The sequence below is a fragment of the Cavia porcellus genome, unplaced genomic scaffold, assembly GCF_034190915.1.
Source record: "Cavia porcellus strain 051 isolate PalLab524CR breed Dunkin Hartley unplaced genomic scaffold, mCavPor4.1 scaffold_27, whole genome shotgun sequence".
NCBI classification, from domain to species: Eukaryota; Metazoa; Chordata; class Mammalia; order Rodentia; family Caviidae; genus Cavia; species Cavia porcellus.
In genome coordinates this window covers 430,493-560,699 of record NW_026947510.1, presented here as the reverse complement: position 1 = coordinate 560,699, position 130,207 = coordinate 430,493, and the positions used below count along the sequence as shown (strand labels likewise).

General features: G+C 48.8%; 11 protein-coding genes, 1 long non-coding RNA gene and 1 other non-coding gene across 36 annotated transcripts; 9 read left to right on the top strand and 4 right to left on the bottom strand.

Annotated features, from left to right (window-relative positions):
* Window positions 1–11,745: 11,745 nt before the first annotated feature.
* Window positions 11,746–33,732, top strand: Cd4 (CD4 molecule). Its single transcript, XM_013145124.3, has 10 exons — window positions 11,746–11,972; window positions 21,080–21,177; window positions 21,288–21,452; window positions 28,088–28,246; window positions 28,592–28,825; window positions 29,778–30,128; window positions 30,990–31,190; window positions 31,671–31,795; window positions 32,052–32,119; window positions 32,720–33,732. Exons 2-10 carry the CDS (start codon window positions 21,093–21,095, stop codon window positions 32,901–32,903), a joined length of 1,572 nt encoding a protein of 523 aa, XP_013000578.1. The 5' UTR covers window positions 11,746–11,972; window positions 21,080–21,092; the 3' UTR covers window positions 32,904–33,732.
* Window positions 33,733–33,969: 237 nt separating this feature from the next.
* Window positions 33,970–39,546, top strand: Gpr162 (G protein-coupled receptor 162). Of its 2 annotated transcripts, none has more exons than XM_005000656.4 (5): window positions 33,970–34,366; window positions 35,802–37,092; window positions 37,738–37,927; window positions 38,349–38,506; window positions 38,779–39,546. In XM_005000656.4, the coding sequence occupies exons 2-5, from the start codon at window positions 36,226–36,228 to the stop codon at window positions 39,328–39,330; spliced, it is 1,767 nt and encodes a 588-aa protein (XP_005000713.1). In that variant the 5' UTR covers window positions 33,970–34,366; window positions 35,802–36,225; the 3' UTR covers window positions 39,331–39,546. The 2 variants fall into 2 exon arrangements, with proteins under 2 accessions (XP_005000713.1, XP_005000714.1); XM_005000657.4 differs by lacking the exon at window positions 33,970–34,366 and adding an exon at window positions 35,151–35,412.
* Window positions 39,547–40,211: 665 nt separating this feature from the next.
* Window positions 40,212–51,620, top strand: P3h3 (prolyl 3-hydroxylase 3). Its single transcript, XM_003463276.5, has 15 exons — window positions 40,212–40,722; window positions 41,480–41,632; window positions 41,939–42,149; window positions 42,230–42,361; window positions 42,790–42,926; window positions 43,336–43,425; window positions 44,964–45,016; window positions 45,114–45,181; window positions 45,352–45,476; window positions 48,644–48,745; window positions 49,015–49,165; window positions 49,395–49,512; window positions 49,607–49,682; window positions 50,889–51,029; window positions 51,124–51,620. Exons 1-15 carry the CDS (start codon window positions 40,252–40,254, stop codon window positions 51,295–51,297), a joined length of 2,202 nt encoding a protein of 733 aa, XP_003463324.2. The 5' UTR covers window positions 40,212–40,251; the 3' UTR covers window positions 51,298–51,620.
* A 181-nt stretch (window positions 51,621–51,801) lies between these two features.
* Window positions 51,802–58,160, top strand: Gnb3 (G protein subunit beta 3). The gene is made up of 10 exons (XM_003463247.5): window positions 51,802–52,687; window positions 52,939–53,025; window positions 53,281–53,319; window positions 54,524–54,630; window positions 54,703–54,766; window positions 54,880–55,042; window positions 55,127–55,193; window positions 55,281–55,482; window positions 56,659–56,875; window positions 57,616–58,160. Exons 2-10 carry the CDS (start codon window positions 52,969–52,971, stop codon window positions 57,720–57,722), a joined length of 1,023 nt encoding a protein of 340 aa, XP_003463295.1. The 5' UTR covers window positions 51,802–52,687; window positions 52,939–52,968; the 3' UTR covers window positions 57,723–58,160.
* A 1,353-nt stretch (window positions 58,161–59,513) lies between these two features.
* Cdca3 (cell division cycle associated 3) lies at window positions 59,514–62,254 on the bottom strand. 3 transcript variants are annotated; one of them, XM_063237619.1, is made up of 6 exons: window positions 61,996–62,254; window positions 61,177–61,320; window positions 60,825–60,957; window positions 60,222–60,515; window positions 60,004–60,107; window positions 59,514–59,872 (listed from the first exon to the last, which is right to left on the bottom strand). In XM_063237619.1, exons 2-6 carry the CDS (start codon window positions 61,294–61,296, stop codon window positions 59,717–59,719), a joined length of 807 nt encoding a protein of 268 aa, XP_063093689.1. In that variant the 5' UTR covers window positions 61,297–61,320; window positions 61,996–62,254; the 3' UTR covers window positions 59,514–59,716. The 3 variants fall into 3 exon arrangements, with proteins under 3 accessions (XP_063093689.1, XP_023417919.1, XP_063093688.1); XM_023562151.2 differs by lacking the exon at window positions 61,996–62,254 and adding an exon at window positions 61,555–61,661; XM_063237618.1 differs by lacking the exon at window positions 61,996–62,254 and adding an exon at window positions 61,409–61,530.
* Window positions 62,255–62,391: 137 nt separating this feature from the next.
* On the top strand, window positions 62,392–76,392 carry Usp5 (ubiquitin specific peptidase 5). Of its 3 annotated transcripts, none has more exons than XM_005000654.4 (20): window positions 62,392–62,591; window positions 65,487–65,615; window positions 66,044–66,110; window positions 66,278–66,411; window positions 66,559–66,704; window positions 66,978–67,162; window positions 67,604–67,698; window positions 69,011–69,204; window positions 69,830–69,901; window positions 70,435–70,522; window positions 70,769–70,894; window positions 71,474–71,627; window positions 71,811–71,985; window positions 72,492–72,580; window positions 73,501–73,623; window positions 74,184–74,327; window positions 74,404–74,549; window positions 74,720–74,873; window positions 75,165–75,249; window positions 75,806–76,392. In XM_005000654.4, the coding sequence occupies exons 1-20, from the start codon at window positions 62,481–62,483 to the stop codon at window positions 75,897–75,899; spliced, it is 2,511 nt and encodes an 836-aa protein (XP_005000711.1). In that variant the 5' UTR covers window positions 62,392–62,480; the 3' UTR covers window positions 75,900–76,392. The 3 variants fall into 3 exon arrangements, with proteins under 3 accessions (XP_005000711.1, XP_005000708.1, XP_003463292.2); XM_005000651.4 differs by having other exon boundaries at window positions 73,501–73,692; XM_003463244.5 differs by having other exon boundaries at window positions 73,501–73,692; window positions 75,745–76,392.
* Window positions 76,393–77,049: 657 nt separating this feature from the next.
* Tpi1 (triosephosphate isomerase 1) lies at window positions 77,050–81,472 on the top strand. The gene is made up of 7 exons (XM_003463243.4): window positions 77,050–77,290; window positions 78,399–78,522; window positions 78,608–78,692; window positions 78,952–79,084; window positions 79,346–79,431; window positions 80,743–80,830; window positions 80,935–81,472. Exons 1-7 carry the CDS (start codon window positions 77,065–77,067, stop codon window positions 81,051–81,053), a joined length of 861 nt encoding a protein of 286 aa, XP_003463291.1. The 5' UTR covers window positions 77,050–77,064; the 3' UTR covers window positions 81,054–81,472.
* A 367-nt stretch (window positions 81,473–81,839) lies between these two features.
* On the bottom strand, window positions 81,840–84,159 carry Spsb2 (splA/ryanodine receptor domain and SOCS box containing 2). 4 transcript variants are annotated; one of them, XM_013145119.3, is made up of 3 exons: window positions 84,075–84,159; window positions 83,049–83,795; window positions 81,840–82,193 (listed from the first exon to the last, which is right to left on the bottom strand). In XM_013145119.3, the coding sequence occupies exons 2-3, from the start codon at window positions 83,710–83,712 to the stop codon at window positions 82,066–82,068; spliced, it is 792 nt and encodes a 263-aa protein (XP_013000573.1). In that variant the 5' UTR covers window positions 83,713–83,795; window positions 84,075–84,159; the 3' UTR covers window positions 81,840–82,065. The 4 variants fall into 4 exon arrangements, with proteins under 4 accessions (XP_013000573.1, XP_003463289.3, XP_013000572.1 ...); XM_003463241.5 differs by having other exon boundaries at window positions 84,038–84,153; XM_013145118.3 differs by having other exon boundaries at window positions 83,987–84,143.
* Window positions 84,160–86,432: 2,273 nt separating this feature from the next.
* Window positions 86,433–105,743, bottom strand: LOC111755043 (heterogeneous nuclear ribonucleoprotein D-like). Its single transcript, XM_023562150.2, has 2 exons — window positions 105,414–105,743; window positions 86,433–87,014 (listed from the first exon to the last, which is right to left on the bottom strand). Exons 1-2 carry the CDS (start codon window positions 105,431–105,433, stop codon window positions 86,633–86,635), a joined length of 402 nt encoding a protein of 133 aa, XP_023417918.1. The 5' UTR covers window positions 105,434–105,743; the 3' UTR covers window positions 86,433–86,632.
* On the top strand, window positions 105,582–113,643 carry Lrrc23 (leucine rich repeat containing 23). Of its 14 annotated transcripts, none has more exons than XM_005000648.4 (8): window positions 105,582–105,695; window positions 106,143–106,308; window positions 106,391–106,500; window positions 107,118–107,371; window positions 109,467–109,597; window positions 110,242–110,378; window positions 112,653–112,950; window positions 113,423–113,643. In XM_005000648.4, the coding sequence occupies exons 2-7, from the start codon at window positions 106,186–106,188 to the stop codon at window positions 112,924–112,926; spliced, it is 1,029 nt and encodes a 342-aa protein (XP_005000705.1). In that variant the 5' UTR covers window positions 105,582–105,695; window positions 106,143–106,185; the 3' UTR covers window positions 112,927–112,950; window positions 113,423–113,643. The 14 variants fall into 14 exon arrangements, with proteins under 14 accessions (XP_005000705.1, XP_063093685.1, XP_063093680.1 ...); XM_063237610.1 differs by having other exon boundaries at window positions 105,611–105,639; XM_063237609.1 differs by having other exon boundaries at window positions 105,618–105,722.
* Window positions 108,191–108,297, top strand: LOC111755061 (U6 spliceosomal RNA). The gene has a single exon (XR_002789650.1). It is a non-coding gene; the product is annotated as a U6 spliceosomal RNA (small nuclear RNA).
* Window positions 113,644–113,747: 104 nt separating the features above from the next.
* LOC101788781 (uncharacterized) lies at window positions 113,748–120,204 on the bottom strand. The gene is made up of 2 exons (XR_216158.4): window positions 119,892–120,204; window positions 113,748–116,014 (listed from the first exon to the last, which is right to left on the bottom strand). It is a non-coding gene; the product is annotated as an uncharacterized LOC101788781 (long non-coding RNA).
* Window positions 120,205–120,519: 315 nt separating this feature from the next.
* On the top strand, window positions 120,520–128,666 carry Eno2 (enolase 2). 3 transcript variants are annotated; one of them, XM_063237606.1, is made up of 12 exons: window positions 120,520–120,706; window positions 121,650–121,749; window positions 122,127–122,222; window positions 122,394–122,452; window positions 122,679–122,748; window positions 123,112–123,245; window positions 123,429–123,651; window positions 125,004–125,201; window positions 126,486–126,687; window positions 126,955–127,063; window positions 127,315–127,373; window positions 127,748–128,666. In XM_063237606.1, exons 2-12 carry the CDS (start codon window positions 121,665–121,667, stop codon window positions 127,815–127,817), a joined length of 1,305 nt encoding a protein of 434 aa, XP_063093676.1. In that variant the 5' UTR covers window positions 120,520–120,706; window positions 121,650–121,664; the 3' UTR covers window positions 127,818–128,666. The 3 variants fall into 3 exon arrangements, with proteins under 3 accessions (XP_063093676.1, XP_063093677.1, XP_063093678.1); XM_063237607.1 differs by lacking the exon at window positions 120,520–120,706 and adding an exon at window positions 120,888–120,912; XM_063237608.1 differs by lacking the exon at window positions 120,520–120,706 and adding an exon at window positions 121,169–121,190.
* The last annotated feature ends 1,541 nt before the right edge of the window (window positions 128,667–130,207 follow it).

Here is a 130,207-nt window from a genome sequence, read left to right as displayed (position 1 = left end):
TCTTCTCTTCTGTGAATCATGAAATTGAAAAGGTAGGTGTGATGTGATGATTCACATCTATAAACCAAGCACCAAGTTTGAACCCTGTCTGGACCATTTATGACATAGGGAGAGGCTGTCTAGGGGAAAGTGGGAACCTGGGAAAGCAGCTCAGTGCAAAGGTCCTGGATTCAATTTGCAGTAACAGTAACCATGAAAATATGGGAAGTCCATCACCTGTCCATGCCCCTGTCTCTATGTGTCTTGGAGATAGCAGTCTTCTGGGCCACCCAGATGGCCCTTTCTGAACACATTGGGCCTCAGTCCTGGGAACCCTCAGGTCTCTCCCAGGGACTGAAACCTCTGCCTGTGATGGGTGTAGGCCCTGGCTTTTGATGCAGTGGTACACATCTGTAATCCCAGCTACTTAGGAGACCAAGACTGGAGGGTCATAAATTCAAGACCACCCTAAGCAGCTTAATGAGATTCTGTCTCAAAACAGAAGTATAAAAAGGACTAGAGTGATACCTTGATTAGAGGTATCCCTGGTCCCTGGGATCAGTCCCCAGTACTGAAGGGGAAAAAAGCGGGTGGGAGGGGACCTGGAGGAAGCCCATCATGGCTGACACACAGCCATAGCGGCCAGGCATGGTAGCACATGCCTTTAATTCCTACACTTGGGAGGCTGAGGCAAGAGGAGTTCAAGGCCATCCTGGGCTCTATAGTGGGTTCAAGGCCATCCTGGGCTCGATAGTGGGTTCAAGGCCAGCTGGAACTTCATAGCAAAACCTTGTCTCAAAAAACCAACCAACCCACCAAACACACAGCAATGGAAGATGCCCTATTGGGTATCTATCTTAGTTACTTTTCTTGTTGCTAAGACAAAATACCCAACACCTGCAAGTTAAAGGAGAAAGGTTTATTTCGGTTCACAGTCTGTAGAGGTTTCAGTCCATGGTCACCAACTCCAAGGCAGGATGACATGACAAAGTGGCATCAATGAGACAAAGCAATCCAAGGCAGGGTGGGCAGAGAGCAGCAAGCACCAAGAAAGTCTGCTTGTTGTTTTGTTTTGTTTTGAGACAGGGTCTCATTATGCAGTTCAGGCTGGCTTTGAACTCACTATGTAGCCCAGGCTAGCCTCAAATTCATGGCAAACCTCCTATGTCAGCCTCCCAAGTGCTGGGATTACAGGTCTGTGCCACCATGCCTATCTTTTTTCTGTCCCTTTATATTGATGGTGCCATCTATACCCAGGGTGGGACTTCCACTATTCGTACCCTTAATCTCAGTATCACACCCTTAATTCACAGTCACACAGCCTAATCCAGGCACTTTCAAAACTCTCCACCTATGACTGCGTAAGGTTTTTTTGACGGGGGGAAGGACACATAGATACAACCATAGTGTCTCACTGAGCCTGTGTGCCAAGAATGAAGTGACACCAAGACAAAGCAAGATAATGACAACATATCTCAGCTTCAGTTTGGGAGTAGAGCAGAGAAAGGGATGTAGTTCTGTGTGGAGCCTCAGAGAAAAGGGGGTGCCCTCCGAAGCTGGAATACAGAGGCTTGTAAAGCACCTGAGGTTCTCCTCAGAGGAGAGTCATGGGGATTCTGGCTTTGTCACAAGTGGAGAATCACTGGCACAGAGGAAGGAAATGGTGGCAGCAGCAATTATGTCATGGCATAGAGTGAAGACTTGAGGGCCTCTGGAGGCTCCAAAGCATCATGTCACCCTCTTGGAGGGGCCTTCCCCTCAGCTCTGTCTCAGGACCCTGCCTCTTGCAGCCCCCGAGTTTTCAAGGGCAGAGTTTCCTGGAAAGTTCTGTGGGTGGCGTTTTTCCTTTCTACCAAGTGACATCCTATGGCCTTTGGGGTTGCAAGAGGAGTCATTGAAGGTTCACTTGGGCTGATGCAGGGATTTCCCCAGGCCCTTTCATGAGGGAACAGGAGGAGGCAGAGGCAGCTTGAAGGACCACCTGTTTCTCAGCTCCCAGGAGGGAAAGCAGGGGAGAAGGAAGAGGAGGTAGAGCTTGTGCTTCCAGTGTATCCCCATGGGATCTTTCCTGGGGTGCATTCTTGTTCCTACCTCTTCCCCCATAATTGCACTTCTCAGCCAGCAAATAACCTTGAACCTTCTTTTTTCTGGTACTGGGGATCGAACTCAGGACCTTATGCTTACCAAGCAAGCACTTGAGCCACTTTGCTAAATCCCCAGCCCTTTCTGAGTACTTCAGGGAGCTGGAGTTAATGTCTCCCTCTCTCTCACCCACCACGTTTCCTGTGGTACTGGAGATTGAATCCAGGGTCTTTGCACTGAACCACATTTCCAGCCCTTTTATTTTACTTTATTTTGAGACAGGGTCTTTCTCATCACTTAGTTGCCTAAGCTGGGGCTGACACTTTTGATCCTCCTGCCTCAGCTTCTCAAAGTGCTGGGATTACAGGTGTATGTGACCCTGAATCTGGCTCATTTGACATCTTTTAGGTTTTTTTTTTTTTTCTTTTTTGAGGAGGAGTTACTGGAGATGAAATTCAGGGACTCTATGCTAGGCAAGTGCTGTCCCCTGGGCTTCAGCATCTCCAGGTAACCTGTAACCAGGGTTCCACACTGGAGTCTGGAGGGGAAGGGGCTTTGGGGGTTCAGAGAGCTTCAGTGGAGAAATAGGTAGGGAGTTATCTCAATGCCTTGAAGCAATGAAGGGACATGCATTCCTGCTGTGTTGCTCCATAATGTCTCCCTGAAGTTGGTAATTCAAAATAATTCTCTGACACAATAAGGAATCAAGAGTGACCTCACTGAGCAGTTCCGGTACAGGATATTATAAGGTTGTTGCCTGATGTGGCTGGACCTCAGGTCATTTAAATGCTTGGCCAGGGCTCGAGGATCTGCTCCAGGAAGCCTGGCTCAGGTGGCTGCTTGTCAGAGGCCATAGTTTCAGCTCACATGAGTTCCTCCACATGTCTTCTCATGCCCCTGGGGTGGCTTCCCCTCAGGGCTAAAACTGATGAGGGCTACTATGTTCTCATCGCCTAATCTGTTTTGTTTTGTTTTGTTTTAGACAGGGTCTAACTGTGTAATTCAGATTGGTTTTGAACTCACTGTGTAGTCTAGCCTGGCCTTGAACTTGCAGAGATCCTCCTGCTTCAGCCTCCCAAACGCTAGGCTGACAGACATGTGGCACCACACCTGATTTTATCACCTAATCTTGAAAGGAAACTTCCATCACTGTGGCCCTGGTCTGTTGTCCACACAGACAACTTGTTTTTTTTTTTTTTTTTTTTTTTTGTCTTTTTCTTTTTTATCAGTACCGGGGATTAAACTCATGACCACACACTTGCAAGGCAGGCACTTATGCCGCTGAGCTAAATCCCCAGTCCCCACACAGACAACTTGTACAACACAGGAAAGGCTGCTGCAGGAAGGTGAAGAAAGTGAGGCCATCTTGTAGTCTGGTGGTCATAGTGGGCCCAATGCCTAAATGACAGACAGGCCAAGAGAACAAGGGGTGTCCTGAGCACGTCACTCAGCCCTCCTCCTTGGCCCTTATGGCCTCCTCTCCCAGTGAACCTCCAGAAGTCTCAGGGTCACCAGAGGTCTAGGCCTTGATAAGCCAAGTGGTCATGCAGGAGGCCACACTATATCCAAGCCTGTGGCTACATTTGGAGTGCACCCCTGCCCCTGACCCACTCTCAACTCCACAGGGCAGAGGGGAAATGTCAACAGACACAGAAAGTTCTCTGCCGTGACCCCTCTACAAAGAACACCAAGGGCCACAGGCTTCCTCCACCAGGCCCTCCGAAGGTTGAGCTCCCTCTTTGAAGGAACTGGGGAGGGGTAGGGATGGGTTGCATCTGCTCCACTCTGTGGCTGACGGTTTCTCCGAGGGCCACAGGTGTCAGCTGGCTGAGTTCAGGCTGGGCTCTGAGATGTGCTCCTCTGACGCAGCTGCCCTAGGAGAGAGCAGCCCTTTGGCCACCATCTGAGAGCTGCAGAAGGTGGTCCTGAACTGGGGAGAAGGAGGCCAGATCCAAGGTGAAATGTGCTCATAGACTGATTCGCAGACCCCCTCCTGGGACCCTCTACAACCAGCCCCCAGCCTCTTGCACAGGGTATCAGTGCCCCTGCAGAAGATTCTGGAAAGGAGGTCACTGTAGGGCTGCACCTGGCACCTCTGGCTTTCTCTTCACTGGCGGCTGTAGCCTTTGACAAAACTTGGTCCCAGCCTTGTCTGTAGCCTGCTAGAGGTGGGGGGTCCCTCTACTTTCCATTTCCTTTTCTCCTCTTTGTCTTCCTTCTCTTCCACAGAGACACAGAATATGCACAAAATAACTCTTACCCCTGAAAAGTCCTCCTCGATGATAATGGTCATGTCACAGGAGAGACAGCTTGATTTCAGTTTCTTCTATAAAATGAAGAGAGTAGTGTTTACCATGCACAAACATGTGTGATGATAATTGACTTACTATGTAGCCACAGCTGGCTTAAACTTGCCGCGATCCTCCTGCCTTAGCCTCCCAACTGCTGGGATTACAGGCTTGTGTCACCATGCTTGGCTCTTCAAGCTTTTTGAAGTGCACATCACACCCTACACTGTGATGCCACACCAAAACTTTTGCACCTGATTGTCACTTAAAACCCACTGGTCACCCTTTCCCCATTTTTCACCTGGCCTGCTGGTAACTGTTACTCTATTCTCAACTACTGTGAGCTGGCATGATGGCTCACAGCTATAATCCCAGCACTGAGGTGCCTGAGGTAGGAGGATCACTTCGAGCTTGGACTCTTTCTTAAAAAAAAAAAAAAAATCAGCTACTATGAGATAAATTTTTTTATTTTTATATTTTCATAATTCTGGGAATCAATCCACCTTGTGCATGGTGGGCAAATGCTTTACTACTGTACCCCTAGCTCCTTTTTATCATCTTTTAAAATTTTGTGACATAGTCTTGCAAAATCACTAAATTGTCCAGACTGGGCTCAAAACTGCAGTCCTCCTAGCACTCAGAAGGCTAAGGCAGGAAGATTACAATGAGTTCAGGGTCAGCCTGGGTTACATAGTAGGTTTAAGGTTAGCCTGAACTACATAGAGAGATGTTGTCTCCTCTCCACACACACAAAAAGTGAGATTTGGAGAATAACACCTGTGTCCTGTTCTTCTTGCGAGGATTAGATGAAATCCATAACTGCAGGAAGGCAAATCGTTATGGCTGTGTCTAGAAATCCCCTCAAAGCTTTATACAGTCATAGGTGAGGCTTTTTCAGAGGTCACTAGATCTAGAGTGTGTGATTGATTTATGGTGCAGGGCTAGGATCAAGGGCACTAGGATTAAGGTGTCAGCGCTGCTCACCCTATGTAGCCTGGATAAGATATGAGGGCTTGGCCAGGAATTTATCTCAATGGCATAAGCACCTGCCTGGCAAGTACAAGGTCATGAGTTTGATCCCTGGCACAAAAACAAAACAAACCAAACCACATGCTATAGGGGCTAGAAAGAGCGGTGGTCATCCCTTCCTTGCTTGCTTTTGCTGTCTTTAGCCTACCATGTACTGTTTCTCCTCTGTGATGCCCCTTACCGTGAGCCATCCTACCTTGGAGCCAACAGATTATGGTCTGAAACCTCTACAAACTGTGAGCTAAATAAACCTTTCCTCCCTTAACTTGCAGGTATTGGGTATTTGGTCTCTGCAATGAGAAAAGTAACTAACGTAAAGCAAAGCTAAATGTGTGCTCTCTCTTCATTTTGTCTTATCCTTTTGAAAAGTCCAAAGGAAGAACTAGATTTCCTGTTGACTTCCAGGAGCCCGTCTGCTCCAGCAATGACAAATCAAAACACCCATACAGCGGGAAGGCCCTACGAGGTTCCTTGATTCCCTAGGGTTGGAAATTAGTGGACTTGCTGCTGGAGCCAGCCTGAGAATCCACTGCTCAACTCAGTGTTACAGCAAAATACAAATGCATTGTCAGCATTAAAATGTGAAGATATTACATAAATGTGTTGTGGTCCACTTTCTCTTGACATTTGGCAAAGCTGACAGTTCTAGGTTCATGTTCTGATAACTTCAGATACAACCTCTACATCATAGCCGGGGCTGTGGAGCTGCTGGCTCCCTTTCTGATCTTTGACAGGTGTGCTATAGTTTACCCCTGACCCCATCCCTGCCTGCTCTTCTTTTCTCTTCTCTCTTCCTTCTCGGATACTGGGGATTGAATATAGGGCCTTTACACTGAGCTACATCCTCAGCCTTTTAAAAATTTTTATATTTATTTATTGTCTTTTTTTTAAATCGGTACCAGGGATTGAACTCACAACTGCCTGCCTGCAAGGCAGGTACTTATGCTGCTGAGCTAAATCCCCAGCCTCTATTTATTGTCTTTTTGAGATAAAGTCTTACTGTTAGTTCAGGCTGTTCTTGAACTTGCAATGATCCTCCTCAGCCTTCTGAGTGCTGGGATTACAGGCATGCACCACCAGACCCAGTTTATTTTTTTATTTTGAAATAGAATCTCACTAAATTGTCCAAGCTAGACTCAAATTTGCTATGTTCCTGCCTCAGCCTCCAAAATCCTGGGATTACAGACTTGTGTCACTGCCTACTTTTCTCATTTACATTATCTAGCAGGGCCCTGCTGCTGTCTAACTTCATTCATTTAAGAAAACGTTCCATAGCAAAGAGCGAGGAGCCAGGGAAGAATGAGGAGTGTTTAGTGGGAACACAGTTTCAGTTGGGGAAGATGGAAAAGTTCACAAGCTAAGTAGTGGTGTTAGTTGCACAATCATGATGATAAGAGAAAAATTCTGAGATGTCTTGAATTTACGGGAACCAAAGGATGGGGAGGGTGGATAGGGAAGTTTGTCACGTAACAGCTGCATTGCTGAACTGGCAAGGAGTTGTTCCCTGCTTCTGTTGGATGGATGTGGCTCAGAGCACAGCGGCCAAGCAGCCCCAGCCTCCTGCCCCCAGCTTTCCTTCCTTCACATAACACTGCCTTCTCATCTACAGCCAACATAGCTTTGATGTCAAAAATGTATCCTTTCCTTTTTCAGTATTAGGGTTTTTTTTTTTTGTACCGGGGATCAAGCTCACAACCTCATGCTTGCCAGGCAGGTGCTTGTGCTGTTGAGCTAAACACCCAGCCCCCTTTTCAGTATTAGTGATTGAAGCCATAGCCTCCTGAGCTACATGTCTGGTTTTATTATTCTTCTTATTATTTTTAGAAAAGGCCTTACTAAATTGCTCAGGCTGGGCTTGAATTTGCTATCCTCTCGCCAATTCTTCACTGCTCAGTACCCATGCCATAAGCCAGAGCTTGAGTGATTTTTATCTGTCACATTCAGCATCAGATCCCCAATGCCTTCACTGTGCCTTGGGCTTGTGGACCCATAATGAGCGGTGAATAGGTGAGTGAGGATGCATGAGAAGGTTTACAGGAGGCTGCTGAGGTGTGCGAATGAGGAAAGCGGGTTGGCTGTGAGACTGAGCCAGGGAGGACTTTGCCTCCTAGCACCAGAGAGACAGAGGAGCTAGGGAAGAGATATCCACCACTGCTTCTTACTAGGAGCACTCATTTAGATGTCTGAATCAAGATTCAGCTACTTGGGGCTGGGGATTTAGCTTAGTGGCATAAGCACTTGCCTTGCAAGCAGGCAGTCGTGAGTTCGATCCCTGGTACTGATAAAAAGGAAAAAGACAAAAAAAAAAAAAAAGATTCAGCTACTTGGCTACATTCACTACAAATGGAGTTATTTGGGAAATATCTATTGCATAATATGTATCTGGGTGATTAAGGCTGGGTACATTGGTATGTATCTATAGTCTCAGCTACTCAGAAGGCTGAGGCAGAGGATTGCTTGAGCCTAGGGGTTTGAGATCAGCTTTGGTAACATAGTGAAATCCTATCTCAAGAACAACAACGCATCTCTGGTAAGTGGTGGTGGTCTGGCAGACTGTGACCCTTCCAGGGGGAGAACCAGCAGCAGCTCCTGAGATCCATGCCATGTTGGAACTGAGGACACTGGGAAGCCAAGCAAGAACCTCCCCTCCCTGGTAAGCAGTGGCAGTGTGGAAGACTACGGCCCTTCCAGTGGGAGAACCAGGAGCAGCTCCTGAGATTCGCGCCATGCTGGAACTTAGGATGCTGTGAAACCAAACAACCAGCCTGCCTCCCTGCTAAGCAATAGTGAACCTACTGATGCACGGCCTAGAGTCAAATATCCCACTTCCCTTACCCCCACCCCACACCACCCATTAGCAAATGGGAACCAGAAATCTGAGCATCTCCTGGGAGGTTGACCATAGCAAATAAGGGGGACTTCCTTCTACCATCTCTTTGAAGACAAATATTTTTATTACTGTTTTGCTCTTTTCTGATTAATGGTACTGCTCTATTCAATATTCTGTTTTGATAAGTTCTATAGTGATCTGTATTTCATCTCATTTTGATATACGTGATTGAAAGGACAACTATTATAAAGATAACAAAATATACTGTGATATCTATTACTGTTATCCCGGTAACCTGCTGTGAAGTTCTGTACCAATTTCACTGTACGATCTTAGTTGGCTTTATTCTGTTTTGTTCTGTTGTATACTTTCAAAATAAAATAAAAAAAAAAGAACAACAACACCTCACACATGCTGACCTATGAGCTCAACACTGAAGGAGGAGGATTAGGAAGGAAGGAGGAGGGCGGGGAGAGAAACAGGAAGAGGGGAGGAGGAGAAAAAGAAAGCATTTCTGGGGCACCTAAAGAGATAGTTCAGATCTGAAGAATGAATAAATTCCCCACATCCATTCTCAGAATATAATCTGGCCTCCTGGCTTGCATAGGAATTCTCCCAAAAGAATCAACAGCTGGGATTTCGTCTATTAAAAAGCTTTTTGTGCAGCAAGAGAAACCATCGAGTGAACAGACAACCTACAATATGGGAGAAAATGTTTGCCACCTGTTCCTCAAACAAAGGAATACTATTGAGAACATACAAAGAACTAAAAAAAAATCAGATCCCCCCAAATATAAGGACTCAATCCAAAAATGAGTATCTGAGATAAATATACACTTTCAGATAAAGAAGTACAAATAGCAAATAAGTATATGAAGAAATGTCATTCAAGAGATGCAAATTAAAACAACACTGAGATCCCACCTCACTCCTGAAAGAATGGCTACTATCAAGAAATCAACCAATAACAAATGCTGGAAGGGCTGTGGGGAAAAAGGAACCCTTCTCCACTGTTGGTGAGCACGTAGACTGGTACAACCACTGTGGAAATCAGGTGGAGATTTCTTTAAAAATTAGAAAGGGAGGGCTGGGGATTTAGCTCAGCAGCATAAGCACCTGCCTTGCAAGCAGGCCGTCCTGAGTTTGATCCCCGGTACCGATAAAAAGGAAAAAGACAAAAAAAAAAAAAATTAGAAAGGGGCTGGGGATTTAGTTCAGGGGCCTAAATGCCTGCCTAGCAAGTGTGAGGTCTTTAGTTCATTCCCGGTACTAAATAAATAAATAAATAAATAAATAAATAAATAAATTAGGGCTAGAGGTTCCATTTGACTCAGCCGTTCCCCTCCTGATTATCAAAGATTATCATACCACAGTGATATATACACACCTATGTTATAGTGGCAAATTTTGTATTAGCCTATCAACTGTGAATGGATAAAAACATGGGTCTTTTCTATACAATGGAATACTACTCTTCTATTAAGAAGGATACACTTGAGACATTTTTAGGAAAATGTATGCACCTTGAGTCCATATTTATAAGTGCAATAAATTGGACGACATGTAATGGGACCGCATTATTCCTGGTGTGACAAACTGAACGTATAAATAAGGACCACAATGTACAATAGGTATTGTGAAATAGGACAAAAATGTTCAAATGGGAAGGGGAACAATGGAGGGAAAGGAAAGAAGGAAAAAGTAAAAAAAAAAAAAAAAGAGAGAGAGAGAGGATAAAAGGAAAACATGGAAGCCGGGCATGGTGGTGCATGCCTATAATCCTCGCACTTGGGAAACTGAGCCAGTTTGAGACCAGCCTGGCTTACAAAGTGAGCTCAAAGCCAGTCTGAGCGGCATAGCAAGACCCTGTTTCAAAAAGACAAAAAAAAAAAAAAAAAAAAAAAGACAAAGAAAGAAAAGGAGGGAGAGAAAGAGAAAGGTTGAAGGACCAGTAGGGGATGGGGGAAAAACAAGTTATACTATATACAGGTACAAATTCTCTATGATGAATGTGATCGCCATATATATTTAAAATGTACCAATAAAACCTGATAAAAACAAAAAATGTCAGCTGGTTTGTGGATGCTACATGTCCCTTACGTCTCTCAGGGAATCTTCAAAATCAAGCTAATTTCATAACAATGCCAGGACTTTATCTGCTTTTGTCACTATGTTGACATGTCTATACATTGTAAAAGTTTTTTTCTTCTTTCTTTCTTCTCTCTCTCTCTCTCTCTCTCTCTGAGACAGGATCTCACTGGGCAGTTCAAACTGGCCTTGAACTCACTTTGTAGCCCTTGAATTCTCAGAGATCCTCCTGCCTCAGCCTCCTGAGTTCTGGGATTACAGCGGTGCATCACCATACCTGGCTGTGTGTTGGAAAAGTGATCAGGGTAAACCTTCTGCCTTAGCACAAATTGAGGCAGAAGTGCCAAAGCATGAATTTTTCCCTGCCAGGCACTTGCAATAAAAAAATTAATGTCAGTGTTTCTGAAGAATGCCTTGATGAAACAGTAAATATTAATTCATTAAATCATAATCTTTGAGCATAATGTGCGAGGAATGAGAAGTAGCAGAAAACGTGTGTGCTGTGAGAGGGTACAATGGTTGTCACGGCAGAAGGGCTTGCATTAATTGTTACTGTCACAAGCTGGACTTGCTATTGTTTTTCAGAGTGGGGGAAGGACACTTTCTTTTTCTTCTTTCGTCCCAGAAATTGAACTCATGATCTCCCACTTGCCAGGCAGTCACTTTCTTCTTTCTTTCTTTTTCTTTCTTTCTTTCTTTCTTTCTTTCTTTCTTTCTTTCTTTCTTTCTTTCTTTCTTTCTTCTTTATTGGGAATTAAACTCAGGGCCCTCCCACTGAGCTACATCCCAAGCTCTATTTAATTTTATTATGTTGAGGCAGGGTCTCACTAAATCACTAAGTTGCCTAGAATGGGCTCAAACTTGTAATCCTCCTGCCTCAGCCTCTCAAAATACTGGAATCACAGGTGTGTACCTTCTGATGATCACTCCTGCTGTGTGTGGAAATCGCCCTAGAGCAAGGCTGCATGGAGAGGGCAGGCCCAGCAGGAAGGCAGGGGCTGGAATACATGGCAGTGGCCCCATGAGTTGGATGGGGATGCTAGTGCCCAGTGGCCTGGGTGAATTTTGGTTTAGTATGCTTTTTATTCAAGGAGAGTAATGCAGGCGGTCCTCTACAGCTCGTAAGAGGCTCAGCTAGAGAAAAGCACCTGGAATGTGGGCACATCCTGGCCCACGGTCACTGGGGACATCTCTGGCCCTTTCTGTCATTATGGGCCACCTAGAGCATCTCTGGTACCTATAGCTTTGGAGTGCCTGCTAGACAAATGCTTCCAGAGCCCTGGACCTCAGCTGTTCTCCTAGGCCAATCACGTCCCTAAAGTCCCTAAAAGTTCTCAGTATCTGGCCGTGTCTAGAACAGTCTTTCTTTCACCATCTGACAAAGGCTGTGAGGTTGCGAGCTCCAGTCAGATTCTGCTGAACTTTTTCCCATGACTTTGGCATTTTCATTTCAACATTTTCCCCAAGAGCTGGGGTGTGGGAGGGGTGACCCCAGGCCCAGGTGGTGACGCTGTGGGCTGGCCCAGGCCTGGAGTGTGGAGAAGCTTCACTCCCTTGCTTCCTGTCTCTCGTCACTTAAGAACATCTCTGCAGCAGTTATCAAGTCATCTCTCCACGGGGCTCTTGGTTGCACTCCCATCTGTTCCAGAACAAGAGGAAGAAAGACAGGCTTGGAGGTAAGAGGGGAAGCTCTAGCTGCTTTCCTTTCCAGGGAGCTGGGAGGGACGTGAACATGGCGGCCCATGTACCGGAGCATGCCGGACTCTCAGCCCTCTGCCCACAGCGCTGGCCACCTTCTCTTGCATTTCTCTCAGAACTGGTCCTGAGCAGCCATCTGCCACGGCAAATGTGAGCTTCAAGAGCCAGGCTACCCCATGTTCCTCTCTGCATCCCCACCAGGCTCAGATCCTCGTAAGGTCAGAAAAGGCCCAGTGGAGCAAGGCGGTGGAAGGCAATCAGTCATGGGACAGGGGACAAGGTGAAGCAGAAAGGAAAGAAAGAGCAGAAAAACAGCTGAGAAGGGGGAGAGGGAAGTGAGAAGGAATAAGTCTTATAGTGGGAGATCTATAAAGAAGCAAAAAGAGGAGAAAAATGGTAAAAGTAAGAAAAAGAGAATAAGAAGTGGAATCTAGACGAGAGACAATTTTCCTAAAGTTAATTTCTGCAGTGACATAATCACTAAAAAGTCACACCTCTAATCACACTTGCAGCATTTCTTAAGCAATCTATGAATCCACTCTTAACTCTTTTGGGTTTATGTATGTTTTAAATTTTATCTCTATTTTCGTGCATTTTTAGAATTTTTGAACAATATGTCTAAAGACACTTCTGTTTTTGTTAGCTTGATTAAGGAAATGGAAAGTTAAAATTCTCAAAAAATATTGAAAACGACCTCTTAGGAAATACTACGTATTTATCTATCTATCTATCTATCTATCTATCTATCATCTATCTATCATCTATCTTAGGTAAGTGTGACGTTAGCAAACTTGATTTTAAGAGAATGGGTTTTAAGTGTATGTGGAGGCCAGGAGAAGTAGAAAAGGGTTGCAGGACGCCCCATCACCACCACCACCTGGGCTTAGTAAGATGTGGTGGAGACGGGGGATCCCATATCCTCAAGGACAATCCCTCTAGGACTAGCTTCCGGGCTCCACATGGCCAGCCTTTCCCCTTTCCAGGGATCTTGTGGCCTTTGAAGCCACTCTGCTACCTCCTCTCTCCACGTCTTCTGCCTTTACCTCACAGAATTATTCTGAAGAAGAACTCTAGGGTACATTCTGATCCCGACCGCAGAAAGGGAGTGAAAGATCCCACTCTAGGCGGCACAGTTTTTGTGAATATCCTGCTGTCTTGTAGGGCACCATTTTAGGAGTGCAAGCCTGGAAGAAGAATGCGGTGGGGGAGATCAATTGTTTCATATTTTGATAAATAATTTCTTGTGCAGTGTCAGATCTTGTGGCCTAATACAAAATGGCTGCCTGAGTCTCAGGAGGTGGCCTCCCTCTTTTAGGCTGGGGACACTTACACAGAAGAGGCCTACCTTTAAATAAATATCCTCCCACACCCATTGGTGATAGGCAGAGCCTCGAAGCAGCCGTAGGCCCTGGCTGTGGCCATAATGGAAAGGTGGCACTCAGAGGAGTTGGAGGCCAAGGGTCTCTACATTTTAGACACTCAGTAAACGTGTGTTGAATAAGTAACTTGGATGAAGATGGACCACCGACACTAGGGTGCTGGATGGGGGGAGACGGCCGGGGGTCTGGGTTTGCAAGGCTGGCGGTTGAGCTCTATCTGTACTCTTCTTGGGGGGGGGGGACAGTGCCCCCTGTGTGGGTGTCTGAGGCAAGGGTGAGGATGGCGGAGGTTGTAGCCACTGAACCACAAGACTCCCTCAGGAGTCTGGGTCTCTAGGAAGTTTACACGAAGCCAGGTCGCAGTTGACAGGTCGCATGTGTTGGGGGTACACCCCGCTTGAGTGGGCTGCGGGGTGAAGATAAAAGTGCATGTGGGACCACAGCTGTCATTGTGGTGGGGTTGTGCCCTCTTCCTCTCCCCAGCCCTCATCCCAACCCCGGGGCCAGGGTGAGGGCTGTGGAAACCTCAAGAGCCTTGGGAGGTGTGTGGCATGTGTGTGTGGTGTGTGTGTGTGTTGCCATTTTGGTAGCATCCTTTCTCTCTGTGTGCATCTCGCCTCCAGAATTTCTTCATTGCTTTGCCTTCCCTCTTCCATTTTTGTCCCCCCTGCACTGGGCACGGGATGTTAGATCATCTGAAGGATGGCTGTTGCTTTCAAGAGCCACTCTGTGTTTCTCCCTGCTTCCCTCTGGTCCTCCCTTGAAGCCTCTGAATATTTCTCAAGAAATCCATCCACTTCTTTACCTGCTGTGTCCCTCCCACCCTGCAACCATCTCCCTTCTCTATTCTCAGCCTGAGCCACGGCTCTGCAGCCCTGTTAGATTGGAGCTCAGACTGTGGCTGCCAGAGGCTGGGATACTGCGTGCAGGGTGGCAGGAACTAGACCCCAGTGGCAGTAGCTGGAGAGGGGAAGGACAAGGAAGGAGAAGGGGCAGGGGCACTCTGAGCAGGTAGAGACAGGGAGAGCCTGGCACAGAGGAGGAGAGGCACCCACAGGGAGCTGGAAGCTGAAACCAGGGACAGGAGGACGTGCAGATTCAGAAATGCACAAGCAGAGAAATAAGCAAAGGAAGAGAGGGAGGGGGGAGGGGGAGAGAGAGAAAAAGCGAAAGAGCCAGCCTGGGACCACAAGCCCTCTCAGCCTCTCCCAGGGGTGACAGTGCACAGGATGCTACTGTACTGAGGCTGAGGGCCTCTGGGGACGCTGAGGATGTGGAAATCAAAGGCCAGATCTCTAGGGTGGCAGCGGAAGCCCAAGCACCAAAGCAAGCAGCAGCTGGAAACCCACAGCCTCCTGTACTAAGCTGAACCCTGGGCGGGGCTGGGGGAAAACGGGGAGCTGGAGGCAGGGAGGAGGTAGCTTTCTGAACTGACCCCAGCCCCAGATTGTGAAGCGGGGAGACACAAAAGCTACCACTTGGAGAAGGGCCTAGAAGGTCCCTCATCTTTGTCAGACTTCTTACAGGATCCTGGAGGAGGAAGATCCCCCCATGGACACTCCTTTTTTATCCCTTGCTTGCCAAGGACAGAGGCAGTGTGGGGTGGGGGGATACAGTGGGACGCTTTTGGGGGTGAGGCTCTCTTACCACCCCAGCCTTCCTCTAAGTGCTTGCATGCCCTGCCCTGCCTGCAGTAACTTGTAAACAACCTCCCCACTGACTACCAACAAGCCTCCTTCCTGACCCTTCTCTTCCTGGTTCCCCGCTGTGAGCAAATCTATCACCCCTCTGTTTAGCTGTATTTATCTATCTTTCCATCTCAAACATCAACCACATGTTAGGCTTTGTCTATATTTATCTGTCTATGTGTCAACCATCAACCACACATTAGGCCCTGGGTAATTCCTCTTCTGGACAAATAGAGGAATTAGATGGGGAGCTTTCTCCTGTCTTCCCAACCTCACAGGAGAACAAACCCCAGCACCTCAGACTCTACCTCAGGGAATTCCAAGGATTATAGAAAGGGTTTATTTACCAAGGTGTGCATAGGATAAGGAAACCAATCGGCACTATCCCTGGCCTTTCCCTGGCTCGGCTCTGGCCAGAGTTGTAGTGCAGAGGGCCATGACAGCTCTTGCCAGAAAATGGCTCCAGAGCAGGGAAAAAGAAAGGCTTCAGACTCTTATCTGTATCCTTGCACTCTGCCTCTTTCTAGAACTTTCCATCAGCCAGCCCAAGCCGCAGCCTCAGGGCTGGGGTGGGGCTGGATGGTGGCGCTGCTTAATGGAGAGCAGGGCGAAGAAGAATAAGCAGTAAGAACTGGGATGACCTGGGATGACCCAGAGTGTCCACCCAGGACACTCTGGGTGTGCACACACACTTATATGACCTGCTATCTATTTCCTTATTTATTTTTCATTCTATTTTTTGTGTGTGTGGTGCTGGGAGATTGATTCCCAGGGACTTGTGTTTATTAGGCAAGCACTCTATCACTAAGCCATATCCCCAGCCATAAATGGCCCGTTTTACACTCACAAGTACTAAGCTGAATAAGCAAGGCTATCAGCCATTTCCCTTCCTTCATTCAATTGGAGTTGGTATTAGTTAACTGCACACAGCCTGAGTCCCTTCTCTCTGCTTCTGCTGGTGCCGGGTCTGTAGTAGCTGACTGGGCTCTCAGCCCTGTTCTTGTGGCGTTCAAGTTGGTGGGGAAGAAACTGGGAATCAAATCATATGGTGGAAGATGGGTCATATCCAGCACGGGGTCATTGAGGAGCTGGGCCAGCTGGTTGCAGAGATCAGAGCAAAGGTAACTGTAGGGGAGAGAAAGGCCAGGCTTGGGAGAGAGAATAATGTCTGGATGCAGCTCTCCCCTAGGAGCCCAGGGCCAGTCCAAGCTGACCCCCTATTCCAGTAGTTGCCTCTCTGAGGCCCACTTAGGGCCCAGGCCTAGACTTCAAAGACACTTAGGGCCCTTTTCTTCTGCTTTTCAGGAGCTATATGGTGGTCTTCCTCTCTTTCCTCTCATCTCTGTTCCTTCCATTTCAGTTACTCTCTACTTATTATGGTAAGTGTCATAAAACTGCATAGAGTAATAGGCTGTATGTAGTTTGGGCTCTAAGTGTCACATCCTTGATCAGAGTTGGCAGGAGGGCTAGGGACGTAGCTCAGTGTGGAGCGCTTGCCATACGTGTGTGACAGGCTGGGCATGCTCTTCAGCCCTGCAGGTGGGGCTGGAAGCAGCTCCACATCTCCAAAACCAAACCCGGCTTTCACCCTAGCTGTTAAGATCTATACTCGAATGGGTGCAGCTTGAGACCATACTCATAAGTGAAATAAATCAATCTCGCATGTGTGAATACCGAATAGTTTCCCTAATGTAAGTAATGATTCAAATATATAAAAATATGTGGTAATCATGATTCCCCATTATGTGGCCTTGAAGCCTTATAAAGTTTTCACTCATTAATTAGAAAGGCTTTATTCTGGGCTTCTTGATATGGAAATATTTGAAGCTATAGTATATGAAGTTTTATCCAAATATTTCAAGGAAAAAGACAGACACTATGGTAACTACTATTAAGTCAGGTTATTTGGTGGTGAAGTACTAGGTTGCTGAAACAGTCATGCTTTGACCTCTATTGTTATATTGTTATGTCTTGTTTTATCTCAATCTCCCCCTTATTCTTTAAAAAAATTATTTAGTTATTTCTTATGTTTGTTTTAATTAAGGGGAAAAATTTAAAAAATTAGGATATATAATAGTAACTCTTTTTGATTTCCTATTAACTTGTTTTGAAGTCCTGTAATACTCCCACGATCTTGTTTTGACTGATTAGACTCTGTTCCATTCTGTATGCTAGTATCAAGTTTGAGGGTATAGGCAACTACTCTGAAGGCAATAAGATTCACTAAGATGCCCATTCTGGTTTGATTATTGTCTCCTTTGGAAGTCCTGTAATGTTTACAATGCCTAAGTTTTATTGGTCTTGTTCTCTACTGTTTTGTCCAACTTTATAATACCTAATGAGATAGACAATTCTTTTTAAGGAAACAAGAGACAACATTGATAACCATTGTTGATAACCTTGTACTCTGTTCTATACCATGTGCTATGTCTATCCTTGGTTTTGACTGACAGCTTTGTTTTGCCATATTTGACTGTATTCTCTCCCCCCCAAAAAAAGTAATAAGAACTAAGGAGTAATAAAATCCAAGATGTGTAAATTTTGTTGTAAAAAAGAAAGGGGGAAAAAAAAGAGCTCTAACGGATATAACAGCAAGTGTGTTTAGGGGTGTTAAATAGCTGACTATATTAATGTTTTTGGATCATTGAACACAGCTGTTTGCAGTCTCCCTGTTTGAATGTCCACTTTGTATTCTTTGAAACTGTGATTTGAGCAACTATTTTCAAGATGATAATATGTAATCTATTAACAGGTGATTTCTTACTGTTATGTTTTTTTTTTTTTTTTTTGTAGTTCTGTATTACGTGTACCTTTACACTGCTTTGTTTTGTTTTGTGTTTTTCTCTTTTTCCTCTTAAATAAAATTAAAAAAAAAATCTATACTCGGGCCTTTTCCCACTTTGCCCGCCTCTGTAATTTCCCACACCTCTATACACTAAGCTGGGAATTCCTTTTCTCTCTCCTCCCCTCTTACTCTGGGTTTTCAGACCTGAGCCGTCTTCCGTCACCTGGAGACCCATCCCTGCAGGTCTAGGACAAGCCTGAGAATCTGCATTTTGACACATTCCTGGCCATGCTGAGTGTGCTGACCCAGGGTTTCCTCTTGGAATCACTCCTCCATGGCAATGCTGTCTTTTCCTCACAGCCCACTCAGGGCCATTCTGAAGGAAGGGCCTTGGCTGTCTTCTAGACCCTCAGGAGTGGTCTTCTGCCTAAATAGCCTCTTCCCAAGATCCCTCTGGCCCAACAGGCCTCAGAAGATGGTCCAACTGTGAGCAGGAGATGACTTCTCTCTTCCTCCCAGTCCAAACACTGGATCAGGCTCCGAGTCTGAGAATGTTACCACAGAACTCTCTCAGTTTGTCCACATGCCTCAGCCACCGTCTCAGATCAGTCCTCCTCTTCTCTCACTGGCTTGCAACCCTGCTCTGCCACAGGGCTTCCTCCTGTTCCACTTTCATAGCAGCTGCAGGGATCCATGTTACAAATCAAATTATTTTCTTTTCTATGTAAAACCTCTCCTCACTCTCTATTACCCCAAACCAAGCCCAGCATCTTAGCACAGCATTCAAGCACTTGGTTCCATGGTCTTAGTCCCCTTATTTTGCTGCTTTCTCCGTGAATCTTTTTCTGATCTTACCTAATAAAGAACACATTCCTGGCCGGGGCATGGCATTTTAAAACTATTTTAACTAAAAAAAAAGAAAAAATTTAGTGGGGTGTGATGGTGCATATCTGTAATCCCAGCACCCAGAAGGCTGAGGCAGTAGGATTCAAGGCCAGCCAGGGCTACATAGTGAGTTCAAGGACAGCCTGAACTATGTGGCGAGACCTTGCTTCATAAAGCAAAACAAAAAATTAAAAAGCAGCATGAGGGCTTGGGGTTTTGTAGCTCAGGGACAGAATGCTTGTCTGGCATGTATAAAGCCCTGGGTTTGATCCCCAGCACTGCAATAAATAAATAAAACATTGACAAATGAGTAAATAAGTGGCCACAATGCAGGCTCTTCCCCACCTCAGTGTATGGTATGTTTCCATTTGTACCATGCTTTAAAGCCCAAGGATGTCTCCACTTTGCATTACCCCTGGCCTCAGTGTCTCACAGGCAAGCAGGAAACAAACAAAATAAAAATAATAAAGCAGCCTCAATCCAAGGGGTAAATATATTATATATTTGAAAATTACTATATCAGGGCTGGGGTGTGGCCCAGTGGTGCAGTGCTTGCCTGGCAGACAGAGGCCTTGGGTCCTCATCCCCAGCACCTGGAAAAACAAAACAACTGGGGGCTGGGGATTTAGCTTAGAGACATAAGCACCTGCCTGGCAAGCAGGAGGTTGTAAATTCCATTGATAAAAAAAAAAAAAAACAACTCAAAACCACAATATCAATAAAAGTGATACATAGTTTTTTTTTTTTCTTTGCTTTTCATTTTTGAGACAGGGTCTTGTTATGCAGTTCAGGATATTGTTGAACTCAATATTGTGTAGCCCAGGTGGCCTTGAACTGGAAGCAATTCTGCCTCAGCCTCTGGAGTTCTGGAATTACAGGCATTTGCTACCACACCTGTTTTACTGTTGTTGTTTTGTTTAGTTTTGGTACCAGAGATCAAACTCATGGCCTTGCACTTGCCAGGCATGCACTTAAGCCACTGAACTAACCCCTGGGTCCACCACACATGTTTTAAAAGTGATAGGTTTTACATGTGAAATGGAACTGTCTGGAATTTATCTAACACAGTTTCTGAGCCTGTTGTGATATAATAAATTATGATTTTCTGAGCCAGGTGTGGTGGCTCACTGCTGTAATCCCTGCACTCAGGAGGTTGAGGCAGGGGGATTGTTACGAGTTCGAGACCAGCCTTGGCTGTAAAGTGAGCCCAAGGACAACCTGAACTGCATAGAGATACAGTCTCAAAAAAAAAAAAGATTAAAATTTTTGTTTGTTTGGTATCAAGAATCAAACTCAAAACCTCAGGAATCAAACTCAGGCAGGTGCTGTGCCACTGAACTATATCCCTAGTCCTAATACTGTAAATATAAGTTTGTGTGTTATTTATATGAAGTGGAATTGGTAATCCATGCTCCAGTTTTTAAAATTGAACCTGAGGCTGGATGTGATGTTATACACCTGGAATTCCAGCAGTTGGAGGCTGAGGCAGGAGGGTCACAGCTAATTCAAAGCTAGCCTGGGCCACATAGATTTTTAGGTCGGATGTATAATGAGATTCTGTCCCAATGGGTGGGGGGAATCAAACCAGAGCAGAAATTCAAAGTAAAAAAGAGATTTCTCTATGTTGAGTCCAAAAACTCCTTTCATGAACTACTTGTTAACAAGCCTCAAATTTTAAAAAAGCCTCAAATAATCAATAAAAAAAGAAAGCTCACCCATATTACAAATCTCTCAAAGCTGGACCTTTCTTAAGCAAAGAGAAAGCAAAAGTAATTATTTTCTCTCTGAATTCCCCCGGGGAAGTGTTCTGCTTTTATTAGGAGACTACAACTAAACTAATATTCTCAGGCTCGCTGATGTACTGGGGATTGAACCCAGGCCCTTCACACCGAGCTACATCCTCAACTATTTTTCCAATTTTGAGACAGGGTCGTGCTAAGACCTTAAGTTACCTAGGTTAGGCTGGAAATTGTGATTCTCCTACCTGAGTCTCCCAGAGCACTGGAGTTGCAGGTGTGCAACACCATGCCAGCCATGCCAACACCATTTATACAACTCTTTGTATAAATGCCCTGATACTTTAGTCCGTATTTGATATTCATGTATATATTAATTTCCTCCTCCTTTCTCCTCCTTTCTTCTCCACTTCTCTCTCATCTGATGTCACATCAGGCCTGGGAGATTATTATCATGCTAAACCTTAATATCACCAGATCTCAGCAGACACAGCCTTTGGTGTCACACACCACAAGGTCCTGCTATGTGTGTGCCCATTGACTAAGGGTCCCTGTAGGCCCCAGGCCCAACAAAAGATTGGTATCTCTCATTGGTCACTGTCATTTCTCCAGGTTCAGGCCCCTGATGACTCAGGCCCTCGCCTGCCTCAGCAAGGGCACAATGCCTTTGGAAGTCTCTTCCAGCTTCCTGATCCTGGTTCTGCACGTGGGTGAGCACTGGAAGCAGGGCTTGGGAGGTGGGCTCCTGGAGGTGGGAAGGTGGGGCTGGGGCAGACACAGCTGTGATGGGAGTGGTGGCTGACTCTTATCTCCCATTCAGCACTCTGCCCAGTGGTCACTCAGGGAAAGGATGTGGTGCTGAGCAAAGAAGGTGCCACAGTGGAGCTGCCCTGCATAGGGTCCCAGAGGAAGAACATGCCCTTCAGCTGGAAATTTCTCAATGAAACCAAGATTCTGGCAAAACAGAACTCCTACCTAACTCGAGGTAGTTATCCCTTGCCCCGCCCATGGACCGAACCCCTGCCACTTTAGGGAATCTGCTCCCCAAAACTCTGGGACCCCAACAGGCTGGGGTGGTGGACATTCAGTAGCATTCTTGTCTGGCATTTCCAACTGCTGGTAGCAAATTCCTTTTGGTAGTACCTGTATTAATCACAACATCTTAATATTTGTGACTTTATTTTAATGGGTAGCAGAAAAATAACTACCCCATAAAACACATCATAATAATATTATTGCCACAGGCCCATATAGAATGATACTTTGGTTACTTCCATTAAAAGCAATGGAATGCTTCTTCTTCTTCTTCTTCTTCTTCTTCTTCTTCTTCTTCTTCTTTTCTTCTTCTTTTTGAGACAGGATTTCACTATGAAGTTCGGCTGGCCTTGAACTCACTTATGTAGCTCAGGCCGGCCTTGAATTTACAGCAATCCTGCCTCGGCCTCCTTAGTGCTGGCATTACAGGACTATGCCAGCATACCAGGCTAACAAAACCATTTTGGATAGTAACTGTTCTCCAGCAGCCACACTATGTCCCAGCCTCTCCCAGTCCAGCAGAGGCTGAGCAGGGAGCCTCAGCCTCCACCCCCCTGAGACTGTCACATGTAGCTCCCACACTGCCACTAGGTTAGAGTCAGAGAAGGCAAAGCAGAGAGGTTGGACATGCACCCCACCAACCAGCTGCAGGTTCCCCATTTCTACCTGTGGGATCAAGGAAGAGCCTGAACTTTTACCCCCATGCAGCAGTGAGGATCCTTCTCCTGCAGAGGTGACATCAGAGGAGCCCGGAGGGACAGCCAGGAGGACTTGGATTGTCACCCTGTACTAAGATGGCTGTTCCCAAAGCAAGGTGGCATAGCGATCACATGGGGACCTGGAACTGCCACTCAGTCCCACAGTTGTGAGGGGCTTCTCCTCAGCATGGTGGTGAAGAGGGGAGGAGCCAGACTTCTACCTTCTCATCTGCTCTTTTATTTTATTTTTTTTGTGGTACTGAAGATCAAACTCACAACCCCCCGCTTGCCAGGGATGCTCTTATGCCACTGAGCTAAATCCCCAGCCCCAAATGAAGCAAATGTTGTGACATTAAAAGACAATTTAAAGGAAAGGTTCAATACAACCCAGTCTCTTATAATACTCTAATGTCCAAGTTTCTATCAAAAATAGCTCATACTAAGAATCAGGAAGAACCCAAACTGAATGGGAAAAAAAGTAACTAATAGATAAAAATCCTTCAACAAGTAACAAATCAAAAGTAAATCAAGCACAAAAACCTTGGCAAAGAAAGAAAAGGATATTAGAAAGAAACACAAAGAAACTTCAGAACTGAAAAAAATTCAGTAACCAAAATACAAAGCTCAGTGAGTGGGCTTAACAGGGAAGTGGAGAGGAAAGAATCAGTGAACTGTGAGCAAGAAAAACAGAAATGACACAGACTGAGCAACAGAGAGGAAATAGGCTGGAAGGAACCCGACAGAACCTCAGGGAGCGGTGGGACTGTAACAGATGATCAGATGTTTGTGTCTGTGAAGTGCAAGGAGAGGAAAAAGAAAATGGAGCTTAAAAACAAATAATTGAATTGCTGAGGACACCTCCAAATTGCAAAAGACATAACCTACATTCAAAAGTCAAGAAGCTGAGTAAACCTCAAAGAGAATAAACCCTGAGAAACCCACATCAAAATGCATCATAACCAGTGGGGGGCAGGGCACACACCTGTGTGCTCAGTTACTCAGGAGGCAGAAGCAGGAGGATCTCTCGAGACTAGGAATTAGAAGCCAGTCAACATAATGAGACCCTATTTTAAAAGAGAATTTTTAAAAGTGCTAGATTCAGTAAAGCACATCTGTAATCCTAGAAGCACCTGGGAGATTGAGACAGGGGGATGGCAAATTCAAGTTCCACCTGGGCAATTTAGCAAGACCATGTCTCAAAATAAATGTACAAGAATCATGGGTTTGATTCTCAGTATTGCAAAAAAGAAATAAAAAGAACCAGAGAAAAGTGACACTGTACTTTTGGGGAAAAACCAATTTGAATAATAGCAGATTCCATCTCAGAAATCACAGGTTAGGAGAGAGTGACATGATATTGTTAAGTACCAAAGTAAAGAACTGTTGGGTGGGCTGGGGATTTAGCTCGGTGGCACAACTGCCTTCCTGGCAAGCACAAGGTTGTGAGTTTGATCCCTGGTACCAAGAAAACAAAAACGAAAGAAACATTCAGAACCTTATACCCAGAAGAAATATGTTTTAGAAATGAAAGTGAAACAAAGACATTTTCAGAAGAAAGAAAAGTAAGAATTTATTGGCAGCGGGGCATGGAGGCACACATCTATAATCCCAGTACCTGCAAGGCTGAGAAAGGAGGTTTGCCAGGAGTTCAAAGGCAGGCTGGACTACATAGCAAGACCCTGTCTCAAAAAACAAAACACAAAACAAAGTAAAAAAAAACAAAAAAGGATTTATTGCTAGCTGAGTATCCTGAAAGAATGGCTCAGGGAAATTCTTTAAACAGAAAGGAATGATAAGAGAGGAATTTTTTTTTTTGGCTTTTTTTTTTTTTCGTTTTTATCGGTACCAGGGATCGAACTCACGACTGCCTGCTTTCAAGGCAGGTGCTTAGGCCACTGAGCTAAATCCCCAGCCCCAAGAGAGGAATCTTAAAATATCAGGAGGGTAGGAAGGAAAGGCAAACAAATACATGGATAAATAAAATAAGCTTTTCTCTTCCTCTTGATTATTTTGCCCTCTTAGTGCTGGGGATTGAATCCAGGGCCTGGCACATTCTAAGAACATACTCTGCCTCTCTGGATACAGTGGAACCTGCCTATAATCCCAGGAGGGATTAGGCAGGAGGCTGAGGCAGGATGATCATCATTAGGTTTGAGGACAGCTTGAATTACTTATTAAGACTCTGTCTCAGAAAACCAAAACAAATCAAAACAAAAAAAAAATAATTTATCACTGAGCCACATCGTCAAGCTTATACAGTTGAAATAAAATTTGTAGCACAATGTGAGTAATTTTAACTGTATATATGGCAAATTTTTAAAGGAATTATATTATAAATGGGAAGGGTAAAGATCAGAGAAGGAAGCAGGTAAAATGACAGCAATAGGTTGTGACCATACATGCATAATACCTAGAGCAGTCACCAACAAGCAAGAAAAGTTACATTCAATATCACTATAAATAAATCAAAGTGAATTTTATAATACTCCTGAAAATGTCCACATCCCAAAGATTTAAATTTTTTTTTTTTTTTTTTTTTTTTATCGGTACCAGGGATTGAACTCACCACCACACACTTGCAAGGCAGGCACTTATGCCACTGAGCTAAATCTCCAACCCAAATCCCAAAGATTAAAAAAATAAAAATAAAAATGAGTCCTTGCTGGGCCTAGAGGCACACTCCTGTAATCCCAGCACTCTAGAGGCTGAGACAGGAGGATCGTTACAAGTTTGAGACCAGCTTGGGCTACAAAGTGAGCCCAAGGCCAGCCTGAACTGCATTGCAAAACCCTGTCTCAAAAAAAAAAAAAAAGTCCCTAATTATATGAGTAATTGAGTGAATAAATAAATAAATAAGTAAAGGAGAAAAATCTGCCATGTAGAATCCCAAATAATTTATAGATTATCTGTCACTCAAGGCAGCAGAGCAGAACTCCTCACCCTAAGGATAGCTTAGAGTATTATTCATTACTCCCAAAGAACTCCAGATGCAGGAAGAGGCAGGAAGGTGGGAATAACTTTTTGGGGAGAAGCAGAAGAGAATGACCTCAGCCTGGCTATCAAGGTCAGCATCAGGCGAGTAAGTCACATATGTGTTCTTGGTGTGGAATGGAAATGGCACTTTACCTGTGCCATCCTCTTCCCTAAATCTACAACCCCAGCATTAGCAAGAGGAATTCATCAGACACACCTTACCAGAGGGACGTTCTATAAGATACTCAGTGAGCCCATTAGGGTGGCGTTGAGGCAGGAGGATCACCGTGGGGTCAAGCCTAGCCCGAACTACAAACCAAGACCCTGTCTCAAACACAATTATACAAACAAAAAACCCAAAAGGATCAAACAGAAATCAGAAAGAGAAAACAGGAGAGTCTCCAAGTATGTGGAAACTCAGCAGTGTAAAACCTGATGATGCTGATGAAGAAGTCAAAAATCTGAATTGTGGACAGATATTACATGCTCATGGATTGGAAGACTCAACGTGGTAAAGATTCTCCCCAAATCCCCAAATTCATATACAGGTTTTAACCCATGCCTATCAAAAGAGCAGTAAATACTGGGCACAGTGGTGCATACTTGTAATCCCAGCTATTCGGGTGGCTGAGGCAGGAGGGTCACACATTCGAAGTCAACTTAGTGAGACTCTGTCTCAAAATAAAACCAAACAAAATAAAGTGTTAACACTGTAGTTCAACTGTGGAGTGCTTTCCTAGTATGTGTAAAGCCCTTAGTATCATAAAAGAAGTTGGTCTATTTGATTTCAAGACTTCCTATATAGCTAAAATAACCAACTGTGTGATACTGTGTGAGGGAGGGACAGACAAGCAGATCAATGAAACAAAGTAGAGAACTCAAAAACAGATCCACAACCCATGTCTGTTTAAAAAAAAAAAACAGTTGCAAAATAATCAAATAGTAGAAAGATGGACTTTTTTATTTTCAGTAATGGGCATTGAACCCTTTGCACTAAGCTTGAAGCCTAGCCCTTTTGTTTCAATTTTGAGTTAGAGTCTCACTAAATTACCAAATTACCCAGGCTGGACCTGAATTTGTGATCCTCTTGCTTCACCCTCTCAGAATGCTGAGATCACAGGTATGTGGCACCATATACAACTCTTTTTTCTTTGCTTTTCTTCTTCCTCCCCCATGTCATCTTCCTTCTCCTCTTCTCCTCCTCTTTCTCCTTCTTGCTCTTTTTTCTCTTTTCTTTTTTTTTTTTTGTACTGGGAATTGAACTTAGGACTTTGCAGGCAGGCACTGTGCTGTTGAGTTTTATCCCTGGCTCCTTCCTTCCTTTCTTTCTTTCTTTCTTTCTTTCTTTCTTTCTTTCTTTCTTTCTTTCTTTCTTCTTTCTTTTTCTTTCTCTGTTTTCTTTGTTTTAGGTACTGGAGATTGATCTTAGGGACATTCTACAGGGACTTTAAAAATATTTTTTATTTGTTTGTTTATTATTTTGAGACAGGCTTTCACTAAATTGCTCAGGTGGGACTTTCAATCTTTCTGCCTCAGTCTCTAAGTGCTGAGATTATGGTTGTGTGCCATTGCTTTAAGAAAGACTTTGCAATATGTGGTGGTTGGAGTAATTGGATGTCCATAGGTTAAAACAAAGCTGAAATCCATTATGAACTTAAGTGTGAAGTATAAAAAACACAATGGAGAAAATCTCAGGATCCTCTAAGCAAAGAATTCTTCAATTTGACACAAAAGCACAAACAGATAAAAAGAAAAATTGGTCTTCTTTACAATGAGCAACTTTTGCTCTACAAAGACTATATTAAGAAGAAAAAAGAAACCGGGAGTGGTGGCTCATGCCTGTATTCCCAGCACTCGGGAGGCTGAGGTGGGAGGATCATTGCGAGTTCGAGACTAGCCTGGGCTACAAAGTGAGCTCAAGGCCAGCCTGAACTGCATAGCGAGACCCCATCTCAAAAAAGAAAAAAAAAAAAAAAAAAAAAAAAAAAAAAAAAAAGAATGTGATCATTATGTATACCAAAAGTGTACCAATAAAGTTAATTTTAAAAAAAGAACTTGCCAAGGAGATCCTCCTGACTTAGCCTCCTGAGTACTGGGATCACAGGCATGACCACCATGCCTGGCAAGAATAACAAGTACCTTTCACTTCATCACTTGAAGCACCCTAGTCCCCTGGCCATTCACTCCTACTCAGTTTCCCTGTCCAAGTACTGTCCTTCTACTGTCATTCTGGGTTCCAAAACAATGCTATGTTCATATTGCAAAGGCCACTTCTCACAGCCATGAGTGGGAGGTTAGCCTGGGCTCATAGTGAGACTCTGTCTTTAAAGAAAAGCAATGATTATCTTCCACAGAAATTACACCAGTTTCTACTCCTTCTTGTAATGGAAAACTGCTTCATCTCTGTCTCAATGTCCTTTTCTGCAGCACAAGCAAAACAGGGCCTTGCTTGAAATTACTGTGATTACTAGAGAGGATGTCTGTCAAGTATTTGACTGTGCCAGGAATGGTGCCACATGCCTGTAGTCTCAGCACTTGGGAGGCTGAGGCAGGAGGATCACTGGGGGTTTAAAGCCAGCCAGGGCTATAATGTGAGTTCAAGGCCAACCTGAATTATATAGTGAAAACCTGTCTCAGAGGCAAACAAAACAAAACAAAACAAAACAAACACCAAACTCAAACAAAGAAACAAAAAACTATTTGGCTATAGAAGCTGGTGCTTTCCAGATTGGCATATTATTTTACAGTATTTTGAATCAGTGAGATATTTTCTCTACCAAGCAACTGGGTATGACAGGACCTCTGCTCTGGCCTGGGGTTTTCTAATGAGAATGAAGGGCAGTTTTTGCACTCAGATCAGGAGAATTATGGGCACTACTGGTGCCAGGATGCCATGCCATGTTTTTATTTGCAGGGAAAACCCACCTGGGTAACCGGATTGACTCTAGGAGCAGTCAGTGGGATAGAGGATCCTTCCCCCTGATCATCCGGAAGCTTGAAATGAAGGACTCGGAGATCTACATCTGTGAGGTGGATAACAAGAGGATGCTGGTGGAGCTGAAGGTGTTCAAATGTGAGTAGACAGGCAGGATGCAGACGCCCTGACCCGACTGAAGTCAGGCAGGCTGGGCTGGGTGCCAAGCATCCTCATGCCTTCGGTCATGCAGAGAAGAAAAAAGGGCCAGAGAGAGGGAGAAGAAAGGGGAGGAACCAGGGAAGGAGGGAGAGACTCTTGGGAAGACAGGAGCAGAGGGGAAGAGGAAGAAGGGCACAAGAGGGTCTACTGGCCTGGGAGTGGCAGCTGGGTGCTGGGAGGGCAGGTGACATGGAGATGGCTCAGTGAAGAGACTCTCTCAGTTTGCTCTAATCTCCTCCTTGGAGGTGGGGGTGTGAGCCAGGTGATCTGCTCCCTCCACAGTGACTGCCAGCCCGGGCACTCGCCTGGTGGAGGGGCAGACCTTGAACCTGATTGTGGAGGGCCCCAAGAACAGCCAGCTACCCGTACAGTTCACCAGCCCAGCAGGTCAAATTTTCAAAGAGGAAGCGGCCATCACAGTGCCCAGTGTGGGGTTCCAGCACAATGGCATCTGGAGATGCATTGTCACCCTGGACAAGAAGTATCTCCAGTTGGACATCTACATCTTGGTGCTGAGTAAGACGGGGTCTTCCTCCGAGTGTCCTGCCTGCTCAGAGCACTCCCAACCCCTCTGCTTTCACTGCTGCTGTGGAGTGGGGGCAGGGCCTGGGCCCAGAAACCCCTAGGGCTGAAGGTTGACCTAAGGAACAAGCTGGGCCTCTCTCCTCAAGGAACTGATTAGAGCTACTCTTCAGGGACCTCCTTTCTTTCTTTGTTGCCTTGGCTCCCTGGTCCTACCAAGTTGGCAAATCCACTTAGGGACACTGGTAACATTTGACACTGTACCTCTATCTATAGTCTTGGGTTAGGCACTGTGGGGAGATCAAGAACCCAGGAGGCATCTCTAGGCGTGACACAAAGCAGTGCAATGTAGTGTATACATTCTGATTTAAGTCCTGATATTCACAACCCTGTGACCTTGGATGAGGCACTGAAGTCTGTGCCTTGGTTTCCGCATCTGACAGTATGTGGGACATGGGATGTCCCATGTGACAGTTGGGACATGGGATACACCCAGGACAGGGCCTGGCCCACAGTAAGCTCCGTGGAAGTGTTGGCTCTCACAAGGCATGGTACACACCTGTAACCCCAGCATGCGGAAGACTGAGGCAGGAGAATTGCCACAGGTTCCAGGCCAGCCTGGACTACATAGCTAGATCTTGTCTCAAAATATTTTTTTAAAAAAGCATTGGAAATTACGCATCTCAGGGGCACAGGCTGGATGGCTTCTGTGAGGCTGTTCCATAAGGACTCCCGGGGAGGTGGGGGGCTGCCCGGGAACAAGACTGTGCTGGATTGGTGAGATAGTATGGGAGAGAGTCTGCAGAGGCCAGAATGGAAACACTGTACCTGCAATGACAAGCTCTGTGTGCGGACTCATTTGATCCCCCTTCGTTCTCTGCTGCCCCTGCCACATTGGTCACCCCACCTGCGTGCCCTACTTTCCCCTCTTCCCTCCCTTTTCTAGGTTTTCAGAAGATGCAGATACCCAACCCCTTCTACAAGAAAGAGAAGGAGTCTCTGGAGATGTGCTTCCCCCTGACCTTCAACAATGAAGACCTGCCCTTCACTGGAGAGCTGATCTGGCGGGCAGACAAGGCTTCTTCCTCTCATTCCTGGATCACCTTCTCTGTGGCAAACCAGAGGGTGTCTGTACAAAATGACAACCAAGACCCCAAGCTCCAAATGGCAGAGAAAACCCCACTGTGCCTCACCCTGTCCTCAGTCTTGCTCCAGCATGCTGGCTCTGGAAACCTGACTCTGACCCTGGACGGAGGCCAGAGACTGTCCCAAGAAGTGAAGCTGGTGGTGATGAAGGGTGAGGGGCTGGAGCGAGAGGGTGGCGGGTGCACTTGTGCAGGATGACCTCTGAGACCAGCCAGGTCTCAAAAGAGGATGCTTAGCTTCTGGTAGCCTGGTTGACGTGATCAAGTGCTCTCTGCTTTGGGAATGCTTTGCTTGTCTTTTGGTGCTCAGACTGAGCCCAGAATCCAGAACACCCCAAACTAACAAGCCGGGCTCTGGTTCTGCTTTTGGCCAACCCTGACTAAGATTCTGCTGACTGAGGAGCTGTTTTCTCGTCCTTTCTTCTAACAGAGATAACAAAATGCTCTTTGTGTGCTAGAAATGATGGTACTATCAAGATCAGCACTGAGAGGGGCTGGGGATTTAGCTCAGTGGCGTAAGCGCCTGCCTTGCAAGCAGGCAGTCGTGAGTTCAATCCTTGGTACCCATAAAAAAGAAAAAGACCAAAAAAAGAAAAAAAAATCAGATTAAATTATCTCCTATCATTTTTTTTTTTTTTGTCTTTTTCTTTTTTATCGGTACTGGGGATCAAACTCACAACTGCCTGCTTGCAAGGCAGGCGCTTACGCCGCTGAGCTAAATCCCCAGCCCCATCTCCTATCATCTTGACATGCCATATGTAATAATGGCTCACACTGGATGCTCAGTACCTGCTAACCTCTCCTTCAAACACTTTACATGAACTCTTGCATTGTATCGCTGACCTGGGGTCAGGTTGTTAAAGTGTAGTAGTTAAGAACTAGAGCTGGTTAGGATTCAAATCCAAGACCATTGGACAGCTTACAAATACATGAAAGGGTACACAGCATCATTCTGACTGTTCTCCTGACCCTCTCAGTGCTTGAAGGGGTCTCAGCTTCTCCTTCCTCTGCAGTGGCTCAGGACCAGAACTCTCTCGTCTGTGAGGTACAGGGACCCACTTCCTCCACACTCATGCTGAGTTGGAATCTCAAGGACCAGAAGCCCCAGGTCTCGAAGCAAGAGAAGCAGGTTTGGGTGCTGTCTCCTGAAGCAGGGACATGGCAGTGTCTCCTGAGTGATGGGAGCCAGGTCCTTCTGGAGTCCACAGTCGATGGTAAGGATCCAGGTTGCAAGGCCTGATCCTGAGCCTTGGCCTCCTGACTTCCTGGGGAGTGGCAGAGGCCATATTCCGGGCTTCCTGGTCCAGAGAGGGTTGTATATATGGTGGCCTGGAGACATAGGCGTGATAAGGCAGTGTGGCTCTGGGCTACATGTTCCCTCTGTGGCCCTCCAGGGTCCCTGAAGTCTGCAGGCTAGGAAAGAAGCCTCCTGGCCAAGAGCTCCCCTTCCTGCCCCTAAACTCAGACACACACTGGTCCAGGATCTGAACCCTTGCTTCTCACTCTCCAGAGTACCCTTAAACCTAAACTGTGAGGCCCTTCACAGCCTTGTGCCCTCAGTCCCCAGTGGTAGCCTTTGAGAGCTCTGCACACCCTGCTTGTCTCCTCTAGCCCTAGGATGAGACCCCAGGCTGCCTCTCTGGCAGCTCTGGCCTAATGGAAGGCAGCACACTGATTATGCCTCTGTCTTGCAGTTGTGTCCAGGGGGATGCCCCAGGACCAGTCAATGTTCCTGGCTATCGTGCTGGGGGGTACCCTAGGCTTTCTGTTCCTCACCGGGCTCTGCATCTTCTGCTGTGTCTGGTGCCGACACCAACGGGTAAGTGAACCTTACAGAACCCACCCCACTGTGTCCCTTACTGGGCCCTGGAACACCCAGACCTGAGTCCCTCACTGCAGACCAGGCTTGCCCCAGATCCCATTGTGGACAGAGAGGTGGGAAGGAGCATAGTTGATCCTAAGGCAGGTGGCTTCAGCCACAGTGATGCTTCTCTCCTCCCAGTTCCCCCCTTTTAAGGCCCCCCCCCTTTTGGAGATCTAGGACTCTCACAACTCCCCTTCTTATCCCTGGACAGCGCCAGGCAGCAAGGATGTCTCAGATCAAGCGGCTCCTCAGTGAGAAGAAGACCTGCCAGTGCCACCGGTAAGGAGGGCAAGGAGAGATGAGGAAGGAGAGAAGGGGGGTGAGGGCCAAGAAGAGAGGGTGGAGAGAAGATAGGGCGAAGGGGTGGCTGGAGGAGGTGAAGGGGCAGCAGGCCATGAGTGTTTCTGGTGGCCGCTGTGGAGGCTACCTCTGCCCTGGGAGAAAAAAGTAGGGTCTGGGAACTGCAATGGTTCCAGGTTCCAGAATGCTGAGAGGTTGTGCAGCTGGAGCTGTTCCTCTGTCTTCTTCAGCAGTCTGCCGAAGACTCAGAATGTCACTTGAGGCCTTGAGGCATCCCCAGTTGTCCACCCTGTATCTCCTGTTGGGCACACGGACTGGACGAATGTAACAAATCCCAGTGCCTCTGGCCTCCTCCTGGTTCCCTGCTCCACCACTCGCCATTCTTTCTCCTCCTCTGCTCCCAGTAGACTGGGATCTTTTTTTTTTTTTTTTTTATTGGTACCTGGGATCGAACTCAGGACTGCCTGCTTGCAAGCAGGTGCTTATGCCGCGGAGCTAAATTCCCAGCCCCTAGACTGGGATCTTATGCACATTGTTCGTTCTCCAGAAGCTTAAATGCACTATTTGGTTTCCCCAAAGCCCATCCCACTCCAGGTCTCCTGAGCTCCTCCTCAGCAGTTCACACAGTGAGCAGGACCCGTCCACCTGGAAACATAACAGGAACCTGTCAGTTTACAAGAGCGGGCCCTGTGATCAAAGAGAGCAGAGATTTCCCGAAGATCACACAGCCAGTCAAGGACAGAAGCAGATCCGAACCCCCTGAAGCCAGCCCTCTGTGTCTCAGGCTGCCTGCGCTTCAACCTGTGTTGCTGGACCACCTCACATCCTGACAGCCATGCAAACAGGACACACACCCACGCACAGAGCCACAAGTTTGCTCAGGCGCACAATTTCTTATCACCCAAGCAGTGTATCTCAATGTATAAACCAGTGCACAGTCTCTGTCTGTTTTGAACTTTATGAAAATCCTACCCAAGCATGGTGCCCCATGCTTGAAATCCCAACACTTGGGAGGCTGAGACAGGACTGCTGAAGGTTGGAGGCCAGTCTGGGACATATAGTGAGTTCAAGGCCAGAGAGAAGTACGTAGTGAGAACAAATCTTAAAAAACAAAATAAATCTTAATTCAAAACAGGGGTTGAAGCCTCCTGTTCTCTTAGAGCGCAGGCTAGGAGCACAGACAGTCCTGTGGGAGAGAAACTCAGTGACCATCACTTACTCCATGCAGAACCTTCTGGAAGGTGAGCTTAGAGGGCAGAAAGTTAGTTTGGGACTGAGCCCCCAAGAAAGGCCCAGTTCCCAGCCCTGCAACCTCTCCAAAGCCTTCAGAACACTGGGAAATCTCAGGACACAGAGAAATCAAATCGGAGTTACACATTGCTCTTCCTCCTCTCCTTGATTCCTTTCTCTCAGGACCTCCAGCCACTTCTGCCTCTCTCACCACCTCCCTCAGGCTCGACCTGTTCCCCACTTTTCCTGTGACCCTTTTCTTTCCAACTCCGTTCTTCCAGAAAGATCATCCAAGTGCTGCCAGCTCCCCATTCCTGCTTCCTTGGGCTGAAGGGAAAATATAATAAATGTCCTATGGAGAAGATGCTGTGTGGGTCTGTGTGTGCACACGCGCGTGCACGTGTGTGTACGTGCACGCACGCATGAGTCCACATCCTTTTTGAGTCTTGCAAGCCGTCCCCCAGCCCCAAATTTGCACCCCAATTCCCTTGGCTCCTAACTCGCCGCCACCCCAGTCCTAGGAGCTGTCCCCAAGGCACAGCCCGCACACGGAGGCACACAGTGACACACGGTGACACACGCTCGCTCGCTTCCTTCTCTGCGAACACCCAGCTCCCCGGTCCCCAGCAACACCAGCTGGCTCCTCGGGCTGGGTGGGGGCAGGACACGGCGCTGCCAGCCAAGCCCGCGTCCTCCTCGCCCCCTCCCTCCGGCGCCGTGCTCGTCCCTCCCCCTGGGCCGCCGCCGTCCAGTGTCCCCGCCCCGCCCGCGCTGTCCCCCCAGCCCCGGTGCCGGCCCGGTTCCCTAACTCGTGCGCCCAGGCCCATGTCCCCGGGAGGCAGGGGCCGGGCGGGGCCTGGCTGGGCCGGGGCGGCGCGGGCTGCGAGCTGAGCCCGAGGCCGGGCCGGGGAGGGAGCGAGGGAGCCGGGGCGGTGGCGCGGAGCAGCGCGGAGCCGGGCCGGAGTGCGCGTGGGTCCCCGCCGCGGGCACACGCAGGTAAGGACCCCCGCCCGTCCCCGCGCCGCCCCTCCTCCCCAGCCACCTGCTGTTCCTGCCCCCGACCGCCTGCGGGTGGCGGGAGGAGGAGCTGCCCGACCTTACCCTGCACGGCGAAGGGCGAGGGACCCCTGCCCGCCTGGCAGCCCCAACCCCCTCCTTCCTTCTCAGCTCTCTGTCCTTCACCTCTTCTGTGTCCTTCACAGCCTTCCCGCTTCTCCCTGACTCCCATCTTTTCCTCACTGAGCCCACCCACTGCGCCTAGGGAGGTGGGTGGAAAGGGGTCGGCCGCTGCAGGGGCAGGGAGTGGGGGGCTCCTGACCAGCTCCCTCCACCTCCTCCTGCATGGCCATTACCATGGCAACTAGGGTGTGCTGGGCTCTGGAAGGAAGACAAAGGTGGGGGGGGGTGGACCAGGACCTGCTGGGGAGGGCAGAGGTCTGCGGTTCTTCCATAGGAAGTAGCCCCTGGCACTGCTGTGCCCCATTTTCACCCCATTTGCCCCAGAACCATTATGCCCAACCTCACAGACTGCTGTGTTCAAGGTTTCACCAGTTTCCTGTTAGCCTCCTCCCCAGGGCTCCGCAGTTCAGCATCGTTAAGAGCCAGACTGTCCTAGAGGGAAACTGAGGCTCTGGGCCCAGGGGATGGGGAGACTCAGTCTCCCAGTGGGAGTCAGCACCTTACTAAACTGTGGGCTCTGCTTCTCAGCCTCCTGTTCCCTGCTCCCACCTCCAACCCACCCCTCCTCCCTCCAAGGCCTCTTCTCCAGGGGCGCCTGAGCGTTCCTTCTATTTTCAGATACTACCACTTTGCCCCCTCTTTCTCTTCTGCCAAACTCTCCTCCTTCTCCCTAGTTCCCCCTCTTTCCATTTCTGGATGCTTCTGATGTCAGTGGTTTCCCCGCCTTCGGGTTCCCTGGCCCCCCTTCGGTCGCAGCCTCTTTTCTCCCATTTTCCCAGCTCCCTGGGTAGCTGGAGGGTAATCAGCCAGGCTTGGGGAAATGCAGCTGGGCATCAAGACCGCTGGGCCAGGGAGACTGACAGGTAGGGGAGGCAGTCGACTTTGAACTCCAAAGAGAAACCAGTCCTGTGGCTCTGGTCAGTCTCTCTGAAGAGGTTCAGGGACATGAAGATGGGGGAAGGGGGATGTTAGAAGGAAGAACTGGGAATTCTAGAGTGGGGAAGAAGGGCTAAAAAGGATGGGAGATAGGGAGGTAAGAATGTCTTCTTTCTGGCAGTTTGGAATCAGAGGCACTCTTATCTGTGTGTGGTGCATGTGTTGTCTGATTAAGACAGGTTGGGGGGGCTCTGACTCCCATAATCCTAGTAATCAGTCATTTCAGTAGTTTGGAGGGAAGTGGGTGGGGTACCTAGGAGACAGGCTAGGCTCAGCCTTTTCCCTCCCCCTCCCTCATCTCACTTTTCCTTTGTAGCTGGCCCAGGTGGCTGAGCCCACCTCCAAATTCCTTGGACCATCCAGAAGATTCCCTGCCTATTCAAGAACCTGAGGAGACAGAGACCTGCAAGTCCCAGCTTGGGGACCAGGGTGCTCCAGCCAACCTTGCAGTTGGGAAAGCAGCCAGCTGGCCTCCCCCATCAATTCCAGGGACACTTAAGGAAGAGCCACACTGGGCCCTGAGACTGAGGACCACCCCTGCTGACTCACAGCCTCCACCCCTGCCCTGGCCCTAGCTGGGTCAGTCATGCCATGCTGAGCAGGAGGGTGGGCCTGGGGGCAGCCTGACAGACTACAGGGCAAAGATTGTGGGCATAATGGGGATGCATGTAAGTGGGGCTCCTGGGTGAGACCTAGCCCCCGCCCCCGGAGTTCAGAGGGGGTGGGGGGCTGAGAATAGGATGGCTCGGGGTGGGGTGGGGGCAGAAGAGGCCTCCCTGCGCTCCAATGCATTGTCCTGGTTGGCTTGTGGGCTCCTGGCACTGCTGGCCAATGCCTGGATCATCCTGAGCATCTCAGCCAAGCAGCAGAAGCACAAGCCACTGGAGCTGCTGCTCTGTTTCCTGGCGGGCACGCACATACTCATGGCGGCCGTGCCCCTCACCACGTTTGCCGTGGTGCAGCTGCGGCGCCAGGCTTCCTCCGACTACGACTGGAACGAAAGCATCTGCAAGGTCTTTGTGTCCACCTACTACACTCTGGCTCTGGCCACCTGCTTCACGGTTGCCTCACTCTCCTACCATCGCATGTGGATGGTGCGTTGGCCTGTCAACTACCGCCTCAGCAATGCCAAGAAGCAGGCGCTGCATGCTGTTATGGGTATTTGGATGGTCAGCTTCATCCTTTCCACACTGCCTTCCATTGGCTGGCACAACAATGGAGAGCGCTACTATGCCCGAGGCTGCCAGTTCATAGTCTCCAAGATTGGTCTTGGCTTTGGTGTCTGCTTCAGCCTCCTACTCCTCGGGGGCATTGTCATGGGACTGGTCTGTGTGGCCATCACTTTCTACCAGACGCTGTGGGCCCGGCCCCGGAGGGCTCGGCAGGCCCGGAGAGCGGGGGGCAATGGCAGAGCCAAAGCAGGTGGGCCAGGCGGCTTTGGCACCCGGCCAGCTTTTGAGGTGCCAGCCATTGTGGTAGAAGATACCCGAGGGAAGCGGCGGTCCTCGTTGGATGGCTCCGAGTCTGCCAAGACATCACTGCAGGTCACCAACTTGGTCAGCGCCATCGTCTTTCTCTATGACTCACTCACAGGGGTGCCCATCTTGGTGAGACTGGGGTCCCCCCAGCTGTTCTCCTTAACATCCAGGTCCCTGCATCCTCATCTGACCTGTAGCCCCACCAACCATGCAGCAGCTCCATCATTTTCCTCCCATTCCATCATCCATCTTCTTTTCCTCTACCCACCCAATGCATTACAGTCCTCTTCTCCATCATCCATCTTGCAGGTCCCACTTCCCTGCCTGCACGCTCTACCATCTATCTGCCTTTCAGTTTCCACTGTCCAGCTCCATCATCCACCCTTCAGTTCTGCTGCTTATCCTCCAGATCCATCATTTGCCTCGCAGCTCCACAGTTCAACCTGTCATCCTGGTGCCCAGAACCATGCTCTCTTTCCCTCTGGATACCACAGTCTCTGGGTTTCTTGGGTGGAAAGTGCGTAGGGCTCACTCCACAAGCCTATGCTGCCTCTATATCTGGATTTCTCTCTGTTCCTTTCCTGCACTGTCTCTGCATTTCCACTGTTCTCTCTATGATTCCAGAGCTTTGTCTCCAGCACTCTTCCCTGGCCTTCCTCTGAGTCAAACCCCACCCACCTCACTTCCACTTGCAGCTTCTCTTCTGTCCTTCCTCAGGAGGCATCCCTTCCACCCAGGGCTGGGCTGACCTGCCGTTCCCTGTCCTCCCACCAGGTGGTGAGCTTTTTTTCCCTGAAGTCTGACTCGGCTCCCCCGTGGATGGTGCTGGCTGTGCTGTGGTGTTCCATGGCACAGACACTGCTGCTGCCCTCCTTCATCTGGTCCTGTGAACGCTACCGTGCCGACGTGCGCACAGTGTGGGAGCAGTGCGTGGCTATCATGTCTGAGGAGGACGGCAATGACGGTTAGAGAAGGGACTGGGCTTTGGTGTTCCTGGACCTCTGTCTACTCTGCCCTGTCCACCACCCCTTCCTGTGAGGCCCTGGGCTCCCCTGTTGGATGAAGCCTGTGTTCCTCCAGTTCTCCCTTGCCTGATCAGGCCCTCTGCTACCCACTTGAAGCTTCCTTCTGCCTGGGCTCCTTTCTAGAAGCCCATAGACGCTGCTCTGGCCCCCACCATTTAAGAGCCTGGGAACTAGTCCCCAGTCATCATGTAAAGAAGGCTATGGCACTAAAGGGAAGCTAAGCTTCCTGAGAGACTCCAGCTCCAGAGACAGTGCCACAAATGCCAGTCAACCCATGAAGAGTTCTATGGGAGCTTAGAAAAGGGTGGTGCAGGTTGGTTGTTCTCTCTGTGTGACCACTCTGCCCTTTGTCTCTCCTAGATGGGGGCTGTGACGACTACACAGATGGCCGAGTCTGCAAAGTTCGATTTGATGCTAATGGGGCCACGGGGCCAGGGGGCAGGGACCCCACCCAGGTGAAACTCCTGCCTGGCCGGCATATGCTCTTTCCCCCTCTTGAGAGAGTGCACTACTTACAGGTATGGAGACCCAGCCCTGACCTGGCTGCCCATACCACTCTTCTCTAAGCCCTGTTAGCTGCCCCTCTGTGGCATAGCCGGGGCCTGCAGAGAACCCTAAGAGGCAGGTAAAGGAAAGGAGTAAACTAAAGGAGAAGAGGCTCCCGTACTCCTTTCAGGGCCAGGTTTACCCACCAGAGCAAAAGTCTAGAAATCGAAGAGGATGGCGCCATCTTATAGGTCCTTACTTTGTCTCTGCAATACCTCCAGGTCTCACCCACTTCTCTTCCTAGGTCCCTTTGTCACGCCGTCTGTCCCATGATGACACCAACATCTTCTCTACTCCTCGAGCACCAGGCTCCTTCTTACACAAGTGGTCATCCTCTGATGACATCCGGGTCCTCCCTTCCCAGAGCCGGGCCCTTGAGTCTCCTCCCGAGTACCTGGGGCAGAGACATGGCCTGGAAGACCCGGAGGATGAAGAAGAGGCTGAAGGTGGTGGGCTGGCCAGCCTTCGACAGTTCCTGGAAAGTGGGGTTTTGGGATCAGGTGGAGGACCTCCAAGGGGTCCTGGCTTTTTCCGGGAGGAGATCACCACCTTCATTGATGAGACACCTCTGCCTTCTCCAGCGGCCTCTCCAGGACCCTCTCCTCGCAGGCCCAGGCCCCTGGGTCTCTCACCCCGCCGACTCTCCCTAGGGTCCCCTGACAGCCGAGCCATCAGACTTCCTTTGGGGCTAAGCTCAGGGCGACGCTGTTCCCTGACAGGGAGTGAAGGCAGTGTAAGGGCCTGGGGGAGACCCTGGGGCCCAGGTAACCCTATCTTTCCTCAGCTGACCCTGTGAGCCCAGATGGGCTTTCTGGACTCTGAGAAAGGAGCCAGGTGAGGACACTTGCTCTGGCACTGAGCCTAGGGCTATTGCCCCCAGATTCCAGGGAGATGGGACACGAGATCTGGGGCTGAAGAGCCCCTGCTCTTTATGATCCAAGTGACCAGATGCCCTGCTCACCTTCCATCATCCCTAGCAAAATGTATTAAAGTCTGAGTGTTGCCATAGAAATCTCAATGTCCAATGTATGGTGGTGGCAAAGGGTGTGGTCAGAGACTCAAATTCGTGTGATGCAGAGGACAGAACAGAGCAGGGATAGAGACAGAGGCACCAGAAGACACATGGGGAAATCACTACATGCCAGCCTGCAGACAGCAGAGAGGGGCTTGTGTATATATGGTGCTGGGGTGAGCATGGGGAGACATCTGAGCTTGGGGGGTTTTTGTTCAGATTTATGAAGGTGGCTTTGAATTGTGGTTCTGTCGTCGACACCCCAACCCTCCTGTTTTCTCCAGATCTATCCAGAACCTCACTTTCTGGGCAGTAAAGTTTGGGGCCTGACTTGGGGTCCCAAGTCTGGGTAGATGCACTACACTCCTTTTCCTGGACCCAAGAATGGAAGGGCACAGAGCCCGAGGAACCTCTATAGCAAGGATGCAAGGGTTGGTGTCACCAAATCCTCCAGAGGCTCCAGGCCTGCTCTGGTTCCTTCACCTTTGACCCTCCTCTAATCCACGCGGGCCCCATTCGTTCATGATCCGTGCACCGGCTCCCCCACTTCTCACCATCTCTCATCTGGCTGCCCCACGGATCCGCCCGGCCCAGTAGGTCTTCTCTCCCTCCTCCTCTCCTTCGCTCCCTCCGTCCCTCCCCCTTCTCCCTTTCCTCTCCCGCCCTCCGGTCCCGCAGTTCCCTCCCGCCGGTGACTCGGGCACCATGCTCCGGCTCCTCCGGCCTCTCTTGCTGCTGCTCCTGCTGCCGCCGCCGGGATCCTCCGACCCCCCGGGGTTGACCCCGTTGTCCCCCGGGGCGCCGCCCCAGGCTCCAGACTTGCTTTACGCCGATGGGCTGCGCGCCTACGCGGCTGGAGCTTGGGCGCCCGCCGTGGCGTTGCTCCGGGAGGCGTTGCGAAGCCGGGCGGCGCTGGGCCGCGCGCGGCAGGATTGCGGGGCGAGTTGCGCGGCCGAGCCCGGAGCCCCAGAGCCCGACTCAGCTCCCGGACCCTGGCCGCGGGCCAGGGAGCCGCTGCTGCTCCGCGCCGTGTTCCGTCGCGCCGAGTGCCTGGAGCAGTGCGCGACGCGGACCTTGGGCCCCGGGGGCGCAGCGCGGCTCCGCGTGGGGCGAGCGGTGCGGGATGCCTTCCGCCGGCGGGAGCCCTACAACTACCTGCAGAGGGCCTACTACCAGGTGCGGGGCCCGCGAGGACCCAGCCCTGCCCGCCGCGTCGCTGTCCTACTTCGAGCCGACCGGGAGGGGGCGAGCTGGGGCCAGAGCGAAGATGGAGGGAGCCCTGGGCTTTGGTTTAGTGGTTTTGTTTTTTTTGGTTTTGACAGGGTCTCGCTCTGTAATTCAGGCTGCCCTGAGCTCATCAGGTAGCCCAGGCTGGCTGCTGAACTCGCAGCGATCCTCCCGCCTCACCCTCCGAGGTGCTGGGATTATAGCCGTGCGCTGCTCGCCGGGCGGTTTAGTGGGCTTTACTGAGACCTGGGCGGGGTGAGTGAAGCAGAGGGCGGTGGCCGCGCAGGATGGAGAAGGCGTGTTTGTGTGCGTTTCACGGGAGACTTCGGGAAGGTTAGAGCAGCGCGGGTGAGGCTGAGGGTCCGAAGCTGGCAGGACGCCGCGCAGCCACCGGACGGTCGCTGGTGTCTGACGCCCGATGCCTACGTGGCCGGGAAGCAGGCGCTGGGTACACACACCTCAGCGCAGGGTCCTAGAGACCTGCGACTTTTGCTGTCCCCCGGGGCCCCCCTTCCCACTTCAGTTAGCCATTGATTTCACGCTGTCACCCTGAGAGCTCCTCTCACCACGTCCCATCCACTCCAAAGTTTTCAGAACTCCTGTCCTTAGTCACCGAGCTCCTGCAAGGCTCACAGTTTGGTTTCTAGAGGGGTCTACAATAGTGAGCTGGAGATTGGGCTCTGACGTCCCATCCTCGGTCCTTCAGTTGAAGAAGAGGGAACTGGCGGCGGCAGCAGCGCACACCTTCTTTGTGGCGAACCCTATGCACCTGCAGATGCGGGAGGACATTGCCAAGTACAGACGAATGCCTGGGCTTCGGCCACAGAGCTTCCGTGACCTGGAAACACCCCCATACTGGGTAAGACTTCCGTGCCACCTATGCCTAGCCACCACCTCTCTAGTTGGATACACCAGTCTCTGTAGGCCCAGGTGCTGTGTAGCTTGGACAGCGGGAGTTCTGGGACCCTCAGTGGCCCTGGACGTCACTAAAGTTGTCACTAAAGTTGAATGCTCTCATCTTCTGATTCCAAGGCCTGCTGTGTTCTTCCCCAAGATGCCTCAGAACATGGAGCCCATGCCCCAAGTGAGGCCAGCACTACTCTGTTCTGTTTACCACCTAATTTTGCCCTCTTATCAGATGGCTGAGTACTCCCCCTCCCAACAGGCAGACTATGACACTGGCTTGGAGCTCTTGGGACGCCAGGAAGTGACACTGGCACTGCCCAGGCTGGAGGAGGCCCTGCAGGGGTGCCTGGCCCAGTTGGAGAGCTGCCGGGCTGCCTGCGAGGGGCCAGAGGAGCAGGAGACAGAAGAGGAGGAGGAGAAGGAGGAAGAAGGCACTGAGAGCCAGGCTGGCCTCTACCTTGCCATTGCAGGTGAGAGATGAGGCACATGATAGGGGTGTGAGACAGGTTCAGGTCACGCACAGCCTCGTGGCTGGCTCTGTTCTCTGCAGGACAATGGATTCGGGTCCTGCAGTGCCGGCAGCGCTGTGTGATGGACATAGCCACCCGTCCAGGTCGCAGCTTCCCTGTGCCTGACTTCTTCCCTGGCCAACTGAGGCGTCTGCATGAGGCCTATGCTCAAGGTGAGTTGGGGAAGGGTGGGCCCGGTGCCTGGGATCGGTCTCTGAGCGTCCCCTGAGCCCCACCTCTCTGTCTCTGGATCTGTAGTTTCCCTGTCAAGGTGCATGAGGAGCGTCACTTCTGGAGGAGGACCCTTAGTTTGCTCTCCTTCTTTGGCACCATTGTGAAAAGCTCTGGAGATGGGTCTATCATGGGCTCCTTCTGCCTTTGCTGTCACTTCCTTTTATTTCCTCTCTTCCACTTTGGCCGCTGCCAGTGAAGGTATGTTTGAGTTAGCTTGGCAAAGAAGCAAGGGGATGGGCATCTCTGCCAGGCTGGCCAGGGGCTCTCGGAGTCTGTTGGTTGGCGTAGATGATGGCATTTGCCAGTTCTGCCCAGGGTCATTGCTCTTCTCTGCCTCTGTGTTCCCTCCCTGTCCCTCTGTCTCCAGTGGGAAATCTGTCTCAAGCCGTGGAAAATGTTCTGAGTATTCTGCTCTTCTACCCGGAGGATGATGCTGCCAAGCAGGCACTGACCCAGTACCAGGCCCAGCTGGGAGAGCAGGGACTTGGGCTTGGGGCAAGAGAGGTATGGGCTTTTGTGCTGACCGCTGGGGGGAGCCCTGGGTCAAGCAGATGTAACTGAGAAATAACCTCTCACCCAAGTGTCCAGCCAGCACAGGGAACCCAAGTCCAACATCTAACGTCTGCCATCTCCCTGCTCCTCATGGAGTCCATTTCTAGCTCCACTCTTTTCCCTCAGTCTTGCCTGTCCTTACCTTGTACGTATGTATACATGTATATACACACACACACACACACACACACACACACACACACACACACACACATTCCTACTTCTTCCCAGTTAAGCCCAGAGCCAAGGGGTGCAGTAAACGGTTCAGCATGCATGCAGGCCTGTCCTAGATCCGGGTTGCTCTGACCTCCCCCACTCTTTCCTTCTTCTTGTACTCATTCTGCTCCCATCTGCCCCTCAGGACATCCAGAGCTTTATCCTTCGGTCCCTGGGGGAGAAGAGGCAGCTCTACTATGCCATGGAGCACCTGGGCACCAGCTTCAAGGACCCTGTGAGTGACTTCTCTGCTATCGTAGCCTGCTATTCTTGTTGCCTGGGAGCACAGTACTCTCCACGCCACTTTTATTTACCAGGCCTCCTATTCTCTGGCTCAGGGGTCTTGGAAAAACCTGTCCCAGGAGCAGGCAGTGTGCCTGTACTTCAAGTGGCTTTGGGATCCTTCAGGCCAAAGAGTCAGCCATCTGCCATAAACATGCTCCAAACCTTGTCTTGCCTCCACCTTAATGTCCTTATTTATTTATTTATTTTTTCTTTTTGAGACAAGGTCTCACTGTGCAGTTCAGGCTGGCCTTGAGCTCAGTCACTTTGTAGCCCAGGCTGGTCTTGAACTTGCAGAGATCATCTTGCCTCAGCCTCCTGAGTGCTGGGATTACAGGTGTGTGGCTACCTTACTTGTTAATCACAGCAATCAGCAATTACACCAATCCCATGGTACTGAGAAAGAATATATATATATAATTTTTTTTTGTGGTACTGGGGATTCAACCCAAAGCCCTTAAACTGAGATGTGCTCCCAGCTCCTTTTTTATTTTTTATTTTGAGTCAGTGTCTTGGCAAGTTACTCAGTTGCCAAGGCTGGGCTGGAACTTGCAATCCTCCAGCTGCAGCGTCCCAGAGTGCTGGAGTTGCCAGCATGTGTCACACACTTGCCTGAAGCTACATCATCCTGTGTAGAGTGGAAAGCACTGTTGCTGCTGCTTTCCTTACCCTCCTGTGGTCACAAAGGTGGAGGCTTTCCCTAGCTAGGGCGATAGCACAGAACAGCGATTCTCTACTGACATCCTCAGGGAAGAGGATGCAGCTCAGTGGTGCTGAGCATGTGCAAGGCCTTGGGTTTGATCCCCAGCACTGTGTGCGCGCGCGTGCGCGCGCGCGCGCGCGCGCGCACACACACACACACACTCGAGGCAAATATTTTGAACCCAGTAATGCTTTGTTGATGGAAGAAAAGGGGTTTGTTACAGAATGTTCAGCAGCTTCCCTGGTCTCCATTCAGTAGGTATCAACACCACGTTGATGGACTGAGCCATGATAGTCAGTAATGTTTCTAGACATTGCCTGATGTCTCCTGGGAGCAAGATCGTCCTGCTTGAGAGCCACTGGACAAAACCAAGGGCAGGGAAGCTAGTTTATGTCACTCTGTCCCTTACTAGCTGTGTGACCTTGAGAATGTTACTTGACCTCTGTCTCAGGACTCTCGATTGCACAAAGAGCCATTAGCTCTATGTTTCATAAGACCATTATGAACTTAAAATGGTAAATCCCACTTCCGTGTATAAAGCTCTTAGACTAGCACCTGACAAACGGTGAGTGCTATGCAAGTCACCTTTGCTGTTGGTATTTGTTACTGCAGAGTTTGTCCAGTACCCAGGGTACTACATTGAGTCACCCTGATTTTGGGCCCAGGGCTTTCCCGTCTCTGCTTCCCCTCTCTGGAAGCAGGAAGACCTTCTGTGATGATTCAGAATCTAATGTTGGGGGTTCCAGAGGCTGGACTTGTGGATGACAGACTTTTCTTGATGGTCACAGGATCCTTGGACACCAACAGGTCTCATCCCTGAGGCACTGAGAGCAAAGCTCAGGTAGGGGGTGCCCTGGGGCAGGAGGAAGGGGAAGGAGTGCTGGGAGGCCGGGTCTGGGCTGTCCTGTGCACCCACTGAGCATGTCTGCACCTCCGAGAGAGGATCAAGAGAAGAGACCTTGGGACCAGGAGCCTCCACAGCAGAAGCCCCTGACCTATTGGAAAGGTGAGCTTCTAGGGGCAGGAGCCTGGAGGGTCTGGAGCTGTTAACTCTGAGGATCCCCAGTGACTCTGTCCTGTCCCTTTCCCTGCAGATGTCCTCCTCCTGGAGGGGGTGACCCTGGGCTGTTAACTCTGAGGATCCCCAGTGACTCTGTCCTGTCCCTTTCCCTGCAGATGTCCTCCTCCTGGAGGGGGTGACCCTGACCCAGGATGCCAGGCAACTGAATGGATCAGAAAGAGCAGTGCTGGACGGGCTGCTCACACCGGCCGAGTGTGGGGTGCTGCTGCAGCTGGCCAAGGTTCGAAGGCCAAGAGGATGGTAGTGCCCAGTGCTATGGTTGCTCCTGTGGGTGTGAGCTGGCCATGCCCTGCTTGACCTGTCCCCATTTTACACTGGGAGGCATAGGAAACCACGCCTGATTTGAGGCTCCTCCGTTGTTTATCACCACCTCTTTTTTTTTTTCAATTTTTTTTTTTTTTTTTTGTCTTTTTCGGTTTTTATCGGTACTAGGGATCGAACTCATGACCACCTGCTCGCAAGGCAGGCGCTTATGCCGCTGAGCTAAATCCTCAGCCCCTTATCACCACCTCTTAACTGGCATGGGATGGATGTTTTTTACAAAGAAATGTTGCTAGAAGTTCATGGGAAGAGCAAAAGAAAGCCACAGAGGCATAGAAATGGCTGAGTGTGCAGGTTTCGGGTTAGTGGAATTGAGTCATGGGCATGGTGACACGTAGGCTTCTTTCCTCATCTTTGTGTCCCCTCCTACTTTGGATCAAATGACCCACACCCGATGATTGAGTCCAAGTCTACATAAAGCTTTGGTCCTTGTTCTGGGCTACTGCTTATTCAGCAGCACTCACAGAGCCTGTGCTGTGTAGAGAAACTGCAGATTTCCAGGGCGTGAGGAGTGCACAGACTCTGCACTCTGGGAGCACATGTGTACATAGGCTGTGCACAGAGTTTTGTAATTATAGCATGGCGTGAGTTTGATAAAGGAGCCTGTATTCACAGGCACGGATGCAAAGTCATAGGGGGCTTAGCAAAGGGGGTGGCCCTTGAGCCTAGTCTAAGCAGTCTTAACCAGGCAAAGGGGTACAGTGGTATGTGCCTGCAGTCCTACTAACCAGGAGGATTACTTGAGCCCAGGAGCTTGAGAGCAGCCTGGGCAACATGGTGAGACCTCATTTCAAAACAAGTGTTGGGGAGCAAGCAAGAGGTGAACCTCAGTAGCAGAGTGCTTGGCTGTCATGTGCAAGGCCCTGATTTGATTGCTGTAGTACAAAGAAAAAACAGCAAGAAGGGGAGGAAAGTCAGGAAGAAGGCAGAGCAGGCACATTCTGGGAACTGTAAAGCACGGGGAAGTTTACTGAGGCATCTTAAGCCTGGTTTCCTATCTGTGAAGTGGTGTGGTGAGGATAACGTGAATCAGAATGTGGTAAAGAGCTCACAAAACATACAGCAGTATTGGCTGTCGCTGTTTGCATCAGGCTGTGTATTATCAAGAGGCAATGCAAGAGAAAAGGCAAAGAGCCCAGGCTGGCTGCTGGAGAGCCCCCTCTGTCTCTTGCCAAGGAGTGTAGAATTTGTTGGCAGATGGTGGACAGCTGCTGCAAGTTTAAAGGGTGACTTGCGAGTTCCTCTGTAAAACCTCCAAGTGTAAGTCTGGAGTCAGTTTTGTGTAGGAGCAGTAGCTCCTTCTAGTGGTGGTGTGCAAAAGGGAGTGATTCCGCTTTGTGATTCTGTTAGGTGCTCATCTCACTGGAAGGAAGACTGAACAGATGAGAAATATACTTAGAAAATAAAAAAAGAGCAGATGTGGGAGTACAAGCCTGTAATCCCTGTGCTTGGAAGGCAGAGGCAGGAAGATCACAAGTTTCAGGCTAGCCTGGGCAACATAACAACTAGGCTAGCCTAGATTGCTAGGGAGACCATGTCTATAAAAAAGAAAAGAGAACCGGGCATGGTGGCTCATGCCCGTAATCCCAGCACTCGGGAGGCTGAGGCAGGAGGACCGTGGTGAGTGTGAGACTAGGCTAGGCTACAAAGTGAGCTCAAGGCCAGCCTGAACTGCACAGTGAGACTCTGTCTCAAAAAGACAAGACAAAAAAAAGGAGGGGGGACAAGCTGGGGTGGAAGATGATGAGTAGAGAAAGTAAGGGTAACTCCCAAACATCACGCCTTCTTCCTGTTCTGTGCTCATACTGAACTCGCTCTAACTTCCACACTCTTGCCCTGCTGTTTCCTCTGACTTAACTGCGGTCACCTCCAGCCTCTGGCTGGGACTCTCAAGGTTGTAGCACTGTTTTAATTATCTTTGTGGCACTTTATCGCCCTCTGAATTGGTCTGATGCGTTTATTTATTTTTATCAACTTAAAATATAAATCCTAGGTATGTTCTGTGATACAGGCCTATAAACCCAGATATTCAGGAAGCTGAGGCAGGAAGATCACAAGTTCTGGGCCAAGCTGGTAATTTAACAAAATGCTGTCGCAAAATCAAAAAATGAAAAGGGTGGAGATATAGCTCAGTGGTAAAGCCACCCGTGGGTTTTATCCCTAATGCCACTAAATAAATAAATCAAAATGTCATAGTGCAGGGACCTTTCCTTCACATTTATTGATTCCTGATTCTTGATTCCTGAAACAGTGCCTGGTACATAGTAGATTATCAGCACAGATGTGTTAGATGAATTGAATCTATTGAATAGAAGGTATGGACAGGGAATGTGACTCAGTGGTACATCACTTACCTGGTGTGCTTGAGGTCCTGGCTTCATCCTTAGCAACACAAAGATAAATAAATGAAGATTAGATGGCTTGGGTGAGATGGTAGGGTCCTTGGAGATGAGGTCTGTAAGGGGTAGCAAGGTATTTAAACTTGAGATTTGAAAAATGGACAGAAAAATGGATGTCAGAAAAGGGAAGGGCCCCAGTTATATACACTCCAAGTTGTGGGAGACCCCTAGATGATAAGCATTGTTGTGTAGGTACTTGGTGATTAGGACTCAGCATTAAGAGGCTGTGGACCAGGAGGTCCCCAGAACATGTAGAGTCAGTTTTTTGCCTGGACTGGGCCTGCCTGTTTGGTTTCCTTCTGGGGTCCTGTTTCCATAAAGATGCCTCTATTTCTGAGTCCATGGAGACGAGTGACAAGCCCTTCTGGTTCCCAGCTCTGTCTCTCTCTCCCCTGCTCTCTTAGTGTTCCCTTTCCTGAGTTCCACGCACATGCAGTGTCCTTGGTGAGTGGGATTCCAGGCCTTTCCTGAGAATGACAGTGCAGGCAGCCGGGACTCTAGTTGCTCTCTCAGGAGGGCCTACGGCTCAGGAATAGGAACCTCAAGAGAACTCTGGGAATTTCAGCCTCTTCTAGGGAGTGGAAAGGCTAGAGGAAGGGTTCTGTAGGCCTGTGGCTGTGATGAAGGCCAGGAAGAGAAACTCCATGTGAATTCCCTTTCTACCCAGGATGCAGCTGGGGCTGGAGCCAGGTCCGGCTACCGTGGTCGCCGTTCCCCTCACACCCCCCATGAACACTTTGAGGGGCTCACAGTGCTCAAGGCTGCACAGGTGAGAGGAGGTATTGCGCCTGGGCTGGAGAAGAGGGTATGCAGGAGACTTGCACCAGGGCCTCGGCCTCTGAGGAAGGACTTTCCCACGCCCAGGACTACCTGAGAGCTAGGCCAGGGTTGAGAAAGTGGGTGTTCAAGGACCTGGGGACCTGCGGTGTTGGCTCAGTGAGGATGGGCGTGGGTAGAGAGCAGAGGAGGTAGGGCAGGGGAGAAGCTGGGACATTTGCCATTGCTCCCTCCTTCCCTGCTCTGCCTTCTGCTCTGTAGCTGGCCCGGGCTGGCACTGTGGGGAGTCAGGGTGCTAAGCTGCTTCTGGAGGTGAGTGAGCGGGTGCGGACCCTCACCCAGGCCTACTTTTCCCCGGAACGGCCTCTGCATCTTTCCTTCACCCACCTGGTGTGCCGCAGTGCCATCGAAGGTAACTACTTAGGGTCCCCGCATGCCTCCCCATACTGCTAGGCACTGCACTGGCCAGCAACCCAACCTTTCAGTCCAGTAAGACTCAATTCCCTTGACCAGTAGGGACTGGCTGCTCTGTGACTCCAGGAGCCACAGGGGGCTTGTGGATGGTGTGGGTGGTGTGAGTTGTGGGGTGGCAGGTGGGCAGGGATGCAGAGGTCTCACCAGACCCCTTGGCATGTGCTCAGGAGAGCAGGAGCAGCGCATGGACCTGAGCCACCCCGTGCATGCGGACAACTGCATCCTGGATCCAGACTCCGGAGAGTGCTGGCGGGAGCCTCCCGCCTACACCTACCGAGACTACAGGTGGGTGCAGGTAGAGGGACATGCAAAGGTCACCACCCCACAGCTGCCCAGCCCTGGGTGGGCTCCACTGCCTCCTGTGCTCTTCCCTCCCCAGTGGACTCCTCTACCTCAATGATGATTTCCAAGGCGGGGACCTGTTCTTCACCCAGCCGAATGCCCTCACTGTCACGGTAGGCAATGGAAGGGATTGGGATGATACCAGACCCAGCTGTGGGGTCAGAATTCAAAACAGAAGGTTCTCGGAGGCAAATCCAGGGAAATTACTGGGTCGCCATAACCCTTCCCCGCCTGCTTCTCCAGGGCTTCCTGCCACCTTGATAGGTTCAGGGCTTTTTTGGCAGAACTTAATTGTGTCCCCGTAGTAGCTCGCTAAGTGGCCTGAAGACTCTGCCTTCCAGGTTCACCTCTTCTCCCAAAGGGGAATGTATATGTGGCACTTGCCTGTAATCCCAGTGGCTCAGGAGGGTGAGGCAGGAGGATCTCTTGAGCCCAGGAGTTAGAGGCCAACCTGGGCACCATAGCAAGACTGTCAAAAATTAAAAAAAAAAAAACAAAAAACAAAAAAACAGAAATGGAAGGTGAGTGAAGCATAGCCTGGATCCCTCTGAAATCATGTCCTTATTTTAAGGATTTGACGAAATTAAAACAAAACAAACAGTCCTTGGAGCCAGGGATATAACTCAGCAGTACAGAACCTGCCTGGCAAACATGAAGTGGTGAGATTGATTCCCAGTATTAAAAAACAAAAAATTGGGACTGGAGGTTTAGCTCAGCGGCATAAACGCCTGCCTTGTAAGCAGGCAGTCGTGAGTTCGATCCCCGGTACCAATAAAAAGGAAAAAGACAAATAAATAAATAAATAAAAAATAAAAACCAAAAAAACAGTCCGTTCTTCTCCCAGTATGGTGGCTAGTGTGCAGATGCTAGCATGGAGGCCAGGTTTTTGGCTTGTAACCTTCCTGTGGTTCAGTTTCCTAAACGGGGTGATGATAATAGTACTTATTTATTTTAATGCTGGGGATTGATCCCAAAGTCTTGTGTATCTAGGAAAGTGTTCCACCAGTCCTCGAGTAAGTAGTTTAAGGGTTTTGTTTGGATTTGGGTGTTTTGTTTTGTTTGTTTGTTTGCTTTGAGACAGGGTCTCACTAGTTTAGGCTCAGGGTCTCACTTGTGATCTTCCAGCCACTGATGGCTCCTAGTTCCCAGCTTGGACTCCAGCTCCTCTCATCTCAGGGAACCATTTGTGCTCCCCAAGTCGAGGTTGATTTCCCGGGAAATCAGAATAATAGTAGAATTAAGACAGAAGTGAAAAAAAAGAGCTGCCTGGAAGGGGTGGCCATTCTTTGTCGCTGGAACTAAGCCTGCTGGCCCCCCAGGCCCAGGTTCGTCCTCGCTGTGGGCGCCTAGTAGCCTTCAGCTCTGGTGTGGAGAACCCTCATGGCGTATGGGCTGTGACACGTGGGCGGCGCTGTGCCCTGGCACTGTGGCATACGTGGGCACCAGAGCACCGGGAGCAGGTAAGGAAGAGTGGAATGTGGGGGGGGGGTGTGGTTCTCCTGAGGACTGAGAGGGCCCAGGGACTGGGACACACTCCTCCTCCCTCCTCCCCAGGAATGGGCAGAAGCCAAAGAGCTGCTTCGGGAGCCTGAGCAGGAGGAAGAGGAGGAGGAGGAAGAGGAAGAGGAAACCCCCAGCAAGGACCCTGCCCCAGAGCCCCCCAGCCGCAAGCCCCAGCGGTCCCACGATAAAGCTGGGAAAGCACTTCGGGTTCGAGAAGAGCTGTGAGTGTGCCTTGGGAGTGTGGCCACCTGGCTCAGGAAAGGACCCCGAGAAGTTCCTGTGTGATGTCAGGAGCTGAACATGAGCTCACTGTCCCTGTGTTCTCCCACTTGGGATCCACCGGGCACCAGCCTGGACTTAGGGCACTCACCAAACCTGGGAGTGGGGCCTGGCCCCAGCCGATGGACCTGCAGCTCTGGGACACACAAAGGACACTATGCCTCTTTGAAAAGCAGTGGCCAGGGCTGGAGGCTGACTGCTTTCCACAGGATAAGGGTGCTGTGTCTTCCCTCCCCACCTGTGCAATAAAGGATGTGAAGACCCCTGGATCCCTGGCCAGAGGCCCTGTCTGATGTGTCACAGTATCTGTGGGGCTGAAGGTGGAGTTGGCTGAGGCTGGCCAGGGAGGAGACAGGTGTCTGTGGGCCTCCCAGAGGCAGGGCAGTGAGAGCCTGTGATTTGTCAGGGAAATCTCTGCCACCTGCTCCCTCATGCAAATGGGCCTGAGCCCCCACCAGCTGCTCCTTGGGCCTCCATTCTGAGCTCTGCCTTCCCCCACTGTACAAGGCTGAGTTGGGGCAGCCTATCCTCTGTCTCCTGCTTTCACAGGCTGTGAGGCCCCAGGAGTCACTGGGCCAAGGAGTAGGCCAGACCCCTGTGTCTGATTCCCCCACCCAGGATCAGGCCAGGGGCAGCTGGTTGGGGTTTGTCAACAAGGATTATCCAGATCAGTCCCTTCTAATCTCAGCTCCTGCCTGCACCCTCCCAGATTCACAGAGCTCTTCCCTCACTACTCAGTTAGGGAATACAGTTTGGGGTTTTGAGAGAAGGGCCATTGATTGCCCTTATACCCTGGCTCCTGGCCTGGTTGCTGAGCAGGCCCTGATCACCAAGATCATGCCCACAGGTGGGGGCCAGGGGCTGGGGCCATCCCAGGGGACTGCTCCTCTGTTCCCTCCCCAACCCCAAGCCTTAATCCTCACAGCTTTGCTCTGATCCATGGTCTGATGCTCTTATCTCTGCCTGCAGACTGACCAGGGAGGGACCCTATATCCCCCTCCACCCCCCTGGCCCTGTGTGGGGCCCGCTCCTGTCTCTAGTGCACTCTCCTGCCCCCACCCCTCCTCTAAGCTGGCCCAAGTTTCTAGAACCACATACCTCCTCCCTCCCTGGCCTCACCCCCACCCCTGCCAGCCGATTTCATTTGCCTGACGTCGTCGTCCTCCCTGGCCCTACCCTTGCCTGTCAGTGCCCCCCCCCCAACCAGGGCCAGGCCAGGCCAGCTCCTCTGGCGGCAGAGCTGGGGCAGGTGACAGGCAGGCATCACTGCTGAGGGAGCGAGGAGGCGCCTGGGATCCAAAGCTGGAAACCTGGGAGAGATCCAGTCAGCGCCCAAGTAAGAGGGAGCTGCCCAGGCTCTGCCCTCTGAGCTTGGGAGCCACAGGGTGGGCACAGGCAGGGCTGGGGCTGGGTGCACCAGACACCAATTTGAAGGGTCTGATCTGGGTGGGAGTTCAGGCAGGCACCCCCCCCCATCACTTCTGTGTCTCTGGTGGGCTCCAGCCCTCAGGAGTTGGGTGTGGGTGGTAGAGGACAAAAACTTGGCTTGGTGGAGGCTCCCCAAAATTTACCTTGTGTTCCTGGCAGGAGCCGGAGCTACCTCTCAACCTATCAGCCATGGGGGAGATGGAGCAGCTGAGGCAGGAGGCGGAGCAGCTCAAGAAGCAGATTGCAGTAACCCCAGAACCCTCCCGTTGGGGACCCCAGAACAGAACTGAGGACAAGAGGGCGTGTGGCCTAGAGGGAAGGGCTGGGTTTGCTGAGACACTTTAGAGACCTCTGATGTAGCAGTGACTAGACCTCTCTGACCTGGATCACATATTTGAGGCCCCCAAGCCCCAGAGTCCCATCCTGCCACCCTCGGGCCCACACACCACATCCCCTACCCTGCCCCCCCATAGCCACCCCTGATGTCTGCTTTCTCCACAGGATGCCAGGAAAGCCTGTGCTGACACCACCCTGGCAGAGGTGAGACCTACTGTCCCCACCCGAGGCCGGGCATGAAGGGAGGGGACAGGAGTTCCCTAACCAGGGATGAACTGCTATCACCTTATTCCAAGGTGTGTCCTTGGAATAAGGAAAAGCTTTAATGAAGTCATTCAACAAATGTTAGCCACATCTGCTTTGCCCAGGCACTGTATTGGATGCTGAAGATTCAGACATGAATCAGTCCTAGTCCATTCAGTCCTGGTCCATAAAACAAGAGCAATGCTGCCCCTTCCCAGAGCAGTGACGATGGAGGGAATGAATCTATGTTGTAAATCATGAAGCCTTTATGGATTCTGATTAGTAGTCATAGTTGTCTAAGGCTGTATTTTATAGATTCTGGCATGCATACTTCTTTACATTCAGACACCTCTAAAATCAGGACGCGCCCAACAGTGAATGGCACCTTACAATTATAATAGTAGCATTTTTCTCTTAGCGGTACGTAAAATAATGGAGCTGAAGCCATCTCAAACTGGATTAAACATGCTAATAACAAGCGTAAAGATCAGATTACATATGCAAATAACAGGAGCAACTAGCAGGAGCTAGACTCTGAGCTAAATTGCTGAGGTACATAATTTCATATATTGGATAATCCACATAATATATTTTATGTCACTGCTGTAAGGAAGGTGCTGTAGTAAGCCTCACTGTGCACCTTTAGGCTCAGAGATGTTAAGTAACTTGCGCAAGATAACAAAGCAAATATAGTCATGGCAATCACCAGGGTTGACTTTGGAGCTCCGTCTAAATCTCTGCTTGTTGGCATCAAAGGGCATGGGACCATACATTCCAGGAGGTGCAGTCTAGGGTTGTAGCACCTGGAGACCCAGTTAGAACTGGCCATGCTATGATCTCATGCATCAGCGAGCAAGTTCCTACCACTTTGGGAAAGTCAACTGTGTCATCTTCCGAAGTGGGTATTCAGTGACGCAACTGGGGCAGCCTGACATTGACCAAGGCAGGAATATTTATGTAGTGGAGCCCCAATCTCAAGGAACACTGCTGAACACCCCCAACAAGCCACTGGCTACACAGGCATCCATGTCCCATAGAATTTTAAGTCATATCAGTGCAGAGGGGAGTTACTCCTCTAAGGCTAGGGGGCCTGCTGCTAATCAGGAACTTGTACAGATCAGCAGCCATAGAGGACTCTTGACATCTAATCCCCCTTTCTTGGCAGCTGGTGTCTGGCTTAGAAGTGGTGGGACGAGTTCAGATGCGGACACGGCGGACGCTAAGAGGGCACCTAGCCAAGATCTATGCCATGCACTGGGCCACTGACTCTAAGTGAGGCTTGATAGGAGCTGGGGGTGGGGGGGAGGCAAGGAGATATGGGTGACATGGGCACACTCTCCACAGGCTGCTGGTAAGTGCCTCACAAGATGGCAAACTGATCGTGTGGGACACCTACACCACCAACAAGGTACCAGCCCTATCCCTAACAACCTTCCCTGGCCGCATCCTCTGGGATGGCACTCTGTTGGCTGCTCTGCCTGCCTGCCTGGGAGCTCAGCCAAGGTCCTGCCTCCATGGCAGGTGCATGCTATCCCGCTGCGCTCCTCCTGGGTCATGACCTGTGCCTATGCCCCATCCGGGAACTTCGTGGCATGTGGGGGGCTGGACAACATGTGTTCCATCTACAGCCTCAAATCCCGCGAGGGCAATGTCAAAGTCAGCCGAGAGCTTTCTGCTCACACAGGTGAGTGAGACCCTCTCTGCTGCCGGAGGGGTCCAGTGGGATGTGGCCCTGCAACCAGGGCATTGGCCTTGTGACCACCACCAGGTTATCTCTCCTGCTGCCGCTTCCTGGATGACAACAACATTGTGACCAGCTCTGGGGACACCACATGGTAAGGGCTGAGGCTGTGAGTGCTGAGGTTGGAGAAGTGGTCCTGTCCTGCCTGGGTACTTGGGACTACCTTGTTCCCTCCTGGCAGTGCCTTGTGGGACATCGAGACAGGACAGCAGAAGACTGTGTTTGTGGGACACACTGGTGACTGCATGAGCTTGGCTGTGTCTCCTGACTACAAACTCTTCATTTCGGGAGCCTGTGATGCCAGCGCCAAGCTCTGGGATGTGCGGGAGGGGACGTGCCGTCAGACCTTCACTGGCCACGAGTCAGACATCAACGCCATCTGTGTGAGCTGCCCCTCACCCCCAGGACTGTGTCCCTGGCCCCTCCCACGGCTCCTGTAGCCTTTACTTTTCAAGTGTTCACCTAAAATTGTTTCATCTTAGACGAGTTTCAAAACTAACCAAAAAAACCTCCCAGGAACCCTTCACCCAGATTCAGTGTTAATACTTTGTTGTTTCCTTTATTATCCTGTCTTTGAAACTCAGCCTGAGTAGCTAGGATGACAGGTGTGCACCACCAAGCTTGATTTTTTTTGGCCCAGGACCCAATTCATTGCATTTCTTTGCTAGTTTTTTTTGTTTTGTTTTTTGGGTCTTCTTGACAAGGTCTCCCTATGCAGTTTGGGCTGGCCTTTGTAGCCCAGACAGGCCCGGAACTCACATGATCTTTCTGCTTCAGCCTCCTGTTAGGATTATAGGCATGCTTCGCCATGCCCTGCTTTGCTAGTTTTTATTTTCTTTACTGGGGATTGAATCCAGAGCCTTTACACTAAACTATATCACCAGCCCTTTTTCTTTATTTCTGTGTTTGAGGCAGGATCTAAGTCACCAACTTGCTTAGGTTGAGCTTGAACTTATGAACCTTCTGCCTTAGCTTCCCAAGTGCTGGCATCATAGGAATGTGCCTCCATGCCTGGCTCCTTGACTCATTCTTTTAGTCTCTAAATGGAATCATTCTCAGGCAGGGTGGCACAAGCCTGTAATGCCAGTACTTGAGAGGCTAGGAGGATTCCTGTGGGTTTGAGGCCAGTCTGGGTTACATAGTGAGATTCTGCTTCAACAAACAAAACAAACCCAAACAACTAGAACAATTTTCCTGCCATGATATTGGTATTTTTGAAGAGTATTAACTGTCTATACTTTCCCCTAATTGAGTTGATCGGACGTTGTTCATGATGAGATTGTGCAGATGGAACCTGCCTACCAGCCCACAGTCCTCAACATAAGACACCTCTGCTTGCAGCATTATATTAGGGAGCACTTGGGGGAGGGGGGAGCCAACAGCATACCACAGGAGTCCTCTGTGAAGAGCCAGGCTATGGCTGCTTCTCACCCCAGGCTGGGAGGGACAGGTAGGCAGCTGAGAGAAGCAGCTTCTCCTGAGCCATCAGAGAGCTAGGGGGCAGGTAGAGGCTGAGATGCCCCAGGTCTGAGCCAACACCTTTCCCTGCTACACTGCAGTTCTTTCCTAACGGAGAGGCCATCTGTACTGGCTCAGACGATGCCTCCTGCCGCCTGTTTGACCTTCGGGCAGACCAGGAGCTGACTGCCTATGCCCACGAGAGCATCATCTGCGGGATCACATCTGTGGCTTTCTCGCTCAGTGGCCGCCTGCTCTTCGCAGGGTACGATGACTTCAACTGTAACATCTGGGACTCCATGAAGTGTGAGCGTGTAGGTAAGGACCTGCCCTGCCTGCCCTTCCAGTTCCATCTCCTCCTGCCAGCTCTTCCTAACACAGACCTCAGTGACTGGACAGTTCTACCTCTGAAAACTCACAGCCCTTGCTTTCCAACCTAGTGCCATGCACCCTCAAATGGAAGAGCTCTAAGAAGCCCTCCCCATGTCCTGCTGGTCTCCCCAGAACTCTGGACCTTGGTATTCTGTCTGCCCTGGTGTCTGAAGTTTCAGGGGCATGAACTTTAGGAAAAGGCAGCCTGCGGAAGCTGTGGGTGGGAACAGAATCCAGGAGATCTGGAGTACCCCAGGGCCTGGGCCCAGCCTAGTCTGACCGAGCAGATAGCCTGGCATCGTCTTGAGAGAAGCCAGGTGCTACAGGGCCCAAAGTCAGGATCCAAATCCTAATTTAGTTCCTTTGCACAAATCTCTACTCTGTGCTTCCCTTTCTTCATCTGGAAACAAAATCCCTGTACAAAAGGATTGCCCTTCCATTTGCCTGTACCCATCAAGATGACCCTGGCTTCTCTCACAGCACACTGACATTTCCAACAATTTTGTCTGTCCCATCTTATCCCCAGCCAAGTTAGGATGGAGGAACCCTCCCTTGAGATCTCAGCCTCCTCCCAGGCCCTCTTCTCCTCTAGCAGCTGAAAGCCCACCAGCCTAGAGCTCCTCCTGCCCACACACATTTCTGAATCGGCACACAGAGATGGGGTGATTTCTTTCTCTCTTCCTCAGGGATCCTTTCTGGTCATGATAACAGGGTCAGCTGCCTGGGGGTCACGGCTGATGGGATGGCCGTGGCCACTGGTTCCTGGGATAGCTTCCTCAAAATCTGGAACTGAAGAGGCAGCAACAGGAGGCGGAAGGTGGCAGAAGGCATGAAAACATTCAGCTGCCCCTCCATATCCAATCCTTTCAAGTTCTCTTCTGTCCCAGAGACCTTCCCAATAAGCTTTCTCCTTGCAGGGAAAAGGGGAGTACAGAAGTCTGCCTTGGGAGGCAGCAGCAGGGACACAGGGGCAAAGAGCTGCCCCATCTCCTCCCATGGCTTCCTTACTGTCTCTCCTGCATGAGCGAGGACAGCCCATCCCTTAGCTGCCCTTTGCAGGCCCACCCGCCTTGCAGGCCCAGGCCCCAGTCCCTGGAAAGTACAAGCCACTCAGCCCTGTGATCACAGCTCTGGCACCTCAGGCTCCTGCCTCCTTTCCCTTCATGCTTTCTCCTTTTCAACCTTTTGTTTCTTTCTTGAAGCACCTGAAATAAAGTATAACACCTTGGTACCCCTGTGCTGATTGGCTTCCATGCCCTTCTTTTCCAAAGATCTGAGTCCCATTTAAGGGCAAGAAAGTGTTCAGGTGCTATGATTAAGCATCCAGAAGAGTGAAGACAGAAGGGTCAGGAGGAAGCCAGAGCTGGGTCAGGAAACTCGAAGTTAGCCAGCAACTGGGGTATGTATGTGCAGTTCACTACAGCCTGCCTATGGGGCGTGGGTATGTGCGTGTGCAGGATTCAGGTTGTACAAGGCCTTGAATGCCAGGCTACCAGTCCAGACTATTTTAAGGGCAATGGGAGGCTCCTGAAGAGTTCTGAGCAGTATGTGATCAATGAAGCTTCTCAGGAAGATTGCCCTGACAGCAACCGTAGGTTGGTGAAACAGAAGACAAGACTGACAACCTGGAGATGAGGTAGGAAGCAACTGTCAAAAAATACAAGAGTGACAGCTAGGTGATGGTACAAGCCAGTAATCCCAGAACCTGGAAGGCTGAGGCAGGAGAATCACTGTGAGTTTGAGACCAGCCTGGGCTACAAGATGAGTTCAAGACCAACCTGAATTACAGAGTGAGATCTTGCCTCAAAAACAAAACCACAAGAACAATGAACAAAGATATAGGAAAAATATAGAATCATAGCAATTTAATGACCAACTGTTAAGATGTGAGACAGCGAGAAGGAAGAATTTGGTTTTATTTTTGGTACTGGGGATCAAACTCACAACCTTAAGCGTACCAGGTAGGCACTTGTGCCAGTGAGCTACACCTCTGGCCTGAGAGAAGGATTTGACACAATGGTTATGGTTTGGATCTGAGCAGCTGGGTAGATGATATTCACAAGGGTAGTAGCTAGGAGATGGGTAATGTCTTTTTAGGGAAAGATCATACATTCAATTTTAGACAAACTGACTTTGAAGTAATTCTGGGGTAGCTGGATAGGGATCAGGATCGGAGAGAGACCTGGAAATTACCAGAATATTAGGAAAATGACATTTAAAGCCCTAAATTACATGTAGGCAGAACAAGAGAAAACAGTCAAGGACAGAGCCCCAGGGAACAGCACAGTTTAAGAGGTGTAAGCAAAAGAGGCTCAGAGGTAGGAGACCTTTAGGGAATATAGCCCTCTAGGCTGCCATTCTAGACACAGAGGACCCATGCAAACCTCAGGTCTAACTTTTTAAAGCAGTGTTTAAAATGACTTCCTGCAGGCACGGTGGTACACACCTGTAATCCCAACACTTGGGAGGCTGAGGCAGGAAAATCACTGACAGTTCAAGGCAAGCCTGGACTTAAAAGTGAGCTCAAGCCCACCCTGAACTACAGAGACCCTAACTCAAAGAGACAAAAAAAAAAAAAAAAAAAAAAAAAAAATCAAACCACTTCCTTTAATATATAAGAAATACATATGACACACAACGAAAGCCCAATAAAGCTCTAAGTCCCAGAGTTAGTAACTTAAGAGAAGTCAAAGAAATTAAGCCTTTTTCCAGTCTCACTGGCAAGAAGATCCCATAGGATACACAATCACCAGACCCTGCATGAGTCCAGGTTGGCCCCCACTTGGCTTAGCTCTCTACCAAAGGAAAGTGTTGATTTTCTTTGTCATGGTCCTGGACTGGCTCCCGTGCTCGCCCTCCAGTTTTCAGAAGTTGTCCAGTTCCAAGAGTGGCTCCTTCCTTTAGTTCCCTAACATTGTCACTCAGCGGAGAAGGCCGCTTACCCTGCAAAAGGAGGCGGTATATGCATTGGGGGGCTGAAAGGGTGCTGTTCAGGCATGGGAAGATCTGGGTCAAAGGGCCTCCCACCCTCTGTTGGATATGCTACTGATGACTTTCCCCCTCCCTCCCTTTACCTGTCGTGGTGTCAGGGTCCCAGGGGAGTTGTCATCCTGCAGGATGGTGAGGGGAGATCTGCCTAGTACCTTGCTGTTTTGTTTCCGTCTATTATGCTTAGAACCTAGGGTGGTTAAAGCAAAGATTCAACACTGGCGGCTTACAGTTTATTCTCCCCACACTCTTCCATGGATATTATTGCCTCTCTTCTCTGCGCCTTGCTCTTGGATTTTTGTACCTGAAGATTTGGGAGTCTCAAGGTCTCTTGAAGACTTGTCTGAGCTCTGGATGGCCATGAGGGTTTCAGTGGGCTGTCTAGCTTCCTCCTTGGACAACATCTGTTTAGAGGGGAACTTGGTCTGGTTCCAAGGTTTTGTCTGGTCCTGCAGGATTAACTCAGTATCCACAGACAAGTCCAGTTTAGAAGACAAAATTGCTCCCAGGGCCAGAATGGACTCTGAGGAAAGATCTGATTTTGAGGCTTCAGTCTCAAATACTTCACTCAGTTGTTTCACCAGTGGATTCTCAGAATCTAGAGGAAAGAAATTGAAGTGAGCAGTGACCTTCTATACAAATCATTCATCAAGGAGGATCCAGGAGCTTAGGATTTGCGCCCAGGTGGGTGAGGAGATGGGGAACCTGAGTGAATTCAAGGTGAGTGGAGTGAGAAGAGTAGAATGAGAGCTGGGGTGTAGTTTAGAGCATGATAGTTGCCTAGCATTCAGAAAGCCCTGGGTTCTGTCCCCAGCACCACAAAAAATAAAAGGAGAGTTGTGAGAGGATGGCTTCACTGACTCCACCCAAGAACAGCCTCCTTGGCATTTCCCAGGCTGACACTCACCTACACTGCAGGTCTTCATAGGTGTCCGTGCAATGCCAAGGGTAGGAGAGCGAGGATCTTCTGAGTCCTGGGCCTGCTTAGGATCCTCTAGCTCTTCTCTGGCTGGCAGGCTTGTTTGTGGAGAGCTCTCTACCTGTCAGGACCATAGGTTAGAACAAGTCTGGGTCCTGCCTTCTCTTTCCATACTTCTGGTGGAAGTTACTAAGACCCTCAGGTGTTCAGCCCACCGCAGATCAAGAATGCAGAAAATAGGACTCCAGTGGGGCTGGGGATGTGGTGGCGCCCTCACTATCAGGTTAGGCAGAAGCCCAAGAATCGAGGTTTTCTGTTTTCCCCATCCCGGCCTTAGTACCTGGATAGGAGTGCGCTGGATGCCAGCACTAGGCGAGCGAGGGTCCGCTACTCGAGCCAGAAGCTTGTTATGTGGTGGAGGCCGCGATGGAGTGGCTGGCACGCTCTTGGCTGAGCCCATCTCTACTAGGGGTCGGGGCAGGGCCTGCAGGGCAGGGAAGAGGATGCCTATAAGAACTGACTCGGGTCTTAGCTATTACCGCGATCATGTACGACCTGTGACCCCAGACCACCTGACTTTCTCAGTTTCCAGCTGAGGAACCTTCCTGGTCGCTGACCCAGAGGCCTCTGCGGGAATAACGACTGATGGTTTCCAAAATGTTCATTCTGGGTCTGCTGAGCTCTCTAATTTATTCCTTAGCGTATTCAAATTACCTACCGGGCCCCAACTCCACCTGTGAGTGCAAACCAGCTTGAGGATCAACTCCCGAAATTACGAGTTTCAAACTTCCCGCCACGCCCCCTGCCCCGACTCTATTGGCTAAGCCAAAGTAGGTTCCCATAGGTCCACTGCGTAAGACCCGCCTCAAGAGAGGAAAGTCATTGGTTTTAGAGGCTGTCTATCATGAGGATTGCGGGGCCAATGGATTTGAGGATTCCTTGACTGGGAATAACGCCTACGTGGTAAGACTTGTTCAGTATCTGTGAGTTGTTTGCCGCGAGATTTTGAGGAGTACTAATCTTCACTTTTGAGACCTCCAATGTTAAATACAAACTATTTTATTAAACAAAATACAATCATGAATTATTACGCTGGTATGTACAATTCAATTGGGAGTTGTGATGGATTTCCTGAGGCGAGAGAAATACTAATTCTTACTGGTTGGCGTGGGTGTCAGTCACAAAACCTTAAATTCCGTTTCATTGGACGGCCTTTTTTCAAATACCAAGAAAATAACTGCCCTTCTATTTTCCGACCGATGACACCCCAGGAAAGTTTCGGGAATCGAGAGGTTTAAACCATTGTTAGTTTCTTCCCTTCACGTGAAGGGACTGTAGGAGTCCGCAAGTCTGAGCAGCCGCTGCCACGAAGTCCACCTGGCTGATCTATATGCGCTCCGCCCCTAGAAGAGTGGGATTGGTCCTTTTGGCCATCAATTGAATGAAGAATGCTTCTTATTGGTGTTGGGCGAGAGTGGGGCAGGGGGCGGAGCACTATTCGGCAGGCTGCGTCCAACTGCCATTTTCGCGTGTTAGGCATTCAGCGCATGCGCCCGATGAGCAGCGTTCATTGGCCAGGAGAGTAGGGGTGGGGAACTAAGAACGGTGAGAGCCGCCGTGTGTGGAGGAGCTACTGCCGGTGTCATGGCGGAGCTGAGCGAGGAGGCGCTGCTGTCAGTGTTACCAACAATCCGGGTCCCCAAGGCTGGCGACCGGGTCCACAAAGACGAGTGCGCCTTTTCCTTCGACACACCGGTAAGCCCCTTTTTCACGCCCGCAGCGAACAGGACTTCCTTCTATCACCCTGGTCATTCTGCCCGGGCCTGCGAGGCTCGCGCCGCCGCCTCCCCGCGGTGCACCCTGGAACCTGTAGTTTCCCGCACTCCTCTCCGCCGCTGCTCTCCTTTAGCTGGAGCCTTCGCGTGACTACTAGTCCCGGAAGCCGCCGCGCCCAAGAGGCGCGCGCCCGTCCCGCGCAGCACTGTGGGCTTTGTAGTCGCTTGCTGCCCTAATGGCCGTAGGAGCCCGGGGCTGCAGCCCGAAGATGGACTACATCCCCCAGGCGGACTTCGGAGAGAGTCGGGAGCCGGCCTTGTTAGTCGCGCGTGGCTCTCTGGGTTTTGTAGTCTCGTAGGGGAGAAGTGGGGCCGACTCCCCCTTGTGGTCCGGGGTTGGGAGGGTGGGGACGGCAATTCTTAGGCGGCCAGTAGTCTGCAACTGAGCTGGCGGAAGACTGGTTATGAAGAACACCGCGATAGACAGCCTCCATCCGCAGCTGATGGAGACAGGGGCAAGGAGATGGGTCATGATGGTGGGGAGGGAGAAAAAGGAGAGGAAAGCTGTAGTTGTTTCTCTTGTAGGTGAACCATGGTTGCAGACCCTTCCTCACCCTGCCTATCACTGGGAGCGAAGAGAACCCGTTTTAAAGTTTTCCCGGAAAGATATTTTCTTTCTGAGAGGATGCTAAGGCCCCCTTGCCATCTCGCTCCCACTCTTTGCCTAGTTAGACAAAGCCACCACCCACACCCGTGCTTCACATTTTACAGACTCCACCCTGTACCTCCCTTCCTGAGGTTTTACCTTCCTATGTCACCCTTAACCAAGACCAGCCTCCAGGCCTGAACTGAGAGGGCAGTAGCTTGGTTGGGATCCGCCCCCCTCCCCACCCCTTCCCTCAGGCCACTGCTGGGCCTTGCCTAGAGTGTTCCAGACCAGCTCATGGCCTCAAAATTGCAAGTCAGAGTGTAAAGGCTTCATTAATGCATCACCCCTGTTCAGTATAGCAGCATGATGTGAGGCCCAGTTCAGGGCTCTCACTGAGATTTGTGGTTTGCCTGGTTTGCTGGGCTTTGATCCGAGCCTGACAATATGCTGCTTCTCTGAAGTCTGGCTTTGGCAAAGGTAGAAAAACAACTGATCTGAGCAGTGCTCCAGGGTTCCCAATCCATGGCGAAACCAGCATCCCTTATTTCTAGTTAAAGAGCTCACATCTTCTTCCCCTGAGGAAAGACTTTTCTTAATTGCCAGCAGATGGTAGAAGTCAGTGGGTCTGTCTTTACATTCGAATCTTGCCTCTCTCTTTAGTGACTGCTTTGAATAATCAAAACGAGGTTTTGTAATTTTCTGACATTTTCCATTTTTCACTCCCAGTCAAGAGATCTCTGATGTGACTTAGTTGCTTTGCTAACCAACTCTTAGCATATTTGAGTATCCGCAAAATCAAGTTCATGGGAGAAAAAGCTTACCTGATTTCTCTGGTGAGAAATGCTCTATTTGTTCATGAAGATTGCAGTCCACACTATTCTAGGGAGTGGTACAGAGCTAGGGCCAAGAGCTGCCTTAGATTGTGCCCTGTTTTTAGTATTACAAGCAGAGAAAATTTTCAAGGCCACTGAGACTTTTATTCTGGGACAAAGATGCCTGTTGCTCAAAGCCTTGAAGGCAAGATTCGTTGTCTCCAGCTCCTCTCTCACCATTATCATCACTCTGTTGCCAAGGAACTGTTAGCCCTGCTCAGCTTTGGGGTAAACCCATCTTCTCAGCTGTGATTCTGGGTGGACACTTGTCTTGCTCAGTCCTTTTGCCGTAATTGTGTGGTAATTAACTCAGAAGATCCTGCTTGATTGTTCAAAGAGGGTGGTGGCTTTGAGGTTGGAGGCTAATGGGACTGCAGTGGGAATCTTATTTATTGGTCCAAGGGGAGGGGAGAGGAAGCTATGGCTGGTCACTGTAGAATGCTGGACTTGATGACCTTCCAGACTGGGGATAGTCTAGCTGTGAGTTGTAAACAAGGCATTGTTCCCTAGAGCCAGGCTCAGCAGGACAGGAGACAGAGGGTTCTGGATCAGGGATCCACTATCTAGGCGATGCCTGTTGGCTATCTCAGGGTTAGGTATACTGTTTAGTGCTTGAATCTGTTCCTCTAGTCCAGAAAATTTTCTGAAATATGGACATGAGGTATTGTTTGTGTGTGGAGTCCCAGGTCTGGGATCAGTGTCTCCCAAGAAAGGACCTCTTTTCCCTCGTAATGTAATCCCTAGCACTGGAAACCTAGTATTTGTTCTCCATTTACTTTCTGGATCTCTTAGTCTCAGAAGAGGTGAAGCAGTGTGTGGAAGTACATACCTGTAATCCTAGCACTCAGAAGGCTGATGTAGGAAGATGCTAGCCTGGGCTACATAGTAAGACCTCCTCTCAAAAAAAAAAAAAAACTAAAGGGAGTCCTCTGATTGATTGTGATTGCTAGGTTGCAAAGGCCAAAGGAGCAGAGGGAAGATGAATGATGACTGAAAGACATTGAAGACATTGTTCAGTTTTCTGATGTTCTTGCTGGTTGTTGGGAAAGTCATAAGAAATTGAGGTGTTTTTTTTGTTTTGTTTTGTTTTGTTTTGTTTTGGTACTGGGGATCGAACTCACGACTTTGTACTTGCCCAGTAGGCACTTATGCCACTGAGCTAAATCCCCAGCTCTGGAGGAGAATATTAAATTCCAGGTTCCAAAAAGCTAAATTGGCTCCAAAGAGCCAGTGCTGTGATGCATATGACTCTATTCCCAGCACTAGAGGCCAGTAGTTTATGATTCCCAAGCTCTTGCTTTCCCAAACCAGGCTTCATCCTCATGTGTTTCTTCCCATGCCTTGTGCCCTGCAGGAGTCTGAAGGTGGCCTCTACATCTGCATGAACACATTCCTGGGCTTTGGGAAGCAGTATGTGGAGAGACATTTCAACAAGACAGGCCAGCGTGTTTACCTGCACCTCCGGCGGACCCGGCGCCCTACGGTAGGAACATGGGGTAGGAAGAGGCGGGTATATTCAGATGCATTCTATAGGATACACATTTGGAATCTGTCTGTTTTATCTGACACCTTGTTGCTTTCAGTTTCTCCTTACTTTAATTTATGTCATTGAAACTTGCCACATGGTGACTAACTCCTATCATCTCAGCATTGAGGTAGTGATTACAAGTTTGAGCCCAGCCTGGGCATCTTGGCAACTTAACAAGACTGTGTCTCAAAATAAAAAAAGCGTGGGGAATATAGCTCAGTGCAAAGGCCCTGGGATTCATTCACCAGTACTAGAAAAAATGTGGCACAGATATTTTTTAGCATCATTCCATTCTGGGATTAATAACTCCATTCCCTCCATTGTCCCCATTTGCTCCTTTCCTGGGTTTCATTGCTGATCCTACCCTTTCCCGTTTGTTACAGAAGGAAGAAGACACTACTGCAGGCACTGGAGACCCGCCCCGTAAGAAGCCCACCCGGCTGGCTATTGGTGAGCACCACTGCAGTCCTGTTTTTCTCCCTGAGAGACTATGTTTTACTCTCAGAGGTTCTAGGGCCTGATTGGTCACCCTAGAAGGGACAAAATCAGGTGTTATACTGGAGGATGAACATTGACTATCACAGTTGTCCTATTCTCCCTCTTCCTTGTCTCACCAGGTGTTGAAGGTGGGTTTGACCTCTCCGAGGAAAAGTTTGAATATGACGAGGATGTGAAGATTGTCATTTTGCCAGACTATCTGGAGATTGCCCGGGATGGCTTGGGGGGACTGCCTGACATTGTCCAAGATCGGGTAGGAATGTCTTTCACCTTGTGAAAGATTCTAGATCAGAAGAGGCAGGAGTAGCAATGGCTTGTGCAGTACTGGCAAAGCTGAAGACCGAGGGGGTGGGGCGGGTAGGAGGAGGTTAGGTACTGTCTGATCTGCTGCTTCCCCCAGGTGACCAGTGCAGTGGAGGCTCTCCTCTCAGCTGACTCGGCCTCCCGAAAGCAGGAGGTGCAGGCCTGGGATGGAGAGGTCCGGCAGGTGTCTAAGCATGCCTTCAACCTCAAGCAGTTGGACAACCCTGCTCGGATCCCTCCGTGGTGAGCCCTGACTCCTCTATCTCTGGGTACAGCCTGCATAAAAAGGGCAAAAAGGCCACCTTTTGAGGCAGAGGGGGTCTGGTGGGAGAGAGGGTAGGTAGAGGGACAGGGAGAGAGACTTGGGGGAGAGAAGGACAAAGTGAAGGCTATCAAAAGCAACAGGAGAAAAAAAAGAGCATGCCCTTGGGCTGGCAGGACCCTGCAGAACCCCCTCTCACCACCACACCCATGTACCTCTGATGCACTGATTTTCTCCTCTCCTCTCTGGGTTAGTGGCTGGAAGTGCTCCAAGTGTGACATGAGGGAGAATTTGTGGCTGAACCTGACAGATGGCTCCATCCTCTGTGGCCGACGCTACTTTGATGGCAGTGGGGGCAACAACCATGCTGTGGAACACTATAGGGAGACAGGCTACCCATTAGCTGTCAAGCTGGGGACCATCACACCTGATGGAGCTGGTACTGCTTGCCCCCACCAATGTATTTTGGTTGTTATTCATTTTCTGTGACAGGAAAAATACATGAATACATTCTCTTGATAAAAACATAAAACTACTGCATATGAGCTAAATTTTCAGTACCTCCAAATCCTTTCCTAGAAGGATTAGTCCCTTTCCTAGAAGTAGCCATCATTATCTGTTTAGTCAATGTTCTTTCAAGGCTGTCTTACTTCAGTATACCTTATGTTGCAGTTTATTCTAGCTCTCATCCCATCTTCCCTGACACTCTGTCCTATATAGGACTTGTGACATCACCTATATTCAAGGGAGGCAAGAGGGTGACAGTCACTGATTGAGGCTATCCTTCTGTCCAGTGAAGGTCCCTTTGGGCAGGAGGTAGAATAAGTGGCCAGGCCAGTCCTGAGCCATGTCCCCTGACACTGTCTGCTTCCTGCTTTAGATGTGTACTCCTATGATGAAGATGACATGGTTCTGGACCCTAGCCTGGCCGAGCACCTGTCACACTTCGGAATTGACATGCTGAAGATGCAGAAGGTGAGACCTCCATCAGCTTCAGATTCTTCTAGTTCTGGCCCCTGTGACCCTACTTCCTTGCCTAAGACTAAGGTAGGGTTTTGCAGAGACCTTCCACAATTAATCCAGTCCTCCAGATCTGTACGCCTCTCTTGAAGAAATTTCTAGAGTTGATTAGTTATTCAGTAAATCCTGTGGAATCCCTGCTATTGCTAGTCATTGGGAATAAAACAGGTATGGTCCTTGCTTTCCTAGACTTACATTCTAGAAAAACAAGCATTAGTCACATGTCAGAATAAAACAACAACTGCAGACTTGATACGTGCTGCAAAAGAGAGGTGGGTGCACCAGGCATGGTGGCGCATACTTCTAATCATAGTACTGCACTCAGGAAGCTGAGGCAGGAGGGCTGTCATGAGCATATGAGCTAACCTGGGCTACATAAATGAGTTCAAGTCCAGCTTGTGAGACCTTTGTCTCAAAAAGGAAGTTACTGCACTATAGTAATTTATAGCAGGAGACTCTGGCCCAGTCCAGAGGATCAGGCACCTTTCCTGGGGAACTGCTCCTCCAAATCGTAAGTAAGAGTTAACTTTAGAGTGGGAGAGAGATTTCAAGTAGATGGACTCTCACTCATTTCATTTAGGCCTCTGGAATAATTATTTCTACTCTTCCAGAACTTAGGCTGGATGATACTCCAATGTACATCTCTTGATAGAGTCCATAATTCCATAAATCTTGGACTGCAGCTGGGTTTTATTCTAGACTGTAGAAGAGATATTGGAGTGGCAATGGTTATACATATTGTTATCTTTAAATTAGTTACTCAAAGATACAGACAATATTAGCACAAACCTTTTTAATGAATTAAGAGAAATTTGTGTTTTTTTTGTTGTTGTTGTTTTGTTTGTTTTTTTGAGACAGGGTCCTGCCATGAACACTATGTTGTTCAGGCTGGTTTGGAACTCACTGTGTACCCCAGGATGGCTTCAAACCCACCACTCCTCTTATTTCAGCCTCCCAAGTACTGGGATCACATGTGTATGCTACTACTTCTGACAAGGATGCAGTTTTTTGTTTGGGGTTTTTTTTGGTTGTTGGTTTGGTTTAGTTTTTGGTTTTTTGAGACAGGATCTTGCTTCATAATACAGGCTGGTCCTGAATTCACTTATGTAGCCAGGCTGGCTTCGAACTCACAGTAATACTCTTGCCTCAGCCTCCTGAGTGTTGGGATTAGAAGTGTGCACCACCATACATTACTTGTGGAAGAGTTCTCTGTAGAAAATACAAAGCTGAACTCCTCCACCAGTCTGAATTGCCCTTCCTTGAACAGACAGACAAGACGATGACGGAATTGGAGATAGATATGAACCAGCGGATTGGCGAATGGGAGCTGATCCAGGAGTCAGGTGTGCCACTGAAGCCCCTATTTGGACCTGGCTACACAGGAATCCGGAACCTGGGGAACAGCTGCTATCTCAACTCTGTGGTACAGGTGCTCTTCAGCATCCCTGACTTCCAGAGGAAGTGAGTGGCCCCTTTCCCTGCCCTGCCATGTCCCCATCTCCTCTCCAGGTTGCTGCCCTCAGAGCCTATATGAGGGATCTCAGTCTTAAAGAGTTCCTATTACACTGTGACTGTCACAGTGAAAGCTCCACAGACCCCATTGATAGAGCAGGATGTCAGATCCCAGGCCTCTCTGACGCGATACTCAAGGGTCAGAAGGTGGTCTTTATTTTAGGCCAGTGATAATCAGTGGAACATCTAACATGGATGTGTAGCACTCCAGGAAAGGAAAGGGCTTCAGGTCCTAAGGTAGAAGAAAGGCAAATTCTTAGCATAAGTGAGTTTACTATCTAACTGGAAAGCAATGAGAATGTGCCAAGAAACTGTCCAACAGAAAGTGAACTCTGTGTACCCTAATTCCAGCTGCCTTTCCCCCTCCCACTGCCTCTGTTTTTGGGAGGAGACAGGGAGAGCGCCTCCAAGCATGTTGCATGCTGACTTAGGGAATGGAGGAGGATAGACTACTGACAGGAGTGGACTGGCCACACCTGCCAGTCACTGCCCACACATAAAATGAGTAAAGGCTCCCTTCCCTGGTTTCTGTGCTCAGGCTGAGCCCACCAGTCCTCCTTCCTTTGACTCTCAGGTATGTGGACAAACTAGAGAAGATCTTCCAGAATGCCCCCACGGACCCCACCCAGGACTTCAGTACCCAGGTGTATGTACCCTGTCCTGTGTGTACAAAAGCTGTTGAGAGCCTCATAGACTGTACACTATTTCTTCTCCATTACCAGTGGGTGGGGGCAGTTGAACTCTAGACAACTGGAAGCTTTTGGGTAATTGTGTCTGGACATGCTGTCTATCCCAAGCTGGGTTTCTGTGCAACTTAAGGCTTATTTAGATTTATTTTCACTTTTTTGGGGGGGGAGGGGTGCTAGGCATTGAACCCAGAACATTGTGCATTTTAGGCAAATGCTCTGTCCCTAAACTACACTTCAATTCTTTTTTATTTTGAGCTAGAGTCTCACCAAGAGTCTTGTAGGCTAGCCTTGAACGTGAAATCTTCCTGCTTTGGCCCCCTGAGTAGCTGGAATTACAGGCATGGGACAACTATGCCCAGCTATTTTTTACACATTTGAGAGATGTCTAACGAGGGCCACGAGTAAGTTAAGTTAGGGACGAAAATATATAGGTAGCTTTGAGGATCATTAGGTGACTGAAGCTAAGTAGTTTTCTTGGCTCTTTACTCAGGGCCAAGCTGGGCCATGGTCTTCTCTCGGGAGACTATTCTAAGCCAGCACCGGAGTCGGGTGATGGGGAGCAAGTGCCAGAACAAAAGGTAAGTTGGGATTTTATTGCTTTCAGGCTTTGGAGTTGGGGGAAACTGAGGTTTGAAAAATGGCTAACAGCCCCTTGCGAGCTGGGAAAACAGCTCAGTGATACAGCAGTTGCCTGGCTTGCATGAGGTGCTGTGTTCAATCCCAGCACTCCCCACCTCCAAAAAAACGGTATTTTAAATGAAAGAAAGAAGGCCCCTTTGATAAGGTCTGAGCTCCAGCTGAGTCTCTGCCTTGGTTCTGCTTAGGAAGTTCAAGATGGTATTGCCCCTCGGATGTTCAAGGCCCTCATTGGCAAGGGCCACCCTGAGTTCTCTACTAACCGGCAGCAGGATGCACAGGAGTTCTTTCTGCACCTAATCAACATGGTGGAGGTAAGGGCTGGGAGATCACATGACTGTGCCTGCCTGCACTGCTCTTCTGTGCATCCCACACATCCCTTCCTCCCACAGCCCCACCCTGTCCCACCTCTACCCAAGTCAGCTTATCCTGAGCTGCCCTGCGAGCAGGCTTTGCACCTGAGAAGTCAAGGCACATGAGAGCCCTTACCTGGGATGAGCTTGCAGCCAGATAAAGGAACATACACCCAGAGATGACAACTCAGGCCTGGGCAAGGTGTGCTCAGTGACAAACCACTTGTCTGGCGTGTGTAAGGCCTCGGGTTCCATCTCTGCCACTTCAAGGAAAAAGAAAGGAAAAGAAAAAAGAAAATGACATGAGAAAACTTACTGCTTACAAAGGAAAACTAGCATTTTTCCAGACAGTTACACAGTACTATGATGGGCCAGAACTGGGACTGGAGAGTGGCTGGTGAGGGGAAGCTATACCCCTCCTGCATCCCCAGGCTCCCGAGTGGGCCTCCACTACCCTCTCTCCTGACTCTAACCACCTTGTAGGCCATTTTGTTTTCTGCTTGCCCAGACCTGTCTGCCCTGTCTGTCTCTTTCCCATAGAGGAATTGCCGGAGCTCTGAAAACCCTAATGAAGTGTTTCGATTCTTGGTGGAGGAAAAGATCAAGTGCCTGGCAACAGAGAAGGTGAAATACACCCAGCGAGTTGACTACATCATGCAGCTGCCTGTGCCCATGGATGCAGCCCTTAACAAAGGTAGGCTGTCACCACATGGCCTTGGTGAGTGCAGCAGGTACATAGGTACCTGATGTGGTATAGAGATAGATAAGGTGAATAGAGCTATTGGAAAGGTGGAGAATCTGGAGCTAGAGCAGTCTCAAGGGTGAAGTGGGAGGAGGCAACGCCCTGTAAGGACATACTACTACATTGTCTCACCAGAGGAGCTTCTAGAGTATGAGGAGAAGAAGCGGCAGGCCGAAGAGGAGAAGGTGCCACTGCCAGAGCTGGTTCGGGCCCAGGTGCCCTTCAGCTCCTGCCTGGAGGCCTATGGGGCCCCAGAACAGGTGGATGACTTCTGGAGCACAGCCCTGCAGGCCAAGTCGGTTGCTGTCAAGTAAGTCCCGGCCTGGGTGCAGGCTGCAACAGGGCAATCCTCACAGACACAGCTGCCTCTGAACTGTTGATGCTTTCATCCATTTTGCTTGGGATCTCAGGGTTGAATCTTCCAGGGCCGGTGATCTTTCCCTGAGGGAACCAAGAGGCCCTAGCAGCGGTAGACATGGTAATGACCTTGTCTTGTCACCTTGTCGTGCCATACCACTTTTTCTTCCAAAGTGTAGGGTTTCTTCCCTTCTTTGTGGCACTTACTGTCAGCTAAGCATTTCCATGGTCACAGAGCCAGGAAGAATGAGGCTCCACATTTGAACTTCCGGCACGTGGCCTGCATTTCAAAGCCATTGGTCCCTGTCACAGGCTCAAGAGCTGCAGGAGTACTTAGGTCTCTAGGATGAGGCCCCCAGCCCTTTGGGCTCTGTCCAGGAGAGATCAAGGCCCGGGGTAAGGGTTTTGAGAGAGGAGAGCCTGCAGTCCTTTGGTACAAGCACCTTTTTTCTTCCCTAGGACCACACGTTTTGCCTCATTCCCTGACTACCTGGTCATCCAGATCAAGAAATTCACCTTCGGCTTAGACTGGGTGCCCAAGAAACTGGGTATGGTGGCTGGGCCGAGGGCGGTGAAACAGGCCTTACTAGAAAAGGAGAGGGCCTTTGCACACATAAATCAGTGTTTCTCAAACATCAGAAAAAGGAAAAAATTAGTCCTAGATGTTTTGAAATGCAACTGGTTTGAAAAGCACTAAAACTATTGAATATTTTTATTTATTTTTCCACACTGTTTCTTGCTCTGTAGCCTAGGGTGGCTTCAAATTTACAATCCATCTGTCCTAGGTGGATCTGTTACAGGTGTCTGCTGTGAAACTTGGCTCTATAGCTTTCATTTTACAATTAGAATTTACAACTAAAAATTATTTTTGTGGTTTTAGTCTTATAATTAGTCTTTTCATTTTGATAATTTTGAAACAGTTCTCCTGAATCTTACAATTCCAGGGCTGTAAATTGAGAATTGCCGATATACCTTCATTTTCTTTTCTTCTTCTTCTTTTTTTTTTTTTTTAATCGGTACTGGGGATCAAACTCACGACTGCCTGCTTGCAAGGCAGGCGCTTATGCCGCTGAGCTAAATCCCCAGCCCCTATACCTTCATTTTCTAGATATGTTGAGACCCAGAGAAGCATAGTTCCTCTGTCACACCAGTTGAAGTCCCTGTTTTTCAGTAGCTCTTGGTGTTAGTTAGATCTCTTGACTCCTAGACTCTAGGATGCTGAGATCCCTGAAGTTAGTAATTCCTTGCTGAGCAGTTTCAGGTTATGGGGCAAGGCATTGAGAGAGTTACAAAGTGTTTTGTGTATTTTTAAGTATATTGGTACAACTTTGGTATATTCCATGATCACATTCATCATAGGAAATTTGTACCTGTCCATGGTATACCTTGATCTGTTTTTTTACAAAGTGTTTTTTCCAGATGGGCTCTGGGTGCTGCTGAGGTGATCTTTCTGTCCTTCTAATTGCAGATGTGTCCATTGAGATGCCAGAAGAGCTGGACATCTCCCAGCTGAGGGGTACAGGGCTGCAGCCAGGAGAGGAGGAGTTGCCTGACATTGCCCCACCCCTGGTCACTCCGGATGAGCCCAAAGGTAGCCTTGGTTTCTATGGCAACGAAGACGAAGACTCCTTCTGCTCCCCTCACTTCTCCTCTCCAACATGTTAGTGACTCTTCTTCCTGCCTGTGTCTTTCCTTTGCTGATGGGGGGCCTCTGCCTTGCTTCCCTGGACCCTGTCCTTTTGTGTTTCTACTATCTGCCCTTTCACATTTCCTCTGCCCTCTTTTGATGGATGTGGGGACTAACTGGAATGCTCCTAGCTACATTCTGCATTTGGACAGCGGTAGCATTGGCCTAATTACCTCTCTCTATCCTCGTTACCACCTAATTTGAGTGGAATGGGGGCATCATACTTTAGAAATGGGGCCCATTTTGTAAGAATGGCAGGAAAGTGATAGTGTTTGGGATGCTATACCCACATTATAGCTTGTGTTCCTTTTAGTTCTAGGCTAAAGTGTTGTCCATGGAAGAAAAATGCATGGAATGGGTGATTAGCGTGGGTGATTGGGGCCCAGCATGTGGGGGGAAAAGGAAAGAAATAGAAATCATAGCCCATACAGTCAGATCATGGTGCCCATGTTTCCCTATCACAGCGCCCATGTTGGATGAATCAGTCATCATACAGCTGGTAGAAATGGGCTTTCCCATGGATGCCTGCCGCAAAGCTGTCTACTACACAGGCAACAGTGGGGCTGAGGCTGCCATGAACTGGGTGATGTCACATATGGATGATCCAGGTAGGCAGGAGCAAGTGGCAGGGTGGACCAGGGCGTCCATCCTCCTGCACACACTTCAACCGCTCCACATCCACAGATTTTGCAAACCCCCTAATCCTGCCTGGCTCCAGTGGGCCTGGCTCCACAAGTGCAGCAGCTGACCCCCCACCGGAGGACTGTGTGACCACCATCGTGTCCATGGGCTTCTCCAGGGACCAGGCCCTGAAAGCTCTGCGGGCCACGGTATGGTTGAAGGACTGGTGAAGGACTCGGAGCCCATGGGGAGAAGGGGATGGGGCTGAGGTTCCATCTTGGGTGAGCAGGATCAGGGACCAAGGCTGGGGGCCATGTTCAGTGGTATAGTGGAGGAGCTGAGGCTCGTTAGGAAAAGTAACACTTCCCTCCTCTCCAAGAACAATAGTTTGGAACGGGCGGTGGACTGGATCTTCAGTCACATTGACGATCTGGATGCAGAAGCAGCCATGGACATCTCAGAGGGCCGCTCGGCTGCTGACTCCATCTCTGAGTCTGTGCCAGTGGGACCTAAAGTCCGGGATGGCCCTGGAAGTGAGTGTTCCCAGGAGACAGGAAAACCTGGTGGCACCTACCACTGTCAGTCACTGGGGCCCTCTTTCCAAGCAGCTCTGCTTTCCTCAGGTCAGAGGATTCCAAAGCCTCTTCCATGGACAGGTCTTGTAAGGGTAGGATCTGGTGGGCTGAGGTAGCTTTGACCTAAGACATCCCCCTGCCAATCCTTCGAAGCTCCTGTTCCTGAGTTTGAGCTGTTACATACATTTCAGAACTGTGACTCAAGGGTGTTTCTCCTGTTTCCCCCTCTGTCTTCTGTCTGATTACCAGAGTATCAGCTCTTTGCCTTCATTAGTCACATGGGCACCTCTACCATGTGTGGTCACTACGTCTGCCACATCAAGAAGGAAGGCAGGTGAGGGCTGGCTGTGTGCAGTGTGAATGACAGGTGGTGGTGGGAGTGAGGAAGGGCAACCTGGACGTCCCTCAGGGTCTTCGGCACTGCCTGAGGGGCATAATACACCGAAGTTGGGAGGGAAGATTCATTGCTGCAGAGATAGGCAGACTACAGCCCACCTGCTTCGGCCAGTGGTATTTGACGGGCCAGCCACTGGTCGTTTATGTGTTGCCCGTGAGCCTTTGCATGTGGTAACAGGAAAACTGTAGTTGCATCAGACCAGAAGGCTAGCAAAACTGAAAATACTGACTGGCTTAGAAAGTCTGTTGTCCCTGCCTCACAGGGCTGGGTGGAGGGTGACTGGAAGATACTGGAGTGTCCGAGACACAAAAATCGGGAAGCAACCCTTATTAGATCCAGAAGCTTTCTGGAATCCAGTGGCCTGACTCCCTTGGAAATCCAGGCAGAGACTCTTGAGGGTTTTGCCCCAGGAGCTCCCCTCTGCCCCCTCAGGGATCTGGCTAAGAGACAGTTGGTGCAATTTGGAATGCTGTTTATGCATCCTTCCCACCAGATGGGTGATCTACAATGACCAGAAAGTGTGTGCCTCTGAGAAGCCGCCCAAGGACCTGGGCTACATCTACTTCTACCAGAGAGTGGCCAGCTAAGACCCTGCGCCGCTCCCTCCACGGAGGTCAAGGGACGGATCAGTGGGCACAAGGGCCAGGGCCTGTAGCCCCTGCTCCACACCATTTTCTTTTGTCCCCAGCAGCAGGGAAGAAGCTGGAGACCATAGAAAAATGGCCAAGCAAAGCAGAGGGGCATTAGAATAGCTGGGGCTAGCACAGGGCCCACTGCCCACCTGTAAAGAGACTTGCTTCCCCTGCCCCACACACAGTGCCCTGCTCTGCACCGCACACTGCCCTGCCCAGCCCTGGCGGAGGGCAGGGTGACTTGTGTGCTGTGGGTGTGGCTTTGTGCATCTTTCAGGGGAGGGAGCTCTGCACCTCTCCTGCCCCTATGTGTTCATTCATGGTTGGGCAAGGAGGGATATGACTCCCCTTGCCCTCCTGCCTCAGTCTTTCCCCCACCCTGTCTCTTCCTGGTCCTCTGGAAAATGCCAAATTACACGATGTGAATAAAAGTACAGTGGGAAACCGACTGTCCTGTCCTGTCCTGTCGGGTACTTTGGGAGAGGCTTGCCCTCCTAGGGAAGACAAGGAGGCTCTCAGCTCTGTCCCTTGGCCCTCCCCAGTACAATGTGAGATGAGGAAGTGGAACAGAGTGACATGAAATGCAACTCACAAAGCCAAGAAATGGTTCCCAAAACCCTGCTGGCTTATGGGCCTCATCCCTGTCCAGCTGGAGAGGAGGTCAGGCTATAGGGGTGGGAGAGGCAGTGTCCGCACGCTTGCTAGGCACTTAAGCTGTGCAGGCGTGGGCTGCCCATTCTCATATTTGCCCAGCACCTGTGGCCAGGCCCAGGACGCCGGCTGAGCTGTGGGGACGGAGCTATCATGGGAGCAGTGGTCTCTTTTAGGGCTGAAGCCCCTGCTGGTGCCAGCTCAGCCCCAAGGAGCTAGCTGAGCTAAGCTCAAGTTTCTGCTCCAGGTAGCGACTTCTGTCGGGAGCCTGCGGGGCTGCGGTTGTGAGGTGGGTTTCCTGACAACAGGCATTCACCTTTCTCACCGCCTACCAAATCAGGAATGGATCCCGGAGCGTCCGAGCCCCGACCCCTAGAACGTTGCTAAGACTGGGGACGCTGGAACCTCATTGCTGGGCGGGCAGTGGGTGGGAGGGAGGCGGTGGGCAGGCGGGCGGGGCGGGGCGGCCATGGCAGGGGGCGGGCAGGAGGCGGGCTTCTGCTTCACCAGCCTGTACATAAGCGGGCAGTGGCCGCGGCTGCGCGCTGATCCTGACCTTCAGTGTGCCGGCTCTAGCGCCATGGCGCCGTCCAGGAAGTTCTTCGTGGGGGGCAACTGGAAGATGAATGGCAGGAAGAACACCCTGGGGGAGCTCATCAACACCCTGAATGCCGCTAAGGTGCCGGCTGACACTGGTGAGCGCTGTGCTGGAGCCGCAGGGCCCGGGAGGCTCGGGCGAGGCAGGGCCGTCCCCGAGGTCCCTAAGCCAGGGATCCTCGTGGACCTGGGTGCAGGTCTGAGGGATGGGATGTTGGGTGCCCGCGCAGTGGCCTCGCAGCAGCAGGGCCCGAACTGTGTCGAGAAGAGAGCATTTGCCGGGGTCCACGCCTGTGAGGCGGGAGGGATTACCAGGGTCTCCGGGAGGAAAATGGCCCTTGGGCCAGGACTGGGTTGCACGGACCCACAGCAGAGGAAGGAGTGGAGCCTGAGTCCCTACAGGCGATCTGGAGAAGCTGCTTGAGCCCCGATGTGCTGGGGAGGAGGCCGGGCCCGTTTGCGGGCCCTCCGCTACCTGACCCTGTTAGCTGGCGGCTCCTCCGTGCGCCTCTGCACGTAGCCCATGGCTCCTCCCCATGCCTCATGGCCTCGATCCCCTTCCCCTCTGTGGCCCTGGCGACTCCTGCCTTCCGCAACAAGGGTTGAGCAGGTGCTAAGTGGGCTGAGCCATTGGGGATGATGAGCGATCCTACAGCTTGCCTAAACCTGGAACGCAAGAGCACAAGGCCTCTATGAGCTAATGGACTCCCGACCGCCCACTGAGAAAGTGCTGTCCTCCATCCTTCCCCCACCCGCCTAAATCACAGAGCCACGGGGCTGATCACTGGGGCATCGCTTTCTTTTAGCTCCCAAAATACAAATACACAGCCAGGAGTCGGCCCCTTCTCTTTTTGCTGAAAATCAGTCCCTTGTTGGGTATGGGGGAGTGGGCTATTTTAGAAGGGAAGCAGGGTTGGCCCCGGAGAATGCTGAGTCTGAGAGGTGCCCATGCCCAGAATAGCCCAAGGAAATTGGAGCCACAGCTGTTGAAAGAGCAGAGGGCAGAGTGAGAGCTATAGCCTGTCGGGGGCCTTTGGATGGCTCTGGAGTTGGGTGCAGGCCCAGCATGGGCTGGGAAGTGGACAAAGGTCATGTTGCTGGGGTGAAAAGGGGAGAGCAGAAGCAAGAAAGGGAGAGGGCTGGGGGTTTCCCCAAGCCTGGAGGGGTTTCTCTGATCTCTTCTGTGTGTCAACATCTCATGACCAGAGGTGGTTTGTGCACCCCCCACTGCCTACATCGACTTCGCCAGGCAGAAGCTGGACCCCAAGATAGCTGTGGCTGCACAAAACTGCTACAAAGTTACTAATGGGGCCTTCACTGGAGAGATCAGGTGAGAGAGGTGGAGAGGGTGCCCCATTCAGGGGAGAGCTACAAGGTGGGTTCCCTGCTGAACCTTGACTCATGTCTTCCCTCAGTCCTGGCATGATCAAAGACCTTGGAGCCACATGGGTAGTCCTGGGCCACTCAGAGAGGAGGCACGTCTTTGGGGAATCAGATGAGGTAAGTATTAACCAGGACAGCAGGTGAGGGATGTTTTGTTAGCCAGGTGTGGTGGTGCACACCTTGTAATCTCAGTACTCAGGAGGCTGAGGCAGGAGTATCTCTATGAGTTTGAGGCAAGCCTGGGCTACAAAGTGAGCTCAAGGCCAGCCTGAACGCATATGAGACCCTGTCTCAAAAAGACCAAAAAAAAAAAAAAAAAAAAAAAGAGAGAGACGCATTGTTTCTAGAATATAACACCAGATCTGTCCCTCAACAGCTGATTGGGCAGAAGGTGGCCCATGCCCTGGCAGAGGGACTAGGAGTAATCGCCTGCATCGGGGAGAAGCTGGATGAAAGGGAAGCTGGTATCACAGAGAAGGTCGTTTTTGAGCAGACCAAGGTCATCTCAGGTATCTCCAGAAAAAAGGACCTTTGTGTATTGTTGGGGTGGAGGCAGAGATAGAAGGCATGGGGTCAGATCCCCTTCAGCGTGCCTTGAGGGTTTCTTGCTTGGTCCTAAGCACTTTTATGCCCCAGAGGGTCCAGATGGAACCTGGAGATTCCTCAAGACCACCAGGGGACAGTAGGCTGTCCTTCCCTGTAACCGCAGCGACTTTTCTGGATAGCGCCGCTATACTCAACCATTTTTTTGTGTGATCTCTGGCCTGCAGATAATGTGAAGGACTGGAGCAAGGTTGTGTTGGCCTATGAACCTGTGTGGGCCATTGGTACTGGCAAGACAGCAACACCTCAACAGGTAACTGGGCCCAGGAACCCTGTCCTCATCCTGTCTTGCCTCAGAACCAGATAGATACAGATACCATCTGAGCCAGCCCCTTATTTTACTTTATTTTTGGTATCAGGGATCGAACTCATGACCTCACGCTTGCCAGGCAGGCGTTTATGCCACTGAGCTAAATCCCCAGCCCCTTATTTTATTTTGTTTTATTTTTTAAAGAGGCATGAGACAGAGTTATTAGCAAAAGATATAGGGGACATACGTGTGGACTATTGTGCTCAAAGAAATGACGCATGGATTAGTTGAGAACCAGGGAATCTTTTGTATGTTTTGGGGGTGCAAATCTATGGAATTTAATAATCTAGAATCTTAGTGAGGATGGCCTTCCCTTACTGAGCTATTCCTATGGGAAATGTCAGAAAGTTGGTCCCTTCATTGGTATAAGGACCATTTGCAAGTAAAATGAGACAGGCAGACCCCTTTGCAGCTGAAAGGGAGTTGCCCAGGTTTGCTATTTTGGGAGAAAAAAATATATATAAATAAACCTGGGCTTGTGTTCTGAAGTTGCCATTTTTCTTTTAAGTACAATTTTAAGAGAGGTTTTTTTTTTTTTTTTTTTTTTGTCTTTTTCGTTTTTTATCGGTACCAGGGATCGAACTCACGACTGCCTGCTTGCAAGGCAGGAGCTTATGCTGCTGAGCTAAATCCCCAGCCCCCTTAAGTACAATTTTAAAATTTTGTATTTCCTTGTCTCCTTTAAACCTATTTCTTCTGTCCAACCTAAGCCCCGTCACCCTTTCTTTTTTTGGGACAGGGTCTCTTGCTATTCACCATGTAATTTAGAAGATTTTTTTTTCCTTTTCTTTGGATACCTGGGATGGAACTCACAACAGCATACTTGCAAGGCAGGGGTTTATGCCACTGAGCTGAATCCCCAGATTTTTTTGAGACAGGATTTGGATATGTGGTTGAGACTGTCTTCAAACTCATAGTTATCCTCCTGCCTCAGCCTCCCCAGTACTGGGATTACCACCATGCCTAGCCACTATATAGTTTAGATTGGCTCACTGTGTAACCCAGGCTAGCCTCAAACTCATGATGATCCTGCCTGAGCTTCCAGAGAGAGGGATTACAGGTGTGTGCCACCAGGCCTGGCTAAATCCATCTTAAGGGTGGAACCCCAAGCCTACAGAGACAGTGACTTGTTCCAGGGCCTAGGTGGGATGAAAGCTTTGGCATTCTGACTCAAGTCTCAAGGTTCTTGCATGGAAACCAAACTAAATCTACTGGTACCAAACAGGTCTTATGTAGTCTGCTTTTTCACTCTAGGCTCAAGAAGTACATGAGAAACTCCGAGGATGGCTTAAGTCCAATGTCTCCGATGCTGTGGCTCAGAGCACCCGGATTATTTATGGAGGTGACTTTGGCTTCCCTCCTGCAGGGTGGGCAGAGTGAGAGATGGAGCCCTCCTTAGACATGGAAGCAAGGATGGCATGTACTCACCTTTCTTCCCCTTCCCAGGTTCAGTGACTGGGGCAACCTGCAAAGAGCTGGCAAGCCAGCCTGATGTGGACGGCTTCCTGGTGGGCGGTGCCTCCCTCAAGCCTGAATTTGTGGACATCATCAATGCCAAACACTAAGTGCCATCCGTCTCCACTCCCCTTCCTGCTAAGCCAGGAAGCAGCTGGGAATTCCAGTGATGCCCCTCTCCCATGCTTTTGATGTCATCTGCTCCTCCAGTGGCCCAATCCAAACGAGTATTTACACACCACCACCATCACCACCTCCCCCGCCCCATAATGGTTGGGACCAGGCCAATCTTTTCATCACTTACTCTGAGCTGCAAGGTAGCTTCTCCCTGGCTGAGAGGCAGGAGTGGAGCTTGCTTATGGTCCCCCTCAGGCCCTGCTGAGGGCAGTAGAGAAGTCATCCTCCCCACCACTGTGATAGTCCTCACTTGAGAGGCAGGGATGCTACCCTCTCACAGTGCCGACCCTGTGTGTGTGCTGTGTCTATGAGCTGTCCACATGTAAGGGAAATAAAACACCTGGCACTAAGACATGTGCTTGTCCTCCTTTGCTGCACTTCCCCGTATTTATTTTTTGTATTTGGGATCAAACTTGCCACCTTACGCTTGTCAGGCAGGTGCTTATGCCACTAAGCTAAATCCCTGGCTATTTATTTTTTGAGACAGGGTCTTCTTCTGTAGTTCAGGCTGGCCTTGGAACTCATGGTGTACCTCCATACCCAGCAATCTTATTTTTTGGAGGAGAAGGTACCAGGAATTGAACCCAGGACCTTGTGCTTGGCAGGCAGGTACTGGGCTACTGAGCTATATTCCCAGCTCCAATCTCTCCTTTTTAAAAGGCAATCACAGAACTATATCACTTGTGGAAAAAAAAAAAAAAAAAAAAAACAACCATAAATAGGTTTCTATAACATATTTCTTACTAATTTTTTTTATCTTTAACATTCATCTATTATTTTTACTTGAAAAAGGTCTTGAATACCAGGCTGCCACAGCCTGGAACATCCTCTCTCCTGGCTGTTCTGGGTGTCTATGGTCCTGTTGAGCTCTGCAGAGCTTGTGCTGCAGAAGGGGCCCAACCTCACTGGCTTTTGTAGGTCCAGGGTAGGGGTGGTGTCACAGGGTCACTGGTAGAGCAGGTACCGCTTCATGGCAGGGGGCAAGGGCAGAGCAGACACCTGGCCAAGCCGGGTATCCCCCAGGGTGTGGCGCACACACAGGCGGCTCAGATGCAGAAGGGAGTGTGGCTCCGCTGGGGGAGAGAAAGGGAGGTTAAGCAGGGTGCAGGATGGCCCCACTCCACACACTGCAAGGTCCTGCCCAGCTTCTGCTTCCTGCTCTGAGCCTACCTCCTGTCTGAGATCTTGGGCTCCCTAGCATCTGTACTGCACATCCCTAGTCAGAGACAAGCAGCAGGCCACGGTGGCTCCAGCAGGGGTAGAGCTGGCCCAGGCTTTGATTCCAGTGGCCCTTGTAGCTGGGCTGAGGCCAAAGGAAGGTTGGCCCTTTTCCACTGTGTGCACTCTCTGGGTGACAGGAGGTCAGGCATATACCCTCTGCTGAGGCCATCAACTACCAGAGCCAGCTCCTGGTCTCGATTCCCAAGAAGGCATCTCTCCTGCAGCCCCACCCAAGGTCTGCTCTGCTTCCCTTTCTGGTGCCCAGAGTCCCTGAGGCTTTATCTTGGGGTTTGAGGAAGGAAGTAGCCATGTGGTCCAGAGACAGGTCAGAGTCCAGCGAATCTGCTACACTTTGGGTGCCTGGCACTGCCAGTCTTTGGGGCTGTACACCTAGCCTGATTACATGTTCGACCCTTTCCCTTTCTTGCTCAGGAGCTGTTATCTTCTGTGAAGTCCTAATCCTGCTTCCCTTCTTTCTGTGGGGGTCACCACTTATTAGGCATAAGAACCTGCTTTCCCAAGCCTCAGTCTTACCTGCTGCTGGTGGACTGAATTAGGCCTGAATTAGGACTGAATTAGGACTGAATTAGTGGCCCCAATAGGTCAAATGAGGACCCATCCACTCTGCTCTCCTCCAATTTTTAGCTTCCATCCCAAACCACTGCCACCAGGGAGAGTTCTCTCCCCACACTTGCCCCAGGCCTCACCTCTCCTCTCGCCCAGGTAGCGGATGCGAACCTGGCATTGGCCCCAGACAGCGCTCACAGCGGGATAGAGTGTCCTGCCCTTCAGTCCACGGAAGGCTGGCCCCAGGTAGGTACCCCCAACAACGTAGCCCAGAGTTCCCTCTTCCATATCCAGAACCACCAGCAGCCTCTCCGGCACCGCCAGTTGCTCACCCTGAGGTTGAGCTGGATATCGGGGAGCGTTAGGCCCCTTGCTCTGATGGTACAGCTTCCCTCGCCCAATGTCCCAGCCCCACGACTCGCTGTTGCTGCCCAGCAGCGCCGCGTAGTGGTCAGCCTGCAGCGGGGCGCTGGCCGTGGCCACGCCCACCACGGCGTGGGTGCCCCTTTGCTCCCGCGGCCAGCTGATCTCCCAGGCGTGCAGGCCCCTGGAGTAGCCCCTCTTTCCCCGCGCCCCATCTGTGCTCTGGGCCACCGGCCGCCGCTCAAAGCACAGACCCCCTTCCTTGACCACGATGTTCTCGGAGCAGTCTTTGGGGTTCCAGCCGTGGCGCCTTTGAGCCCCCAGATCAAGAGGGGGAGCCGACAGCAGCTCCTCCAAGCCCTCGGGACGAGAGAGGTCAGGGTAGACGGCCTGTGGGGCGGGGTTGCTGCTACCGCCCCCTGCCAGGGCCGTCTGGCCCATGAAGGTGAACAGCCGGCCGACTCTCCGGGAGAGTCTTGCTGGGGCGCCTCTCTTGTAAAAGTGCAGCTCCGAGAGGGACCGATCTGGAGGGGAGGTGGGAAGAGAAAGGGACTTGAAGCGCGGTACCCTGAGGTGGGGTCCTCACCCAAGCATCCTCTGCTTTCACCCCTGCGCGCAGACCAGTCCGCGACTCTAAAGTTCCTGGATCCATTTACCCTGCCTGCGCCCCATCTGTGCCGGGTTGCCCGAGAAGTCTGCCCCCTTCCGACCTCACCATGGGCCGCCACCGTAACCGCCCCGAGCTTCTGCCGCCACTATCCCCAACCTCGCCTGGCCTCCCTCCTGGCCGGGGGCCGCAGGACCTCAGGAGGAAGCCGCCGAGAGCCGCCGGGGCGCACCGGGTCTGCAGGAGCCGCTTCCGCCACCCCGGCGGAGCCCCGCCCCCGGGCGGTTAACCCGCCAGTCATCGCTCATGCCACGCCCCCCGGAACTCGCCAGGAGGTTACCACGGCTTCCGGGTGGCGTCGCCCACTGTGCCGGCCTTGGAGAGTTTAGCTACCTCCCTAGAGCATCGCTTGAACCAACCCTCTGAAACAGGACAAAGGAGGCATGCACCGTAATCCCAGCCACTCAGGAGGGTGAGACCCGTCTCAAAACAAAGCCTTAGTCCTATGCTCTACCGACTGACAAAGACTATCAGTCTAGGTGGAGACTGAAGAGCAGCTGAAAACCTGGACTCGTACAGCCCAGAGCTTCAGTGTTGGAGCCCGCGCGATTGGGTGAACCTCTGGTCACCTCCCCAGGGGGTGACCTCCTCGGAGAGGACTCCAAGACTGTATTCCTCCTTTCGCCTGTCCTGGTGTTCGCCCCGTGCGGTCCCCATTCTGAATGAACCCTCTGATAATGAACCACGCCCTGCGATCCCAGTGGATGTGCACGGTGGACACTGTGGGCCACCCCCTGAGCCCCTGAGGACAGGTGTGTGTAATCGAGGAAGGGCCTTCATTTGATGCCCTGGTTTCCAACTCGCTGAGATTCTGGGTCGCCACTGCTTGAATGGTCTCTTTCTGCCCTGGGCCAGATCCAGCCTGCCACACCAGGGTTTCCAAACTGTCCAGGGCTCAGAGCTGTAGGTGTCCAGGTCCCCCGCGGCTCTTCACACTGCACATCAGTCCCTTCCTAGACTGATGGTCTTTGTCAGTCGGTAGACCACAGGGCTAAGGCTTTGTTTTGAGATGCAGGTCTCACTATGTAGCCTGAGCTGAAGCATCCTCCAGCTTCAGCCTCCTGAGTGGCTGGGACTAAAGATGCATACCTCCTTGTCCTGTTTCAGACGGTTGTTTCAAGTGATTCTCTGGGGAGGTTACCAAACTATCCAAACTTGTTTTCTCTTATGTAAAATGGGAATAAGGATGGTACTTACATCACAAGGTTGTCTTAGAGTTGAAGCAATCTAAGTGAAACCAAGCAAAGTTGCATGTACTTGTACTCCCAGCTACTTAAATGGCTGAGGCAAAAAGATAGTGACTTTGAGGTCGGCCTGGGGCCATAAAAAGACTATTACAAAAAAAAAAAAATTCAGGTAGAGGACACAGAGCCTGGTGCATAGCAAGAAGCACTCCCTGAGCATAACTACTGTTTGCTAAACATTTCCTAAGTGCCACTGTATAGCAAGGTGACATCAAAGATGCCAAACCAGACTGGGCATGAACACCTGAAGGCCAGCATTCATTGACCTCCTGTTTATCAGACCTATGTTACCTATTGCATAACTATAGACGAGATGCAATGAGCTTATATGTAAAGCATTTAGAGCAGTTTCTGGCTCCATCCAATGACTTGTACTAAGCACTGGAGATTAATGCATCTTCAAAGAGAATACAAAGACATTTTTTTAAAGAGGGCATAACAGAACAAAGCACAAGATTTCAAAGCAAGACAACAGGAGATCAACAGTGGCTACCATAATGTCTCTTGTTTTCTTTGAAATGACTGTCTATATCTTCACACAATTCAAACAAAACAAAATAGTATAAAACTGATCAAAACAGAAGAATGAAAGCATTATAGGCCTTCAAAAGCAGACAATAGGAAAATCAACAATGACTACCATAATGTCTCTTGTTCTCTTCAAAATAGCTGTGTGAAGACATTTATAAAACATTAGAATGTAATGCCAAGTGTGGTGGTACACATGTCATCCCAGCACTTGGGAGACTGAGGCAGGAGGATCATCTTGCATTCATGTCAAGCCTGGGCTGCATGGTGAGTTCAAGGCCACCCTGGATGAAGTAGTGAGACCCTGTCCTAAAGAAAGACAAAAAAGTAAAAACAAAAATAAATTTTAAATTTAAAAATAAATACATGAAAAGGCTGGGTGGATGCAAAGGCCCTGTGTTCAGTCTCCAGTACTGAGAGGTGGGGAATGTGGGCCAGTGGACCAGTGGTTGAGGTCTTGCCTAGCATATGTGCATACAGATCTGGGATTCATCCTCAGCCTCTCCCTCTCACCCCACTTCCCCACCGCTGCAAACACGCTGAGGCCCACTAAAAAGCTTGTACATCATGTACATAGTAATTTGTTTTTGTTTTTGCTGCTATAGAACCCAACTCTCTAAGCCTGAGCTATACCCAGCGACAGGTGTATTTCTATTGGGTACAAATTCATGTGAATTGCTGAGTTGCAAAGAGATAGATACAACGTACCAACTTAACCACATTTACTTTTTTTATTTTTTAACAATCACATAAGGAAGCATTTATTTGGGGTTTAACATGATAAATAATACAAATAAAATTTGTATAAACACAAATCCACAGAGTCATAACACATAGCAAAGGACAAAGTAAAAACAAAGAAAATTAGTTGGCGGCTACATACAGTTGGGACACAGTTGTGTCTTGTACACTATAAAGTCTTTTACAAAATAATCATTAGAGCAACAGAAGACCAGTCTTCAATGTCGTCCTTATCAACGCTAGCAGCATCTTTGAAAAACGCAAATCCAAATCCTCTTGATCTTCCAATGACTGGCTCTGTTTTAATTGTGCAGTCTACAACTTCCCCAAATCGAGACAAATATTCAGTCAGATCTTTCTTACTTGTATCCCAGCTCAAGCCTCCCATAAACATCTTACCATCATCCTGCAGGTTCTTGCTTGCATTGGTCTTGGACCCCTTGGCGAACTCTATATTGCTGTACTCGTTCATGTCCTCCATGGTGGCGGAGCCATTGGCAGGGGTGAGCAGGCACGCAGTCCGGGTCCCGGGGGTGGTGGCAGCAGCAGAGCATTGTGTGGAGCTACATTTAAAATGGTAGCGGAAGAGGACTTAACCACATTTAATACATGGGCTTTATTCAAAATTAAGTCATTCAGGTATTTCACATTATGGGACACTTCAGCAAATTTAGGATGATTTAAACTGGTCTTCCTATTCATTTTTGTCTTTTGAGGATGATTTTATTAGTGCTCTAAGCTTTTTTTTTTTTTTCTTCTTAGGCTTTTTATTACTCTCTCAAGAAACTTTTTTTTTTTGTACCAGGGATTGAACTCACAACTGCTTGAGCTGCTGAGCTAAATCTCCAGCCCCAAGAAACTCTTAAGCCAGGAACCATGGTGCACAGTTGTAATGCCAGCTACTTGGGTAGCTATGGCAAGAAAATCGCAAGTTCAAGGCCTGCCTATGCAATTTAGGGGGACCCTGTCTGTAGCTCACTGCAAGGTCGTGAGTTCAATCTCCAGTCCTAAAAGAATTCTATAATTTCTTCTTCAGTGATATCTTACAAAACCATCCTGACCTGATTCCTAGGCCACATAAATAAAGAGTTTCACCTCTAAAAAAAACAAACAAACAAAAAAAGTTTTACCTCTGTCTCACAGAAATCATTAAAATCCCAGTGACATTCACCCAACGTAAGCTTCCTGTTTAGTGTAAATGTAGCTGTTGATACCAAGCTCATGATTCCAGTGAGAAGAAGGTCAGCATTCAGAGTGCACAGCAAGTCGAGCTGAGTCAGGTGAGTGACAGTGATGGGGAGGACTCCCTCAGGACCTTTAGGAGGGCGCACCTGGGAGAAATGTGCAGTACTGGGAGTGGCACTTTGGGGACCCTGCACTAAAGCCACCTCTGGGAGATTCTGCTCGACTGAACCAGGGAAGTTGCTGCAGCACAAGCAGGGTCTCTTTTTTTCCTGTGGTGCTGGGATGCAACCTAGTATTCTAGCCATGTCGGGCTAACATTCTACACGCCCTCTTTTCCCAGCACATCGGGGACTGAACCGAGGGCCACATACGTACATGCTAGGCACTTGCTTTGCCACTTTTGCCATGTCCTGCCACTGTTAGGCATGCATTTCTGGTTCGTATCTTCCAGCAATGTTTAATTTCAATCTTCATTAAAGGTTAATAACATGTACTGTGCTGTCACTGGAGCAGTTTTAGAACCTGATGAGCTGGTTTCACAAATTTCTTGAATTTTGATGACAATAGTAGATAACCTCTCCTCAGTCTGCTTTTGAGACATGGTCTCACTTGATGGCTAAAATGCCCAGCTTGGGCTCAAATTTCTGACTCTCTTGCCTCAGCCTCCCTGAGAGTTGTGATTACAGGTATGCGTGTTTCTTAAAGCCATTATTTTTGTGCCACTTTCCAGATAGACACCTCACAGCTTGTGCATTAAACTAGTTTTTTGTTGGGTAGGAAAAGGATCATTATTTTCTTGCTTGGGAGCCAAATGAGGTGGCTGGACTGCCTTTGGATGGCCCACGGAAGGAGGCATCTGAAAGCACTAGAACCTAATTTAAAAACACACCAGAATCACGACCAAAGAGAGGCGAGATGCACAGAGACCCAGGCCCGGGGCCAAGGCAACAGTTCAGTGTTCTCTGCACAGGCATAGGAGACGGCCATTGCTGAGTCCACATTAAATGTGCACATTTTAGCTGGGCATGGTGATGTTCGACGGTCATCCCAGCCCTTGGGAGGGTGAGGTGGTGGATTGCTGAGGGTTTGAGTCCAGTCTGGGCTACAAGGTGAGTTTAAGACCAGCCTGAACTGCATAGTGAGACCCTGACTCTAAAGGACCACACACACACACAAATATTTCGAAACCCTGTTTCCTTGTACCCCCACAACTAATTTTCTTAGTTTTTACTGATTTCTCCATGAGGCTTATTATTTATCTGTCTCTTCGAGACATGGTCTCACTATGCAGTTCAGGCTGGACTTGAGCTCACTCTGTAGACCAGGCAAGCCTTGAACTTGCAAAGATCCTCCTGCCTCAGCCTCTCAAATGCTGGAATTACAGGCATGTGCCACCACGCCCAGCTCCAGGAGGTTTAGAAATGTTAGACCAACCATTAATTATAAACAGTTACTGACACTGGAAGATTGGGAAAACCCGGACCGCCCCGCCGCAGTTGCTTAACCACAGCAGCGTTGGGGCGGGGTAGCTGCTGCGGGTCCCGGTCACGTGGATGGTGCGGCGCGCGGCCCAGAACCCAGAGCGCCTCGCGCGCCCCCGAGCGGCCGCCCAGGAAGGAGCCCGCCAGCCGCGGCCCACGCTCCGCCAGCCCGACGTCGCCCGGCGCCAGGCGCAGGCTTTTGCTCTGGGATGCTCTGCTCGGGATCCACACCCCGGCCGCTAAAGGGCTGCTCTGTCCACACTGCGCCAGCTCAGAAGGCTGCGAGGGGGCAGAGAGCGGGTGAAATTATCATAATGAGGCTTTTGCTTTGTTTTTTGGGCTGGCCTTGAATTCAGTGCGTGTGTGAATTCAAAGGTTCAGAGCCAGCCTTAGTTATACAGATAGAGCTCAAGGCCTGCATGGACTACACAGCAAAACCTTGTTTTAAAACAAAACAAAACGAAATACATACAAAGGAGCACACTATTAAATATCCACACCCTCTTAAGGTGCCGAGCCCACCTAGATTAGTCACCTAAAAGTCTTACATGCTCAATCAAATAAATGCTCTTTTATTATTTATTTATTTATTTTTGAGACAGCATCTTATTATGTAGCCCAGCCTGGTCTGGAACCGCAGACTCTCCCCACACCCTCCGCAGTACTGGGACTATAAGTATTCATCACTATGCCCAGCAAGTTTTGTGTTTTTGTGTTTTTTATTTTTTGTTTTTTTCTTTTTGACGGCAGGATCTCACTATCTAGTGCAGGCTGGCTTGACCGCACTTTCGGAGCCCAGACTGACGCGTCTGGAGCTCACGGTGATTCCCTGCCTCGACATTCCGAATGTTGGGGTGATGGCATTCCAAGTGTTGGGGTGATGGTTGAGCGCCAGCATACCTGACCATTGTTGTTTTTTGTTTTGAGACGGGGTCTTGCTATGCAATGACCGATAAAAAAGAAAAAGACCCAAAAAAAAGTTTTAAAAAAATTTATTTTTATTTATTTTTTATCGGTACCAGGGATCGAACTCACAACTGCCTGCTTGGAAGGCAGGCACTTATGCTGCTGAGCTAAATCCTCAGCCCCTTGGTTACTTTTTAAAAGCTCGTTTAATAGTCATTAAATCCCAGCATTCATGAGGCTGAGGCAGAAAGATCTCTGAGAGTCTGAGGCCAGCCTGGGATACACAGTGAGTTCAAAGCCAGCCCTATCTAAAAAAAAAAAAAAAAAAAATCAACAGGTGTTTGTTTATTGAACACTTACTGTGTTCCAGGCAATAGATGGAGAGTGAAACCCAAAATCTATCAGAGTTGAGGGTGTGGTACTTAACATACCTGAATCCCTGGGTTCAGTTTCCAGTACCCAAAGCATGTCGTCACATTCAACAAATTTACAAACAACAAATATGTGTTTGCCATCGTGGGGAGAGCAAAGAATCTTAGGAGTGCTTTCTGGTTCAGAACAGACTTCTGGGAGATCAGATACCTGGAGCATGAGAAGCTGGCTAAAAGGAAATCTCACCCAGTAGAAAGAGGAAGTGAAAGTTGCCCAGGAGCAGAGGTCAGGACAGGGCTTGGCTTGCAGGGGAAGGTGTAAAAGCAAATGTTTTACTCAAAGAGCTAGCAGTTTCAATAGGCCTTCTCTGACTTGTCTTTTTTGAGACAGTACCCCTGCCTCACTTCAAGTGCCGAGATTTCAAGTACCATCACCATGCCTAGCCAGAACAGACACAATTGGGTTGTTTTGTCTTTTTCCTTTTTATCGATACCTGGGATTGAACTCACGACTGCCTGCTTTCAAGGCAGGAGCTTATGCCGCTGAGCTAAATCCCCAGCCCCCAGACACAATTTTTTTTAAAAAAGGTTTTTTTCAGTGTTCAGTTGGTTGAACCAGCAATGGAAAGCCATTGGTTCCAGAAAGCTGGCTACAAAATGTAAAGACATTCATCCTAAAATCCTACCATAATCTATCAGGTTTTCTTTTTCTCTTTTTCCCTTCTTCCTTCTTCCGCTTCCATTCCCCCACCCCACCCCGTCCTCCTTCTTTTCAAGCTGACCTTGAACCGATTATGTAGCCCAGATGTCTTTAAATATGTGAGACACCTCCTCCCTCAGCCTCCCAAGTGCTGGGGTTACAAACTTGTGCTACCATGCCTAGCACACTCTTTTTTTTTTTTTTTTTTTTTCTTTCTTTCTTTTAAAGTAAATCAACATTTAATTTACAAATTAATTTACAAATTTGCTGTGTATAGGTGGCACATTATTTCTCATTTGTTTGTGTGTTTGTTCTGAGACAGGGTCTTATATGTAGTGTAGGTTGGCCTTGAACTCATAGCAATTCTTCTGCCTTAGCCTCCCAAGCACTGGCATTACAAGCATGTGCCATCACACTCATCCATTTTTTTTTGTTTCTTTTGTTTTTGTTTTTGTGTTTTGTTGCTTTTGTTTTGTTTTTGTTTTTGTGGCCAGGGATCCGGATCGAACTTATGACCTTGCATTTACCAGGCAAGTGCTTGAGCCACTGAACTAATCCCCAGCCACCATCCACATTATCTGATGTTGACCATTTTTGTCTTTTCTTTTTGTGGTGCCAAGGAAGGGGCCTCACACATGCTAGATGAGAGCCTCCCCAGTGAATGAACCTCACTTCTAGCCCTGAGAGTTTCTCTAAAGTTATACCCATTAATAGGGAATAGTTAAAAATTATAGTATATTAGCCAGGCATGGTGGTGCGTGCCTGTAATCTTAGCATTCAGGAGCCTGAGGCAGGAGGATCACTGCAAGTTCAAGCCCAGCCTGGGCTACAAAGCGAGTTCAAGGTCAGCCTAAACTGCATAGTGAAACCCTGCCTAAAAAAAAGTTACAGTATATTTATATAAAAGAAGACCAGACAATCATAAAAATGAAAGAGGTGTTCTATGTTTACTGATAGCAAGGAGCCCAATACATTATTATTATTAATATTATTTTAATTTGTTTTTTGGGGGCTAGGGATTTAGCTCAGCGGGATAAGCACTTGCCTTACGAGCAGGCGGTCGTGAGTTTGATCCCCGGTATCAATTAAAAAAAAAAAAAACTAAAAAATAATTCGGTTTTTTTTTTGAGACAAGGTCTCACTACTTTAGGGGGGCCTTGAACTCATGGACATCTTCCTGCCTCAGCCTTCCTAGTGCTGGGATATAGGTATGAGCGACTACATCCAACTCAAAACATATTAAGTTGGGGCTGGGGATTTAGCTCAGCGGCATAAGCACCTGCCTTGCAAGCAGGCAGTCGTGAGTTTGATCCCCGGTACCGATAAAAAGAAAAAAGACAAAAAAAAAAAAAAAAACATATTAAGTAAAAAAAGCAGGGGCCAGGGATTTAGCTCAGTAGTTTGAGTACCTGCCTGCTGGCAAACATGAGGTTGTGACTTCAATTCCCAGCACCAAAAACAAACAAAAAACCACAGTTGATGAACAGTTATTATGATTGATGTCATTTTTTTTAATTTTTACAGTACTGAAGACTGGACCCAGAACTTTTATACTGGGCTATATACTCAGCTCTTTCTATTTTTCATTTTGAGAAAGGGTCTTACAAAATTGGTAAGTTACTCAGGCTTCCCTTGAACTCACTATGTAGCCCAGACTGGGCTCAAACTTGCAGTAATCCTCCTGCCTCAGCCTCCAGATTCCTGAGATTATAGGTATGCATTACCATGCCAAGCTCTGCCATTTCTGTTTTTTTTTTTAATTTATATATTAATAAAAGATGGGCCAGGTGTGATGGCACACACTTGTAATCCCAGTATTCAGGAGGCTGAGGCAGGAGGATCACTACAAGGTTGAGGCCAGCCCAGGATCCATAGTGAACTCAACACTAGACTGAACCACATAGCAAGACCATGTCAAAAAAAAAAAAAAAAAAAAAAGACAGTGGCCCTGAAGGAGATCATGAACTTCTATATCCCTCGCTATACATTTCTCTATTTTTTAAAACTTCTCTATTAATTGCTTTGTAGTTGTCGTCATTATTTATGGTCCAAGGAACTGCACCCAGAGCCTCACAAATGTGTATCACTGAGGTATATCCCTGGCTGTGACTTGTACTTTTATTTTAGTTAAATATCGCTTTGTCATTGCAGTAGGCTCCCCTAGACGAGCTAGTGGGGGAGAGTATCAAGCATGGCACGAAATGCCTACCTAGTCTGGTTGCACAGTAGCTTCAATCTTTGCCAACTGAATACAAAGTCCACCCTTCTGGGCTCCCCATCACTTCTGGGCTAAGGCCCAGGTCCCTCACTGTGATGGGGCTGCTTCCTGCTCCTGTGTCCCTCCACACCAGCTGTCCTGGCCAGCCCAGCCACCTGGTTTCCCTGCACATAGTGAGCTTTTCTCCATCAGGTCCTACCAGAGCTCTTTCCTTGCTTGGAATCTGGGCTTCAGTTGAATGAAACTATTTCTATTTGTGTGCTACAAAATTAGCACCTGGGCTATAAAACTACCTCATGAGGTACAAAATTACTCCCTGTGCTGCTGACATGGGTCAGTAGTACGAGCTCTGGGTTTGATCCCCAGCACTGCTAAAATAACCTCCTGGCACTTAGGAAAGGTGCTATTATTGCAGGTTGGCACCATGATGTCACCTCTCTGTCTCTCTCTCTCTCCTTTTTTAAAAAACGTGTATACTTTATCTCATTGCCCCTGAAAGCAGGGGATGGCTGTGCTGTCCTGTCCCCTGGAGCCCAGCACTCAGAACCTGGCCCCACCAACATCTGTACTCTGGCAGATGTTGATCTGAGGCCAATGGGCCCTTCTGTCTCCTCAGACCTAGCTCTAAATAAATCCTTTCTCCCTTTTTCCAAAGTAAGTGGTCCCCTTATGTTAGGATGTGTGATGTGATCCCAGAACAGGTTTCCGGGTTCTTATGAATAGATGAGCAAAGAATTGGATGTGGCATGGCAGTAAGGACAAAGCAGCAAAGTTTAATGAAGTTTAAAGGGTAAAGGTACCTTCAAAGTGAGGGGCAGAGAGTGATCTAGGGAAATGAAACTCCCAAGCTACTAGATATCCAGTACAAGTTTGTGTTCTCTAAAATCAAAGAGGACCAGGGATTTAGCTCAGTGGTGAAAGGGTTTTGGCCCAGGCGGGATACTGTAGCCGGTAAAAGCCAAGGAGCTCCTATCTCCCCCTCCCTTAGGAATCTGCCCCTGGCGCCAAACAAAGACCAATGGGCTACCTGTGCATCCCTAATGCCCCCCTTAGGTTCCACCCCATGCCAAGGCTACTTATGTGCCTCCCTCCACGTGTTCCACTGAGAGAGGAGAGATCGCAGGCCCTGGGGTGGAGATGCCATGCCCCAGGGGGTCGGGGGTGTCTCTCCCCGCATTCCCAAAATAAAGGTTATTTATATTTCATACTTCTTATCTTTTCAGCCGCCGCCGGTCCTCCTTCCCCCCACAGTTCTATCAAGTGGTTTAAGCGCTTGCCTGGTAAGCACAAAGTTGTGAGTTTGATCCCCGGGACCAAAAAATAAAGTAAAATAAAATTGAAGAATGAATTTTAGGAACAATGGAGGCTAACAGCAGAATATATTTATTGAGAGAAAGAAAGCTTCTGTCTGAGAGAGACAGAAGGCATCCTGAGTGTGTTGCCAAGGACTCTGTCTTTTCTAGGGACTTTAATAGAGTAAAACCATGAGGTGAGACGGGTCGAAGGTGAGGAAACCCTGGGAACTTGCAAGGCAGACAGATGGCCTGAGGTGGGACAGAACTGCAGTCAACGTGTAAGATTAATTGTTCAGGTAAAACTGACCAAATCAGGGACAAATGGAGAAGCGAGTCTGTAGCAAGCAGCACTCTGGCATTATTATGGAGCAGCGGGAGCAGTGACTCCGTTAGGGGAGTCACCTGGCTTGTCACGGTGAAGCACACCTATTTAGAATATCAATACTTAGGGTGTAGTTGCATTTGTTTTGTCTTGAGATCTGGGCCGCAGCGGGAGGTGTCTGTCTCCTCCAAGGTCTTAAGATTTTCAGGTCCTTTGTGCTGGCTCCCTTGAGGGCTTAGCCCTGTCTGACTGCCTATAATATTTCTATCTAACTCAGCTGCCTGTAACAAAAGGAAAATGGCAGATGCAGTTCAGGGAATTGGGCTTAAGAATTTAAAATGTAAACAAACAAACAAAAAACAGAAAAAAAAATTAAAATGTTAGGACAGAGTCTAGGGCATCTCCTATTGGGTCTTCTGGAACATGGTTGACGACATGATTGACAGAGTGCTAAGTCAGATGTATGTCTACAGTGCGTCTCCTTTCCCATAATTAACATGAAAAAGAGTACATGGACTGAAAATCAAATATGAGAAAACAATGCTCTATGTGACAGAGAACCAGAGAGTAATAGGGGCAACTAGACCAGTATTGTGGATAGGTTGGAAAGACAGGCTTTAATAGGTAAAGGAATGCAATTAGAGATCAAGTCCAGGAGAGAGAAGGTTCAGAAACACTTAGCTAAGTAGCTGGTTGCCCCCCCACACACCAATTTAAAACCAAGGGTCTTGGTCAGACCCAAAAATGCACAGTGTACCCTGGGGAAGTGAAAGGGGAGGGAGAGTCTTAAAAAAGATGCCAGAAGATATTGTTAATAGTATATTAGGATTTAAAACCCACATTACTCCCTCCACTCTGCTTAGATAGATTTTAGTCCGTCTCAGTTTGTCTACTTACATTAGACTGAGGGCACAAACAGCTATCCCAAAAACATCAGGATATAGTACAGTAATCATCTTTAGTTTCCTATTATCTTAATCTGGAACCCTGTATGACTTATACTGTTTTATCATGACTGATTTTAGTTAAATCTGGATTGTTTGATTGCTGTTTTGTATTGACAGATTTTATTCAAAACTGATATGATTGATAGTATCAAGTATCAAGTCTGAGAGTATAGGCAACTACACTGAAGATGACAAGTCTCTATGATACACATTCTGGTTTGATAACTGCATTTTTTTTTTTTTTTTTTTTTTTGTCTTTTTCCTGTTCATCAGTACCAGGGATCGAACTCACGACTGCCTGCTTGTAAGGCAGGCACTTATGCTGCTGAGCTAAATCCCCAGCCCCGATAACTACATGTTTTTGAAGTTTTATACTATGTACAAAGTTGTGTTTTTATTAATACTGTTATGTACTGATATATTGAATTATAGTATGTCTGATGATATAGCCAATTCTATTGGAGATATCAAGAGACAACACAGGAACTATGGTAGAACTCCTTGTACAATGGTCTTATATGTCTTTTTCGTTTCACATGTTTATAGGAATATGTTTTGTTTTGTTGTGCTTTGTTTTGTTTCTCCCTCTAATATAGAAAGGATAGACATACATGTTAAGACTCATGCATGTGTAGAATCTATAAACAGTTTATGAGAACTGATCTTATGACACATGATGAAATGAACAGATATTTTAAAGAAAAAGAGACACTAAAGTACCCAGTGCTGATCCTGGAGGGTCATAATGTGAAACCTAGCAATAGTATTATTCTTTGTTCAGAGTGATATTAGTCTGCTTGGGTTTGTTCAATCTCAACATAATTGAAGATATGGATAACTGCATGTATGTTTAAGTGTATAGGATTGATAACCATATTTCTAAGTTTTTGTTGGATAGTTGAACAGAACTGGTTGCAGTCTCACTGTTTGAATCCCCACTTTATATGCTCCACTTTAGTATCTTGAATAACTATTTGTAAGAGGACAATCTGTAATCATTAACTAATGATTTCTTACTGTTTATTTTTTTCTTTGAAAGTACATACTGTTTCTACCCATTTTCTGTTTTTTTTTTTTTAGTCTTTCTTTAAATAAAAATTTTTTTTAAAAAGGGAGGGCAAAACACAGGGAAGCCAACAACAGGGAAATAACATAACAAGGATAAGTCAGTACATATCAGTTATAACCACCAATGTCAATGATCTCAATTCACCAATCAAAAGATACAGACTGGCAGAATAGATCAAGAAGCAAGATCCAACAATATACTGTAAACAAGAAACATATTTAATTGAAAACGATATCATATACTGAAAGTCAAAGGATGGACAATAATACTCCATGCAACAGGAACCCAAAAAAAGCAGGGATAACTATTCTATTTGCAGACAAAGTTAATTTCAAGCCATGACTGATTAAGAGAGATAAAAAAGATCACTACATTCTCGGGAAGGGAACAATCCAAGAGGAAGAGATAATTATCATAAATGTATAAGCAACAAATACCAGTGCACCCAACTATATAAAAAAATTACTAACAGGCATGACAAATTAAGTAAGCCCTAATACAATTGTATTGGGAGACCTCAGCATACCACTGTTACAAAAAGACACATCAACTAGAAAAAAATCAATAATGAAATATTATAATTAAATTACACTTTTGAACAGATGGGCCTAATAGATGTCTGTAGAGTGTCCACCCCACAACATCTGATTACATATTCTTCTCATTTGCACATGGGACATTCTTCAAAATAGACCATGTTCTGACTCATAGAACATATTTAAGTAAATGCAAAGGAACTGAAATTGTTCCATGCATGCTATCAGACCACAGTGTAATAAAAGTGGAAGTCCATGCCAGTGGAAACCAGAAGAACTTCACAAACATGAAAATTAAATAGCACCTTACTGAACGATCAATGGGTCACAAATGAAATTGAAGAAATTAGACAGTTTTTACAGTTGAATGATAATAGTACAACATACTGGAACTTGTAGAACATACTGAAAGCAGTCTTAAGAAGGAAATTTATATCAGTAAATACCTATATCAGGAAAACAGAACAAGCACATATAAACAATTTAATGTGTGTGTGTTTTTTTTTTTATCGGTACTGGGGATTGAACTCACGACTGCCTGCTTGCAAGGCAGGTGCTTATGTCGCTGAGCTAAATTTCCAGCCCCTAAACAACTTAATGTTGAACGTCAAATTTCTAGAAAAAGAAGAACAGGCTAAACCAAAACTCATACAAGGGAGGAAATTATAATGATCAGAGTAGAAATTAACACACTGGAGACTAAAAAAACAATGAATCAAAGAGTTGGGTTTTTTCTTTTTATAAATTTTATTTTATTTTTCTCATTTTTAAAATTATTTTGAAGGTAGTAAAATACAGCAGAACAAAGCCAATTGAGACAGTGCAGTGAAATTGTTTCTTCTTCTTTTTTTTTTTATATTGGTACCAGGGGTCGAACTCACGACCATGCACTTGCAAGGCAGGCACTTATGCCACTGAGCTAAATCCCCAGCCCCTAGTGCAGTGAAATTGTTACAGAACTTCACAGCAGGATACCAGGATAACAGTAATAGGTGCTATAGTGTATCTCATTATTTTCACAATAGTTGTCCTTCCAATCAGGTATAGCAAAATCAAAACAAATACAGAACATTATAGAACTTATCAAAACAAAATGTTGAATACAGCAATACAATTAATCAGAACAAAGCAAAACAGTGATAACAATATTTGCCTTCAAAGAGATGGTAGAAGAAAATCCTCCATATTTGCTATGTTGCACACAGTCATCCTCCCAAGAGATGCTCAGACCAAAGGCTCCCACTTGCTAACGGGGGTGGGGTGGGGCGTAAGGACTGGATGTTTGATTTTCAGCCCGTGTGCTGGTAGGTTTAAGGCTGCTTACCAGGGAGGTGAGCAGGTTGCTTTCTTTCCCAGCATCCTAAATTCCAACATGGTGGGATCTCGGGAGATGCTGGTTGGTTATCTCCCTGAGGTGCCAGAACAGTTGTTTTTTTGAAAGATTAAATAAAATTGACAATCCCTTAGCCAACCTTATCAAAAAAGGAAAGAAGGGGCTGGGGATTTAGTTCAGTAGAGCAAGTACCTGCCTGGCAAGCACAAGGTCATGAGTTCGATCCCCAGAAAAAAAAGAAAAAAAAAAAAAAAAAAAAAAGACTCAACCCCACGCAAATAAGAATGAAAAGGATAAAAAAAAAAAATGAATGAAAAGGATGAACTCACAACAGACCCTGCAGAAACCCAGAAAATCATCTATAACTACGTTGAAAACTTATATTCTAAGTGGCTGGGAATTTAGCTTAGCGGCATAAGCACCTGCCTTGCAAGTGTGTGGTCGTGAGTTCGATCCCTGGTACTGATAAAAAAGAAAAAGACAAAACAAAAAACAAACAAACAAAAAAACATATTCTAGTAAGATGGAAAATACAGAAGAAATGGGCAGATTTCTAAGTACATATGAATTATCAGAGCTAAATCAAGAAGATATAAAAGTCCTAACTAAGCCAATATCAATAAATGAAATCAAAGATGTAATTAAAAATCTGTAAACAAAGAAAAGTCCTGCTCTGACAAATTCACTGCTGAATTCTACAAGAAATTTAGAGACTTTAGACCACTACTTCTCAAACTCTAATGAAATTGAATGGGAAGCAATACTTTCAAATTCATTCCTGAAAGCAAGCATTACCCTGATACCAAAGCCAGAGAAGGACCCAAATAAGAAAGAGAATTAGGAGTCAATCTCCCTAATGAACATCAAAGCAAAAAGATACCGGCAACAGACTGCAACAAATCATCAAGAAGATTGTACACCATGATCAAGTGAGATTCATCCAGGGATGCATGAATGGTTCAACATGTGTAAATCCCTAAATGTAACACACCATATTAACAGCCAAGGACAAAAATATATGATCATCTTAATAGATGCAGAAAAAGCTTTTGACAAAGTCTAGTACCCATTCATTATAAAAACCCTACAAAAAATTGAAATGGATGGCCTTTATCTCAATCTGATAAAAGCTATCTACAACAAACCAACAGCCAACATCATACTAAATGGACAAAAATTAAAAGCTTTCAATCTCAAATCAGGAACAAGACAAGGATGTCCACTGTCTCCACTCTTATTCAACATAGTCCTGAAAACTTTAGCTGGAGCAATTAGACAAGAGAAAGAAATAAAAGGAATAAAGATAGGAAAAATAGAAGCTAAACTCTCATTATTTGCAGATGGCATGATACTCTACCTAGAAGACCCAAAAAACTCCACCAAAAGACTGCTAGATGTAATAAGCAAACTCAGTAGCACAGCTAATTACAAAGTCATCACTCAAAAATCAATAGCCTTCTTGTATATGAATAACAAACTCACTGGGAGATAAATCAGGGAAACAACACCCTTTACAATAGCATCCAAAAAAATGAAATACCTAGTAATCTAACAAGAGGTAAAATACCTTTACAGTGAAAACTACAGTACCCTGAAAAAGGAGATTAAAGAAGATATTAGAAAATGGAGAGATAGGGGCTGGGGGTTTAGCTCAGCGGCATAAGCGCCTGCCTTTCAAGCAGGCAGTCGTGAATTCGATCCCTGGTACCGATAAAAACGAAAAATACCAAAAAAAAAAAAAAAAAAAAAAAAGAAAGAAAGAAAGAAAGAAAATGGAGAGATAGGGGCGAGGGATTTAGCTCAGTGGCATAAGCACCTGCCTGGCAAGTGTGAGGTCCTAAGTTTGAACCCTGGTACAAAAAAAAAAAAAAAAAAAAGAGAGAGAGAGAGAGAGAGAACCAGGCATGATGGTGCATGCTCCTAATTCCAGCATTTGGGAGGCTGAAGCAGGAGGATCACTGCAAGTTCAAGACAAGCCTAGGGTACAAAGTGAGCTCAAGGCCAGCCTGAACTGCATAGTGAAACCTTGTCTCAAAAAGACAAAAAAAAAAAGGGGGGGGGGCCTGTGGGGATTTAGTTCAGCGGCATAAGCGCCTGCCTTGAAAGCAGGCAGTTGTGAGTTCGATCCCTGGTACTGATAAAAAAAAAACAAAAAAGACAACAAAAAAAAAAAAAAAAAAAAAAAAAAGGGAGAGATAGCCCATGTTCTTGGGTAGGAAGAACCAACAGTAAAAATGGCCATTCTTCCGAAACTGTTATTTAATGCAATCCTAATCAAAATTCCAATAGCATGTCTCACAGAAATAGAGAAAAAAAAATCCTAAAATTCATTTGGAAATAGAAGAGACCTAGAAGGAAAATGACCATGAGCTCAGAAACAGCCTGGGGTACATAAATTCAGATAGTGAGACTCTGTTTAAAAAAAATTCTATGTTGTATAGGATGGCCTAGATCTGATGTCAGCCTGAATAATAAGGGCAAAAAATACATCAGTCATGAACCTCATGGCCACTGTGCTCTTCCTCAATAGCCCACTCTCACGTGGCAAAGTGTCCTTTTCCTACTACGTTTTTTTTTTTTTTTTTTTTTTTTTCACTTGTCCAGTTCTTTGTTCAGGACAACAAGAACTGGCAAGAATCTCTAGGAGAAGCCTACAGTATCCAGGAACCCTGGTGACAGGATTTATAGGAGCTCATCACCATCTCTGACATATCTTCCTTACAAAGATGGACAGAAGCACATCACAAATACAGACGAAGTTTGATAATTCTAATAATGTAAACCACAGAGCTAGACAAACAAATTAGAAATTTTTGAACATTTTAGAATTCCGAATATTTAGACAAGTATAATCCAGGCTCAACTGAGCATGGAGGTGCATGCCTATAATACCAGCACTCAGGAGGCTGAGGCAGGAGAATCTTTGCAAATTTGAGACCAGTCTGGGCTACAAAGTGAGCGTAAGATCAGCCTGAACTGTATAATGAGACCCTGTCTCAAAAAAAGACAAAAAAACCCCACAAAGAATAATCTTTGTGTATGATGAGCAATGAATTGCAAGTGTGCACTGCATGGCAAGTACAAAGCAGCTAATTTTTTTTTGTGCCAGGAACTGAACTCAAGATCTTGCACTTGCCAAGCAGGCTCTGTGCCACTGAGTTCCATCTCAGGCCCAGCAGCTGAGTTTACTAAAGATCACGGGAAGCTGTGCTCAGGGCAAATCCTGACAAAAGATAAGGCACAAACAGAGAAGTGGTGCAGGGCCAACACGAAAGCAAAAGCACAGCATGCGGAGCACTCAGCAGCTCCCAGAGAAATCAGGCTTGGAACTTTAAAGGTCTGCACCTGTGCCCAGAGTCCTCCCTGAGTCTCTAGGTGTGAGACAGGAATGACTCACAGGGCGCTGTGTCATCTCTAGGGCTCTCTCCATGCCTGCCTGTCCCAGAATCCACTCTGATCTTAATTGCATGAATGAGACTTGGTGTTTACTCACCAACTGTCCATAACACGGTTGGAGGAGGGTGAAGGTGACCCAATGCACATGTGCTCTCTCCTAGAGCATCAGAGATTACCTGGGGTTTTGTTATGTGATTCTCTACCTCAGGACAGTGGAAGGAGTAATGGTGCCAGGGTGCCCTTTAAACTATAGAGGTGGTAAGGAGTGACTTTCTCAGCTCCATTGTTTGTAACAGTACTACTGTCTCTGACTAAAGCCACTGCTAGTTCCACGACACCAAGTTGGGCTGTCACTCAATGGGGTCCAAGGAGGTCCCTGCAGTACAAGTAGGGAAGCTTGACTTGGGCTGGACTCACCTCACCCACCCATGGAGCAGGCTACTGGTTGGCTGACTTCCATCACAGATAAAAGAATTTTTGGGCTGGGGATTTAGCGCAGTGGCGCAGCGCCTGCCTTGCAAGTGTGAAGTTCTGAGTTCGATTCCTGATACCTTCTCCCAAAAAAATAACAAAAAAAGAATTTTCAGGAATCATCAGTGTGAGAGGCATGAAGAGATTTATTAACCAGAACAAGTGTACACTTGGGCCAGTGATTTAGCTCAGCGGCATTATCGTCTGACTGACCAGTGTGAGGTCATGAGTTTGATCTCCAGTACCACAACAAAAACAGAAAAAAAAAAAAAAAGTACACACTCAATTGCAGACCTTCCAGAGGTAGAGGTGTATTGTGGCCTTGAGCTGGAAATATTTCTGATGAGACTGGAAGGTTGCACACACAGAACAGTTCCCCAATCCCTGCACGTGGACTTCTGGTGAGAACTCTGGCAGGTTTTCCATAAGACAGCCTAGACCTGACAACTGTCTGAGGGGCCTGAGGAGTACATGATAGGAAAAGGACAGTCCACACTGAAGTTTTGGCACTCTGTTCTCTCTTGCATGGCAGCCACTCTCACACGGTAGGACAGTGGTGGTTAACAGCAGTGCGTTGCTCGTATCACTGGACACTCCAAAAGGTTTGCCATCACTGCTGTAGAGTATACTTCTTTTTGTACTTTTACTGGGCCCAAGTTCACTCTATTGGGCCTGTTTCTTTTCCTACTCTTAACAAAACTTTCCTACCATTTGTGCTTATCTTGACCAATTCTTTGCTTGAGAAGAAAGAACCTAAAAACCATCTCTAGAAAGTGACTCCAAGGGACTGGGGATTTAGCTCAGCGGCATAAGCATCTGCCTTGCAAGCAGGCAGTCTTGAGTTCAATCCCTGGTACCGAAAAACACACACACGCACACACACACACACACAAAAAGCTTATTTCCTTTAAGACCTTTAGAAATTCTTTCTGGAAGGGAAAAAAGTTTGAATGACTTTTGTGTCCTAAAGCTACAGGGGTTTTTTTGTTTTTGTTTTTGGCTTTTTGAGACAGGGTCTTGCTATGTAGTTCAGGCTGGCCTAGAACTCACTATTAGCCAAGAGTAAACTCAAACTCATAGTGATCTTCTTTATTTATTTATTTATTTTTAAAAAGGACTGGAGAGCACCCGCGGGTCTGGAACCACCAGTCTAATCAGCCCGGGCGGTTGGGAAGCCAGACTTGAAGGAACTGCTGGGCTAAAGCCAGCCCAATCTTCTTACCTTAGTCTCTTGAGTGCTGGGATTACAGGTGTGCATCACCATGTCTGGCTTTGCAGTTTTTCTTAAAAAGTACAATATTATGATATTTGTTGTCTCCTTTCTATTTATTTCTCCCATCTTACCTCAAGCAGATGCCTATAGATTATAGAGGAATACATCCTGATTATTCTCCCATCTCATCTTCCCAGCCACTTTGTACATTAAAGACTGTAACATACAAGCTAACAATTTAGTTATGTATTTTACTTTATTACCTAACTGTTCTGTTTGCACTCATTCTATAACAAATCCATTTTCCCAAGTATAATTCCTTTTTTCCAAGAATTGTGGCATAAATGTTAATCTTCCTAAGGGGGTGACCCCCTTTTAACTTTTCAAACAGGATCTCACTAAGTTTTCTAGGCTGGTCTTTAATTTATGATCCTCAGGGCTGGAAATTTAGCTCAGTGGCATAAGCGCCTGCTTTGCAAGCGCATGGTCGTGAGTTTGATCCCTGGTACTGATTAAAAAAAAAAAAAAGGAAGAAGAAAAAAACATAATTTGTGATCCTCCAGCCTCAGCTTCCCTAGTAGCTAGGGTAACGGGGCCATGCCACCATTCCCAGAAAGATTAAATATCACTTGTAATGACATCAGATGCAATTTATGGCATAAATTTATTATTAGATTTTTTTTTTGTCTTTTTTGTTTTTTATCAGTACCAGGGATCGAACTCACGACTGCCTGCTTGCAAGACAGGCGCTTATGCCACTGAGCTAAATCCCCAGCCCCTATGGCATAAATTTAAGGAACATTTGTGACATCTCGACTCATCTCCTTCAGGTGAGTTATTGCTTAAAAACTGATATAATAGCACTGGATTAGGAGTATTTAATTTATTTATTTATTTTGGTTTTTTGAGAGAGGGTCTCATTACTAATTCAGGTAAGTCTTGAACTCACTATGTAGTCTAGGCTAGCTCAAATTTGCAGTGATCTTCCTGCCTCAGCCTTCTCAGTGCTGGGACGACAGGTGTACACTACCACACCCTGCTCAGGATTGGGGGTTTTTAGTGGGCAGATGCTGGATATTTTCCCTTATCCAAGAGTTTCATAAATCTAATCCAAGGGCACCAATCCAAGGGCATTCACAACCAGCCCTTGACAGTTGGTGTAATTATATTTATCTAAGTTTTTTTTTTTTTTTTTTTTTTTCTGTTTGTCTTTTTGGGACAGGATCTCACTACGCAGTTCAGGCTGGCTTTGTCGCCTTGGCAGGTCTCAAACTTGCAACGATTCTCCTGCTGCAGCCTCCCGAGAGTTGGGATTACAGGTGTGTGCCACCAAGCTCAGCTACCTATTTGACAGAGGGTTAGGTAAATTGCTGGTAAACTGCAGATCTGTCAGATTCCAACCCCCAGGTTTCAGATACTATATCTTGGCCTGGGTTCCACGTATTCCATCAAATCATCTTTCAAGGTTTACCTGAAAATAACTACTGGGCAAGGCTTATGTGAGAACAAGGCATCTTACCTTGGTACTTCTTGCAACATCTAGCGTTCTCTACACCCATCCTGCTCCTTTGGCTTTTAGAGACAAATTTCTTCTAAACTCCCAACACTGTAAAGTACACTGGCAGTGAGGATACCCTGTCCCTTTAAGGTTTTGGATGACGCAATGGCTAACCTTTCTCAAAGACCTGCCCACTGTTTTACAGCCCCTGCTTCATCCGGGTTCCTGGGACTCGGAAGTTGGCCTGGTAACCAGGCAACTGTTGGTCCACTGGCCCCGGGTTTGGCCTGCAGCTCAGCTAGGGTGGTTCTTTCCTTCCCAATTGCAGAGGCAGGGACCTGGCGCTCCGCCCCCCCCCCCCCCCCCGCCTCCCGTTGCCATAACTGCTGTACACAAACTAACCCTTCTTGTACCTCTTCCAAAGCAATCCCTCGCTTTGGACTAAGACCCTCTCCGCAACTGCTTCCAGTTGAGAAAACCAGTGTCTGCGCCCCTTGGGGAAAGGGTGATTGGGTGGGAGGACAGTGGACAGAGGGAAATGGGGCTAAGTAGGGAGGGAAAGTTAGAAAGGTCTGGGGGTCTGGGAGGGAAACTTGGAGGAGATTGTGTGTGGAAAACATGAAATGGAGTCAACGGGAGATGTTTACAAGGGCAAAGCAAACTTGGGAGCCAGCGGGGAGGTGATGGGCTCAATAGAGGTAAGGGAGCTGAGGGGTGGTGAAACCTAAATCTTTTTTTTTCAATACCCAGGACTGCTCTTATCTGACTCCAGAATCCTCCGGCGAAGAGAAAGATGTCCGACGAAGATGATCAGGATGACACGGAACCAGAGCAGGATGATCTGGAAAAAGAAGATGATAAGGATACAGAGGAGTGGGAGGACTACAAGAAAGAGGGCGAAGATTTGTCTGAGGAAGTGAGAGTCTAGAAAGAAAGGGTCCTAGGGCCGAGGAGTGGGAGTAGACGCAAGAGTCATCTTAAACCCTTCCCTCCTACAGTGGCCGCCCACACCCCTGACAGAGGAGATGATGAAGGAAGGGCTATCTATGCTTTGTAAGACGGGGAATGGACTGGCTCATGCATATGTTAAGCTGGATCTTAAAGACAGGTGTGTTATGGCAACAAAATGACCCATGATTGAGAGAGAGTAGGAACCCATTTGCTTTCCCACTCTTATCCCAGGTGTTTTGGTGGAAACTGGATCTCTCTCTCATCCTGGCCACGTGGGCAAGGGAAGACTAGGATTTGCTTTTCAGTATCTCTAAATCTCCCATGGGGCGGGGTGTCTAAATTAGTGCTGGGGCACTTGCCTAGTGTGCAAGAAGCACCAGGTTCACTCCCAGCATCCTAAAACACACAGACTCAGAAGTTGTCCAGAGAAATTGGAGGCTGAATTAGAGTGTGTGTATTCCTGTTGCATTCTCACCTGTCTTTCAGACTGTGTAGTCTCTGTCCTGCATAGACACGAAGTCTGCAAGACACTGTTAAAAACCTACACGTGGGGCTAGAGATGGAGCTTAGTGATACAGCATGTACCCAGCATGTGCAAGGTGCTGGGTTCCAGTCTCAGTAATATGCACACACATACACACCCCTATCTACCTTCTCTTTCCCATCCTCACCCCTCCCACCTCTCACCATTCATTGTAAGCCCTTTGCCTTAGCACTCTGTGGTTTTCCTGATTCTTTCCTCAACCCTGGTTCTCCCTGCTCTGCACCTCCTAGAGACTTGACAGACATCTCCTTGCTGTGCTCCTACATCCATCTGCGATATGTGGATATCTCTGAGAACCACCTGACAGACCTAACACCACTCAATAACCTCACCCACCTGCTGTGGCTCAAGGCTGATGGCAACCAGCTTCGGAGTGCCCAGCTGAATGAACTGCCCTACCTGCAGATCGCCAGTTTTGCCTACAATCAGATCACTGACACTGAAGGAATCACTCATCCTCGGCTAGCAAGTCTGGATCTCAAAGGCAGGTCCTTATAAGGAGCTATGTATGATTTATTCCTTCCTAGCCTGGGGCTAACAGTGAGTAGTGCGGCCCATACAGCAATCTGGATTCATTCAGTCATTCACACACTCACAGAACTGGAGACATAGCTCAGTGGAAGAATGCTTAACTACCATACACAAGCCCCTGGTTTTTTGGTTTTTTGTTGAAACAGGGTCTTGCTATGTAGCTCATAGTGGCCTTGAACTCATTATGTAACCCAGGCTGGCCTGAAATTCACGGTGATCCTCTTGCCTCTGCCTCCTAAGATTTGGGATTACAAATGTGCACTACCATGCCCAGCTCAAACTCCTGGGTTTAATCCCCAGCATCATTTAAAAAATCAGGATAGGGCTGGAGATTTAGCTCAGTGGCATAAGCACCTGCCTTGCAAGCTCATGGTCATGAGTTCAATCCCCGGTACTGATAAAAGAAAAAGAGCAGAAAAAAATCAGGTTAAATTGGGGCATGGTGGCACACTCCTGTAATCCCAGCATTTGGGAGACTGAGGCAGGAGGATCCTTGCAGGTTCGAGACCAGTCTGGGCTACAGAGTGAGCTCAAGGCCAGTTTGAACTGCATAGTGAAACCCTGTCTCAACAAAACAAAACAAACCCCAAAAAATAACCAAAAAATCCCAGGACACTAAATTTGGATTTGTTTCGACAATTCTTCATGTTGGTGATATAGCCTTAAACAAAACAAAGGTTCCTATTCTCATGATAGGAATGAACATGATAGCTCATACCTGTAATCCAAGCACTGTGGGAGGCTAAGACAAGAGATCACAAGTTTGTGCTCAGTGCTTGTTTTGGCAGCACGTATACTAAAATTGGAATGATACAGAGAAGATTAGCATGGTCCCTGTGCAAGGATGACACGCAAATTGGTGAAGTGTTCCATATTTTTCTGACTTTTCTCTTTTTTAAATAAAATTTTTAAAAAATGAAAAAATTCTTACTATAAAAAAAAAAAAAACAAGTTTGTGCTCAGCCTGGGCAATTTAGCAAGATTTTATCTCAAAAAATAAAAAGGGAAGCTGAGTGTGGTGGTGTCCTCTGTAATCCCAGCACTTGGGAGGCTGAGGCAGAGGACCGTTGTAAGTTCAGACCAGTCTGGGCTATAAAGTGAGCCCCAAACTAGCCTGAACCACATAGTGAGACCCTGTCTCAAAAAGACAAAAAAAAAAAAAAAAGGTAGGGGGCAAGGTTTAGCTCAGTGGTAAAGTGCCTGCTTGGCAAACGCAAGGTCCCGAGTTCAATCCCCAATACCACAATAAAAATAAAAATAAAAAATAAATAAAAAGGATGCCACCACATCCAGCTAAGGGATTGAGACACAAACTCAGTGCAAAGACCCTTTCTTCAATCACCAGTACTGGAAAATAATCCCTATTGTCTCATAGCTTACTTTCTAGTTGAGGCAGACAATAATGCACACAATAAGCCAGGCATGGTGGTGCATGCTTGTAAACCTAGCACTTGTGAGACTGAGGCAGTAGGATTGTTGCGAATTCCAGACCAGCCCAGGCTACAAAGTGAGCTCAAAGCCAGCCTGAATTGTATAGTGAGACTCTGTCTCAAAAAAAAAAAAAAAAAAAAAAAAAAAAAAAAAAAAAAATCTACTAATGCACACAGTAAATAAATAAACTTGTAGTATGTAAAGAGAAGATACCCACTATGGAAAAAATAGATCAGGGAAAGCAGGATAGGGAGCCACAAGTGGCAATTTATAACAGGTTGGTTAGGACAAGCATCACAAAGACATCTGAGCAACAGCTTGAAGGAGAGGGAGTCAGACGTGTGGGCTGTGCAGTCCACACAGGTGGGCATGTTCACTAGATCCACTTGGCTCAGGACTCTAGAGTCAGAGTCTGGAGCATCCTTCCTGTGTTAGGAGATGCTGTTAAAATGCATGCTGCAATGAGCTGGGGATTTAGCTCAGAGGCATAATCGCCTGCCTTGCAAGCACGCAGTCGTGAGTTCGATCCCTGTACCGATAAAAAAAAAAAAAAAATGCATGCTGCAATGCTGTACCTTCAGAGAGGCCCTGTGAGTGCTGATCTTCTCCTCCCCCAGGGAACCGCATCCAGGTGGTGACTGGTCTGGACCCTGAGAAGCTGAAAAGCCTGCATACTTTGGAGCTCCGGGCGAACCAGCTGTACACCACCGTGGGGATCAACCTTCCTAAGCTGAAGAAACTCTTCCTGGTAGCTCCCTGGGCCACTGGGTGGTATGGGGGGCGGGGAATGAGGATGCTTGGGTCCTTGTAGGCTCAGCTCCTAACCTCACCACCCAGTGCCATCAATAGAGCATTTCCTTGGTGCCAGATGCCATGGAGATGTGAAGTGGAAACAGCCAAGGTGCTTCCCACCTGGTAGGGCTGATGAGCCCTTGTGGATCATGCAGAGAAAATCCGCTTTGATGCTGGTAGCAGCATCCTGTGCTGTAATGAGGCAATGTAGTCAGGCTTCCAAGTTTAGCCTTTTAGACTGGCACTGCTTCATTCCCATGAATGCTGTGGTCATGTTTCTTGGGCTGTCAGGCCTTGGGAGTGGGGTGAAGTACCTCCGCCTCACTGAGAGTTGGTTTTGGTGAGATCTGAATAGAGTTGCAGCAGACCTTTCTCTGAGATGGAGTCCAGGGCCTTGTGTACCAGGCAGGTGATCTACCTCTGAACTGTGTGCCCAGCCCCTCCTGGGCATTTTTAGTTAACTGTTGACTGCCTGCTCCCTTTCATCTCCCACCCTGCTTTCCTGTTCTTTGCATTTCCTCTTTTGCTTTACCTCTTTCTGATGCCCCTTCCTTCCCTCTCCCTCCCTCTTCTCTCACTGTCCTGCATCTTGGGCCCTAGGGCCAGAACATGCTGAAGAAAGTGGAAGGCTTGGAAAACCTAAGCGATCTCACCACCTTACACCTGCGAGACAACCACATTGAAACTCTGAGCGGCTTCTCCAAAGAAATGCAGTCCCTGCAGTATCTCAATTTGAGGTATGGGTCCTTTCCCAGCCCCACCCTGCACCTGCCCCTGGCCAAGAGGAGCTTTGGAGCTTGTGCCTGCCCCATCTCCCAGTGCTTGCCCACAGTCTGCTCCTCGCCTCAGCCTTCCTGATGCTCTGCTTCCCTTATCCCTTCTACATCTGCTCCTAATTGCAATTTCTGAATCTTAGTTATTCAGTCCATAACTAATAAGAAGATGCCAGGCTTTGTGCTGTGTTTTGGAAACATTTGAAGAAATCAGAAGTAATTTCTTTTCTTTTCTTTCTTTCTATTATATTGAGGTCTCACTGTGTTGCCCAGGCTGTGCTTGAACTCCTGAGTTCTTGCTGTCCTCCTGCCTCAGCCTCAAAGTAGCTGGAAATATAGGCATATACCACTGCACCCTGTGACCCCATTCTTCAAGAATCCACAGTCTGGCTCCAACTCTCTTGTTGGCCCTGTCCTCAGTAAATTCCCATTGGAAGAGACAGATTTTCTGTCAGCAACTCAGAGCCTCACTCATGCTAAGTGTAGCTCTAACCCAGCTATTCCTTCAGCCCCTGGAGGGTTTGTGTGTGTCATTTCTTCTTTTCCTTCTTCTGTTTCTTTTCCTTCAGTACTGGGAATTGAATCCAGAGCCTTTATAGTGAGCCATATCCCCAGCCCTCCTTCCCTCTACCTTTTTCTTCTTTCTTTCTTTCTTTCTTTCTTTCTTTCTTTCTTTCTTTCTTTCTTTCTTTCTTTCTCTTTCTTTCTTTCTTTCTTCCTTTCTTTCTCTTTCTTTCTTTCTTTCTTTCTTTCTTTCTTTCTTTCTTTCTTTCTTTCTTTCTTTCTTTCTTTTTTTGAGACAGGGTCTCGCTAAGAAGTTCAGGCTGGCCTTGGGCTCATTTTGTAGCTCAGGCTGGTCTTGAACTTCCAAAGATCCTCGTGCCTCAGCCTCCTGCGTGCTGGGATTACAGGAGTGCCCTACCATGCTTGCTACCTTTTTTCTTCTTTTTACTCTTTCTTTCTTTCTTTCTTTCTTTCTTTCTTTCTTTCTTTCCTTCTTCCTTTCTTCCTTTCTTTCTTTCTTTTTTTGTTTTCTGAGACCTGGTTTTGCTAAATCTCTAAATGGCTCAGGATGTGCTCAAATTTGTGATTTTCCTACTTCAGCAAGTAGCTGGGATTATAAGTGGGTGTCACTCCACTTTGCTTTATGCATGTTTAAGTAAAAGTATAAGGAAACTGCCACCTTTCTTAGGAGGTAACAAGAACAAGAAGAATCCTCCAGTAGGGTGTGGAGGTTATAGGCATTTAGCTATAATCCTAGCACTTGGGAGGCTGAGACGGGGGATCACAGCAAGTTTAAAACCAGCCTGGACTACATAGCAAGACTCTGTCTCAAAAAAAAAAAAAAAAATCACAGAGAGAAAGAGAAAGAAAGAAAAAGAAGAAAGAAAAAAAATCCTCTAGCTGGCAACAGAATTGAGTAATGTACTTGAGAGCCCAAGTCCAAGGCCACTGTCCTCTGGGGCAGTCTCTTGGCCATCAGCTCTGCTCTGTGGATGGGTGTGTGTGTGTGTGTGTGTGTGTGTGTGTGTGTGTGTGTGTGTGTGTATGTGTGTGTGTTCCTGTAAATACCCTATGGCTAACAGATCCTACCTCAGTGGCTATTAACTGGGCTTGCTTGGAGATAGGAGGGGCATCGGAAGACACCACATCTAAATGACAAGGACCAGAGATGATCCACATCCCACCTTGAGCAGAATATTTCAGGATAGGCACCTATAATGTAGGAGGCCCAACACATCCATGACTGCCAGGCAGAGCCTTTTGGATGATCTGTACAAAGGCTGGAAGAAAGTATATAAGATTAAATACATAGCTGTCCACAGGGAGGCCCAGAAAGAGCCCAGGCTTATTCTCCCACTCGCCCTTTACTCCAGGGTCCCTCAGCCACCACCAGCACATCCTCCACACAAACCCATGTTCAGATCCCAGGTCCTTCTCCACTGATCTGAGCCCTGTCTTCTAACCCTAACCCTAACCTGCATGAATGCGTGTTCCTCCCCCAGCAGGGCGCTGTGTGGCCCGTTGCTGCTGCAGCAGGTTAATGACACATAACATGGGATTCCTTGAAGGGCAGAAGCAGGACAGGAGTGGGACTGGGCAGCACCTCTGCAGCAAGCCTAGTGTTTCAAGGGAAACTGAGCCCTGGTGGGAGGGCCCCCCCCAGGGACCCCACTCCTAACAGCAGCAACCAAAGCCCATTATTCCTGGGTCACCCCCTCCTAACCACACTGGCAGGGGCAACTCGATAAGCAGCGTGGGGGAGCTGGCCAAGCTGCGGGAATTGCCCAAGCTTCGAGCTTTGGTGCTGCTAGAGAATCCATGCACGGATGAGACTGACTACCGCCAGGAGGCTCTGGTGCAGATGCCACACCTTGAGCGTCTGGACAAGGAGTTCTACGAGGAAGAGGAAAGGGCTGAGGCTGATGAGATCCGTCAGAGGATAAAAGATGAACAGGAGCAGGAGCCTGAGCCTGAGCATGACCTGGACCCAGACCAGTCATCCATGTAGCAGCAATGCTGGTCTCCAAGCATAGTAAGAGAGCTAGCAGGGAGGCAGCAAGCAGAGGCCAAGGGCTGGGCAGGTGGGAAAGAGAAATTGCTGCAGGAGGAGGTGGGCAGGACAGGGCCAAGGCAAAGGAACTCTTGGAGGGAGGAGGTAAGGGTGAGGGGACCTGAGGTGAGGACAGAGGACCAAGGAGGGTGAAGAACTGATAAAAAGGCTTAAGAGAGACATCAAGAGACCAGAAAAGTGAGCGGGACAGGAGCTGGAGTGAAGCCTCTAGGAGAGGCTGGGTTGGGGCCCAAATGGAGGTAGGGGCGGGGCTGGTTGGTGGTGCTCCAAGAATGAAGTGGGGCCTGGGAGAAAAGACAGCAAGGAAGACCTTGCACTAAAATCCAGGTGCTGAAAATAACAGGACGTAGGGATGGGAGGAGAAGGGCAGACGCCTGAGGCAGCTGGGCATTCCAGAAGGGGCCGAGGCTTTCATCCTATTCTCTTCCCCTAGGAAAGCAACGACAGGGCCGGGCCCAAAGACCTGATGAGTCTGCGGGGTGGTGAGCCGGAACCCCATATTCATGCTCAGACATCACAGTGCACAAATCAAGATGAAAGGAGCTGAAGATGCCCGGGCTCTGCACTGGGCACCTGGGCAGGATGGGGTGTTTGCCTGGAGCCTGCTGGGGTTTTAGGGACGGTCAGGTTTTCCAATAAAAAGACATGTTGGTACTCTGGTGATCTGGCCTGCGGATCAATCCGTGGGTCTCACCTGGTGGAGGAACGGGATTGGGGGGGGGGCAAAGGACAAGAGGAGAGAGAGAGACGGAGACAAGTTGAAGTCCAATCAAATCTCATTTATTCAGGAAGAGGTTGCAGCTTTTATGGGCCAAGGGCGGGCTAGTGGGACAGGAAGAGGCTATGTGGTGATCTCTGGTAGGCAGCCGTCTCGTTTGGGTGAGGTAGACAGGAGAGGCTCTTGGGTAATGTAGGCAGATGTAGTTGGCACCCAAGGGAAAAGGAAATGAGGTGGCGGCAGTGAGATCATCACCCTGCTCTCTACATCTCCTCCCTTTTTATTCTATAAGCTTAGGAGCATGGCAAGCCTTGTGAGGACAGCACCTGTCTTAGGTCGTGGACCTCTCGAAAGAACCCAACCAGACCTTACCTGTCGTGGGCTTACAGGACAGCAGTTGGTCCTGAGCCTGTCTTAGGCGGCCAGTGGTATGACATAAATGTCCAAGTTGCCGTCTTTGGCTGCCTGTCCAGTGCCTCAAGGCATTGGGACCACACTGTTATGGGCCACTAGCGGGTGTCATTTCCCGATATGTCTGTCGCTCTGCCACCTCCAGCTGATGATAATGTACCTGAATGGGTTTTGCCATGAATGCATCTATCCTATTTATGATCGTCATGATCCTCTGAAAGATCCAAGTGCCTACAGTGACAAGCAGCAATAAGGCAGCTAGTGGTCCTAATAGGGGGGTGATAATAGGGAAAAAGGCCTCCCCACATGGAGGAGACGGTGTCTTCTCTGAGGCGCTTTCTCTATTTTTGAGGCGTTCTCTTAATTTGGTCATGGAGTCTTTGACAACTCCTGAGTGGTCTGCATAAAAGCAACATTCTTCTTTGAGGGCAGCGCATAGACCACCCTCCTTTAGAAATAGGAGGTCTAGTCCTCTTCTATTTTGTAGGACTAGTTCAGATAAAGATGTTAAGGACTTTTGTAGGGCTGTTATAGATGTCTCTATTTCTTTTAGGTCTTGGTCTATGGCCACCTGTTGTTGGGACAAGCGGGCCTCTTGTACTACCAGTGCTGCAGTTCCTGTCCCCACCCCCGCCACAACCCCCAGCCCTAGCAGCGCAGCCAAGGTTAGGGACACGGGTTCTCTTTTGACTCTGTAAGTGCCTTGTAAATCCTGGAAAAAGAGATTGTCAGAATGGTAAATTATACCATTTTGTCCAGGGGAAGGACCTAGACAAGAATGCAAAAGTCAGCCGACTGGTTAAAAACATTAGTTGATATGCAGAAAGAGAGGCCAGTATTACAGGCCCAAAATGTTCCTTGGGGTGGGATATGGTATTGATTGCTAGGGAAATTTGTATGAAATCGAGCACATAGTTTTCTTTGTTGTTGGGGCCAGTGGTCTTTCCTACCAAGACAGGTACCCTGTCCAGAGATGTCGGGGAGGGTTATTTTATTGTGGACGGTCCAATAGCAGGCGCTCGCGTCAGAGGACGTAGCGAAGGTCGTGTTGAGTGCCTTTCCCTCGTAACATGGGGGAGGGGTGGCCAAGCATAACCAGCAAGACTGGGTCAGATTAGGCTGTGTTAGATTTAAAGCATGATAGGCTCCTGAAATTAAGTCAGAGGTTAGAACCTGAAGGATGAGTGGAGTCCTTGGGTGGGGAAATGTTGGGGGGGGTGGTTAAAGTGGGAGCTTGAATAGTTGGTGGGGATTTGGCTTGGGGATTGTGGGCCCTTGGTGGGTTGGGGGCTTTAGCGGGGGCGCCTGACTTTGGGTTAAGGGCTTTATTTTGGGCCCACTTTCACAGGAGGTAAGGGTAGTGGCTCTTTTTTTTATGCAAATAAGGCCTCCCCTGTCTGTGCTTTTTTCATAATATCGAAAACCCCAGGTTTGTCCCTGTAGCCAGCTGGGGTCACTGGGTGTGGTGACATTGATTTCTAGGTATTGACAGGTCACTACTCCCCCATACCACCAATCAAATGGTTTGTACCCCTGTGGCCACCATCCTAATTGGAGGTCTTTGTCACGAATAGAGGGGGTTCAGCCTGTCGCTGCGGTTTTGCAGCCCCAATAGGCACAATAAGAGTGTCCCAGGTAACTGCAGTATGTTCTACCCCCGGTGGAAGCAGGGCAAACGTATACGGGTATTAAGTTGAGGCATGGGTCTGTAGGACCAAGGTCACAGGAATAGGCTTTAAAGTTTGGGTTTCCTGATCCTGTTCAGGTAGTGACAACCTTATGGTCTTCCTAATATCTGAGAGTCCACTTCCAGGGCTGATGTGGGTCACTGTGTTCTTTTGTCAGATGTAGTTGCATTAGGAGTCCGACAGTGATCTACACGAAAGCCAACATTGTCTGTAAGAGAACACACAGGAGGAAGAACCTCAGGAGGCAGTATTGCCCCTGGGCGCGTGGGAGTTTTGTGTTGATTTGTTACTCTTGAATGTCACAAGTGCCATTTACCTGTTTTACAAGACGTTCAAGCAACCATCTGGTGCCTCGTCCCCATATGAGGACAGGGTCAGGCCCATTCCATGAATTAGTTAGGGGGTCTCTCCACAGAACGGATGCAAAACGGGTCTGAGTCTGTGTATGCCAAAAATGGGATGCTGCGGAGCGGCCTGAGGCATCCAGGGTTAGAAAATTTAAGATGAAAAGGGCATGTAAAAGGATATTTCTGAGGGTCCCCTTGGTTGGGTACCATATTCCCCCTTTTATTTTGTCTATGGTAACCTTGAGAGAGCAATGGGCACGTTCAACAATGCCTTGTCCCTGTGGATTGTAAGGGATGCCTGTGGTGTGTAGAATATTAAGGCACTTGCAAAATTGAGCAAAGGAGTTACTGGTATATCCAGGGCCATTATCTGTTTTGAGTTGTTGAGGGCTACCAAGCACTGACAGAGCTGACAACATATGGGCAATGACATGTTTGGTAGCCTCTCTGGTTTGGAGGGTGACGAAAATAAAACCACTGTATGTATCAATGTTTACATGGACATATTTGAGGTTGCCAAACTCTGGGATATGGGTAACATCCATCTGCCACAGGGCATTTGGGATTAGGCCCTTGGGATTTACTCCGAGATGTTGAACAGGGAGATGAACTGCACATGAGGGGCAGTTTTTGACAATTTGTCTGGCCTGTTCGCGGGTAATGTGATGAAAAAAGGCGAAGAGTCTGGGCTTTGAGATGATGTAACTGGTGAGCTCACTCAGCCTTAGACACATTGGAGTTATGTGTGGGTGGATCATCAACCAGAAAGGCCTGTGGGCGTGTTGCCAGATTGGTCAAATGATTTCCTCGTGTAAGAGGCCCAGGGAGGTTTGAATGGGCCCGCAGGTGACCAATAAAAAATTTATGACGGTGGAGCCATATGTAATCTTGTAACTGTCGAAACAGGGTTGCTGCTGGGGAGGCATGATGGATAATAGGAACTGTTTCTGATTGAGCAAGTTAAGCACTATCAGTATATTATTGAAAGGTTGGTCAGGGTATGTGGCAAATACTGTGAGTATAGCTTGTAGCTCTGCTAGCTAAGCCGAGGAGGCATCTGTCTGAAAGGTAAAGGTATCGTCTTGGAGGGCATATGCAGCTTTGCCTGAGGAGGAGCCATCAGTGAAAAGTACCAGGGCGCCAGGAAGGGGCTGCGAAGCAGTGATCTTTGGAAAAATAAATGCATGGCGGTTGGCAAAATCAATTAATTTGTTTGGGGGGGGGTAATGATTATCAACGGTCCCTGAGAGGAAAGCCAAGGCAATTGGCCATTCTTCAGTAGTTTGAAGCAACCGGTCTATTTGATCCTTTGTGAAAGGCAGAATGATAGTGTCTGGTTCCCTGCCAAAGTAGCATTTTCCTTGTTTTCTACCCTGAACTATAAGGTCTGAGACAGCTTGAAAATAAGGCAGGAGTGTCTTTTTTGGGAGCCACTTGATCCGGCCCGCGGATCAATCCGTGGGTCTCACCTGGTGGAGGAACTAAATGGACCCACATAAGGGGAGCTTGTTGCCAGAACACTGCTGTAGGACAGAGCTTTGTGTTAAAAATGAGGAACTGTAAAGGTTTACTATAATCCATGAAAGAGACTGTTTGTTGGGCAATAGCCTCCTCTACCCTATTAAGTGCTCTTCTGGCACTAGGTGTAAGTTCACGGGGTGAGGTTGGGTCAGAGTTTCCCCAAAGAATTTCGTAGAGGGGATATAAGTCATGTTTGGTTAATTTTAAATAAGGCAAGAGCCAACTGATGTCCCCTAGGAGTTTTTGGAAATCATTAAGTGTCTTGAGGCCATCAAGTCTAAGTTGAGGCTTTGGAGAGAATATCTGAGTGCCTTGTAGCTGAAAACCCAAGTATGTATACGGTTCAGTGAGCTGGACCTTGTCAGGAGCTATTTGAAGTCCAGCCTTTTGCAGAGCAGCTTGTAGTGCCTGGAAACATTGTAAGGTTTGGTTTTGGTCATCTCTTGCTAGGAGAATGTCATCCATATAATGAATGATATATATATTTGGCCATTGATCTTGGATTGGCTGTATTGTGGTAGCAACATAAGACTGGCATAATGTAGGAGAGTTAGCCATCCCTTGTGGGAGGACTTGCCACTGAAATCTTTGCATAGGGGCTGTGAAATTAACCGAGGGAAGGCTAAAGGCAAAGCGTTTTTGGTCATTGGGGTGTAAGGGAATAGAAAAAAAAGCAATCTTTAAGATCTATAACAATTTAAAAAAACCCTAGGGGGATGGCACTGAGTGAAGGGAGGCCTGGTTGTAAGGGCCCCATTAAAACCATGGTCTTGTTTATTGCCCTGAGGTCTTGTAGTAGCCTCCATTTTCCTGACTTTTTTCAAATGACAAAAATAGGTGTGTTCCAGAGGGAATCACTAGGAACAATGTGGCTTGCATCTAACTAGTCCTGCACCAGCTGTTGTGCGGCTGAGTTTTTCAGAGGTAAGGGGCTATTGATTGACCCAAACAGGTTTATCTGATAACCAGGTAATCTCTTTTGCACAGGCCGCAGGAGTGTCAATGACCCCTATTGAAAATGGCCTAAACCAGCTTTTGTTAGGTTGGGAACAGGGGAGATAGGGGCTTTAATGCCTGTGCCTAGTTTCCCCAGACCTTGATTTGGGAGAAATCTGCTTTTGAGCATTTATGCTGTGACTATACTATTAGGGCTGCCCATGATCATTCCCATTTGAGTCAATAAATCTCTACCCCACAAATTAAGGGGTAGCCCTGTGACAACGTAAGGCTGTATGTGTCCCTGATTACCTTCTTGATCTTACCTTCCACTCATTTGGGATAATCCAGCCTTGGGTCATAAGAGTCTAAAACAGCAAGTGTAAAGGTGGCTGTGGGCCCATATTGGGTGACTGCTGTTTTTTAGCTCTTTTAAGGCAGCCACTGTGAATGGTGTGTGAGTCCTGATGACCTGTGGGGCCAGCCCGGTGCCATTTTGTGGGGGTACTGTATTTTCTTTCTTTTTTTTTTATTTCTCTTTTGTCTTTTTCTTTTTTATTGGTACCGGGGATCGAACTCACAACTGCCTGCTTGCAAGGCAGGCGCTTATGCCACTGAGCTAAATCCCCAGCCCCCGGTACTGTATTTTCTGTTACCTGGAACACCATCTTGAAGGCGCCATGTTGTGGTCGTCATTTTAAGGGTGCCAGGTGATGGATCAGATATGGTTGCCATCTTAGGGACAGGATTTGGGGGGCCCATCTGTAAGGTTTGACGCTGTAAAATGAGCCTTTCTCTTGTAATTTAACTTGGGTCTCGATTTGAGTATCTGAGTGACGCGAAACAAGTAATTCCGAAATTAAATTCCAGTAGGTGAAGGTGATCACCGGAATATTTTGGGGCCAAAAACCCTATAGTAATCTTTTAAAGCATCACCTACTCTTTCCCATCTTTTAGAATCTATAGAGCCAGGGGCTGGGGATTTAGCTCAGCGGCATAAGCACCTGCCTTGCAAGCAGGCAGTCGTGAGTTCGATCCCTAGTACCGATAAAAAGTTTAAAAAAAAAAAAAAAAAAAGAATCTATAGAGCCTTCTAAAGGAAACCAAAGGAAAATCTTATGAATAAATTGAAAGTACTGTAACAATTCCTTTGTTTTAACCTTTACCCCTCTCACCTTGAGGGCTTTACTAAGCTCGCCCACGAACAATTCGTGTTCACTTACTGCTTGACCCATGTGGTTAGGTGAGGGGGAAGTGGATGCCGTTCACTTGTTCACTTACCGTGACTCAGGCGAGGCGTCAGGCGGCCGCCCGCGCAGGTCTCAGGGACGGAGTCCGGAGTAGTTGCTGCAGCTCTCACGAACGGTCCCGCGTTGAATCCCCTATCCCGGGAGCCCCACGTTTGGGAGCCACTTGATCGGGCCCAGGGATCAATCCGTGGGTCTCACCTGGTGGAGGAACGGAATGGGGGGGCAAATGACAAGAGGAGAGAGAGGCGGAGACAACTTGAGAAAGCCCAATCAAGTCTGGCTTATTCTGTAAGAGGTTGCAGCTTTTATGGCCAAGGGCGGGCTGGTGGGACAGGAAGAGGCTATGTGGTGATCTCTGGTAGGCCGCCTCTCCTTCGGTACGTGAGGTAGACAGGAGAGGATCTTGGGTAATGTAGGCAGATGCAGTTGGCGCCCAAGGGAAAAAGGAAATGAGGTGGCGGCAGTGAGACCCTCACGTCGCTCTCTACACTCTGGAACTTAGCCCGGTCTGTGAGGCACCGCATGGGATCACTAGTGTGGGGCTGCACCTGTCTCCTTGCAATTGCTTCCGGCGCGGCTACCAGCGCGCGTGGGCCCGCAGTCCTCAGCCCATCCCCCCACTGCCCCGCCCCGTCGGTCGCCCCCCCCCCGCGGCCCCCCAAGCCGGCTCGTACGTGCACCTCCGCCGGCAGCTCCTGACTCATCGGGGGCTCCGGGTCACATGCTCCCGACAGCCCTGCAGGCGCCGCCCCCTGCCCGCCCGCGCCGGGAGCCGCATCTGCCGCCACCGCCACTCGAGTCCTCCCTGCGCTGCCACAGCCAGCAGAGCCTGCAGCTCTGAACAAGGTGAGGACCAGCCGGGGCGGGGCCCCCCTTCCCTGGCCGCGTCCAGCCCCGCCCCAGTCTTGCGCCTCGCGCCCTGGGGTGCTGCGCACCTGCTAGGCCACGGCCCTCGGCCTCCCCTCCACACCTGCTCCTCTGTCCGCGCCTCTCCACCCCGCCCGTCTACGCCTTCGCGTCTGCCTTCACCGGTCCTGCCTTTCGGCTCCTAAGTTCGGTGTCTCCGCGCTCTGCATTTCATCCCTGCACGTCCTTTTTTGCCTTGCATTTGGGGAAATGTCTTCTCTTGCCTTTCTCGACCCCCCCCCCCCGATTTCCTTTAGAAGTTCCCTCTCCCACGCATCCGCACATCACCCCCCTCCCCGGCCAGGGGAAGGCATGGAAGGAGCGGAGGCTCACTGGGGCACCGGGCACTGGGCCTCATCCTCCCCCAGCCCGTCCCGGCCAGCAGGACCCTGTCGCTAGGACTCTGCCCCCAGACTCCTCTGCAGTACGCGTCTCGGAAAGAGGAGGGACCCTAGAGAGTGGCAGAGCTAGGCGGGCTGTGATGTTGAGTTGAGATAGGATGGGGGTCTGCAGGACAGGCTTCTTCCTGGCTCCCGGGGAAAATTCCGGCCTGGCAACCATTACGGGTGCTCTGGGGCAGTCGGGGACCCCACCACAGGCGAAGCTACCTCTGCCAGGCCCCTCTCCTCCTCCCTGCGGTGTTCTCCATCTTGTGGTCTTTGGAACCTACCTGTGCCCCACTGCAGTGACCTCACCTTCCTCACTGCATTGACCTTATCCCCAGGGGAAAGAGGGGTCCCCTCTATTACTGCCGACTGCAACCAGCTTCTCCCCACCCCCACCCACTGCAGTAACCTCTTTCTCAGTCATCGGTCCCTCCCTCTGAACTCAGGCTCCACCCACTAAGCCTCTTATCTTTTGCCTTTCTTCCCTTGCACCCCAGACACCCCCAGCCATCATGTCCATAGAGAAGATCTGGGCTCGGGAGATCCTAGACTCCCGTGGGAACCCCACGGTGGAGGTGGACCTCCACACTGCCAAAGGTACGCACTGGGGCTCCCACTTGCCTGTCCGGAGCTGAGGCTGCAGCTGTGGCTGGCTGGGGTGGGGAGGCCTGGGAGGCCTTCTTCTAAGCCCAAGGGACAGGGCTGGGCCAGGCTCCCAAGGCTGGACTCTGTGTGTGTGTGTGGGGGGGCGCTTCATGTGTTCCAGTTTAGTGGGAGACGTGCCCTGCCTCTGCGTGTGTGCATTTGTGTGCCTGTCATAGCTTCACTTCTGTGGGCTCCCACTTGTGCCTGAGAGTCTCAGCTGGGTGGATGAAAAGCCCACTGCTAGTGTGGCTGGCTCAGGTGTAGGTGTGTGTGTGTGTAAGGTGGAGTATGGGGGTGGGCTTCCCCCTTCTCACTGTGACATTTCTCAGGTCTTTTCCGAGCTGCAGTCCCCAGTGGAGCTTCCACTGGTATCTATGAAGCCCTGGAACTGAGAGATGGCGACAAACAGCGTTACTTAGGCAAAGGTGAGGCCTTCTCTTCTCTAGCCTCTGCCACCCCTCAGCCTCATGCCCTTACTTCCTGCAGTCCCTGGCCCTCTTGTAGTGTTACCCCTTCCTTGCTGTCCTCTTCCTGTCCCTCCCAGATTAACCCTGCCCCTGCCTGCCCCTGACTGGCCAGCCTCCCTCTCTCCCCAGGTGTCCTGAAGGCAGTGGACCACATCAATAACACCATCGCACCTGCCCTTCTGAGCTCAGTGAGGCCCGCCCTAGGCTGGGGATACAGAATCAGGATCCTGGAAGGAGTCCCCAGGGGAGAAGGAGGGGGAGGGAAAAGAGACTCCTTACTGCTGTCTGCTCCTATGGGAGTTCCAATCCCCTTGTACTGATAGGCTGCTGTCACAGACCAGGATCAATGGGTATCTGTATGTCTTTGGGTCCAGCCTTCCTCCTGGACCTGGGTGATGGAGATTCTGTCCACAGGGTCTGTCTGTGGTGGAGCAAGAGAAACTGGATAATCTCATGCTGGAGTTGGATGGGACTGAGAATAAATGTAAGCAGGAACCAAGAAAAAGTGAGGGGAACTTCAGGGGCTGTGTTGGTGTTGGGGACCTCCCTCCTCCCAAAGCCCTGTGGTGAGCAGCAGTGACATTAGACTGAAGGAAGAATTTCTTTATAGCATAAAGAAGAGGGAGTTGGCAAGAGACAGTTTGAGGGTTGTTTGGAAAGAGGGCAGCTTCCTGCCCTTCCCAATCACTTCCTTCCCTTCTCCTCCCTTGCCCAGCTATTTGCAGCCCAGAAAGGATGGAGTGGTGAGAGGAGACTTCCTTTACAGGCTCTTTTTGGGGAATACAGGTGGAAGCAGGGACCAGAAAGAGGGGCATTTTTGATCATTTCTTCTTCTGTAATCTCGCAGCCAAATTTGGGGCTAATGCCATCCTGGGTGTGTCCTTGGCTGTGTGTAAGGCAGGGGCAGCTGAGCGGGAATTACCTCTCTATCGCCACATTGCTCAGCTGGCTGGGAACTCAGACCTCATCCTGCCTGTGCCGGTAAGCACTGTGCCTGCCTGGGCCTCTCTCATTGGGAGGGAGGGGAAGAAGCCTTATGACCAAGGATGGGGGAAAGTGAACAGGGTAGTTGAAGAGGGAGGATGGGGACCCACACCTCTGGGTTAACCCTCCCAGGGGCAGGAAGGAAGGTCCCTTAACCTTTGTTCCATGGTGGCTCCCCAGGCCTTCAATGTGATCAATGGTGGCTCCCATGCTGGAAACAAGCTGGCCATGCAGGAGTTCATGATCCTTCCTGTGGGGGCTGAGAGCTTCCGGGATGCCATGCGGCTCGGTGCTGAGGTCTACCATACCCTCAAGGGGGTCATCAAGGACAAGTATGGCAAGGATGCCACCAACGTGGGGGATGAAGGTGGCTTTGCTCCCAACATCCTGGAGAACAGTGAGGGTGAGGCTGACTCAGAAGCTATGTGAGGGCAACAGGACAGTTGCACTCTGCTGAGTTCTGAGGAACGTGGGTAAAGCATCCCTGGGCTCCTGTGAACCCCAGGTGGTACCAGGGCTGGCTTCAAAGCCTATCAGCTTCAAAGGCTGACCTAGGACAGGTTTTTGCCTGCCCAACCACACCTGGTAGCATCTGTAAATTCTCACTGGCGTCCCTGGGGATCCTGGGAAATGGACCAGGTGACCTGTGTCCTATTCTTTTAACTCCATAGGCACCTCAGTTTGATGAAATGCAGCATAACTTAGGGGACCCTTTTCTAATGTATACTGCCTCTAAAATTGCTAATTTTCCTGCACCCTGGGAGGTAGTACTTAACCACTTAACCGTGAAGTTTCCCTGCCAGGGGTAGTGGCACGTGCCTGTAATCATGGCTACCTGGCAGCTGAGGCAAAATTACAAGTTCAAGGCCAGCCTAGGTAGCTTGGCAAGACCTTGCCTCAAAAACAAAGTGACTGAGGTGTAAACAGTGTTAGAGCACATGCCCAACATACTAGAAGCCCTGGATTTGATCTCTAGACAGCAAAACAAAGAAAGGTTAAAGTTCTGGAGGGCTGGGGATTTAGCTCAGCGGCATAAGCACCTGCCTTGCAAGCAGGTGGTCATGAGTTCGATCCCTGGTACTGATAAAAAAGAAAAAGAAAAAAAAAAAAAAAAGAAAGGCTAAAGTTCTGAGGTGGTCACTTGCCTGAGTTTATTTGAACCTTAAAGAGTTATAAATTACTGGGTGATGATCTTTTTTTTCTTGTTTAAAGACAGTCTTTTTCGTTTTTATCGGTACCAGGGATTGAACTCACGAATGCCTGCTTGCAAGGCAGGCGCTTAGGCCGCTGAGCTAAATCCCCAGCCCCCCGACAAAGTCTTGCTATGTAGTTTACACTGGCCTTTAACTCCCTATGTAGCGCAGGCTGGCTTTAAACACACAGCAATCCTCTTCTGTCAGCCTATGAGATTATAGGCATTTGCCACAACACCTAGCTGGGTGTTGAACATCCTTACTTAACTCCGTGCTTCCTTTTTCTTATCTGTAAAATGGGAATATAACAATTTCTGCCTTTTACCAATGTGAGGATGAAATGAGGCCACATATGTAAAATGCTTAGGTGATATGATACCAATAAAAATGCTGACTGTTAGAAATAGTTCCCTTCTTTTCCTCCCCCACACCTCCGCACCAGCCCAACAACCAGCACAGCCACTCCTCTCCTGGCAGCAGGTCCCCACCCTGCGCTTCCTTTTCTCTCCCTCTTCCTTTCCTATGCTCTCCTTCTTACAATTTCATTTTCTTCCATCTTTAGCCTTGGAGTTGGTGAAGGAAGCCATCGATAAGGCTGGCTACACGGAGAAGATTGTCATTGGCATGGATGTTGCTGCCTCAGAGTTTTACCGTGATGGGAAGTATGACTTGGACTTCAAGTCCCCAGCAGATCCTTCCCGATACATCACTGGGGACCAGCTGGGCGTGCTCTACCAGGACTTTGTCAGGGACTATCCTGGTGAGAACTGGGATGTGGGGCAGGCTGAGGTGGGAGGACTGGTGTGAGTTCAAGGACAATCTGGGCTAACGTAGTAAGTTTGAGGCCAGCCTGCACACATAGCAAGATCCTGTTTCAAAACAACCCTGCCCCCTCAAAAACAAACAAATAGACAAACAAAACTGGGATGTGGATGGAGGGCAGGCAGACCTGCTGGGGAAACTCAGCTTTGTAGATACCAACTCAGTTGACAGGTAGAAATGTGTGAAGGGAACCTGAGGAGTAGGGCAGGAGTGAAGGCGCCTGCTGCAGTCGGGACATTGTGTGAATGTGCAAAGCCCTGTGATGCTTCAGTTTCTGTCTGCCACTGGGATCTTGGGGAGAGGGGATCCCATGATCTTGGGGTGGGAACCAGGGACAGTGAGACAGGCTGGTGAATTAGTGCATTTCAGTATCTTTGATTAAAACTGTGGCTGCAGGACGGGCCTGTGAGTGATAGGTAAAAGAGAAGATGGCGGAAGAGGGACTAAACTATACTCTCCAGGTCTACCCAGGGCTTCTTCCCAGGAGAGGAGACAGCTGGGCTCTGTTCTCCTGAGACAGAGCAAGAAAAAGCAGAAACTGTAGCAGGAAGGGCTTCCTGGCAGTGAGAATGGGAAAATGCAAATTGAGGTTGCAGGAATGTTCTGAACTCTTGTTACTGGAAGGTTTATGAAGTAAGACTCAGGAGTTGGTGGGGTGGGGTAGGGTACATGCCTGTGATCCCAGCACTCTGGGAAGCTGACACAGGAGGATTATAATTTTGAACTCAACCTAGGCACCTTAGTGACTTAGTCAGACCCTCAAAAAATTAAAGAACAGAAATAAGCAATTACATAAACCAGGCTGTAATCCTACTTGGGATGCTGAGGCAAGAAGGTCCCTGCGAGTTGAAGGGTAGCCTAGACTACATAGCGAGTATAGGCCCAGACTGAATTACATAGCGAGCCGAGACCCTGTCTCAAAAAATGAAACACCCAACAAAAACAAATAAGATTTTAAAAAAATTAGTTGGAGAGCAGGCTGGCCTACATATTAAGTTGAAGGTCAGCCTGCACTACAAGGTGAGACCCTGTCTCAAAAGGCAAAAAACAAGCAATAAAAGCATTTGGGGCAGGCTTATTTTATTTTGGGGAAAATGGGTGGAGGAAGGACGAGCAGGCTTTGTTAGTCAGGTGACCTCAACATTTCAGAAAATCAAAGTGGGGGATCCCTGCCTGAACAGAGATTCAAGCAGGGTGACTGTCTGTCACACTTCTTCTGCAGTGGTCTCCATTGAGGACCCATTTGACCAGGATGACTGGGCAGCCTGGTCCAAGTTCACAGCCAATGTAGGAATCCAGATCGTGGGTGATGACCTGACAGTGACCAACCCAAAGCGTATTGAGCGGGCAGTGGAGGAAAAGGCCTGTAACTGTCTGCTGCTCAAGGTCAACCAGATTGGCTCAGTCACTGAAGCCATCCAGGCGTGAGTAACTGTTGGCCTCTACATGGCCCCACTGCTGCAGGCTCTCTCAAGCTCTCCCAGGCCAACTCTGCCCAGGGCTGCTGAAGGGAGCAGGGAGGGACCCAAGTCCCCTTCCTGTTCTCTGAGCTCTGTCCTCGGTACTCCCAGTTCTGGGCCCATGCCCCATGTTTCTCATCACAGACTACGGTGGGCGGGGCGGGGCGGGGCGGGGCGGGGCGGGGCAAGCTCTGGAGTGCACACTAGAGCTCAGACTGGTGTATGCTGCAGGTGCAAGCTGGCACAGGAGAACGGCTGGGGGGTCATGGTGAGTCACCGCTCAGGGGAGACCGAGGACACCTTCATTGCCGACCTGGTGGTGGGGCTGTGCACTGGTCAGGTGAGGGGCAGCCTGAAAGTGGAGGGGGGTCTTGGTGGTATTGGTGAGTTCTAGGCTAAGGTGGGTCTCTCCTGCAGCTGTTGGAGAGCATCAACAAATTTCAACAGCAGGTTTCAGGGCTGGAGGTATAGTTCAGTGGGAGGCCCTAGGTCTTATCCCCAGTTCCAGAGGGGAAAAAAAGCATAAGAGATTTCTTTTCTGAAGGTGAAGGTGACAGTTGCTGAGCTGCTTCTGTTTTGGAAATATTTCAGATCAAGACTGGTGCCCCATGCCGTTCTGAGCGTCTGGCTAAGTACAACCAGCTCATGAGGTGAGGGTATTGGGGAATGGGAACCCAAAGTCACTGCAGTTGAAAGCCTTATTTGCCATGCCTATAATTGTAGCCCTGAGGGAGGCTGGGGCAGGAGGATCAAAGCAAGTTCAAGACCAGCCTGGACTACACAGTGAGACCCTGTCTCAGAAACAAAAACTAGGCTGTGGATGTAGCTTAGCAGCATAAGCGCCTGCCTGGCAAGTGCAAGGTTGTTCAATCCCCAGTACTAAACCAAACCAAACAACTGGGCCTGTGGCACAACACTGCTGGCTGCAATCCCCAGTACCAAACATGCACACACAGTCACACATATACAAAAAGTTGTCCATTGTTCCACTTCCAGCAGCCTGTCTTCTTTCTGCTTCTCTCAGAATTGAAGAAGAGCTGGGAGATGAAGCACGCTTCGCTGGACATAATTTCCGCAACCCCAGTGTGCTGTGAACCCTCTACTTGCCTGGACACTTGGACCCTCTGTCCCAGCCTCTTGGAACCTCCTCCTCACTGTCCTGCGCTGTGGTAGTTCACCCCCATCCCCATCCTGAGCCCAGGGCACGGAGAACCCCTGACTAACCTGCTCTGGCTGCTTCTCCATGAACCCAAGCCCTGCTTCTTTGCTCTCTGAGCCCTGTCCTCTGGGGTTCCATTCCTTGCATTTCCCCTTTCTATTCTCTTCCCTCAATGACTGGAACAAGGATTTGTAAAAGGGTCCGTGGAAGGACATCTTTCTGTGATGGGAGCTTCTGGGCTGGCGTGTTGAGGTGTTGGGAGTGGGACCATGTGTCACTGCCTCCCCTGTCCTGTGTGTCTTCCATGTTGCGTGTGAGCCATGAACTGTGTGGAGTGTGGTGGGTGTGTGGTCATACATAGCTAGGGCTTTAGTGCATTTATTTATTTATTTATTTATTTATCTAGTTATTTATCTAGTTATTTTTCATTCATCCTTTTAATTACTCATCTCCCTATAACTATAGGAACTGAAAGCCTGACTTGAGGGGACTGCCTTTATATGTCATGTGGCTGTGATCCCACAATGAGCAGGGGCGGGAGGTTTTGCTGACCTGGGAAGGGTAATCAAGAACAGCCTTAACATCTGTTGTGTTGTGTTAACCGAAGCCTGGGCTGGTGCAGAGTGGGGTGTGTGCCTGGGGGCTCCTCCTCTATTTTCTCTCCCCAGCCCTAGATTCTCTGTTCCTCCTCCAGCTGCTCGCTCTCCTGTGCCGTGTTCCACAGTTGCCACCACCACTATGGCGTTGAAATGAGCACCACTATTAAAGTCTGAGTCACAGTGCATTCTTATGTCTGAGGAGTCTTACCTGCTGCATGTGAGGGGAGAGAAGATGGAGGACACAGATGATGGTGTAACTGGATATCAGAGTGGGGAGGGGAAGATCAGCCAAATAAATGTGGCCACAATGATGGCACTGCCCACTCCACCTGGCTAGGTGGGCTCCATGGGGGCCCCTCCTCCTCAGTAACAGGTCTGAACCCATGATCCAGGAGAATCAGGCTTGTTTTGTTTGTTTTGAGATAGTTTCACCATGTAGTGTGGGCTGGCTTTGAATTGGCTTTTGTAGCCCAGGCTGGCCTTGAACTCCCATGAATCCTCTTGCCTTGGCTTTCCAAGTGTTGGCATGTCCCCACAATTAGGCATTCTTTTTTGTCTTTTTCGTTTTTATCTGTACCAGGGATCGAACTCATGACCGCACACTTGCAAGGCAGGCGCTTAGGCCGCTGAGCTAAATCCCCAGCCCCGAATTAGGCATTCTTAACCTGGGATCTTGAAGTCTCTGGAACTAGAAATGATGTATATGGTTGGGAGAAAAGAGGTCTAAAGTGTTTCCAGATTCCCAGGGTCATTGACCACGGATAAGGCATGCATGGCTGGGCTTCTGCCCACAACAATATCCTGGCTAGTTCTAATGTAGGATAGGATCCACCCCATGGCCATAAGCCCTTGCAGGATGGGAAACCCAGGAGAGAAGGATGGTAGCAGGGGTAGAGAGGTGGGTCCAAGGCAACTGAAACCTCTTGACGTATCTAAGATGGGATCTGAAGAGCTCAGCAAGACCTAGGCTTGCTGGGCTGCAAGCAGGGTGTGGAGTGTGGCCAGAGCCTCCACTTCAAGCTTCTCAGCTGCAGTCCAGGGACCATTCTGAGGTACAATCACACTGCCCTGGCTGCCAGGTCTGCACAGGGGCAGCTGCGGCCACTAGGGGGAGTGAGGGTTCTGCAGCAGACTGCGGGAGGCCCAGTCCACAGCGGCTGGGCAGAATTTCAAGACTGTACCCTCTGGGGGCCTCCCACTCGGCTTCTACCGAGTTTTGTCCTCGCTTCTGCCTTGCAGCACACTCCAGGGGTCAAAAAAGATTCCAGTTGAGTATCCAAAGGGCCTATGTATCTTGCCTTCATTCCTGCGTCCCTGACATTGCAGCTATTTTTCAATTCAAAGAGCTGCTTGCTGCCCTCTCCTTCCCTGTGTCTTTTTAATTTCAATTTGGGCATCTCGTCTTTCCTTCCTCCTGGCATCCCTCTCCACTCCCTTGAGGCTCATAGCACTTTTCTCTGTAGCTGCTGCTTTCTCTGGGATCCATGACCTGCATCCTTCTTCAGTAACTAAGGATAGCCAGGACTATTGTAGTTGGAGCCACCTTTCCTAACCTCGGTCCTTTTTTCCCTCTTCCTTTGCTAGGCTGCCTTTCTGACAGGTACTAGGTTGGATTGGGTTACAGCTGGCTCTGCCTGGGCCTCCCAGGTCCCTCTCTCCACTTTCCTTTTGTGCTGTTGCCTGGAGACCAGTGGGTTGTGGGGGCTGGGGCCAGTGTGGGAGCTGG

Bases quoted from the DNA above. Each gene is read 5' to 3' on its own strand.
- Tpi1 (XM_003463243.4), top strand. From the start codon at position 77,065: ATGGCAGGGGGCGGGCAGGAGGCGGGCTTCTGCTTCACCAGCCTGTAC. The intron at 78,523-78,607 runs GTGAGAGAGGTG...GTCTTCCCTCAG, and splicing joins GCCTTCACTGGAGAGATCAG to TCCTGGCATGATCAAAGACC. The intron at 80,831-80,934 runs GTGACTTTGGCT...TCCCCTTCCCAG, and splicing joins CACCCGGATTATTTATGGAG to GTTCAGTGACTGGGGCAACC.
- Lrrc23 (XM_005000648.4), top strand. From the start codon at position 106,186: ATGTCCGACGAAGATGATCAGGATGACACGGAACCAGAGCAGGATGAT. The intron at 106,309-106,390 runs GTGAGAGTCTAG...TCCCTCCTACAG, and splicing joins GCGAAGATTTGTCTGAGGAA to TGGCCGCCCACACCCCTGAC. The intron at 109,598-110,241 runs GTAGCTCCCTGG...CTTGGGCCCTAG, and splicing joins AGCTGAAGAAACTCTTCCTG to GGCCAGAACATGCTGAAGAA.
- Eno2 (XM_063237606.1), top strand. From the start codon at position 121,665: ATGTCCATAGAGAAGATCTGGGCTCGGGAGATCCTAGACTCCCGTGGG. The intron at 121,750-122,126 runs GTACGCACTGGG...GACATTTCTCAG, and splicing joins GGACCTCCACACTGCCAAAG to GTCTTTTCCGAGCTGCAGTC. The intron at 126,688-126,954 runs GTGAGTAACTGT...TGTATGCTGCAG, and splicing joins GTCACTGAAGCCATCCAGGC to GTGCAAGCTGGCACAGGAGA.
- P3h3 (XM_003463276.5), top strand. From the start codon at position 40,252: ATGCTCCGGCTCCTCCGGCCTCTCTTGCTGCTGCTCCTGCTGCCGCCG. The intron at 45,182-45,351 runs GTGAGCTTCTAG...CTTTCCCTGCAG, and splicing joins GCCCCTGACCTATTGGAAAG to ATGTCCTCCTCCTGGAGGGG. The intron at 45,477-48,643 runs GTTCGAAGGCCA...CTTTCTACCCAG, and splicing joins TGCTGCTGCAGCTGGCCAAG to GATGCAGCTGGGGCTGGAGC.
- Cdca3 (XM_063237619.1), bottom strand. From the start codon at position 61,296: ATGGGCTCAGCCAAGAGCGTGCCAGCCACTCCATCGCGGCCTCCACCA. The intron at 60,958-61,176 runs GTACTAAGGCCG...TGGTCCTGACAG, and splicing joins TCCAGCGCACTCCTATCCAG to GTAGAGAGCTCTCCACAAAC. The intron at 59,873-60,003 runs GTAAAGGGAGGG...CTCCTTTTGCAG, and splicing joins GGACCCTGACACCACGACAG to GGTAAGCGGCCTTCTCCGCT.
- Gpr162 (XM_005000656.4), top strand. From the start codon at position 36,226: ATGGCTCGGGGTGGGGTGGGGGCAGAAGAGGCCTCCCTGCGCTCCAAT. The intron at 37,093-37,737 runs GTGAGACTGGGG...TCCTCCCACCAG, and splicing joins TCACAGGGGTGCCCATCTTG to GTGGTGAGCTTTTTTTCCCT. The intron at 37,928-38,348 runs GTTAGAGAAGGG...TGTCTCTCCTAG, and splicing joins TGAGGAGGACGGCAATGACG to ATGGGGGCTGTGACGACTAC.
- Cd4 (XM_013145124.3), top strand. From the start codon at position 21,093: ATGACTCAGGCCCTCGCCTGCCTCAGCAAGGGCACAATGCCTTTGGAA. The intron at 21,453-28,087 runs GTAGTTATCCCT...TTTTATTTGCAG, and splicing joins GAACTCCTACCTAACTCGAG to GGAAAACCCACCTGGGTAAC. The intron at 28,826-29,777 runs GTAAGACGGGGT...TCCCTTTTCTAG, and splicing joins CATCTACATCTTGGTGCTGA to GTTTTCAGAAGATGCAGATA.
- LOC111755043 (XM_023562150.2), bottom strand. From the start codon at position 105,433: ATGTTGCAAGAAGTACCAAG. The intron at 87,015-105,413 runs GTAAGATGCCTT...TTTTAAATGTAG, and splicing joins ATGTTGCAAGAAGTACCAAG to CTCCACACAATGCTCTGCTG.
- Usp5 (XM_005000651.4), top strand. From the start codon at position 62,481: ATGGCGGAGCTGAGCGAGGAGGCGCTGCTGTCAGTGTTACCAACAATC. The intron at 66,705-66,977 runs GTGAGCCCTGAC...TCTCTGGGTTAG, and splicing joins CCTGCTCGGATCCCTCCGTG to TGGCTGGAAGTGCTCCAAGT. The intron at 74,550-74,719 runs GTATGGTTGAAG...CTCCTCTCCAAG, and splicing joins TGAAAGCTCTGCGGGCCACG to AACAATAGTTTGGAACGGGC.
- Spsb2 (XM_013145119.3), bottom strand. From the start codon at position 83,712: ATGGGCCAGACGGCCCTGGCAGGGGGCGGTAGCAGCAACCCCGCCCCA. The intron at 82,194-83,048 runs GTGAGGCCTGGG...TCTCTCCCCCAG, and splicing joins CTACCTGGGCGAGAGGAGAG to CGGAGCCACACTCCCTTCTG.
- Gnb3 (XM_003463247.5), top strand. From the start codon at position 52,969: ATGGGGGAGATGGAGCAGCTGAGGCAGGAGGCGGAGCAGCTCAAGAAG. The intron at 54,767-54,879 runs GTACCAGCCCTA...CCTCCATGGCAG, and splicing joins ACACCTACACCACCAACAAG to GTGCATGCTATCCCGCTGCG. The intron at 55,194-55,280 runs GTAAGGGCTGAG...CCCTCCTGGCAG, and splicing joins AGCTCTGGGGACACCACATG to TGCCTTGTGGGACATCGAGA.